Source organism: Pinus tabuliformis, chromosome 7 (assembly GCF_031772625.1).
Source record: "Pinus tabuliformis cultivar Carrire ecotype Pingquan chromosome 7, CPIR1, whole genome shotgun sequence".
NCBI lineage: Eukaryota > Viridiplantae > Streptophyta > Pinopsida > Pinales > Pinaceae > Pinus > Pinus tabuliformis.
The window spans coordinates 1,410,611,203-1,410,755,381 of record NC_142293.1 but is presented as its reverse complement, the minus strand read 5'-3'; positions in this window follow the sequence as shown (position 1 = coordinate 1,410,755,381).

Here is a 144,179-nt window from a genome sequence, read left to right as displayed (position 1 = left end):
ACATTAAAATATGTGATTGCGATATATAAAGTGCTGTCACCCCTGAACCACTGATTGCGATACATATGCAAACCTGCTGCAAAGTTATAACATGCCCTATTGTAATATCGTGTTCGTCACAATATCGCAAGCCTTGTTGAAGTTTTTGTCACATTTAAATCCGTTGATTTCGATATAATTACAGACTCAACTACACCTTTATAGCATGGCTAAATCAAATGTCGCATCCGCGGTAATCGCAATGTTCAAAGGAATGTCAATCTGGTGATTGTGATAAGGGTATGGGCCCGACAGACTTATTAATAACTGCTTAATACCATATCACATCCACTCTTGTTGACAGTTGGGAATCAGCTATGTTATGTGCGAACCTCCGGAAGAGGCGATTGCGATAAAAGGATGACATGGCATGTGGGACCTTTTATATGGCTATACTCTCTCTTATATGGTTTTTGTGAACAATTTATGCATATCGTATGAATATTAAAAAAGGGCCTCTCTAATATTCTTAATATCTAACACTATTGTAATTCGGCCTCTCTTCCACATTAACATGTTCTGTGTGTATTGATGGATTTGAAGGGACAAAGGAAGATGAATAGTGAGAACAGAGGAAGTTGAAAGATCAATTGAGCATTGAGGAAGCTGAAGAGCAAGTGGAGAAAGGAAGACAAAGTTCAGGGGTATCAGGAATATAAAACAAAGAACAAGGAAAGTTTCGGGTTACTAGCGAACTATAAGAAAATAAAGGAAGCTGAAGTTCTGGCAGAAGTGGAAGGAACAGGAGGACAGAAGCAAGTCATAGGCCCAGTAGGGTTGGGAGCATAGAATTACAACCAAATAGATCCAGATGGTTTACAGCAGAGGGTTGGAGCCCTTGAGGTTGGTGCCTCACAACTGAAAGGATTGGTGTCCTTGGGAGTTGGTGCTCCTAAATTCAAGGTTGGTGCCTTGACAAGATAGAGATGGTGCTCTAGAGGTTGGAGCCTCACAAAGAGTCCAAGTTGGTGTTTGGAAACTGATTGAAACCATATATATATATATATATATATATATTGTACTTGATTTATTACTAATATCACATTAATAAAAGCATATATTCCTATTATCTACTTTTGTGTTCCAAATATAAATGGTATTAACTAATATACATAATAATTGAAAAGAAATACTGATTCACCCCTCCTCTCAGTATTTCCAACAATTGGTATGAGAGCGGGCTTCTTCATATCAGCCTAACAGCTTGAAGAAGGATTCTTAGTCATGACAAGAAATCAAGAAGTGTCAGGAAGACCTCCTCTGTTCGATGGCACAAAGAAAAAGAGTATTTCCTATTACTTAATGTCCCTTGGACCCAAGGTTTGGCATTCAGTCTTAAATGAGTACATAGCTCCTTCCACTCATCCAATAGATCAAGACGAGAGGAAAGTCTATGTTGCAAATGTGGAAGCCTTAAACTCCATCACTAATGGAATCGCTAATTCTGAATTTACAAAAGTCATGAATTGTAACTCTGCCAAAGGAGTATGGGATAAGCTAATTAGCTTATACGACAAGGACTCCAAAGTCAAGAAGGTAAAGCTTCAAACACAGAAGGAAATTTGAAAGTCTAAAAATGGATGATGAAGAAGATATTTCATCATACTTTCTCCGAGTAGCTGAAGTGGTCAACTCTATTAAAGGATTGAATGAAAACATTGAAGAAAGTGCCATTGTTCAAAAGGTCTTAAGATCTCTCCCATATAGATTTGACTCCAAAGTAAGTGCCATAGAAGAAGTGAAGGATCTATATACTCTCAATATGGATGAACTCCATGGAATCCTCATTACCTATGGGATGAGAAAAGGTTGTCCAAGTTCCAAAGATGCAGCATTCAAGGCCTCAAAATAAAAAAATGGGAAATAAAGGAATGTCAGTAGTGATGACTCCGATGTTGAATCCGAATTGGCGCAATTTGTACGAAGGCTGAAGAAATGATCTAAGATAAAAGGTAAATACCCTCTTATTTGTTTCAAATGTGGAAAAATGGGTCATTATGCTACAAAATGTCCTAAAAAAGAAAGGATTGTATACAAAAAGAAAGGGTTCAATAAGAAGAATTTCATCTCTAATTAAGATGAGTCTGATGAAGATGAATTTGTAGTCATAAAAAAAAAATCAAATAACCAGTTCCCTCACCACAAAGGAGGTAGCGAAGAATCAGATGAAGAAAATGACCATGCTAGAAGCCAAGAAGTGTTATTCATGGCATTCACAAATGATGATGACTCAGGGCTAGATGGAAATGTAGATGAATTGTTAATAAGCACCGCTGAAGAAAATGAGAAACTATGGAATAAAAATGTTTCTCTCAAGGTAGAACATGACAAAATAAAAAGAAGGGAAGGTCTCTTGAAATATAAGCTAAAATAAAAAGAAGAAGCTTGCGAAGAACGTGAAGCTGAAATAGTATCTAAAAGAAAGGAATTGGAGCAAGTTAAAAAGGGTTGGAAAAACTCTCAAATACTTGACACTATCCTAAATAATCAAACACCTCAACATGACAAATATGGAATAGGTTTTAGTGGAGAATCATTAAGTACTAAGAATAATGCGAAAATCTTGCCGATGTACTTTCTACAAACCCAAAAGAAGAAATATTATTACACCAAAGGCTCATCCCAGATCAAAAGAATGAAGAGAGAGTAACTCCAAGAAAGAATGTTGATTTGAATCATGGATGTTACAACAGATACAAAAAAATATTTCATCAAAGGCCCATCTCAAATTCAAAGAATGAAGCAGGAGTAACTCCAAGGAAGAATGTTAATTCAAATCATGGCCATTACAACAGGTACAAAGCTATCTTTTTTGGGCATTGTTTCTATTGTAAAAATTTTGGTCATTAAGCTAGACATTGCATGGCTCATAAGAATGAAAAACCAAAATTGAAGGATCAAATAAACAAATCATATGGCTCCAAAGTTCAAGGACAAATCAAGACCTACAATTCTTTTGATCCCTTTGCCCAATTTGATCTAATTTTCTCATTATGTAATAATAATGGACACAATCAACAAAATTGCCCACTCAAAAGAGGAAAAACAAGAAGTGAGAATCCCAACATGGATCTAAACAGATCGAGATGGTTTACAGCAGAGGGTTGGAGCCCTTGATGTTGGTGCCTTGACAAGACAGAGTTGGTGCTTTGGAGGTTGGAGCCTCAAAAGAGTCCAATTTGGTGCTTGCAAACTGATTGAAACCACACACACAGATATATCTATATATATATATATATATTGTACTTGATTTATTGCAAATATCACATTAGTAAAAGCATCTATTGATATTATCTACTTCTGTGTTCCAAATATAAATGTTTTTAACTGATATACATAATAATTGAAAAGAAATATTGATTCACCCCCCCCCCAAGTATTTCCAACATTCTTTGAGTTTCTCTTCCATGTGCCCAATGTCTTTCACTCCTTTTGACTTCGCGATTTGCATCCATTGGTGGGTTTTGGCCCTCTCCTTCTCAAGTTTGAAAAATAATGGGATGGAAAATTTTTGAGGTATTACCCTGCCTCCTTCAATAAATTGGTAATAGGAGTCCAGGTTAGGTTGTGGGCTTGGTTCCTTTGTCTCTGGGTCTTCTTCTTTTGTTTCTTCTTGCTCCCCCTGCCTTGCTTTCCGATTTTTGTGCTTCCTGTATTTTCAGCAGAGTATCCTGTAGGACTCTTTTTGCTTCCTGTAGGTTTTGTTGTGGATCATATAGGTTTTGTTATGGATCTTGTAGAATGGCCTTACCATTTGACAAAGTTGATCTAGTACTAGGCTTCCTTATATAGGTGATTGGCGACTTAGGGGAAGGCATTTTTTCTCTTTGTGTAGGGGATTCTTCAATCTCAATAGGAATTTTTGTTGATATTTGTGGCCTTCCTTGTTTGATTCTTGTGCTCTTTCTTGTTCTGAAATATAGTAGTTCTTTCCTCCTTCTTTTTACTTTTTTATTGACTAGGGTGCTGATATTAGTGAGGGAAGCTTATGCCTCCCTCTCAATGGACTCAAGAGACACCCTAGGTGACTCCTTGTGTTCTTTCCCTTCTTTTTCAATGCATTCTTCCTCTCTGTTTTTCCTATCATCTTCCTCTTGTGGTTCTTCCTCATCCCCATCAGTTTCTTCCTTAGTTTCCTTTTTTGTTTCATCATCATCCTCCATTCCATCTTCTTCTTCATCCATCTCATCCTTATCTAGCTTTGTATCTTCCTCTTCCTATTTTGCCTCCTCCTCACTAATAGAAGGACTAACATCATAAGTGGGGGTTTTGATGTCATCCTCTACTGGCAAGTCTCTGAAGACTAACCATGTTATAGGTATTCTGAGGTTTTAGAGGGAATCTTCAATAAGGATCCTAATCAACCCATGGTAAGCCAATTTTTGGGAATTTTCTTCCTTCACTTTGTTGCTGGAGTCTATGAGTGATTGCATCAAGAAATAGGGTATGCAGAGTCTTTGGTGAACTGGTGTTTCCAACCCAAATCTTAATTCTTTAAGGATCCTAAAATGATAGCCATAAACAACAATATATATACCCTCACATGAGATATATTTGATGAGTTGGTATCCTACCTCACTCCATGGGTATGGTAGACTATCCTTCCTTAATCCATTTTTGTCCTCAGTGGGTTCTTAACCTTCTAAAAAAAAATTCCTTTTTACCACCTGACTGTGTCCTTTGTCTTCTTTTCACCATGGAATTTCTAGGGGAAGTGTGGTGACCCTACTCATGAGCTATGGGGTGAGATCTTTAGTGAGGCCTCTAACTAAAACAATGGCATGGATTTTGCTATGTGGAGTGAGAGAGTGAACAAACTCTTGAGCCACCTCATCATCATACCCTGTGATTTTTTCTAAAAACCCCATCAAGTTGTGTCTTGTAAAGATTTAAAGCACCTGGGGGTGTTGTTGTATCCTCACAGTGTTTGTGGGCTCTCTCATATTAAACCCTCCTGTCATCTTGTTGGTGAAGCTTGAGGAGAAAATGAGAGGGTTGACACAAATTTTTTAATGTGGGAGAAAAACAGAGTTGACTGTGTATGTAATTCACCTCTCACAGTTGCTAAATTCACTAGATTTTAGAGTATTTCTGTTTCATTTTCTTCTAAATGGGGATGTAATTTTAGAGCCTACCTCTTCAAAATGGTGGCAGTGAAGAATTCCCGTGATATCCCCCGTTGAACTCTTCTCTGTCTATCCTATAGACTGCCTCTGTGTATCCTGTAGACTGATCTTGTATACTGTATCTTGTAGACTATATCCTGTAAGAATTCCTGTGCATGCTCTTGTAGGAATTTCTGTGTAGAACAATGGATCCTTGCTTCTGATGGGTGGCCAGAGTTATGAGAGCGACTTGAGTGAGGGAGTTTTGAGGAGGTGGAATGCATGAATACATGCGAACGATGTTTTATTTCCCTTTATGGTGTTTCAGGGTGAGGTGGTGTGCTGGTAGGAGAGGTACGTTGCCATTTTTGGATTGTTGCTCCCCACTACCACCTCATAATTTCCCACTCCTCGTAATCATCTCCCACCTCATAGATCCTTATTTTAACCACTTCTTGTCCTACTCCTTCTCTGTCTTTGAGTTGACTGCAGCCACGTGTGAGAGGACACCCAGTTTCTTTTTCATCATTGGGCCGCCTCACAAGGTTTTCAACCAAAAGATGGGACTCAGGCACCTCATGGAGGTTTTCACCTGAGTCCTTATTATTTCTTCTCTTTTTTATTCAGTGACTTGATGAGGGAGGAGCTAGAACTTGCTCCGCCATCATCACTATTTTATTGATATTGTTAATGAACTCTCTTTTTGGTAAAGGTCTCTTTTACCTTTTCAATCGGTGCCCATTAGCAAGCAATGAAATGGGTTTTTCATCTATAATTCTGATTTGCACTAAACTATTATCACGACATCTTTCCACAACATAAAGTTCGAGCCATCTTGTCCTTAACTTTCCCTTGAAGTCTTTATACCTAGAATCTTATAACAATGCCTAATCGCCCTCCTAAAATTGCTTCTCCTTAATATGTTTATCGTGCTAGATCTTCCTGTGAAGATGAACTATCTCTGTATGAAGGAGGGTCTGCATTCTGAATTCATCCAAGCCATTCAATTAGAACAATCTCTCTTTCTATGCATGACTGAGATCCAAATCTAGTTAGGTTGCCATCCTCAATGTGTTATATTCAAATTAAATGGACAACAAAGTTTTTTTCCCATAGACCAGCTCATAGGCTGTAAATCTAGTGATGGTCTTCCATGTGGTATTATAGGTTCAGGTGGCCTCAACTAGTCTTTCTGCCCAATCCCTACTGCTGCTACTCAATGCCTTTGTTAATATCCCCTCTAGTGCCTTGATGGTCACCTGCACATGCCCATTAGCTTTTGGATGATAGGGAGTGGAGGTCCTATGCTTGATTTTGTGATGGTTGAATAGTTCTTCAATCATGTTGGAGGTAAACCGACTGCCTTGATTTATTACTAGACCTCTAGGGTAACCAAATTTGTAGAATACATTCTCCCTTAGGAACTCAACCACCTTCTCTTCTATTGTTGCCTTAATTTCCTTGGTTTCAGCCCACTTGGTCAAATAATCAGTGCACACAATAGTGTACTATTTTTTCTTTGAAGGAGGGTTTATAGGCCCAATGAAGTGATCAGAAATTGATCCAGGAACTTAACCACAGTCAAGAACAAAGGTAAAGAAAAAGGTTAAGAGGTTAAAAGGTTAATATTGGCCTTAAGCACTAAAACCTTTGTAAAGTGCTAAAACCTTCGTTAAGTGCTAAAACCTTTGTTAAGCGCAAAAGCCTTTATAAAGTGCCTTTTCATTAAAATCCGAATTAAGCACGTGGGTAGTATTTAGCCAAGCTGTAAATGGTATATCGCATGGGTGAAAGGCTGGAAGTGGTATTCAACCCAAAGCACGCAATTCCACTCAACAGTATACATGTAGCAGAGAAAAACTGCTTTTCTCGTGCGCCCTTGGTTAGATATCGTTCGTGCAGGAAATCTATGCAAGATTGAGCAATGTCCATTGGATTGAGTGGGGTCACATCAACGATGGAGATCATCTGGGTAAGTTGGCCAACAGACGATGTGATAGCCATTTTATGGACAGGACAGATCAATGGTTTAGGTTTAACCCTATCGCAATATCTATGGAGTGTTTATCCCTAACTGTCGGGATTATGCTGCACATATGTGTGCACAATAGTTATGGTAATGACTAATGGCTACCTTTGATGGTTAACCAGGTGGATTGGCTAACGTTTGGTGGATTTTCTAAGTTTAGTTGGAGTCAGGTGCAATCGCCAAATTTAGCCGAGATATTGCATAAAAGCACTCAAAGAGTAGTTATAAGGGAAAAAGGGTAGAGTCCAGAGGAAACAGAGGCAGATCCCGAGAGACAAAGGCAGAGCTTGAGAGTTAGAGAAACTCAGAGAGAGTGAAACAAGCCTTCTGAAGCTGATGAAATGATCCATAAACCCTGAAGAAGTCATCTTCATGGAGAATTCCATCCAAGGAGATTGATTCTGAAGTTCAAAACCACCAGAGGTTGGAGGCAATTGCAGGAGCTACCAGAGCTCATTCTCAGTGATCCAATAGTCAGTTTTGATTGTAAAGGACCTTCTGAATCCATTTCAGGGATTTTCAGAAGCATCTGAAGAGTTATAAGGGACAAGAAGCTACAACGAAGTTTTTAGGCAATAAATGATCAAATGATCAGTCTGTTGTAGGTGTCTGATATGTGCTGAAGGCAGAAGAAGAATTTTGAGAGACAGTCGAAGAATTTTGAGGGAGTTAGTGCCATCAAGAAACTCAAGTAAGCTCAGAGCACTAATTGAAGGAATCAAGTCCAAGGAAGCTTAGATCTGTTTGCAGAGTGAGGACAACCAAGGATATAGATGGTATTCTAAGCCCACTGGTTTAGTTTAGAAACCTTTGGAGTTATGGGTGGAACTTGTAAAAGAATCTTTACCATAATCCCAAAGAGCCAAGTAAAGTTGAAAAGAGCTCAAGGAGACGTAGCCTATGATATTAGGGTCAACTCCTATATTATATTGATATTATGTGTGGTTTTCTACTTGCTGTATTTACGAATAAGCACTTAAACATTATAAACAAAGACATACACATATTTCAAGTACTTAATTATGTAATTGTCAACATAAGTTAGATCATATATTTGTTAAGCTTTGGAGTGGGAGGTTCTTGTAAGTATAACAAGATGTTAAACCCTCATTTTAGATCAGGTGGTATCAGCTCTACCTACTTAATTGATAGAGCATAGATGCTTGATTGAAAGAGCATAATTGCTTGATTGACAGAGTAATATATTGCTTGTTTGGCTTGAAAGGTGTTTAAATAGTACAAAGGATTTGACTGTTTGATTATTTGTAAACTGACTATTGTTTGAGTTTGCAAAGGTGAAGGGAAAGCTACAGATAGCTAAGTCCAGGAGAGGACAGGAAGGAAGAAGGGTTGAATGCATTCTCCTTACCCAAAGGACCTCAAGGCAATCCTTGAAGCTCAAGAGGTTTGTTTGCAAAAGGTTGCTCGAATAATAGTTTGACTCTGCAATCATTTAGTTCGGAAATTTGTTAATAGATTCTGAATTTTGTTGAAGTTCTTTTGTTCCTTTTTGTAAATGACAAATTCTACAATAAGTTCTCAAAATCTTCCTCCTTCACAAGATTCCTTGATGAATACATGAAGCAAGACTTGTTCATCATGATGGATATGGTGGGAGAAATTTATGAGGATGAAAGAAGAGCACCAAATTTCGAGAGTAGTTGAATTCCATGAAGGAAGAGAAGTAGTTGATTTTTGACAAATTGCAAGAAGTGAAAAGCCAACTTCATATTGCAAATATGAACCTAGAAAGGATGTATGAGTTGGAGACATAGCTCCTTATTGCCAAAGAAGCCTTTGTCAAGTATCATCTTGAAAAAGAGGTAAAAAATCCTATTTTGTTTTCAATTTCCTCTAAGAATGTTTATGTTAATTCTTGTTGAAAACATACAAGAGGCATAGGGTCCAAGTTGATGTCACAAATGGGTTGTGAAGGAAAAGGATTGGGAAAGATGCAGAGGGAATTGTTGAGCCAATAATGGTTGAGAAAAGACCTAAGTATTTGGGTCTTGGCTATGGACAAGTTTATGGAAAAATTTCCAAAGAAGCCATGAAGGCAATGGAAACAGTTCCTAGAAGGAGTTTCATTTCAGGTCTTCTACCTCAAGAGTGTAAAGATTGTATTCTTGGGAAATGCAATAGTTTGAAACATACTTTGCAGGAATAAGGTGTTCATAAGCATGCACTTGAACCAGAGATTTGTGAAAGCTCTAAAAGCATTGAAGAGATTGATGGTGTTCCAAAGGGAGCCACTCCTTAATTTGATTCACCTCTTCATGAAGGTAACAAAGGTGACGGAGAAAGGTATAAATCTGATTTCGATCATATTTCCTTTGATCATGTAAAGCATGGTAAATTTCCACATAAGCATTGGAAAATAATTGCATGTTCCTTTTTTGGTTTGGATAACCATAGTGTTTCTAGGTGTTGGAAAATATTTTCCACATACAATAAACTATTGAAGGAAAGGAGGAAAGAAGCCAAAGGTCCACTGGACAAGGCAAATCATGTTTTCAAGAAGATGCACATGCGTTGCACTTACTGCCATAAGCAAGGACATATTGCTGAAAAGTGTTGGACTTTGAATCCAACAATGCTTCCACAAAATTTGAAGAAGGTGGAAAGAGAGAATGGAAAGAATGGAAAGGAAGATTCCATAATTGATGTGTTGCAGGATGATTCACATATTGATGTCAATGTGTAGACAAAGGAAGCACCTTTGATATGGATTGGTAAGAAATGGGTAGAATTCTTATCGAATTAAAGGTTGCATATCTTTTTATTTGATGCATTTCTTTGCTAATGGAATGCAAGTTGCGGGGTTTTACCAATAAGGTGAATGGAAAAGTTGAGTATGTAGACTCACTTTATTGTAGCAAAATTATATTCATTTCAGCTTTACAAGTATAGTGTGCTTAAGAGAAAGTTGAAGGATGGAATACATGCATGAGAATGATATGCATGAACACAAAGATGTTGATGATTTCATTGTATTTGAACATGTATGTGTAATTGACTTGATGGTCAATTTCTTTGTTTAAAACATGCATGTAATGTAACCTTGACTTCGAAAAGTTGATTTTGTCTCCAAGATTGTAATAGGGAGATAATGATGAAGTGTTTCATATTTGAAAAGGAATCCTTAAGTTCTTTTTGTACATGCTTGACTTGAAGGGTCAATTGTTTGAAAATGCATGTTTTGTTGGCTTGTTATCTAGTCAATCATTTGTACACAAGATGTAAAGACATGATGGTGATTCACATGAAGTGAAATTTGTTTCTTTTGATGAAGCAAGAGTTATTCCATCCAGTTGTTTTCTTGTATTATGTTGTTTTTGAAAAGATGTCAGAAGAACATTTGTTTGAGCCACGTTGGGTCAATGATCAAGGAAGAGATGTTCAACTAGCTTCTGTAACCTTCTCAGGAGAAGTTATGAATGAGATAAAGGAAGACAGTTCTTAACAGGAGGACAAGCACATCCAGGAAGGAAAGTGTTGACTACCTTCAAAGTTTTTGTTGCAGAGGCACTAGCTATGCAAGGCAAGTGTATGGAGGCTGAAAGAAGAGGGTGTTGTTGCTCTCTTCTACTATTCAGATCATTATATCAGTCTTTTGCGGTGCAAAAGATTCTCAATGGGGAGGAGTGATCAGAAATTTATCCAAAACCTTAACCGCAGTTAGGAACAAAGGTAAAGAAAAAAGGTTAAGAGGTTAAAATGTTAATATTGGCCTTAAGTGCTAAAACCTTTGTAAAGTGCTAAAACCTTCGTTAAGCACTAAAACCTTTGTTAAGTGCAAAAACCTCTATAAAGTGCCTTTTTCATGAAAATCCGAATTATTCGGCCATGTGGTAAATGGTATATCACACAGGTGAAAGGATGGAAGCGGTATTCAACCCAAAGCACGCGATTCCACTCAGAGGTCAACACATAACAGAGGAAATTTTCTTTTCTTGCACACCCTCAGTTAGATATCATTCGTGCAGGAAATCTATACGAGATTGAGTGATGTTCATTGGATTGAGTGGGGTCACATCAAAAACATAGATCATCTGGGAAAGCTGGCTAGCGGATGATGCGACAGCCATTGGATGGACAGGATAGATCGACGATTTAGGTTTAACCTAATCTCAAGCTCTATGGAGTGTTTATCCCTAACCACCGAGATTATATGGCACATATGTGTGCCCAACAGTTATGGTAATGAATAACGACTAGCTCTAACAGTCAGCCTGGAAAAGCGGCTAAAGTTTGGCGGTTTTGGTATGTTTAGTTGGAGCCAGGCACAGTTGCCAAATTTGGTGGATATATTGCATAAAAGAACTCAAAGAGTAGTTTTAAGGGAAAAAAGGCAGAGTCCAGAGGAAACAGAGGTAGAGCCTGAGAGGAAGAGGTAGAACCCGAGAGTTAGAGAAACTCAGAGAGAGTGAAACAAGCATTCTGAAGCTGATGGAATGATCCATAAAAGATGAAGAAGTCATCTTCATGGAGAATTCCATCCAAGAAGATTGATTCTAGAGTTCAGAGCCACCAAAGGTTGGAGGCAGTTGCAGGAGCTACCAGAGCTCATTCTCAGTGATCCAATAGTCAATTATGACTGTAAAGGACCTTCTGAATCCATTGCAAGGATTTTCAGAAGCATCTGAAGACTTCTAAGGGCCAATAATCTATAGGGAAGTTTTCAGGCAGCAAATGATCAAAGGATCAGCCTATTATAGGTGGCTGATATGTGTTGAAGACAAAAGAAGAAGTTCCAGACGCAGTTGAAGAATTTTGAGGGAGTTAGTGCCATCAAGAAGCTCAAGTAAGCTCAGAGAACTAATTGAAGGAATCAAGTCCAAGGAAGCTTAGATATATTTGAAAAGTGAGGAAAATCATGGATATAGATGGTATTCTAAGCCCATTGGTTCAGTTCAGAAACCTTTGGAGTTAAGTGTGGAACTTATAAAAGAAGCTTTACCATAATCCCAAAGAGCCAAGTCAAGTTGACAAGAGCTCAAGGAGACGTAGCCCATGATATTAGGGTGAACTCATAGATTATATTTTTTTTATGTGTGGTTGTCTATTTGTTGCATTTACTATTATATGTGTTTAATATCAACATAAACAAATAGGCACTTAAACAATATAAACAAATACATACACCTATTTCAAGTACTTAATTTTTCAACTGTCAACACAAGCTAGATGATATATTTGTTAAGCTTTGAAGTGGGAGGTTCTTGTAAGTATAACAAGATGTTAAACCCTCATTTCAGATCATGAAGTCCATGCCCCACTTATCAAATAGCTGGAAAGTCACTTGAGGCTGTAGGGGCATTTCATCTCTTGGAGTAGGCTTTCCCATTCTCTGGCACCGATCACACTGACTAGTGTACTTTTTCACATCTTGATGAAGAGTGGGCCAATAATAGCCTGCTTGTAACACTTTGAATGTTGTCCTTTTTGCTGCAAAGTGACCTCTACAAGGCCCATCATGATAGTTTAGAAGGATGTCAAAAACTTCCTCTTCCCTTACACAGCTTCTCAAGATTTGATCTGGGCCAAGTTTGAAAAGATGGCCCCCAATCTAGGTGAAGGGGGTGCTTTTCCTGACTATCTTGCTCTTTTCTTTGGAGGGAAAGTTTGGTGGGAACTGTTCTGATACAAAATAGTTTGCTATATCAACAAACCATGGAGAGAGAATTGAAATATAGTAAACAAGTGCTTGTCTAGTAACTGGTCATCCACCATTCCTTCTTCACCTGCAAGAAGATTTACCCTAGATAAAAAGTCTGCAACAACATTTTCCTTACCAGGCTAATCAACAATGGTTAGATCAAACTGTTGTAATAAAAGCAACCATCTTATAATTCGAGCATTCACATCTGATTGTTCATTAAATATTTGATTGCAGCATGGTCAGTATGCACAAATGTTTGATAGGGTATAATGTAATGGTTGAATTTGTTTAATGAATGCACAACAACCAGGAGTTCCTTTTCAGTCACTGTATAATTTAGCCCAGCCTTTGACAAGTTCTTATTGATAAAATAGATGGCATAAGGCAGTTTTTCCTCTACCTGACCTAAGGCTACTCCTATGGCTTTGTGTGAGGCATCAACATCAATATGAAAGGGGAGGGCCTAGTTTAGGCCTCGAAGAATTGGTGCAATGGTTAACCTACCCTTTAGAAGGTCTAAGGCCTCTTGGTAGCTTTTTTACCATATAAAATCAGAATCCTTGGCCAAAAACCAAAATAAAGGAGAGGCCAACTTGCTAAAGTCCTTTATGAACCTTAAGTAGTATCCAGCTAACCCTAAGAAACTTGTGACATCTCTTTACTTCTTCGGAGTTGGGACCTTTCGATGACTTCTATTTTGTTTGGGTCCACCTGCAATCCTTGTTGAGATATTGAATGACCTAGCACGGTCCCTTCAGTCATTAGGAATTCACCTTTTTTAGGACTGAGAGACATGTTCATTTTAATGGATTTTTGCAGTACGTTGCCTAGGCTAGTCAGGGCTTCTTGCAAATCACATCCATAAGGTGTAAAATCATCCATATAAATTTCCATCACATCATGTACTAATTCAGCGAAAATACTCAAGACTACTCTCTAGAAAGTGGCAAGAGCATTGCATAGGCCAAAAGGGAGGACCCTATAGGAAAAGGTACCCAAAGGACAGGTGAATGTGGTCTTATCCTGGTCTTCTGGGCAGATTTTCATTTGGTTGTACCCACTAAATCCATCTAGGAAATAAAACTTTTTTTTCCCTCCCAGGTCGTCTATCACTTGGTCAATGAAGGGTATAGGAAAATGATCCTTCTTTGTGGCTTTGTTCAACTCCCTTTAATCGACACAAATCCTCCACTTACCATTTTTCTTCGAACTAACACTAAAGGGGAGACCCACTCACTGTCGGAGATAGGGTAAATGAATCCTGCATCTAGCAGTTTTTGCAGTTCTTCTTTGACTATATCTCTAAGAATTGGATTCATCCTCCTTTGTGGTTGTCGAACCGGCTTGCAACCTTCTTTGATGTATATGTGGTGAGTACACACTGAGGGGTGTACTCCCTTCATTTCCTTATAACTCCACTAGGTTTTCTTTCAACATGTTGCATAGCTTTTCCTCTTCGAGAGAAGAAAGGGATGGATTAATTTTCAAGGTTTTCTCTGGGCCGAATTCTATGCTTTTGACATGGAATGGGTAGAAATTGGCCAAGCATAAGTCAACTGGATGATTGTTCCAGGTTTCCCTTACTTCTTCTTCTAATGGTAATGAACCAGGAGTTGGACTTTGGAGCATGTGTTCAATCAAGTCATCCTCATCTTATTGTCCTCCTCCCATGGTTGCTTCTAAAGCATAAAGTTGGGTGGAATAAACCTCATCTTCTTCCTCCTCCTCCAACCATAAAGGTAAATCATGCTTTAGAGAAGGTTGATCAGGAGGGTATAAGACTAACTGCTTGGACATATGCTCGTTCTTGATGGTCATATTCCTAGCTTTGAAGCTAATGTAAGCATCGGTTTTGGCCATGTTGCTAATGTAAGCATCGGTTGTGGCCAACCATGGCCTACCAAGGATGAGAGGATAACCATTGAGCTTAGCCTTAGTTTGGAGAAGTAGAACATCTACAGGGTACTTCGAGGAGTCAATGGATACCATCACATCCTCCATAATTCCCTCAGGGGTGACTGTGGAATCGTCTACAAGTTGTAGAACTATTGTGGTCTTCCTCAATGACCCTTGGAGGTTGACTTTGAGCATGGTGTCCTTGGTCATCACATTAATGGAAGCCCCAAGATTGATCAGAGTGTGTGGGACAATTGTGCCATTGATGTGAAAATCTACTACAGGGCTTCTAGGGTCCAAATATTCCAGACATATTACCTACCCCAACATTAAGTCAGACAACTACCCAATGGATGCTTGAAGCATTTATCCTTAATCAACTTATTGTAAATGAGAACATATTTTATTGCCTTGAGAAGGGCGATCTTTACAAATAAATTTTTCAATTCTCCCAGAAGTTCAGTTTCTTCTCAAGTAGGTTGGAGTGGTTGGGCTAATCTCTCAGGAAAGGGTGGATTTACTTTAAGGTTTCTTTCCTCTATTTCTTCCTCAACCTACTCATATGGAGGAGGAGGTTGGTTATTTGGGAGGACTCTCCCAGATCTTAGGTTAATCTCCTCGATTTCCACAACATACGTTGGATATGATGTCTATCCACTGTATAATTGTTGAGCCTACCTATTGTTTGGGTTCAGACTAGGCGCGGTAGGCATTTGGGTTTGCTTGGGTGGAGCAGAGTGTAAGAGTTGTGGCTAGGTAGGTGGTGGAGGCAATAGAGCTGGAGCATTGTTGTATTAGGGTCTCCACCCCTCGACTGGCGTATTCCACTGAGGTTATGGCAGAGTGTAATGTTGAAATGACTAGTTGGCTCGCTAGGAATGATACTGAGATGCATAGGACCAAGGAAGGGGTGTAGACCAAGAAGGATGAGCAAGGGATCCTCAAAAAGGTATAGCTGTGTTTTGGTTGGGGTTGTAATATGCATGGGATGACCCTTGCATGCCTTGCTGTTATGGGCTAGGCCCAAGAGGCCTCCTTTGGTTAATGTAGAAAAGCTTGTCGGTGACCCCTTCAGCTCCTTGATATACAACTTTTAGTCCGAGTAACGAAGGGCACTTTTTTTGTAGTGTTTCTCTTGATAGACAAAGAAATTTTCAATACAGTTCAATGGACATTCTTTCCTAGGATGCCTCCTAGTGCATCTAGGACAAAAGATGGCTAAGGCTCTCTCTACTTCCTCTTGCTTCCTTTTGATGTTCATGGTGTCCATTTGCAAGGCAAGGGTTTGCAGCATCTCACTTTTGAAATCTTCCAACATATTTCCAATTTCACCCTTGATGGATGAGTTGGAAGATGATGTATTGGCCATAGGTTCATTACCTCTACCCTATTTCCTGACTGCCCTAGAATGGTTTCTAAAGACAATCTTGATATCCTCATAGAGTAATTGGTAGATATATGCTCCTGCTAACAAGTGTAAGGTATCCAGAAGGCCTTCTCTTACTCCCCTCAGCAAGACCATCTTTAGTGACTCAGGGTCAAGTGTGCACCTTGCCCTTTTGTAATTGAGCTGAAATCTTTCTTCGTAGTCTTCTAAGGATTCATCCTGGCTTATGGTCATCTTGAAAATTTCTTCTTTAGTATCCTTTGATCTACAGTGGTCTCAATATTTGTTGTTAAAAGTCTACTACATCTAAGCCCAGGTTGTGATGCTATCTCCAGGTAAGCCCATGAACCAGCACAATGTTGCATCCTTGAGGGTAGATGGAAATAGTTTTAACTTTTGCTCATCATCTGTATAGTCATAGGTTTGGCATATAACAACAAACTCAAATAGGAAAGTCTCGGGGTCTTCTATGGTCAGGCCATGGAAATGAGGTAGGGAAAAGGGGCTTATATTCTTCATTTTAGTGTCCTCATTTGTTTCTTTGATGGGGAAGTCACCCTCAACTTTCTCTCTATTACCTCTGTCATTTCGATTTTCAGCCATTTGTTTAGTACGAATGGGTTCCCCTTCTTCTTCTTCCCCTCGAGGTTCTTCAAATATGTCAGGTTGCTCACCTAAAGTTTCCTCTAGTTCATAGCCACCGAAGAAGAGAGAAGGTTGGTTGTTGGATGTTGTGGGGGTATTTGGCAAAATTTTTCCTAAATTGTCACTATTCCTAAGAGGCATGAAAGGAAATTTTGTTGGGTTGGTTTTGTAATTTTTTTAAGCTGGAAAGTACTTTGTAGAAATGAAATTACTGATTGAATGAAAATCACTGACATAATGAAAAAGCTACTTGCTGAATTGAAATTCTACTTACAAAATGGAAAGGAAAGCAAATAATAAAAAATGAAAGAAAGGAAGCTACAAGATTACTTTTGTAGAAATAAACTAGTGGCATGAAATTGAAGACAAGAAGTAGAAGAAAAGAAAGTAGTAATCACATTCTACTCAGACACCTCCCCGGCAATGATGCCAAAAAGTGATGAGTGCCAGTATTATAGCAAGGATGCTGCAACTCCTAGGCTAGTAGCTTTACTTATCAACCCGAGGTTAGTACAAAATTGGAGGTGACAGTGTTATATGCACAAGTGAAAGTGAAGGTCCCACCTATTGTCACTATTCATTCGGCGAGAGACCCCAGGGGTTCCAAGATAGAATTCTATAGAGTTACAAGAATCTTGATTCTTTGATGGAAGAAGAGAAAATCTATTCTAAGAAAGCTACACTACTCCAGTAATGAAGAAAACAACATGTAATGCTAAATCACACCATATCCTAATTAACCATTTAAATAGCTATGCTAAGAAGAATTGGTAAATCATCACTAACCTAATGCTTCTATGTAAGCTACAGAAGTAAAGATCATCAAAACATACTAATGTGTAAGCAAGAAAACTAAACTAAATCTGTTTTCACTTTTTTGGTTTTTTTAGGCAAAATCAATAATGAAAATTAATTATTCTTGTGGATGTGACAGGTGGATGGAAGGTGATTGAGGATGGCTAAAAGGCTTATGGAGAATGGATGTTATGGAAGGGTCCTAGGATTACTTTTGTGACTTCCTAGAGGTTCCCCATCAATTCAGCCTCAAAATAGGCTGTTTCAGGAAAACCTATAGGATGTAATAGAAACCTACAGGATGATCATGTAGGAATTACAGGAAACCTACAAGATATGGCTGAGAGCTAATTGTGAGGTGTTGGAGATGTTGGGAAGCCTAGAAAAGGTGTGTGATGAGTGGGATGGGGTGTTAGAAGGTCTAGGAACACTCAGGATTCAATAGCCAAGACTAGAGATGGCTAGATTCGCTCAATGTATCTAGGGGAATTTTAATGAGAAATGACAAAAAAAACTAGTGAGGATGATGGTGGAACAAGAGATGGCTAGGGTGGATGAAATGGAAGGTGGTTGTTGGGATGAAGTTTGGGTCTCCTCCTAAAGTATTTTCTTTAATTAAAACATGTGTGTTTACCAAGAACTATGCAACAAGATACATTTTCCTAAACTAGAAAAGCATGAATCAATTGCCCATATTATGCATGAAAAAAGTGCTGAAGGGAATGAAAGCATGAGTGAGATATTATTGTAGAAATGGAGTAATGGAAAAAGATGACAATGAAATGAACCAAATGCTGAATCAAAAAAAAAAAACTCCAAAGCTCATGCAAGAACTAGAAATTTGTGTTTTTGGTGCTGCTAAAGGGTCTCTTCCTCAAGTCATGGTCCTAGAGGGAGGAAGTGAGGCCAAGAAACCTGTTGAAAAAATTATGGTGATCCTTTTTCTCCTTGCTAACCTGCTAATTGAAATAAGGCACAAAGGGAAGCAAACTAACATACAACCAATCTAATCTACATTGTTGTAATGGAAATGCAGCGACTAAGCAAATGAACAAATAAACTATGAATCTATGTTAGTATACATGTATGATAAAGAGGAGCCTTGGCTGCTAGGGTTGGGCCCTAACTCAAGAGCTTCAGCCCTCTGAGATAACTTAATGTTGGCCCAAAATAAAACTCATTCTTATTATCAAAACAATGGATTACATCAAAATCTGTCACAAGTTTTGCAGCTTCAAAATAGAGTAGAGTTTTACAACCAAAAATCCAAATTTTACTGAGGTCATAGGCCTCTCTACTTATACATCTGAAGTCTCCAACGAATTCCTTAAAATTAGGTAGGCTTGGCTGCCAAACTCAAGATAAATTTGTGCTTTTTCTTTCACTTTCTCAGCTACCTTATAGTCCTCATGATTTTCTTGTTTTCACTCCAAGCTGATGGAGGAATATTCGAATGGACGGGCAGTAAATGAGGAGGATTTTCATTCTATAATTCCTCTCCCTTGTCCCATTTGAGTTTTGACCAAGTTATTTTCCAAAATTCCTTGCATTTATCCTTTAATCCTACATTAAATGCACATTAGGCCACAAAGCAAAATATCCAGCTCTAACTCATCTCATAAACAAAATATAATCAAAAGTATGCAGTAAGTTATGAGAATAGTTGGTTTGGCTAAGCTAGGAGGTGAATTAAGGCCCATATAATTACCCAATGATGAGGCTCATCATCTGCCCCTATTGAAAGTGATGCTCATCCTCTGAGAAACTTAGTCAATATCCATGTCCTTCATGGCTCTGGTAGCCTCTCTAACATCCCATGCCTCTATGTGGTCTATTCTTCTTGTTCATAGAAGCTTGCTTTCTTTTCTACTTCTTCCCACTGCCTCTTTTATTCTTCTTCTCTTCTCCCTTCTAGCATCCCTAAGAGTAGTGGTGGATTGAGTTTTAGGCCTATCAAATGGCCTTCAAGCTTTACATTGATTGCCTATACATAGGTGTCCTATTGAGTGCCTCTCTCAATCTTTGAGGGGAGTGATATTCTCTTATCTTCAGGCAGTGTGGTACTGTGTTCCATCTACTTAGGCATGCATGTATACTATCATATCCTACTAGCCTAAACATATCCTCAAAATGTGAAATTGCTTGCTCTTGGGCAGAAAGATATCTAGGTGCCATCTGAGGATCATTTGCAATCAAATTATGGGTGTTGATTAGGCCCATGGGATTTGATTATTCAGCTCTGATGAAAAGAGGTTCATTTTTCTCTCTGGCCAATATTATTTTCATCTCTGCAACTCTTGCATCCTCATGGTTCATCCATGATGCCAAATCCATTAATTGTAGATCTCCTAGCTTGGCATTAGGGTCACAAACATTCATGTTTGTGAGGGACATGTTGTGAAAATAAAACTCAACCATTTTGGTGCTATCCTCTAGTGTACTTTGATCACAAAGATCAATAAACTGCCTGTAGTCCTGAAATGGCATGGTGCCCCTTTGTGCTAGCGTTTTAATCTAAAAATGCAACCATTTTTCTTTGAGGTAAATAGCATAGGATTTAGTTGGAATCCTACATTGGATGGCCTCCAAGGAGAGGTTGAACATACATGCTAGTTGGTTCTCTCTTTCCTACAACTGTCTCCTTATCCATGCATTTTCTCTCTCAAGTTGACTTCTCATGATTGCTTCTTTGTCCCTTAAGCCACTTAGCTCTTTGCCCATTTCTTTGAGTTTCTCTTCCATGTGCCCAATGTCTTCCACCCTTTTTGACTTGGCGATTTGCATCCATCGGTAGGTTCTGGCCCTCTCCTTCTCAAGTTAGAAAAACAATGGGATGGCAAATTTTGAGGTATTACCCTTCCTCCTTCAATAAAATAGTAATAGGAGTCTAGTTTAGGTTGTGGGCTTGGTTTCTTTGTCTCTAGGTCTTCTTCTTTTGTTTCTTACTGCTCCCCTACCTTGCTTTCCAATTTCTGTGCTTCATGTAGTGTCAGCAGAGTATCCTGTAGGATTGTTTTTGCTTCCTATGGCTTTTGTTGTGGACCTTGTAGGATGGACTTACCGGTTGAGGAAGTTGATCTAGTACTAGGCCTCCTTAGATAGCTGATTGATGACTTAGGGGAAGGCATTTTGTCTCTTTTTGTAGGGGAATCTTCAATGTCAATAGGAATTTTTGTTGATATTTGTGGCCTCCCTTGTTTGATTCTTGTGCTCTTTCTTTTTCTGAAATATAGTGGCGTATCTTCAGGCTCCGTCTAAGACTTATGAAACAAACACATCAACCCACAATTTTGTTTTCCCCAGTATGGTCGCCACTATGTTAGCGCTTGAGATTTCACCCTAGGCTGAGGAAGGTAAACCTTCAAGGCAACATCAAACCATTTCACCTTGTAGCTAGCCCTACGGGGTATGAGAAGGCTCTCTCCGGTCAAACTCGGTAGATCTTTCAATAGGATGAGCTGACCCAATTAGGAACACTGATATTAGGCTAGTAAACTGATAAGGAGGGTTGATTTAAAGTTTTTTGGGGTTTTTGGTGGCAATTGGAGGGAGTGCAATTCAGGGTGCGGGGATTGAGCTCAGTTTTTGTAGGTGGGTCTTTGGGGAAAGGTAGGAGTTTGTGCTGATGCCTTTAGCTAAGATGGATGATCAAGGAGAAAAGAAGAGAAGCTAAAGAGGGCAAACAATGACTTTGAATCCTCTTTAGACAGTGGAAAACATAAACATTAAACAAATTTGAAAGCTGAGCATGGCAAGCATGAATTCAAACTTTACCACTTCATTTGTTTAATAAGCTGCAGTAAAGAAAGAGATGGAAAACATAAACACACTTACAATTACAATAAGAGAACACACCATCAACACAATAGTCCACAAGAATCCCAATGATGTCTGCAAAACCCTGGTCTTCCTTTTCCTCAAATTGCAGAGATACAAGTAAAATATACAATAGGAGCTTCTCCCTCAAGAGTCCAACCATGAAAATGAGCAAGAGAAGGCATAATATAGATCATCTAACTCCTTTCCCCACCTCTAGGGGTCGAGCTCAGCTTCCTTGGAGCAGTTTGAACTAATTCTAAACTGAGCACTAGATAATAGGCAGTCAAAACAACTTGCCTCTAAAACTTAGGTAACCCATCCATGCATTTAATATTCACTATTTACATCAAGGAAACTTCTAGAAGTGTTAAAGGAGAGTAAATGTATCCATGTGCCATTAAAATTACCCAACAATCCATCATTTACATACATCAAAAGTCAACCAAAGTAAAAACAGTGTTTTGCAGGCCGAAATAGTCAAAATGGTGAAATTTCCCTGAGTGGTCGCGCCCCTCCCTTGGAGTGGTCGCGCACATTGGAAGCTGTGTTTGAAGGCTTTCCTGGTGTCCAAATCAGGTGCAAGATAGCTTGTTGGAAAGGTATATGAGTCTAATTTCCAACCCCACTGGCATTTCGGAATTTGGAGTTGATTTGTCCCCTCAAAAGTCATTTCTCCCAAGGCAGCTTTCTGCAACTCAAAAAAGGGGCAGAAAGTCAAAATTTGCATGTATTTTGAGCTTTTGGAAGTCCAAATCTCCATAAAATTTTAAGTCCATCCATAGGCAAGTTTATTTTTGCATGGAAATTCCAAAAATGTAGAGTTTTCCCCGTTCTGAGCTGTCCCCACGAGTGGTCGCGCGCGGGGTGAGACCACTCCAATGGCCAAAACCTGTAAAATTCTCAAAAATGCCAAAAATGTCTCAAAACTCTCAAAATTTCTTGAGTTTGCTGCCAGGAGGAGGCTAATGAGTATCATGGTGAGTAAGAGAGGCCTCAGCCAAGATACGGAGCGGGTTGGTCTTCTTCTTCCGTTTTTGTGCCTTGGTCAAACTCCTTGGATCCGGCGATTGTAATTTTGGCATTTCTCTAAAACCATGACACCTGTACAAAAAGTGAAGGAGGTTTTTCTTCTTTGGCATGTTATGGAAAAAAACCTCTCTCAGTTTTCCAAAATTCATCTTTTATTGCTCCTAAACATCATTTGAGTGCACTTGTCCCGATGTGTGAAACAAGGAATTTTGTCGAAATGGAGCGAAATGAAGGGGATAGGGGGCTTCTAAATTCTTGGGGAAATTGTTGGAAGTAGGGAGGGATGTTAGGAAGTAGGGGAAAGTGGAATCTTAGAGATTGAGTGAGGGGAAGGGGTCCAAAAGGGCAAAACACAGGCCCAACCTAGAAAATTGCCAGGTTGTAGCTAGAAACTAGGGTTTGTGCAAAAATGAAGAATTTGGGGGATCTGAGTGATGGGAAGCATTTGATAAGGTACTTTAAGGATAGGGGAAGGTGTATGAACATCAGGAAACAAGTTTTGCCGATGATTTGACCGTCCAAGAGAAATTTCCTTCAAAACCCTAGGAGAGGGAAATGACCTTGCCTAGGTGCAACTGAAGCATGAACAAGGTGTGAAATGACTCATTAGACACTGAGATGATAATGAAAACACTCTGAATGACGATAGGCTCAGCTGAATGATGACATGGACTGACATTTGGGCAAACCCTAGACCTAATGCCTAGTGACCAAATTTTGGCTTGAAGACTCACTGAAATGACAAAATTTGACCTTGACACTTCAAAATCACTTTGTAAGAGCATATTTGATCACTGAAGGAAGGCTGGAAAGACTGACACTAACATTGGCTCCAATGGGGATGGTAGCTCCTTGGAGGTGCCAAGAACCTTAGACATCTGGGAGAGCAGACCAGTGCTTGCAACCATTGGGCGATGGAGTCAAAAACTCAAACTGAAATGCATGACTGAAAACTGACACAAACTAACTTAACATCAAGACTGAAAATTGACTTACAAAGGACTCATGACTCAACTAAAAACTGACTCAATACTTAACACAACCGACAAACTGAAAATGATGCTCAAAGTGGAGCTTATTCATCACAACCTACTCTAACAATTTCATTTCATCACCTGGTCAAGTGAAATGAAACAACCAATGTAACCAAGTAAGTGTCCCATCTGCTGTTCGAATTCTCCACAAGTGCTTGCTTATGAACAACAAGAGAGAACTACTGAAAGGCAACTCCCATGACAACTTAGAAACATATCCATTGAATGATATAAATTCTCTATCCGCCTCCAAAAACACTGCATAAGGATCTTGAAATTCAAGCACACTGGAACTTAGCTCATCCAATGAATTACTTCTCGTTTCCTCATATGAATGCAAATTGTGATCTGAGCCTTGTGACGAGACCTCTGCTGAAAATGACAAAGAAACTGACTGCTAGATCAAATTCATATCAGCACATGTTTCAAGCTCACATTTGGTCAATGGAGAAAGACTTTGACTGCAAACCTCATCCAAAACATCAGCAATTGGATCATGAAAAGCTTGAAAAGATTGTTGCAACCCACTTTCTATTGGTTCCAATGTGATTACATGATTGCCTACATGTTGCTCATTCTTCACTGAAGATGGACTATGCAAATTTCCCTTCAAATACTGAAATGATTCAAAACAGAAAGGTAGGGAACCTTCTTGTATCATTTGATCAAATATGTCAACTTCCATGAATTCATCTGCAATTTGACAACCAATGGCATTTGGGGACTGCAAATCTGAATATGTAAATTCTGGAACAAGGTTTTTATTGCCTTCAAGATGGTCTAGATCAAGACTTGTTGACAGCTGATTTCTAATTTCATGGAAGTTGTCTCTAATGAACTGACATGAATCAAAACAAAAAGGCAAAGATCCACCACTTCCTTCAAACTGTGCTGCACTTTCCTCGTCAATGTCATAGCTGATATGTGATGGCTGAACATTGTATTCAAGCTGCTGAAAATGAAATTTTTCCTTCCACAAACTAGCTGCTGATTTGTCTGCAAGATTAGCTTCTTTTTGGAGAACATAATCATCATCATACTGATCAAAATGAGGCAAATCATCACTATAAAACACATCATCAAGCATGCAGGTCATATCAATAGATCTCTCTTCTCCAAGGTGATCTACAAAACAATCATTATCAGATCTATGACAACTAGGGTAAGAAACAGAATATTTTGGATCAGCAACTTGTTCTTCTTCAATCAGCGAGCCATGATCTTGAACATCATAAGCATTTCTTGTGTTGATCTTGTCCATCATCTCTTCCATGGCACTTACCAAAATGTCAAGCTTCACCTCTAAAGATGCCGATTTTTCCGGATCTATGTTTTTCATTTCTTTTTCCTTCAACCTTGCCCTTCGGATCAGCAGATGAGCCTCTACACTTACTGCACTGTTTTGCATCTCGTGAAGTGTTGCAATATTCTTTTCTCTCAGCTGAAACTCCATCTCCGGATCAAAGGCACCCGGATAGTGCAAGAGAGCAGATCTAGGAGAAGGTCTTATATCAACTGGCATTGAATAATAAACTTGATTAAATCTGGCCGAAAACTGTTGTACTGTCTCACCTGGCAATCTTTTCAGCTGGTTATACTCTTCTACAATCAAGAAAAGGTTCTGCCCGATCATCCACCTATCGAGAAAAACTTTGACGAACTGCTGGAAATATGAGATGCTTGCATCAGGCAGGGTTTTGAACCAACTCTTCACTTTGGCTTGCAAAGAAAGAGCAAAAAGCCTTATACTAACATCTTCTTCATCAACTTCAAAAAGATCTAGAAAATTCTCAAAATTCTGGACATGTTGCTCAGCGTTGACATTCTTACATTCACCATCAAACATCGGCAAGTATAGATCATAGTTTTTGGGGAAAACATGAAGAACAGAAGGCAAAACAAGAGGTTTATACCGATCTGGAATTTTACAAGGTGTAGGGGTATGTACAGCGGGTATAGAATCAGTCTTGGTTGCTTGGGATTCATCAATTAGAAGATGGCCATCACAAAATTCGGAAAAAGGATCTTGATCAAGCTCAAAGGTATGCAAATCTTTGGTATTCACAGTCTTCAAAGGGAAAGAATCAACTGCAGGCCGAGGCTCTTTTCTCAAGCATAATATACTTTGCAAAGCCTTCTTGACATTCTTGGGAAAAGAGAAGAAATAATTTATGAAAAAGAACAAAATGTCTTGGATAAAATTCCAACTTGAATACCTGATATGTCCATGTTGTCCTTTCATGTTTCTGCTGGTCGGGATCATCCTCCAGTGGAGTCTTTGGATCTGATCTTCAAAACTGATTTAGAGTCGCCAAGTGAATGATTTCAGCCTTGCAAGTGTCTGATCGTTGTCCACTATCAACAATCAGATCTGAACTTGATACATGTACTGGGGTAAAATGCAATCGAAGTGTTGTTTTCACAAGCTCACGGAGATTGACTGAAGCAGCGTTTATCTACTTGCACTGATGTAAAACAAGAGCGTTTTCGAAGGCTACCTGGCGTATCTTCACGCTCCGTCTAAGACTTATGAAACAAACACATCAACCCACAAGTTTGTTTTCCCCAGTATGGTCGCCACTATGTTAGCGCTTGAGATTTCACCCTAGGCTGAGGAAGGTAAACCTTCAAGGCAACATCAAACCATTTCACCTCGTAGCTAGCCCTACGGGGTATGAGAAGGCTCTCTCCGGTCAAACTCGGTAGATCTTTCAATAGGATGAGCTGACCCAATTAGGAACACTGATATTAGGCTAGTAAACTGATAAGGAGGGTTGATTTAAAGTTTTTTGGGGTTTTTGGTGGCAATTGGAGGGAGTGCAATTCAGGGTGCGGGGATTGAGCTCAGTTTTTGCAGGTGGGTCTTTGGGGCAAGGTAGGAGTTTGTGCTGATGCCTTTATCTGAGATGGATGATCAAGGAGGAAAGAAGAGAAGCTAAAGAGGGCAAACAATGACTTTGAATCCTCTTTAGACAGTGGAAAACATAAACATTAAACAAATTTTAAAGCTGAGCATGGCAAGCATGAATTCAAACTTTATCACTTCATTTGTTTAATAAGCTGCAGTAAAGAAAGAGATGGAACACATAAACACACTTACAATTACAATAAGAGAACACACCATCAACACAATAGTCCACAAGAATCCCAATGATGTCTGCAAAACCCTGGTCTTCCTTTTCCTCAAATTGCAGAGATACAAGTAAAATATACAATAGGAGCTTCTCCCTCAAGAGTCCAACCATGAAAATGAGCAAGAGAAGGCATAATATAGATCATCTAACTCCTTTCCCCACATCTAGGGGTCGAGCTCAGCTTCCTAGGAGCAGTTTGAACTAATTCTAAACTGAGCACTAGATAATAGGCAGTCAAAACAACTTGCCTCTAAAACTTAGGTAACCCATCCATGCATTTAATATTCACTATTTACATCAAGGAAACTTCTAGAAGTGTTAAAGGAGAGTAAATGTATCCATGTGCCATGAAAATTACCCAACAATCCATCATTTACATACATCAAAAGTCAACCAAAGTAAAAACAGTGTTTTGCAGGCCGAAATAGTCAAAATGGTGAAATTTCCCTGAGTGGTCGCGCCCCTCCCTTGGAGTGGTCGCGCACATTGGCATCTGTGTTTGAAGGCCTTCCTTGTGTCCAAATCAGGTGCAAGATAGCTTTTTGGAAAGGTATATGAGTCTAATTTCCAACCCCACTGGAATTTCTGAATTTGGAGTTGATTTGTCCCCTCAAAAGTCATTTCTCCCAAGGCAGCTTTCTGCAACTCAAAAAAGGGGCAGAAAGTCAAAATTTGCATGTATTTTGAGCTTTTGGAAGTCCAAATCTCCATAAAATTTTAAGTCCATCCATAGGCAAGTGTATTTTTGCATGGAAATTCAAAAAATGTAGAGTTTTCCCCGTTCTGAGCTGTCCCCATGAGTGGTCGCGCGCGGGGTGAGACCACTCCAATGGCCAAAACCTGTAAAATTCTCAAAAATGCCAAAAATGTCTCAAAACTCTCAAAATTTCTTGAGTTTTCTGCCAGGAGGAGGCTAATGAGTATCATGGTGAGTAAGAGAGGCCTCAGCCAAGATATGGAGCGGGTTGGTCTTCTTCTTCCGTTTTTGTGCCTTGGTCAAACTCCTTGGATCCGGCGATTGTAATTTTGGCATTTCTCTAAAACCATGACACCTGTGAAAAAAGTGAAGGAGTTTTTTCTTCTTTGGCATGTTATGGACAAAAACCTCTCTCAGTTTTCCAAAATTCATCTTTTATTGCTTCGAAACATCATTTGAGTGCAACTTGTCCCGATGTGTGAAACAAGGTATTTTGTCGAAATGGAGCGAAATGAAGGGGATAGGGGGCTTCTAAATTCTTGGGGAAATTGTTGGAAGTAGGGAGGGATGTTAGGAAGCAAGGGAAAGTGGAATCTCAGAGATTGAGTGAGGGGAAGGGGTCCAAAAGGGAAAAACACAGGCCCAACCTAGAAAATTGCCAGGTTGTAGCTAGAAACTAGGGTTTGTGCAAAAATGAAGAATTTGGGGGATCTGAGTGATGGGAAGCATTTGATAAGGTACTTTAAGGATAGGGGAAGGTGTATGAACATCAGGAAACAAGTTTTGCCGATGATTTGACCGTCCAAGAGAAATTTCCTTCAAAACCCTAGGAGAGGGAAATGACCTTGCCTAGGTGCAACTGAAGCATGAACAAGGTGTGAAATGACTCATTAGACACTGAGATGATAATGAAAAACCTCTGAATGATGATAGGCTCAGCTGAATGATGACATGGAATGACATTTGGGAAAACCCTAGACCTAATGCCTAGTGACCAAATTTTGGCTTGAAGACTCAGTGAAATGACAAAATTTGACCTTGACACTTCAAAATAACTTTGTAAGAGCATATTTGATCACTGAAGGAAGGCTGGAAAGACTGACACTAACACCTCCTTTGTTTCATCATCATCCTCTGTGTCAGCTTTTTCTTCATCCATCTCATCCTTATATAGCTCTGTATCTTCCTCTTCCTATTTTGCCTCCTCCTCACCGACAGAAGGACTAGCATCATAAGTGACGGTTTTGATGTCATACTTTGTTGGCAAGTTCTAAATACTGACCATGTTATAGGGATTCTGAGGTTCTGGAGAGCATCTTCAATGAGGATCCTAATCAAGCCATGGCGAGCCAATTGTTGGGAATTCCCTTCCTTCACTTTGTTGCTGGAGTCTATGAGTGATTGCATCAAGAAATAGGGTATGCTGAGTCTTTGGTGAATTGGTGTTTCTTCCCCAAATCTTAATTCTTCAAGGATCCTGAAATGTTAGCCATAAACAACACTATATCTACCCACACATGAGATATATTTGATGAGCTGGTAGCCTACTTCACTCCATGGGTATGGCAGACTGTCCCTCCTTACTCCATTTTTTTCCTCAGTCGGTTCTTCACCTTCTAAGATGAATTTCCTTTTTTCCACCTAATTGTCTCCTTTGTCTTCTTTTCTCCATGGAATTACTAGGGAAAGTGTGGTGACCCTACTGATGAGCTATGCGGTGAGATCTGTAGTGAGGACTCTAACTAAAATAGTGGCATGAATTCTGCTATGTGGAGTGAGAGAGTGAGCAAATTCTTGAGCCACCTCATCATCATACGCTATGAATTTTTCTGAAAACCCCATCCAATTGTGTCTTGTAAATATTTCAAGCACCTGGGGGTGTTGTTTTATCCTCACAGTGTTTGTGGGCTCTATCCTATTAAACGCTCATGTCATCTTGTTGGTGAGGCTTGAGGAGAAAATGAGAGGGTTGACACAAATTTTTTAATGCAGGAGCAAAACAGAGTTGATTATGTATGTAATCCACCTCTGACATTTGCTAAATTCACTAGATTTTAGAGTATTTTATTTTTGGTTCATTGGATTGTAAATGGGGATGTACTTTTAGAGCCTACGTATTTAGAATGGCAGTGGAAAATTCTCGTGATATCCCCTCTTGAAATCTTCTCGGCATATCCTGTAGACTACCTCTATGTATCATGTAGACTAATCCTGTAGACTGTATCCTGCAGATTGTATCATGTAGGAATTCCTTTGCATGCTCCTGTAGGAATTCCTATGTAGAAAAATGGATCCTTGCTTCTAGTAGGTGACCAGAGTTATGAAAGCGACTTGAGTGAGGGAGTTTCGAGGAGGTGGAATGCATGAATGCATGCAAACAATGTTTTATTTCTCTTTATTGTGTTTTGGGGTGAGGTGGTGTGCTAGTAGGAGAGGTACGTTGCCATTTTTGGACCATTGATCCTCACTACCACCTCATCATTTCCACTCCTCGTAGCCAGCTCCCACCTCATAGATCCATAGTTTAACCACTTCTTCTCCTACTCCTCCTCTGCCTTTGAGTTTACTGCAACCACGTGTGAGAGGACACCCAGTTATGCATGTGTTGACTGAACGAAGGTAGCCAAGTTAACTGGCCACCTTTTCACTTATAGACCAAATATTTCATAACCATTACAAATTTTGATCGAATGATGCATATGAGTTAGCAGGCGGGATACTTACCTGTGGTTTCGATGTCATGCTGCATTTGTCCAAGATCAAAGGTGTTGCGTTGTTTATTTTCTGTATGCCATTCTTCTTCCTCCTCTTATTGTCTGCTAATGGTTTCTTGGCCTTTATAGGTATCTGTGACTGAAGATCTGATGTTGTTGCTATTGTGGAGCTCCTGGATCATCTTAGTGAGGACCTGTTACTGGTGATTGGCATTCTGTGAGATAGGCTGCTACAGGATTTCCTATAGGATGTCCTATAGCTGCTTCTCCCTCAGAATTCTTTAATCATGTTGCTGGCTGGGGTTGTGAGGATGGTGTAATGAATGGAAAGAAGGAGTAGGAGTGTGTGTCGAGAAAAGGACACATGGGTAATTCTCTTACTCCTCTTCGTTTTCCTCTTTCTTTCCTTTTTTTTCATGATTGGCAGAAACTGTTGAAACTGATCTTTTTTGTTTTGGATGGTGAGTGCAGGGATGATGATGGTGGATGAGGTGAGGTGTTGGATCATGCCTACGGTGAATTTTAGGGACCTAACAAACCTACCATGTGCCCTCAGATTTATTCCTGTAGGTTTTCTGGGCCACTGTAATTCCTACAAGATCATCCTGTATGTTTTAAGGGGATCCTATAAGAATACAGGGGATCCTATAGAAAACACAGTCTTCGCATAAATCAAAGCAATGGAGTGGAAAAAATGATAAAAATTATTGAGGGATGCATGGTAAAGAGTGGATGAGATGAATATGTGTGAGTTAGGGTTCCCTTTGGATCCTCTTTTTTCTCCTTGAATGTCTTTCTCGCCCACCTACAAATAACAATTATATATTTTTCTCTTTTTTTCTTTTTTCTTTTTTCGAAAAACAATTAGGCTACCTCAGAGAGGTTTTCACCCTAGCTATTTTCCCTGGGCACCTCAAGGAAGGTTTTCACCCAGGTATCTTCTTATTCTTTTTTACTATTTTCTTTTTCATCATTGGGCCGCCTCACAAGGTTTTCAACCCAAATATGGGACTTAGGCACCTCATGGAGGTTTTCACCTAAGTCCTTATTCTTTTTTTTTTCAATGACTTGATGAGGGAGGATCTGGAACCTACTCCACCATCATCACTATTTTATTGATATTGTCAATGAACTCTCTTTTTGGTAAAGGTATCTTTTACATTTTCAATCGGTGCCCACTAACAAGCAACGAAATGGCTTGTTCATCTATAGTTCTTATTTGCACTCAACCATTATCATTGCATCTTTCCACAACATAAGGTTCGAGCCATCTTTTCCTTAGCTTGCCCTTGAAGACTTTATACCTAGAATTATATAACAATGCCAAATCACCATCCTGAAATTGCTTCTCCTTAATATGTTTAACATGCCAAATATTCCTCTGAAGATGAACTATCTCTGTATGTAGGAGGGCCCGCATTTTGAATTCATCCAAGCCATTCAATTGGAACAATCTCTCTTTCTATGCATGATTGAGATCCAAATGTAGTTGGGCTGCCATCCTCAATGTGTTATATTCAAACTCAATGGACAACAAGGCTTTTTTCCCATAGACCAGCTCATAGGCTGTAAATGCAGTGGTGGTCCTCCATGTGGTATTATAGGCCTAGGTGGCCTCAACTAGTCTTCTGCCCAATCCTTCATGTTGCTGCTCACTACCTTTGTTAATATGCCCTCTAGTGCCTTGTTAGTTACCTCCACTTGCTCATTAGCTTGTGGATGATAGGGAGTGGAGGTCCTATTCTTGATTTTGTGATGGCTGAGTAGTTATTCAATCATGTTGGAGGTAAACTGGTTGCGTTGGTTTGTTACTATTTCTCTAAGGTACCCAAATTTGTAAAATAAATTCTCCCTTAGGAACTCAAACACCTTCTCTTCTATTGCTACCTTAATTGCCTTGGTTTCAGCTCACTTGGTCAAATAATTAGTGCACACAATAATGTACTATTTTTTCTTTGAAGGAGGGTTGATAGGCCCAATGAAGTGATCGAAAATTGATCCAGAACCTTAACCACAGTCAAGAACAAAGGTAAAGAAAAATGGTTAAGAGGTTAAAAGGTTAATATTGGCCTTAAGTGCTAAAATTTTTGTAAAGTGATAAAACTTTCATTAAGCACTAAAACCTTTGTTAAGCGCAAAAACCTTTTTAAAGAACCTTTTCATTAAAATCTAAATTAAGCACGTGGGTAGTATTCAGCCAAGTTGTAAATGGTATATCGCGTGGGTGAAAGGGTGGAAGCAGTATTCAACCCAAAGCACACAATTCCACTTAATGGTAGACACGTAGTAGAGAAAAACCACTTTTCTCATTCACCCTCGGTTAGATATCATTCGTGCAGGAAATCTGTGTGAGATTGAGAAATTTTCATTGGATTGAGCGGAGTCACATCAATGATGGAGATCATCTGGGTAAGTTGGCCAACAGACAATGCAACAGTCGTTGGATGGACATGATAGATCAATGATTCACGTTTAACCCTATCGCAAGCTTTAGGGGGTGTCTATCCCTAATTGTCAGGATTATACCACGCATATGTGTGCCCAACAATTATGGTAATGACTAATGCCTACCTCTGATGGTCAGTGAGCAGAGCAGCTAATGTTTGGCAGATTTGAAAAGTTTAGTTGGAGTCAGGTGTAGTCGCCAAATTTGGTGGAGATATTGCATAAAAGCACTCAAAGAGTAGTTTTAAGGGAAAAAAGGTGTTGAAAAATGTGCAACAAGAAATGATAAATTTAGAATGTGCTAAAAATAGACCTAGTAAAAATAGCATGTCTAAAAATAGAATGCCTAAAAATAGCAGTTTGGCCAATGAGGTCATTGGCCTAGGTAGTCCATGATTTTTATCATCAGAGTACAGAGATAGCAGGATAGCTTTTGAGCTGATTCTTTTTTGTATGTTGTTGAGGATTTATACTTGATTGATAATACAGAGTTGGGGTTTTATGCTAATGCTTTCCCCACTGATATATTCTGTGTTATGTGTGATTGATTCCTTCTTATCAGTTATATGTGTTAATGCTTAATGTTGCTCATGGTTGAATAGCTTCCGCAATGTTTATGGTAGATGTAGATCTAGTATTATGCTTTAGTACATTGCATCTATCATTTTGATTTGTAGGTGAAATTTCTACATGACATCAGTGAGCTAGCTGATTTGTAGAGAAAATTCTACATGGTATCAAAGCACAGGTGTTCAAAGAGAGAACAATATGCTAAGAGGATATTTCAAAGTTTTGAGTTTTGGGCCGAGAGTTTGCTGACGGATCTGTAAATTTCTATACAAAATTTTCATAATAAATAGCATATTTGGATTCCTTGTGGAAAAATACCCAAAAAAAAAAATCGTCTGAATCGGAGTTCGGATGAGGGAGATGTCATTGATTTAAAATCAGCTCTTCTCCTAGAAAATTTTGTGACGGCGGGAAAGTGGAAATAGATTGGTGTGCTAGCCAAGAACCTATATGCACTTGAGGTACAAGATGCATGCAAAGCCTTGAGGAGCAAGGCAAAGGTTAGATACTTTGTGGTTGAGAGGGACAATATATTACCTCTCAACATGCAGCAACAGAAGAAGTTTCAGAAAATTATGGAGGAGCCATGATTGGTGCAGTAGCTTCAGGAGGTTGTGGAGCAACCACAACAAGGGAAGCTGAGAGGAGATCAAGTAGAGACATCTACTCATGCAGAGACCTCCATTAGGGGGAAACTTCGAGCCAGGTGGCCTGAGGGATCACATGTAGCCATACCTCCAAGTAGGAGGTGGGGCGATATAGAGTGATCGTCCCAAGGAGGAGGGGCGGGATCCTTGAGGTACCCAACCTCTTGGATGAGACCTTGCTAAAGGAGCCCAGATGTGGAGTAGCAGGAACTAACTAATTGGGTAGAGACAAATGTGGATGGAGCGGCAAAGAGATACGGTGTAGGGAATCCCAGGACAGGGCAGAGCATGCAGGCTACAGCAATGTGAGAGGCACAAGTGTGTTTCACAGTGCTAGTTGGGAGTTTTTTTTGTTCCAATTGTTGCTAGATCAACCGCACTTGGTAGATGTGTTGCATGCAGAACATTACAGAGTTACAGGATCGAGTTCGAGACAAAACCTTTCTTGTTGAGAGGGAGTGTTGAAAAATATGCAAAAATAAATGTTAAATTTAGAATGTGCTAAAAATAGACCTAGTAAAAATAGCATGTCTAAAAATAGAATGTCTAAAAATAGCATTTTTTCCAGTGAGGTCATTGGCCTAGGTAGTCCATGATTTTTATCGTCAGAGTACAGAGAGAGCAGGATAACTTTTGAGCTGATTCTTTTTTGTATGTTTTTGAGGATTTCACTTGATTGATAATACAGAGTTGGGGTTTTATGCTAGTGCTTTCCCCAATGATATATTTTGTGTTATGTGTGATTGATTCCTTCTTATCAGTTATATGTGTTCATGCTTGATGTTGCTCATGGTTGAATAGCTTCCACAAAGTTTATGGTAGATGTAGATCTAGTATTATGCTTTAGTACATTGCATATATCAGTTTGATCTGTAGGTGAAATTTCTACATGATATTAGTGAGATAGCTGATTTGTAGAGAAAATTCTACAAAAGGCAGAGTCCAGAGGAAACAGAGGCATAGCTGGATAGTTAGAGAAACTCAGAGAGAGTGAAATAAGCCTTTTGTAGCTAATGGAATGATCCATAAAAGCCGAAGAAGTCATCGTCATGGAGAATTCCATCCAAGAAGATTAATTTTGGATTTCAAAGCCACCAGAGGTTGGAGGCAGTTGCAGGAGATACCAGAGCTCATTCGCAGTGATCTAATAGTCAATTCTGACTGTAAAGGACCTTCTGAATCCATTGCAGGGATTTTTAGAAGCATCTGAAGACTTATTTTGTAGGTGTTTGATATGTGTAGAAGACAAAAGAAGAAGTTCCATAGACAATTCAATAATTTTGAGGGAGTTAGTGCCATCAAGAAGCTCAAGTCAGCTCTGAGCACTAATTGAAGGAATCAAGTCCAAGGAAACTTAGATCTGTTTGCATAGTGAGGATGGCTAGGGATATAGATGGTATTCTAAGCCCACTGGTTCAGTTCATAAACCTTTGGAGTTAAGTGTGGAACTTGTAAAAGAAGATTTACCATAATCCCAAAGAGCCAAGTGAAGTTGAAAAGATCTCAAGGAGACATAGCCTATGATATTAAGGTCAACTCCTAGATTATATTGATGTTATGTGTGGTTGTATATTTTTTGCATTCATTGTTATATGTGTTTAATATCAGCATAAACAAATAAGAACTTAAACAGTATAAACAAAGACATACACCTATTTCAAGTACTTAATTCCGCAATTGTCAACATAAGCTAGATCATATATCTGTTAAGATTTAGAGTGGGAGGTTCTTGTAACTATAACAAGATGTTAAACCCTCATTTCAGATCAGGTGGTATTAGATCTAGCTGCTTAATTAACGGAGCATAGATGCTTGATTTATAAAGCATAGTTTCTTGATTCACAGAGAAATAGATTACTTGTTTCGCTTGAAGGGTGTTTAAACAGTACAAAGGATTCGATTGTTTGATTGTTTGTAAACTGACTATTGTTTGATTTTGCAAAGGTGAAGGGAAAGCTATAGATAGCTAAGTCTAGGAGAGGACGAGAAGGAAGAAGGGCTGAAGGCATTCTCCTTACCCAAAGGACCTCAAGGAAATCCTTGAAGCTCAAGAGGTTTGTTTGTAAAAGGTTGCTCGAATAAGAGTTTGACTCTATAGTCATTTAGTTCAGAAATTTGTTAATAGATTCTAAATTTTTTTGAAGTTATTTTGTTCATTTTTGTAAATGACAACTTCTACAAGTGAGTTCTCAAAATCTTCCTCCTTCACAAGATTCTTTGATGAAGACATGAAGCAAGACTTGTTCATCATGATGTATATGGTGAAAGAAATGTATGAGGATGAAAGGAAGAGCACCAAACTTCGAGAGGAGTTGAATTCCATGAAGGAAGAGAAGCAGTTGCTTTCTAACAAATTGTAGGAAGTGGAAAGCCAACTTCATATTGCAAATATGAACCTGGAAAGGATGCATGAGTTGCAGACACAACTCCTTATTGACAAAGAAGCCTTAGTCAAGTATCATCTTGAAAAAGAGGTAAACAATAATAGTTTGTCTTCAATTTCCTCTAAGAATGTTTATGTTGATTCTTTTGAAAAACATACAAGAGGCATAGGGTCCAAGTTGATGTCACAAATGGGTTGTGAAGGAAAAGGATTGATCAAACATGCACAAGGAATTTTTGAGCCAATAATGGTTGAGGAAAGACCTAAGTATTTGGGTCTTGGCTATGGACAAGCTTATGGATAAAGTTCTAAAGTAGCCATGAAGGCAATTGAAATAGTTCCTAGAAGGAGTTTCATTTCAAGTCTTATACCTCAAGAGTGTAAAGATTATATTCTTGGGAAATGCAATAGTTTGAAACATACTTTGCAAGAAGAAGTTGTTCATGAGCATGCACTTGAACCAGAGAGTTGTGAATTCTCTTAAAGCATTGAAGAGATTGATAGTGTTCCAAAGGGAGCCACTTCATCATTCGATTCACCTCCTCATGAAGGCAACAAAGGTGAAAGAGAAAGGTAAAGGTATAAATCTGATTTCAATCATATTTTCTTTGATCATGTAAAGCATGGTAAATTTCCACATAAGCATTGGAAAAGAATTGCATGTTCCTTTTGTGGTTTGGATAACCATAGTGTTTCTAGGTGTTGGAAGAGAATGGCCACATACATGAAACTATTGAAGGAAAGGAGGCAAGAAGCCAAAGGTCCACTAGACAAGGAAAATCACGATGTCAAGAAGATGCACACGTGTTGCACTTACTGCCATAAGAAAGGACATATTGCTGAAAAGTGTTGGACTTTGAATCCAACAACGCTTCCACGAAATTTGAAGAAGGTGGAAAGAGATAATGGCAAGAATGGAAAGGAAGTTTCCATAATTGATGTGCTACAGGATGATTCACATGTTGATGTCAATGTGCAGACAAAGGAAGCACCTTTAGTATTGATTGGTAAGAAATGGGTATAATTCTTATCTAATTAAAGGTTGCATGTTTTTTGATTTGATGCATTTCTTTGCTAATGGAATGCAAGTTGTAGGGTTTTACCAATAAGGTGAATGGAAAAGTTGAGTATGTAGACTCACTTTATTGCAACAAAATTATATTCATTTCAGCTTTGTAAGTACAGTGTGCTTAAGAGAAAGTTGAAGGATGGAATACATGCATGAGAATGATATGTATGAACACAAGGATGTTGATGATTTCCTTGTATTTGAACATGTATGTGTAATTGACTTGATGGTCAATTTATTTGTTTAAAACATGCATTTAATGTAACCTTGACTTGGAAAATTTGATTTGGTCTCCAATATTGTAATAGGGAGATAATGATGAAGTGTTTCATCTTTGAAAAAGAATCCTTAAGTTATTTTTGTACATGCTTGACTTGAAGGGTCAATTGTTTGAAAAGGCATGTTTTTGTTGGCTTGTTATCTAGTCAATCATTTGTACACAAGATGTAAAGACGTGATGGTGATTCACATGATGTGAAATTTGTTTCTTTTGATGAGGCAAGAGTTATGCCATCCAGTTGTTTTCTTGTATTATGTTGTTTTTGACAAGATGTCAGAAGAATGTTTGTTTGAGCCACCTTGGATCAATGATCAAGGAAGAGATTTTCAACTACCTTCTATAAACTTCTCAGTAGAAGTTCTGAATGAGATAAAGGAACATAGTTCTTAGCAAGATGACAAGTGCATCCATGAAGGAAAGTGTTGACTACCTTCAAAAGTTTTTGGTGCAGAGGCACTAGCTATGCAAAGCAAGTGTATGGAGGCTGAAAGAAGAGGGTGTTGTTAATCTCATCTATTGTTCAGATCAATATATCAGTCTTTTTGGGTCCAAAAGATTCCCAATGGGGAGGAGTGATCAGAAATTGATCCAGAACCTTAACCGCAATCAAGAACAAAGGTAATAAAAAAGGTTAAGAGGTTAAAAGGTTAATATTAGCCTTAAGCGTTGAAACATTTATAAAGTTCTAAAACCTTTGTTAAGTGCTAAAACCTTTGTTAAGCGTGGAAACCTTTATAAAGTGCCCTTTCATTAAAATCTGAATTAGGAAGGTGGGTAGTATTTGGCCAAGTGGTAAATAGTATATCGTGCGGGTGAAAGGATGGAAGCGATATTCAACCCAAAGCACGTGATTCCACTCAGCGGTCGACACGTAGCAGAGAAAAAATTCTTTTCTCGCACGCCCTTGGTTAGATATAGTTCATGCAGGAAATTTGTGCGAGATTGAGTGATGTTTGTTGGATTGAGAGGGGTGACATCAACGGTAGAGATCATCCAGGCAAGTTGGCCAATGAGCTACACGACAGTCGTTCGATGGACGGGATAGATCGACGGTTTAGGTTTAACCCGACCGTAAGCTCTATGGAGTGTTTATCCCTAACCACCCAGATTATACCACACATATGTGCACCTAACAATTATGGTAATGACTAACGACTACCTCTAACGGTTAGCCTGGTGGAGTGGCTAAATTTTGGCGGATTCGCTAAGCTTAGATGGAGTTAGGTTTAGTCACTAGATTTGGTGGAGATATTGCATAAAAGCACGCAAAGAGTAGTTTTAAGGGAAAAAAAAGGCAGAGTCGAGAGGAAACAAAGGCAGAGCCCGAGAGACAGAGACAGAGCCCGAGAGTTAGAGAAACTCATAGAGAGTGAAACAAGCCTTCTGAAGCCAATGGAATGATCCCTAAAAGCTAAAGAAATCATCTTCATGGAGAATTCCATCCAAGAAAATTGATTCTAGATTTCAGAGTCACCAGAGGTTGGAGGTAGTTGCAGGAGCTACTAGAGCTCATTCTTAGTGATCCAATAGTCAATTCTCACTATAAAGGACCTTCTAAATCCATTGCAGGGATTTTCATAAGCATCTGAAGACTTATAAAGGCCAAGAAGCTACAGGGAATTTTTCAGGAAGAAAATGATCAAATGATCAGTCTGTTGTAGGTGTTTGATATGTGTTGAAGACATAAGAAGAAGTTCCAGAGACAGTTGAATAATTTTGAGGGATTTAGTTCCATCAAGAAACTCAAGTTACCTCAGAGCACTGATTGAAGGAATCAAGTCCAAGGAAGCTTAGCTCTGTTTGCAGAGTGAGGAAAGTCAGGGATATAGATGGTATTCTAAGCCCATTGGTTCAGTTTAGAAACCTTTGGAGTTAAGTGTGGAACTTGTAAAAGAAACTTTACCATAATCCCAAAGAGCCAAGTCAAGTTGACAAGATCTCAAGGAGACGTAGCCCATGATATAAGGGCTAACTCCTCGATTATATTGTTGTTATGTGTGGTTGTCTATTTGCTTCATTACTGTTATATGTGTTTAATATTAGCATAAACAAATAAGAACTTAAACATTATAAACAAATACATACACCTATTTCGAGTACTTACTTCTACAATTGTCAACATAAGCTAGATCATATATTTGTTAAGCTTTAGAGTGGGAGGTTCTTGTAAGTATAACAAGATGTTAAACCCTCATTTCAGATCATGAAGTCCATGTCCCACTTGTCAAATGGCTCGAAAGTCACTTGAGGTTGTAGGGGCATTTCATCTCTTGGAGTAGGCTTTCCCATCCTCTGGCACCGATCACACTGACTAGTGTACTTTTCACATCCTAATGAAGAGTGGGCCAATAATAGCCTACTTGTAAGACTTTGAATGTTGTCCTTTTTTCTGCAAAGTGATCTTTACAAGGCCCATCATGATAGGTCAGAAGGTTTTCAGAAAATTCCTCTTCCCTTAAACACCTTCTCAAGATTTGATCTGGGCCAAGTTTGAAAAGATGGCCCCCAATCTAGGTGAAGGGGGCACTTTTCCTAACTATCTTGCTCTTTTCTTCGGAGGGAAAGTTTGGTGGGAATTGTGATGATACCAAATAGTTTGCTATATCAAAAAACCATGGAGAGAGAACTGAAATAGAAAACAAGTTCTCATCTGGTAACTCGTCATCGATAATTACTTCTTCACTTGCAGGAGGATTCACCCTAGATAAAAAGTCTGCAACAACATTTTCCTTACCAGGCTTATCAACAATGGTTAGATCAAACTACTATAATAAAAGCAACCATCTTATAATTCGAGCATTCACATCTGGTTTGTTCATTAAATATTTGATTGCAGCATGGTCAGTATGCATAAATGTTTGATAGCCTATAATGTAATGCCTGAATTTGTTTAATGAATGCACAACAATCAGGAGTTCCTTTTCAGTCACTGTATAATTTAGCTAAGCCTTTGACAAGTTCTTACTGATCAAATAAATGGCATCAGGCAGTTTTTCCTATACCTAACCTAAGGTTGCTCCTATGGATTTGTGTGAGGCATTAGCATCAATATGAAAGCGGAGGGCCCAGTTTGGGCCTCGGAGAATTGGTGCAATGGTTAACTTACCCTTTAGAAGGTCTAAGGCCTCTTGACAGCTTTTTGACCATATAAACTCAGAATATTTGGCCAAAAACCCAAATAAAGGAGAGGCCAACTTATTGAAATCCTTTATGAACCTTTGGTAGTATCCAGCTAACCCTAAGAAACTCATGAAATCTCTCTGCTTTTGCAGAGGTGGGACCCTTTGGATGATTTCTATTTTGTTCGGGTCCACCTGCAGTCCTTGTTGAGATATTGAATGACCTAGCATGGTCCCTTCAGTCATTAGGAATTCACATTTTTCAGGACATAGAGACATGTTCATTTCAATGCATTTGTGCAGTACGTTGCTTAGGTTACTTAGGGCTCCTTGAAAATCACAACCATAAGGTGTAATATCATCCATATAAATTTCCACCGCATCATGTATTATTTGGCGAAAATACTCAAGATTGCTTGTTGGAAAGTGGCAGGAGCATTGTATAGGCCAAATGGGAGGACCCTATAGGCAAAAGTACCCCAAGGATAGGTGAATGTGGTCTTATCCTGGTCTTCTGGGCAGATTTGGATTTGGTTGTACCCACTAAATCCATCTAGGAAAGAAAAAAACTTTTCCCTCCCAGGCTGTCTAGCACTTGGTCAATGAAGGGTAGGGGAAAATGATCCTTTTTTGTGGCTTTGTTCAACTCCCTTTAATTGACACAAATCCTCCACTTACCATTTTTCTTTGGAACTAACACTAAAGGGGAGACCCACTCACTGTCGAAGATAGGGTAAATGAATCCTGCATCTAGCAGTTTTTGCAGTTATTCTTTGACTATATCTTTAAGAGTTGGATTCATCCTCTCTTGTGGTTATTGGAACATTTTGCAGCCTTCTTTAATGTATATGTGGTGAGTGCACCCTGAGGGGTGTACTCCCTTCATTTCCTTGTAAGTCCAAGTGAAGGCTTCTAGGTTTTCTTTTAACATGTTTCATAGCTTTTCCTCTTCGAGAGCAGAAAGGGATGGATTAATTTTCAAGGTTTTCTCTGGGCCAAATTATATGGTTTTGACATAGAGTGGTTTGGAATTGGCAAGAATAAGTCAATTGGATGACTGTTCTAGGTTTCCCTTAATTCTTCTTCTAATGGTAACGAACCAGGAGTTGGATTTTGGACCAAGTGTACAATCAAGTCATCCTCATCTTGTGGTCATCCTCCCATGGTTTCTTCTAAAGCATAAAGTTGGGTGGAATAAACCTCATATTCTTCCTCCTCCTCCAACCATAAAGGTAAATCATGCTCTAGAGAAGGTTGAGTAGGAGGGTATAGGACTAACTACTTGGACATATGCCTATTCTTGATGGTCATATTCCCAGCTTTGAAGCTAATGTAAGCATTGGTTGTGACCAACCATGGCCTCCCAAGGATGAGAGGATAACCAATGAACTTAGCCTTAGTATGGAGAATTAGAAAATTTATAGGGTATTCCTAGGAGTCAATGGAGACCAACACATCCTCCAAAATTCCCTCTAGGGTGATTGTGGAATGGTCTGCAAGTTGTAGAAATGTTGTGGTCTTCCTCAATGACCCTTGGAGGTTGAGTTTGAGCATGGTGTCCTTGATCACCACATTAATGACAGCCCAGAGATCGATCTGAGTGTGTGGGACAATGGTACCATTGATGTGCACATCTCCTACAGGGCTTCCAAGGTCCAAATATTTTAGACATATTACTCACCCCGACATTAACTTGGACAACTGGCCAATGAAATTAATGGTAGGGGCATCCCTTATTCTTCTTCATGGATGCCATTTCTCCTTAATCAACTTATTATAAATGGGAACATCTTTTATTTCCTGGAGAAGGGGGATCTTTACAGATAGATTTTTCAATTCTCCTAGAAGTTCAGTTTCTTCTGGGGTAGGTTGGAGTGGTTGGGCTAATCTCTGGGTGGATTTACTTTAAATTTTCTTTCCTCTCTTTCTTCCTCAACCTCCTCATATGGAGGGGGAGGTTGGTTGTTTGGGAGGACTCTCCCAGATCTTAGCTTAATCTCCTAGATTTTCACAACATACGCTAGATATGGTGTCTCTCCATTGTATAATTGTTGAGCCTATTATTGTTTGGGTTCAGACTGGGTTGGACAGGCATTTGGGGTTGCTTGGGTGGAGTAGAGTGTAGGAGTTGTGGTTGGGCAGGTGGTTGAGGAAATAGAGCTGGAGCATTTTTGTATTGGGGCCTCCACCCCTCAAGTGGCATATTCCACTGAGGTTGTGGTGGAGCGTAATGTTGAAATGATTGTTTGGCTCACTAGGAATGATACTGAGATGCATAGGACCAAGGAGGGGGTGTAATATCCCTTAATAATAAATAGTAGATAATAATAAAAATTAAAAATTAATATAATATAATATCAAAATACAAGAAAATAAATAATAAACAATAAATTAAAAATATGAATAGTAAATAAATAATAAATAATAATAAAGCTCTAAATAAATAAAAATAAAAATAAAACAAGAAAGCAGTAAAAATCAGTGAAGCTATCCAAAAGTAAAAACAAAAGAAATAAAACAAGAAAGAAATAAAGTTGCATGTTGACACATGGAGTGTGTGAATGTGGTTCCCATTCCAATGTTTGTTCTATTTAATAGATGGTGAGGAAGATGAGAGGCATTCCATCATTCCATATTTCCATCATCCATTCTCTTGGGAGAAGAGTGTTATGAGACAAAGGATCCCTGGCAGTAGTATGTTGATTGAGGGCTCGGGGGTGGCTAGTTGTAGCAAGATTTTGTGCAACTAACGCTACAGTTGGGTGTAGAGTCATCCCCAAGACTTTGTTGCAGTTAAAAAAATTCAACTAGCATTCAACCTCAAAATAACAAGTCAGAAACATCATTTCCACAAGTAAGTTATCGCTACTCATATTTTTGTAATTTGATGTTAATTAGCTAATAAATTGCGTGTTGATTATAAATTGCATGATTAATATAATTAATTACATGTTTTTATATCAAGGCTGTTACATGGGGTGTAGACCAGGAAGGATGAGCAGGGGGTCCCCAAGAAGGTATAGATGTGTTTTGGTTGGGGTTGTAATATGCATGGGATGATCCTTGCATTCCCTGCTAGTATGGTCTAGGCCGAGGAGGCCTCCTTTGGTTAATGTAGCAAAGTTGCTCAGTGACCCCTTCAACTCCTTGATATACAACTTTGAGTCTGGGTAACGAAGGGCACTTGTTTGTGGAGTGGTTCTATTCACAGACCGAGCAAATTTCAATATAGTTCAATGGACATTCTTTCCTAGGATGTCACTTGGTGCATCTGGGACAAAATATGGCCAAGGCTCTCTCTGCTTCCTCTTGCTTCCTTTTGATGTTCATGGTGTCCATTTGCAAGGCAAGGGTTTGTAACATCTCACTTTTGAAATCTTCCAACATATTTCCAATTTCACCCTTGATGGATGAGTTGGAAGATGATGTATTGGTCATAGGTTGACTACCCCTACCCTTTTTCTTGGCTGCCCTAAAATGGTTTCTAAAGAGAGTCTTGATATCCTCATAGGGTAATTAGTAGATATCTCCTCCTACTAACAAGTGTAAGGTATCCTTAAGGCCTTCTCTTACTCCCTTGAGCAAGACCATCTTTAGTGACTCAGGGTCAAGTGTGCACCTGGCCCTTTTGTAACTGAGTTGTAATCTTTCTTCGTAGTCTTCTAAAGATTCATCCTATCCTATGGTCATCTTGAAAATTTCTTCTTTAGTATCCTTTGACCTACAATAGTCCCATTTTTTGTTGTTAAAATATAGCTGCATCTGAGCCCAAGTTGTGATGCTATCTCCATGTAAGCCCATGAACCAACGCAATGCTGCATCCTTGAGGGTAGATGAAAATAATTATAACTTATTCTCATCATCTATATAGTGATAGTTTTGACATATAACAACAAGCTCAAATAGGAAAGTGTCGGGGTCTTCTGTGGTCAAGCCATGGAAATGAGGTAGGACAGAGGGGCTTATATCATGTTAGTGTCCCCGTTGGTTTCCCTGACGGGGAAGGCACCCTCAACTCTCTCTCTCTCTCTCTATTCCCTCCATTATTTCAGTTTCTAGCCATTGGTTCAGTAGGAATGGGTTCCTCTTCTTCTTCTTCCCCTGTAGGTTCTTCAAATATGTCAGGTTGCTCACCTAAGGGTTCCTCCAGTTCACAGCCACCGAACAAGAGAGAAGGTTGGTTGCTCGATGTAGTGGGGGTATTTGGCAAAAATTTCCCTAAATTGTCCCTATTCCTACGAGGCATGAAAGGAAATGTTTTTGGGTTAGTTTTGTATTTTTTTTAAGCTGGAAAGTACTTTGCAGAAACGAAATTGCTGATTGAATGAAAATCACTAATAGAATGAAAAAGCTACTTGCTGAATTGAAATTATACTTGCAAAATGGAAAGGAAAGAAGATAATGAAAAATGAAAGAAAGGAAGCTACTAGATTACTTTTGTAGAAATAAAATAGTGGCGGAAAATTGAAGACAAGAAATAAAAGAAAATAAAGTAGTAATCACATTCTACTCAGAAACCTCCCCGACAATGATGCTAGAAAGTGATGAGCACCAGTATTGTAGCAAGGATGCTACAATTCCTCTGCTACCAACTTTACTTATCAACCCGAGGTTCGTACAAACTTGGAGGTGACAGTGCTATTTGCAGAAGTAAAAGTGAAGGTCCTGCCTGTTGTCACTGTTCATCTCGCGAGAGACCCCAGGGGTTCTAAGACAGACTTCTATAGAGTTAGAATAAGCTTGATTCTTTGATGGAAGAAGAGAAAATCTATTTTAAGAGAGCTACACTACTTTAGTAATGAAGAAAACAAAATGTAATGCTAAATCACATCATATCCTAATTAACCATTTAAAAAGCTATGCTAAGCAGAATTGTTAAATCATCACTAACCTAATGCTGCTATCTAAGCTACAGAAGTAAAGAGCATCAAACCATACTAATGTGTAAGCAAGAAAACTAAACTAAATCTGTTTTCACTTTTTTGGTTTTTTAGGCAAAATCAAGTATGCAAATTAATTGTTCTTGTGTATGTGATAGGTCGATGGAAGGTGATTGAGGATGGCTAAAAGGCTTCAGGAGTGGTTGGATGGTGTGGAAGGGTCCTAGGAGGATTTTTGTGACTTCCTAGAGGTTCCCCATCAGTTTAGCCTCAAAACAAGCCATTTCAAGAAAACCTATAGGATGTACTAGAAACCTAGAGGATGATCTTGTAGGAATTATAGGAAACCTACAGGATATGGCCGAGAGCTAATTTTGAGGTGTTGGAGATGTTAGGAAGACTGGAAAAGGTGTGTGATGAGTGGGATGGGGTGTTAGAAGGTATAGGATCACTCAGGAGTCAATATCCAAGATCAGATATGGATAGATTCACTCATTGTATCTAGGGGAATTTTAACAAAAAATGACAAAAAAAACTAGTGAGGGTGATGGTGGAACAACATATGACGAGGGTGGATGAAGTGGAAGGTGGATGTTGGGATGAAGTCTGGGTCTCCTCCTGAAGTACCTGTTTTTCTTAAAACATGTGTGCTTACCAAGAACCATGCAACAAGATACATTTTCATAAGCTAGAAAAGCATGAATAAATTGCCCATATTATGCATGAAGAAAGTGCGGAAGGGAATGCAAGCATGAGTGAGATCTTATTGCAAAAATGGAGTAATGGAAAAATATGACAATGAAATGAACCAAATTCTGAATCAAGACAACAAACTCCAAAGCTCATGCAAGAACAAGAAATTTGTCTTTTTGGGGCTGTTGAAGGGTCTCTTCCTCAAGTGAGGCCGAGACACTTGTTGACAGCCTTATGGTGATCATTTTTCTCCTTGCTAAGCTGCTAATTGAAAGAAGGCACAAATGGAAGAAAACTAACATACAACCAATCCAATCTACACTGATGTAATGAAAATGAAAATACTAAGAAAATGAACAATTAAACCATGAATCTATGCTAGTATACATGAATGATAAAGAGGAGCCTTGGCTACTAGGGTTGGGCCCTAACTCAAAAGCTTCAACCCTTTGATTTAACTTAGTGCTTGCTCAAAACAAAACTCATTGTTATTATCAAAAAAGTGGATTACATCAAAATCTGTCACAAGTCCTGTAGCTCGAAAATAGAGTAGAGTTTTACAATCAAAAATCTGAATCCTACTGAGGTCCTAGGCCTCTCTACTTATACATCTGAAGTCTCCAATGCCTTCCTTAAAATTAGGGAGTTTCAGCTCCCAAACTCAAGATAAATTGGTGCTTTGTCTTCCACATGATCGGATGCCTTCTAGTCCTCATGCTTTGGCTGTTTGCACTCCACACTGATGGAGGAATATTCGAATGGAGGGGTAGTAGATGAGAAGGATTTTCCTCCTATAATTCCTCTCCCTTGTCCCATTTGAGTTTTGACCAAGGTCTTTGCCAAAATGCCTTTATTTTATCCTTTAATCCTGCGTTAAATGCACATTATACCACAAAGCAAAATATCCAACTCTAACTCATCTCATAAACAAAATATAATCAAAAGTATGTATTAAGTTATGAGAATAGTTGGTTTGACTAAGCTAGGAGGTGAATTAAGGCCCATACAATTACCTAATGATGAGGATCATAATATATCAGTAACCATGACCATAACATCTCTCCTCCAGAAACAATCACACTATCCATGTCATGGAGGAAAAACAGATCACCAACACACACAAACAACAACTTCATCTAACCAACTACACTGTCAAGCATATGATGACCATCAACAAAAACAAGAGTAGACAATATCACTCTCTCTCCTAACTCAATGAGCAACAACATCATCCTCTAATCAACCATATCATCCTCAACAAAATACAACAGAACCACATACATGGTGACAATGCCAAAAAAACAACATGACCATCAACATAGAAATGCTCGAATCATAACAACAACAACAACACATATGCGTCATGAACATCAATAACATCACTGACTCTACAACACCAATAATATGACCCATTCTCTCTTATCAACAACTCCATATGCAAGTAGTCTTCTAGAAACTATTTCTCTTGACAATCAAGTCCTTGACATCAGTGTGTGACCAAAATATTATCACATGGCTTATGATCCATACATAGTGGTAGCATTTCTTTTTCATGATTATATGTCTTATGAGAAAAGATATCATGGAAAAAATAAAATATCCAAGGTGTATAATATCATATTCAAGTGTGCCAAAGATAAGTACAATCATAAGCACAACAATTCGAATTTTTCAATCAGGTCCACTGTCCTTTCTTTTGAATGAGATATCTTTGCATACCAATCTATCAAGTTATTGTAATCCAACTGATGATATGAATCAAATTCCAAATAACCACTAAAGTTACAAGCATTTGATGGTCATCAACAACTCCTAGTAAACATTTGGTATCAAATTCCAAATAACCACTAAAGTTACAAGCATTTGGTGGTCATCAACAACTCCTAGTGAACATTTGGTATAACAACTGAAGTGAAGTTCTGAGTTATTCCAACAATCATGGCAGCTCACATTATGAGTATCATTATGATGGAACCAATTCCATTAATACCAAATTTTCTTTAATACATCACCATATCTATGAACTTACTTTCAAAAAATGTTCATGGTTGATTCATTCTCATAATTCTCACACAAAAAATAAATTCTCTTTACTAAATTTTATGCACCACTCTTCCTATTAAAAGTAAATTATCCATGGTTTAGAAATCCAATTTATGGTTTTCTCAAACAATTTTCCCTATAAAAAAATTACTCCATACCAATCTAAACCATATCAAATATTTAAATATTTAAACACCAGTGGATTTAATAAAACCATTCTTAAACCAACACATTGTTTCTTGAAAACGAATTAACACTTACAACCCACCATGCTTATCATATAAACAACTCATGGTTTTAATACACAAAACATAGAATATTGAAACCATGTGTCAATGTAAATACATCCAAAATCAGATTGTTACTAAGCTTTCAACCACCCATGGTTTATAAACCAATTTGAATAAACCCACCAATAATTAATACTTCATGGAAAAAGAAAATGATTTTTGCACTAATATCCTCTTTTAAAGTATCATTATAAAAGTACATTCACTTTAAATTGCATGTTCATGTTTTACTAATTCCAATAATGATTCACCAAATATATCCATATGTGAATTCCACTCATCATTAGAAATCAACCCATGGTTTATATAAACAACTCATGGTTTCTAAGAAAGACTACTTACAACCTAAAACCATGGGTCACTTGAACAAATGGATTATAATATATTGAGGAAAATAATTTTTGCTCCATTAGATTCTCATCCACGTATGATGGTTTTCACAATTATTTGCTCATGGGTTTAAAAAACAATTGTTCGTTTTCAATTCTACCTTAGCTAGCTCACCAAGTAAGGAAAAATCGATTTCTTGGATTTTACATTGCTCAAATTGTAAAAAGCAATTTCCCCTTCATTCATAACTCAACTTAATGATGTGTGGGTTCAAATTATAATATTTAATATGCAATGGTACACAAATACTAAATTAATTACTAAGCCAATTTTTGGACCATATTTTACTGGATCAAACAATTAATGACCATTGCTTCCAAAATCAAAACCATTTCCCTTGGGAAACCAAATCAAAATATATTCCACTAACTAATTATTGCAATATCAAGGTATTCATACATGCAAAACCTAGTGAAACCCATTAAAAAGTTACATGGATACCTCCAAAATTCCATTGGAACATACCACTTTTATTCTTAGCGTTCCTAATAAAAATTCTCTCATCATGCTCTAAAAAAACCCACTCATCGTTGCCAATAAAAATGCTCTCATCATGTTCTACAAAACCCACTCACACTCTCTAGACTTTTAAAAGAATTAATTAGCTCCAACCAATACTTACTAAGTGAAAAAAGTATATTAAGTCAACGCATTCCCCACTATTCCATTTTCCCTATTTAATTTTTAAATAACCATTGACTTTTGTTTGTGCAGGTATTTCCTCATCATGGGATGGGTAAAAATAAATTGAATCAAATGCGTACTTTTTTTCTTTTTCCCTTTTACTTTTTTAATTTTCAAAGACTAATAGTTAATTTCTTGTCAAGTGCAGACACTTCCTTATTTTGTAGGGCACTTCAACATAGGATTCATTTATATATTTGCAGGAACTTACATGGAGTAATACGACCAAACTCAACTTATACATTCAGATTTAACTGCATTCACAGAACACATAGAAATAACAAGGAAGATGATACTTACACCAACTATTGATGACACTTTTTCTTGGAGGAGATCCCCTCGAATTTAGGCAATTTTTCTTTCAAGCTCCCCCTAAGGTCAAGGTGGCCTCAATTTTTATTTTTCTCCTTCCTCTTCCAAAAAAAACCAATTGTTGATTTATTTAATGAACGTTGGAAGTATTTGTACCGAAAAAAATAAAAAAATTCCTCCATCTTGACTCCTTGATGGTTATAGGCAACTTGTCCAAGATATGGTGGAAAGGGTTCAAAGAACACATAGAAATAACAAGGAAGATGATACTTACACCAACTATTGATGACACTTTTTCTTGGAGGATATCCCCTCGAATGTCTACAATTTCTACTTCAAGCTCCCCCTAAGGTCAAGGTGGCCTCAATTTTTATTTTTCTTCTTCCTCTTCCAAACAAAACCAATTGTTGATTTATTTGATGAATGGTGGAAGTATTTGTACCAAAAAAAAAAATTCCTCCATCTAGACTACATGATGGCTAGAGGCAACTTGTCCAAGATATGGTGGAAAGGGCTCAAATATTTGATTGGTATGCTTTCTACTCTTTATGCCATAAACCATAAAATTAAAATATTTATGCCCGAAGCCATTACATAAGTAACAATACCCGTAAAAGGAGGTTTTATACCTAGAAACTGATGGGACAATTATCAGACATAAAACATCTAATATGTCCAATATATGGTGGAATGGGCTCAAATATTTGATTGGTATGCTTTCTACTCTTTATTCCATAAACCCTAAATTTAAAATATTTATGCCCGAAGCCATTACATAAGTAATAATACCCGTAAAAGGAGGTTTTGTACCTAGAAACTGATGGGACAATACTTCCTTGACTGACTACATGGGAATCATTCTCATCTGAGTGCTTCTTTTGTAGGGAAAAACTAGTCATTTTTCTTCCACAGTTCACTGAAATGTGACCAAATTTATGACAATTAAAACATCTCATATTTTTCTTTGGCACATTCTTTGTCTCTTAATTATGATGTCGGTTTCCTTAATTTTTGCTGGAAATTTCTACTTTGGTTTCTTTGATTTTGTAGGTTTTAACCTTGTACAAAAATTACCTGCAAATGAATTCTTAAAATAGAAAATATACAATGGCGAGAACATAAAACAAATATATACAAATATTTTCCCCTGGATCCCAAAATCGGGACTACCAGATTGGTTTTTCATTATATTTCTTTCAATATTACAATACGTATATATACATGTCGAAGCATTCATAAACAGAAATCCAAAAACCATGGATTAGAACATAATCATAGTTCCCTTGATTGGATCTATAAAATACCATGGGAAAAAAACCATCATGCCCAAAGCCATGTGAAAACCCCACGCACAAAGCCATGGGTAGGTCCACCCACCATATGTGGGTTTGCTCCCCATCCTTGGGTCCATCAAACTATTATTGGGCCCACATAAAAAAAATCATGGGGTGCTACCCTAGATCCAGTGTAGGGGGTCCACTGCCCCCCTTGTGACCCCGTCGTTACACTTGACACAATGTACAATGTCTACCCCTAGTTGTGGAAATAATATAACACATACCCAACATTCTCCCACTTGTTGTTTTCCTTTCACACAGGGGGTCACAGGAGAGCTTAATCATTAGTCTAGCCTTGCAATGCCCATTGTTCTCTACACCAAAAAAACTTCTTAGTTCTCATAGACTTCTCCAATGCATCTACAACACTCTTCAAAGTGTCCACCTTTACCAAAAACACATTTTTTTCCTCAACCATATCCCTCACAAAGTGATACTCGACATCAATGTGTTTTGTCTTCAAATGATAAGTAGGGTTCTTCGCCAAGAAAATTTCACTTTGGCTATCATAGTATATATTTATAGCTCGTTGTAGCAACCCCATAATTTAACACAATATTTGACACTAAACTGCTTCCTTGCTTGATGAGAAGCTTCCATGTATTGAAACTCTGTAGCTGAAAGTGCCACTATAGATTTCCTCTTCCTCATCCAACTGACTACTCCTCCAAATATGTTAAACACATACCCACTTGTATAACTTATTTAATACATATTTTCAACCCAGTCTGCATCAACAAAGCCATGAATGTCCAAAACTCTTTCCAATCCTGGTCTTCCTTGTTAGCACAAACAATAATCACTGGTGCCACACAAATACCTGAAAACCCGCTTCACTGTTATCCAATATTCCTTCCCTGATTTTTGCATAAACTTGCTCAATACTCCCACTACATGTGCAATGTCTAGTATTGTGCAAACCACTGTATACATCAGGCTACCAACTACACTTGCATATAGAACATGGGACATGCAATCTTACTATTTTTGTGTCTTAAGACATTGTTCAAAAGATAACTTTACACCTATAGAAATAGGAACCTTCACTAGTGTAACAACCTCCTCCCACATCCACCAAAGTAATCATGCCAACTAGGGTAAACATGAGATGAGAAGCTACTATGATCAGATTCAACCTCCTAGGTGGCCTTAAGGAAGTGGAACTGATGTAAAATCACACATAGTCATCCTACTGGTGGGCTCCAGTATTGTAGCAATAATGCTACAACTCCTGGAACTCCCTTCTTTAATTTTATCAACCTGGTAGTTCGTAACAAACTTGGAAGCGACGGTGCTGTATGCACAAGTACTAGCTCTTGCCGCAGCTATCACTTGGTCAGCTGGCACAAGTCCGCTAGGGGCTTAAGCCAACTTCTATGAGCTCTTAGAAGAAGCTTTTTAACTGATGGATGAAAGCTAACTCAAAGGAAGCTAATCTACTTGCGGAAAGAAACGCAAACCCTAGCAAACCCTAATTCTGCCAGCTAGTCCTACTGACGCAAAGGAGAGCATGCAAACTACTGAAAGAGATGCCATTACTTCTAGGAAGGTAAAATGCATGTTTCTAAGTTATCATTATCTGAAGAAAACATCTTTTTGTATTTTCGATTAAGTTGTTGGAATTATCATGCATGTGCTTCTAACTATTTTTGACTGTGAAGAGGTGGATCAAGGAGGAGAAATGCTTGGAAGAGGTCGGGAAGGTTCAGAGAGGGCCTAAGCGGTCCCTAACACCCTTCCAGAGAGTTTCACAAAGTTTGGATGCCAAGAAACCGCGTTTATGAGCTTCTACAAGAAGTCTGCTGGGGTTCTACAGGATGTTTAAGATTTCTATAGGATGTTCTGTAATTTTTCTACAGGATGTTCAGAAATGGGGTTTTGAAGCATGGATGAAGAAAAAAAAAGGTGGAGGAATGAGTATGGAGGTGAAATAGGGGTGTAGGGGAGTTCAAGACTTGGAGGATGGAGTTGAGGAGTGGTGTAGATGGTGAGATTTGTTCAAGGAGGGATGAAACGATGTTGCACAAGAGGATGAGAATCATGGCAAAGTAAGAAAATGAGGCAAATGTAAGGTAAGGGTTCTAAGTGAAGGGTGAAGCAGGTAGGTTGGATGGAGTATGGGCGGGTAAGGAAGGATAACAGGTACTCCGCAAGTGGTTTTTCAAACTGAACAAAAAAAACACTTATAAAACCTATGACCTAGTTACTTCACTCTAATCTGACCTAACAGCAAAAGGAAATGAACAGAAGTTTATTTGCACGAAATCAGATGAAATAACTATGCAACTAAGCAATCATAACCCTAAGCATGCAGTCGAAACTGATATCAAGTTTGACAACTAATAATCCAACACTAATATTTGCATGGTGAAACAAAACATCGTTTTTGTGGGCAGCAAGGTTACATTGGTCCCAGCTCATGATTCCACTGAAGGGGAGGTGAGATCCAAAGTACTTGGTAGCCTTTTTCTGAATATATTCCCTGTGATTAACCTATCAAGTAAATCTGAACATGAAAAACCTTTTTAACCATCAAAAGCAACCTAAATAACAACACAATGTTTGAATCTAAATAGCAGATCTTATTCTAAGAATGCACCAAAAACACATAAATATAAACAAAGGAGGTATTGGGCGCTTGAGATGGGACCAACCCCAAGAGCTATAGCCTCCTTAGAGCGATTTAGAGCTGGTGAAAAGCTGGATTCATCTTTATTGAGCAAGAAAAGAAGAGTTACATCAAAAATGTCCACAAGGAGAACTTGAAAATGAGCTAAAAGCAAAGCTAATCTATTGCCTAAAAATCGAAATACAAACTAGCTAACTTCTGCCTACACAATGACTAACCATTGGCTAACTACTAGCTAACCCAAATGAGGCCCTAAGCCTTCTTATTTATACAAATTGAGGACCCCAACAGTCCTCCTAAACTTTAGGGGCTCGGCTGCCCAAAACTTGTAGTTAACAGCAGTCGTACTTGACTTTCTTGGCTGCCCTTGTGCTAATTGATTTGGTGGCCCTTGAACTCTGAGCTGATGATGGAGAATTCGAGGTAAGGGCCCATAAATGAAGGGGATACCTTCCTACAAATCCTCTCCCTTGTTCTCCCACGAATTTGGCTGCGAAGTGCTCATTAAAACCTTCAATTTTGTCTCCAAATTGACCAAAAAGGATACACAAAGCACACATTAGACTTTTTGGCATAATGACTAACCCAATTCACTCTATTAGCATAAATATAATAAAAAACATGCAATAAAATAATGAGAATGGTGGATTAAGTCGAATTAGGAGGTTGAATGAGCCCAAATAATTATCCATTTTTGGGGCTCATCATCACCCCCTACTGAAAGTGTTGCTCATCCTCTGAGCAACCTGTTAGTGTCGTTCTTTCCAGCCTTCCTACAGTGATCAAATATGCTCTTACAAAGTGGTCTCAGAGTGTCAAGGTCAAATTTTGTCATTTTAGTGAGTCTTCAAGCAAAATTTGGTCACTAGGCATTAGGTCTAGGGTTTGCCCAAATGGCGGTCCATGTCATCATTCAGCTGAGTCTATCATCATTCATAGGGTTTTCATTATCATATCAGTGTCTAATGAGTCATTTTACACCTTGTTCATGCTTCAGTTGCACCCAGGCAAGATCATTTCCTTCTCCTAGGGTTTTGAAGGCAATTTCTCTTGGACGGTCAAATCACCGGAAAAACTTGTTTCCTGATGTTCATACACCTTTCCCTATCCTTAAGGTACCTTATCAAACACTTCCCATCCCTTAGATCCGCCAAATTCCTCATTTTTGCACAAACCCTAGTTTCTAGCTACAACTTGGCAATTTTCTAGGTTCGGCCTGTGTTTTGCCCTTTTGGACCCCTTCCCCTCACTCAATCTCTGAGATTCCATTTTCTCCTGCTTCCTAACATCCCTCCCTACTCCCCAAAATTTCCCCAAGAATTTAGAAGCCCCTTATCCCCTTCATTTCGCTTCATTTCGACAAAATTCCTTGTTTCACACATCGAGACAAGTTTCACTCAAATGATGTTTCAGAGCAATCAAAGATGAATTTTGGAAAACGGAGAGAGGTTTTTGTCCACAACATGCCAAAGAAGAAAAACCTCCTTCACTTTTTGCACAGATGTCATGGTTTTAGAGAAATGTCAAAATTACAATCGCCGGATCCAAGGCGGTTGGCCAAAGCACAAAAAAGGAGAAAGAGGCCCGATCCCCTCCATATCTTGGCTGAGGCCTCACTGAAGGATCAAGGCACTCATTAGCCTAGCCACAGCTCAAATCCCAAAAATTCTGAAAATTTTGGTTAATTTTGGCAATTTTTGGAAATTTACAGGTTTTGGCTCCTCAACGGGTCTCACCCCCGGTGAGACCCTTTGTCATGGCAACTCCTTTTCACAAAAACTCAGAATTTCATGATTTTTTATGCAAATTTACATATACCCATGGATGGAATTGAGTTTTTATAGAGTTTTGGGCCTCCAGAAGGTCAAAATACATGAAAATTTTGACTTTCTGCCACTTTTTTGAACTACAGAAAGCTGTCTTGGGAGAATTGGTTTTTGGTAGGGCAAATGAACTCCAAATTCACAAATTCTAGTTGGGTTGGAAATTAGACTCAAATACCTTTCCAACGAGCTATTTTGCACCTGATTCTGACACCTAGAAGTGCCCCAAAAAGAGCTCCCAATGTGCGCGACCCGTTGAGCAAGGGTGCGCGACCCGTTGAGGAGACTTTGCCAGATTTCACTGTACAGCTCGAAAAAGCACAGTTTGACTTGGTTTGACTTTTTGGGGTTGAAAATGATTATCTTTGATGTAATTTTGGTAACTCTAAGACACTTTTACTCTTGCTTAACACTTCTAGAAGATTCATTTGTGTAAAGGGTAAAAATTGAATGTATGAACTGGTTTCCAAGTTTATAGAGGCAAGTTGTTTTGACTACCTAGATTTCAGTGCTCAGTTTAGAATTAGTTGAAACAGCTCCTAGAAGGATGAGCTCGACCCCTAGAGGCAAGGGAAGAGGTTGGCTTGCCTATATTATGTATTTTCTTAATCATTTTCAAGGGTTGGAAGGTTGGACTCTTGAGGGAGAAGCTATCATTGTATATTTTCACTGTATCTCTGCAATTTTTGGCTAAGGAAGACCAGGGTTTTGCAGTCATCTTTGGGATTGTTGTGGACTCATGTGTTGATGGTGTGTTTTTCAATGTTCTTGTAAGCTTTGTTATGTGATTCATTTCCTTTCTTTACTGCTGCATATTAAACAAATGAAGTGTTAAAGTATGAATTCATGCTAGCCATGCTCTGCTTTTAAATTTGTTTAATTTCCATGTTTTCTACTGTCTAAAGGGAATTCAAAGTCATTGTTTGCTCTCTTTAGCTCCTCATCTTTCATTCCTGATCATCCATCTCAAGTTAAGGCATCAATACTGTTTCCTACCTCGCCCCAAGGAACCCCCTGCAGAAACTGTGTCAAATCCCCGCACCCAAAATTGCAATTCCTCAATTTGCCACCAAAAACCCAAAAAAAAAACCCCAAATCAACCTTTTTAATCAGTTTACTAGCCTAATATCAGTGTTACCTTGTTGGTCATCTCATCCCATTGAAGATCTACCGAGATTGACCGGAGAGAGCCTTCTCCTGCCCCGTAGGGCTAGCTACGAGGCTGAATGGTTTGATGTAGCCTTGAGGTTTACCTTTCTCAGCCTGAGGTGAAATTTCAAGCGCTAACATACTGGCGACCATACTGGGGAGAACAAACTTGTTTGTGGGTTGATGTGTTTGTTTCATAAGTCTTAGACGGAGCCTGAAGTTACGCCAGGTAGCCTTCGAAAACGCTCTTGCTTTGCATCAGCACAAGTAGATAAACGCTGCTTCAGTCAATCTCTGTGAGCTTGTGAATACGACCACTTCATTTGCATTTCACCCCAGCACATATATCAAGTTCAGATCTGATGGTTGATGGTGGACAACGATCAGAAACTTGAAAGGCTGAAATCATTCACCTGGCGACTCTAAATCAGTTTTGAGATCAGATCCAAAGACTCCACTGGAGGATGATCCCGACCAGCAAAAACATGAAAGGACAACATGGACAGATCAGGCACTCAAGTTGGAATTTCATCCAAGATATTTTGTTCTTTGTTCTAAATTATTTCTCCTCTTTTCCTGAGAATGTAAAAAGGGCTTTGCAAAGTATACTGTATTTGAGAAGAGATCCTCGACCTACAGTTAATTCTTTTCCTTCGAAGATTGTGAATACCAAAGATTTGCATGCCTTTGAGCTTGATCAGGTTCCTTTTTCCGAATTTTGTGATGACCATCTTCAAATTGATGAATCTCAAGAGACCAAGACTGATTCTATACCTGCTGTACATACCCCTACACCTTGTAAAATTCCAGATCGATATAAACCTCTTGTTTTACCTCCTGTTCTTCATGCTTTCCCTAAAAATTATGATCTATACTTGCCAAGGTTCGATGGTGAAAGTAAGAATGTCAACGCTGAGCAACATGTGCAGAATTTTGAGAATTTTCTAGATCTTTTTGAAGTTGATGAAGAAGATGTTAGTATAAGGCTTTTTGCTCTTTCTTTGCAAGCTGAAGTTAAGAGTTGGTTCAAAACCTTTCCTGATGCAAGCATCTCAGATTTCCAGCAGTTTGTCAAAGTTTTTCTCGACAGGTGGATGATTGGGCAGAACCTTTTCTTGATTGTAGAAGAGTATAACCAGCTGAAAAGATTGCCAGGGGAGACAGTACAACAGTTTTCGGCCAGATTTAATCAAGTTTATTATTCGATGCCAGTTGATATAAGACCTTCTCCTAGATCTGCTCTCTTGCACTATCCGGGTGCCTTTGATCCGGAGATGGACTTTCAGCTGAGAGAAAAGAATATTGCAACACTTCATGAGATGCAAAACAGTGCAGTAAATGTAGAGACTCATCTGTTGATCCGAAGGGCAAGGATGAACGAAGCAGAGATGAAAAACATAGATCCGGTCGAATCAACATCTCTAGAGGTGAAGCTTGACATTTTGGTAAGTGCAGTGGAAAAGATGATGGACAACATCAACGCAAGGAATGATTATGATGTTCAAGCTCATGGCTCGCTGATTGAAGAAGAACAAGTTGCTGACCCAAAACATTTTGTTTCTGATCCCAGTTGTCATAGTGATTGTTTTATAGATCACTGTGAAGAAGAAAGAACTGTTGATATGACCTGCATGCTTGATGATGTCTTTTATACCAATGATTTGCCTCGGTTTGATCAGTATGATGATGATTATGTTTTCGAAACAGAGGCTAATTTTGCAATCAAATCAGCAGCTAGTTTGTGGGAGGAAGAAGTTCATTTTCAGCAGCTTGAATACAATGTTCAGCCATCACATATCAGCTATGACATTGACGAGGAAAGTGCATCAAAGTATGAAGTAAGTGAAGGATTTTCGCCTTTTTGTTTTGATTCGTTTCAGTTCATCAGAGATAACTACCATGCAATCAGAAATCAAATGTCAACAAATCTTGATTTGAATCATCTTGAGAGCAAAGGAAATTTTGTTCAAGACTTCTCATATTCAGATTTGCAACCCCCGGAAGCCATTGATTTTCAAGTTGCAGATGAAGACTTGGAAGTGCACACACCTAATTTAATGATTCAAGGTGACTCCATACCATTCTATTTTGAATCATTTCAGTTTTTGAAGGGTAGATTGCATAGTAAATCTTCAAATGAACAACCTATAACAAATCAACAATCTCTCAGTGTTAATGTTGAGGATGAGGCAGATGACAACTTTCTTGAGCAGCCTGTAGCATCAGATTTGCAGCCACCAAATGAACTTGAAGGGCAGATTACAGATGAAGGTATGGCAGCCGAAATACATGATTTGATGATGCAGGAAGATTCTATGCCCTTTTGTTTCAAAGCATTTCAGTTTATAAGGCAGAATCTTCGTAAAATCTCTCAAGAAAAAGATGAATAGCTAGAAGGATGTCATGCATTTTCAATGGATACATTACAACAGTCTTTTCACGTTTTTCATGATCCAATAGCTGATGTTTTGGATGAGGTTTGCAGTCAAAGTCTTTCTCCATTGACTACATGTGAGCTTGAAACATGTGCTGATATGAATTCTATCCGGCAGCCGGTTTCTTTGTCATTTTCAGCAGAGGTCTCGTCACAAGGCTCAGATGAAAGTGTGCATTCATGGTATGAGAAGAAGAGAAGTAATCCATTTGATGAGCTAAGTTCCAGTGTGCTTGAATTTCAAGATCCTTATGCAGTGTTTTTGGAGGTGGATAGAGAATTCATATCATTCAACGGATCTGTTTCTAAGTTGTCATGGGAGTTTCCTTTCAGTAGTTCTCTTTTGTTGTTCATAAGTGAGCACTTGTGGAGAATTCAACCAGCAGACGTGATACTTACTTGGTTGCATTGGTTGTTTCATTTCACTTGATCAGGTGATGAATGAAACTGTTAGAGTAGGTTGTGATTAATAAGCTCTCCTTTGAGCATCATTTTCAGTTTGTCGGTTGTGTTTAAGTATCGAGTCAGTTTTTAGTTGAGTCATGAGTCCTTTGTGAGTCAATTTTCAGTTTTGTTGTTAAGATTGTGTTGGTTTTCAGTCATGCATTTCAGCTTGTGTTTTTGACTCCATTGCCCAATGATTGAAAAGCACTGGTCTACTCTCCCAGAGGTCTAAGGTTCTTGGCACCTCCAAGGAGCTACCATCCCCATTGGAGCCAATGTTAGTTTCAGTCTTTCCAGCCTTCCTACAGTGATCAAATATGCTCTTACAAAGTGGTCTCAGAGTGTCAAGGTCAAATTTTGTCATTTCAGTGAGTCTTCAAGCAAAATTTGGTCACTAGGCATTAGGTCTAGGGTTTGCCCAAATGGCGGTCCATGTCATCATTCAGCTGAGTCTATCATCATTCATATGGTTTTCATTATCATATCAGTGTCTAATGAGTCATTTTACACCTTGTTCATGCTTCAGTTGCACCAAGGCAAGATCATTTCCTTCTCCTAGGGTTTTGAAGGCAATTTCTCTTGGACGGTCAAATCACCGGCAAAACTTGTTTCCTGATGTTCATACACCTTTCCCTATCCTTAAGGTAACTTATCAAACACTTCCCATCCCTTAGATCCGCCAAATTCCTCATTTTTGCACAAACCCTAGTTTCTAGCTACAACCTGGCAATTTTCTAGGTTGGGCCTGTGTTTTTCCCTTTTGGACCCCTTCCCCTCACTCAATCTTTGAGATTCCATTTTCTCCTGCTTCCTAACATCCCTCCCTACTCCCCAAAATTTCCCCAAGAATTTAGAAGCCCCTTATCCCCTTCATTTCGCTTCATTTCGACAAAATTCCTTGTTTCACACATCGGGACAAGTTTCACTCAAATGATGCTTCAGAGAAATCAAAGATGAATTTTGGAAAACTGAGAGAGGTTTTTGTCCACAACATGCCAAAGAAGAAAAACCTCCTTCACTTTTTGCACAGGTGTCATGGTGTTAGAGAAATGTCAAAATTACAATCGTCGGATCCAAGGCGGTTGGCCAAGGCACAAAAAAGGAGAAAGAGGCCCGATCCCCTCCATATCTTGGCTGAGGCCTCACTGAAGGATCAAGGCACTCATTAGCCTAGCCACATCTCAAATCCCAAAAAATTCTGAAAATTTTGGGTAATTTTGGCAATTTTTGGAAATTTACAGGTTTTGGCTCCTCAACGGGTCTCACCCCCGGTGAGACCCTTTGTCATGGCAACTCCTTTTCACAAAAACTCAGCATTTCCTGATTTTTTATGCAAATTTACATATTCCCATGGATGGACTTGAGTTTTTATGGAGGTTTGGGCCTCCAGAAGGTCAAAATACATGAAAACTTTGACTTTCTGCCACTTTTTTGAACTACAGAAAGCTGTCTTGGGAGAATTAGTTTTTGACAGGGAAAATGAACTCTAAATTCACAAATTCTAGTTGGGTTGGAAAGTAGACTCGAAGACCTTTCCAACGAGCTATCCTGCACCTGATTTTGACACCGGGAAGAGCCTCAAAAAGAGCTCCCAATGTGCGCGACCCGTTAAGCAGGGGTGCGCGACCCGTTGAGCAGACTTTGCCAGATTTCACTGTACAGCTCGGAAAAGCACAGATTGACTTGGTTTGACTTTTTGGGGTTGAAAATGATTATCTTTGATGTAATTTTGGTAACTCTAAGGCACTTTTACTCTTGCTTAACACTTCTAGAAGATTCATTTGTGTAAAGGGTAAAAATTGAATGTATGAACTGGTTTCCAAGTTTATAGAGGCAAGTTGTTTTGACTGCCTAGATTTCAGTGCTCAGTTTAGAATTAGTTGAAACAGCTCCTAGAAGGATGAGCTCTACCCCTAGAGGCAAGGGAAGAGGTTGGCTTGCCTATATTATGTATTTTCTTAATCATTTTCAAGGGTTGGAAGGTTGGACTCTTGAGGGAGAAGCTATCATTGTATATTTTCACTGTATCTCTGCAATTTTTGGCTAAGGAAGACCAGGGTTTTGCAGTCATCTTTGGGATTGTTGTGGACTCATGTGTTGATGGTGTGTTTCTCAATGTTCTTGTAAGCTTTTTTATGTGATTCATTTCCTTTCTTTACTGCTGCATATTAAACAAATGAAGTGTTAAAGTATGAATTCATGCTAGCCATGCTCTGCTTTTAATTTTGTTTAATTTCCATGTTTTCTACTGTCTAAAGGGAATCCAAAGTCATTTTTTGCTCTATTTAGCTCCTCATCTTTCATTCCTGATCATCCATATCAAGTTAAGGCATTAATACTGTTTCCTACCTCGCCCCAAGGAACCCCTTGCAGAAACTGTGTCAAATCCCCGCACCCAAAATTGCAATTCCTCAATTTGCCACCAAAAACCCAAAAAAAAAAAACCCCAAATCAACCTTTTTAATCAGTTTACTAGCCTAATATCAGTGTTACCTTGTTGGTCATCTCATCCCATTGAATATCTACCGAGATTGACCGGGGAGAGCCTTCTCCTGCCCCGTAGGGCTAGCTACGAGGCTGAATGGTTTGATGTAGCCTTGAGGTTTACCTTTCTCAGCCTGAGGTGAAATTTCAAGCGCTAACACAACCAATTTATCTCCTCATCTTTGATGGCCTTAGTGGCCTCCCTGTCATGCCAGGCTTCTGAAGTGATGTCCTCTTCTCTGTCATGAAACCATGCTTCTCTCTTTGCTTCTTCCCACTTCCTGTGCTTCTTTTCCTAGAGAATTCTCAACTTCCTGTAGAACTGTCTTTGAGTCCATTATCTAAATTCTCTCTCTTCCAATGAAGGTTTTTGGCTTCCTCATTCATAGGTGATGGACATCCTTGAAGGAGGCCCCTCCTTTTTTTTAGCTTGTGTGTCCTTAATGACAATTTGCTTCCTTGACTGTGGTTTGGGGTCTGCCAATTCTTATCTGCATGCCCTTTCTTGCCTTAAAATATAGTGGAAGCTCCCTCTTTCACTTCTCCTTCGGCTTGGGAGAGGTACTTAGGGCGGCTAACACATCTGCTGCCTCCCTAGCTAGGATTTCGACCGAGTTCTCCTTCTTCTTCCCTTTCTCAGGACTTCCTTTAGAAAGTCCTGTAGCTGATTTCTGGCTTCCTGTAGAAGCAGTTCTTTGTCTTCCTGTAGAAATAGTCTGTTGGCTTCCTTTAGAACCAATTTTCTCTAATTTGGCTTGCTTGGCTGGGGGTGCCTTCTCCTTGACCTATGTTGTGGTTGCCTTGGGTGTGTCCCTACTTGTTTGGCCTTTTTCAGTCTTCTCTGCCCGTGCTTACAACCGCTTCTCCCTTGGCGTTTGTGTTTTTACTTCACCCACAGCTTTGGCCTCAATAGCTTGTCCTTTTCCCTCATTCCTCTTCTTGTTCCTTCTATGGTGGCATTTCTTGTGTTTCTTTTCCACTGGTTTTCGCTTCTAATGAGTGGTGGGGTATGCTTTAGGGTCAACCCTCTGAAATCCACAGTTGCTAATGTTTTTGATTTGGGCTGCAGGAACTTAAGGAACTCCTCCGTGATTTCATCATCATGACCTTGAATTTTATCACAAAAGGTCATCCACTTTGCACAGGTAAACAGGTCTACCACCTCAGGAGTTTCTCTTACTTCTTGGAATCCGAGGGTTCCTTTCTAATAAACCCTCCGGGCATGGTGAGAATACCCTGTTTTCGGCTTGATCTCTGGTTAGAATGGAAATTCAGATGTGGCTTTCCTCCTTGGTTCTCAGGACAAGCTTTCTCTGTTGTTTGTATCTCCCCTTTCACCAATTCTCTGGTTATAATACTGCTTCCGCCCAAAAATAAACTTTTCAAAAGGAATTAAGCCCTCACAGACAGAGTGTAGAGCTACTTTTCACACTAACCATATAACAATCACAAAAAAACTAGTTTATATGTGCACAGGTGAGCATTACAGTGGTTTGTCATTAAAATGGGGAGAGTTTTCTGGCAGGAACCATGGAGGTGAATATGACGCAGCACCATTCAAAAGAAATTCTGTGTATTATATAAGCAAAACACTGTCTAGACCCACAGGCAGATTGGTTCCAATATTTTTCACTTCAAACGAGATAATTCACCACCTTTCGAAAATTAAGCATGGGGATGGCATGTTCGAGCCTACCTCTCTTCGAAACTCCAATTTGTCAAAGAAAAATCCAGGCTTTTCTGCTCTGGAAGGCTGTTTTTTGTGTTTCCTGTAGAAGACTTCCTGTAGAAATGCCTGTAGAGCACCCCTGCACTTCTGATCGAGTCTGATACGTAGCAAAATCTCGAAGATAGGTAGAGAAACTGGTGGAGGATGACTAGTTAATCATTTTGTGAAAACTTCAGTTGACAATGTGGCAAGTGTAGATGAACAACAATTCGTGAGATTCAGCTGAGCATACTTTAGTTGCTACGTGATTTGTGGTGAGCTGGCGAAAACATGTGCGCTGGCTTTTTCGAACTGCAGTGATGTTATGAACTGCATGTCTTCTTCTATCTGTTAATCATCTGATGTCTTGTGCGCTGGAGTTCAACACGTCCACCACTGCCTGCGTTTTTCAACTTCCACGTGAATGACTTATACATGCATGCTACGTGATTTTTTCCTGGATCAGTGCAATCGAATATTGCTAGCTTCCTGGCTGAATCCCCCCATCTCATTCGTTCATGCAGTGCTTAGATTAGATTCATACAATAGAGGAACAAGTTTTAGTCACGTACCTGAAGTCAAATGGCTGCTGTGAAGTGCTGAGATCTTTCATTTGCTACATGCATTTGTTTATGTGGTTGCATGGTGGCTTGGTTGATGATTCATGGTTGTTTTTTTCCTTGTGCAGGTGTCCTCTAGCCGGATCCAAGCCACAGAGTTCATTTCCACGTTCAGATCTGCACCTTCAAGTTGCTGCTGCTGAATTTTCACAGGACCAGAACTTGTTTTCGCCATTGCTCCCAAACAGTAAACCAGATTGATCTGAAACTTGCTGAGCACATTCCTATCATCATTATGCACCTCCCATAGCAAAATTATGATCAATGGATGCACACATTTCGAGAAAAATGGAAAATGGTGGAAGCTTTCAGAGATCAATTTCTTGAAAACCGTGCATCGGAATTGGCTGAAACTACTTGGGTCAGCTACTATCACCCATGTGCATCTCCCCATGAAACAGGTTTTGAAATGGATGCACGGATATGGAGAAATTAGAAAAATCGTTGATGGTGATGGAGGCTGATTTCTTGGAAACCGTGCACCGGAATGGCCTAAAACTGCTCGAGCATGTTGCCATCATCCCTATACAATTCCCTATAAAACGGTTTTTCAAATGGATGCATGGTTTTCAAGTTAGGGAAAAAACAAATTTTGTTCTATGTATTTTCTCTTCAAAGCATTTTGCAAGTTTTTGCATGGAAAGAAAAACTGAGCTTGGGTTGTGATGCAGGTATGGAGATGATGGAGGAGGAGTTTGAAGATTGCAGGAGGACTTCTGAACCCTTGAGGAAGCTATGATGTTCACTAAACTACCTTTTTGAAATCCATTTCTAGCTTCCTACAATTTCTATAGGAACTTCCTGTAGAAGCACAATGTAGAAGCACAATGAGGTGGAAAAATGATGGAGAAAGGCGAGGGATGGACACAGAGGTGCTTGCAGGCCTAACCAACAGATTCCCACCATCAGATTCCCTTTTAAAATTGAATTTGGTTCGTCCAAAGGTTCTACAGGATGTTTCCTGTAGAAATACAGAACTTCCTGTAGAAGGCACAAAAATTCCTTTGACCTTGTTTTGAGTGATCCTCCTAACCTGAAATGTCCTTCTTGCAACCTGCAATTAGCCAATGGAAATTAGTTTTATTTTTCTTTTTCTTTTTCTCTTTTTTTTTGAAAAACAACTAGGGTGCCTCATGGAGGTTTTCACCCTAATTGCCTGCCCTCGGCGCCCCCAAGGAAGGTTTTCACCCAGGGATCTTATTCCCTTTTTTCCTTTTTTTTTCAACCCATTGACCGCCTCATGGAGGTTTTCAATCAATGAGCCATTCTAAGGTGCCTCTGAGGAGGTTTTCACCTTAGATTTTTCCTCTTATTTCCATTTTTTCATTTCTTTCTTTTTTCCTTTTTTTTTTTTTTTTCTCTACCCTACCCTACTTGAAAAACAAAATTGTTCTCAAGTATAAGAATACTTCCAATGGAGCCATGTGCACATTGAGATTAGAGACAAAATGATGTGGAGGCTCGAAATGCATGCTTGGACAGCTATCCGGACTTTAGAGACCAAATGATCTAACTTTGAAGGGATCAAACATAGCTGAGGAAGAGAGTACTGCTGCAACTTAGTGACCTTCTGAAACCATATCTCAATATAGCTTTGATATCCTTGGTCCTTTTGCTGATCTGTGTCATGTTTCATGTCACTTTCTACTATGACTTCCTCATCTTCCTCTTTTTGCTGATCTTTCTCTTGAATACATGGAAGATTTGACGGTAAACATGAGGGAACTTTCTCGATCTCTGATTTTGATGCCTTCTCTTCATCAAGTGCAACCCATGGTTCTCTGATCTTTTCTTTTGAATCTTCTTCTGCTGGATGTGGTCCTTCAATGCTTGCAATATAGTCTCTTTTTTGCAATACTCTTCCTGAGCGATGGTGAAGATCATTGAGCTCAAGAGCAGTTGTTTGGACATGTTGTGCCTCAGCTTTGCAATTGGGTTGAGATGCTCCATGGTATGGTTTTGGAAATGGTGGTACAGGTAGTTGAGTGGAGGTGTGTATTTGAGATGGATGCGGATGGGGTTGTGGTTGGGTGGGCATTTGGGGTTGCCTTGGTGGAGGAGGAGGTGATGTTTGCGGTTGAGCAGGTGGTGGAGGAAAAGAAGTGGGAGGAGCGTTGTACTGGGGCCTCCACCCCTGATGAGGTGCATTCCACTAAGGCTGTTGTTGAGCATAAGAGTGAAACGAATGAGCACCTGGTTGGGCATAATATGGATCTATGAAGGAACAAGGAGGAGGTGTGAACCAGGAAGGATGAGCAGGGGGACCCCAAGAAGGAATGAAAGTGGCTTGATAGGGGTCATAATAGGTCTCGGATGCCCCTTGCAGTTCCTGCTGATAAGATCTAGGTTCATGTGGCCTCCTTTGGTTCATATAATAGAGTGATTCAGTGGCTCCTTTGGCTCTCTGATATGCAGCTTTGATTCTGGGTAAGGAAGGGCACTGATCTGTAGGATGGTATTCTTCACATACAAAACACATTTCTACGGAGTACAATGGACATTTGTTCCTAGGATTCTTTCTAGTGCACCTAGGACAAAAAATGGCCAAAGCCCTCTTGGCTTCTTCTTGCTTCTTTTGGATCCTCAAGGTATCCAATTGCATGGCAAGAAATTGCCTCATATCACTCTTGAAATCTTCGATCTGATTTTCAAATTCGTCTTTGGACAAGGTGCTGCTCCCAACATTTCTGCTTGTAGCCATTTTCTCCATAGGAATGGTTTCTTCTTCTTCTTCCCTTGAGGTTCTTCAAATATGTCTTGCTGTCCACCTAAGGGTTCTTTAACCACAACCATCGAAGAAGAGAGAAGGTTGGCTGTGTGAAGTGGTGGGGGTGTTGTGTATCATTTTTCTAACTTATCTCTACTCCTACAAGGCATGAAATGAAATCTTTTTGGTTGATTTTTGCATTTTTCTTCTTGTACCTGCAAAACTAAAATAGGTTGAACTGCAACTAACTATCTTGCTGAAACGAAAATTCGGAATTGAAATGCTAATCTACGCTTGTAAAAATGAAATTGCGGAATTGAAATGCTAATCTATGAAAGCGGGAAATGCTAATCTACTTTTTCATAAACGAAATTGCATAATGGAAATGAAATAAACTACTTAGCAGAAGATTGTAGTGGAAAATAGAAGAAAGGCGGCAATCACCAATACTCTGACGCTTCCCCGGCAATGGCACCAAAAAGATGGTGGGCTCCAGTATTGTAGCAATAATGCTACAACTCCTGGAACCCCCTTCTTTAATTTTATCAACCCGGTAGTTCGTAACAAACTTGGAAGCGACGGTGCTGTATGCACAAGTACTAGCTCTTGCCGCAGCTGTCACTTGGCTAGCTGGCACAAGTCCGCTAGGGGCTTAAGCCAACTTCTATGAGCTCTTAGAAGAAGCTTTTTAACTGATGAAAGCTAGCTCAAAGGAAGCTAATCTACTTGCGGAAAGAAACTGAAAGCCAAAAAGAAACGCAAACCCTAGCAAACCCTAATTCTGCCAGCTAGTCCTACTGACGCAAAGGAGAGCATGCAAACTACTGAAAGAGATTCCATTACTTCTAGGAAGGTAAAATGCATGTTTCTAAGTTATCACTATCTGAAGAAAACATCTTTTTGTATTTTTGATTAAGTTGTTGGAATTATCGTGCATGTGCTTCTAACTATTTTTTACTGTGCAGAGGTGGATCAAGGAGGAGAAATGCTTGGAAGAGGTCGGGAAGGTTCAGAGAGGGCCTAAGGGGTCCCTAACACCCTTCCAAAGAGTTTCACAAAGTTTGGCTGCCAAGAAACCGCGTTTATGAGCTTCTACAGGAAGTCTGCAGGGGTTCTACAGGATGTTTAAGATTTCTATAGGATGTTCTATAATTTTTCTACAGGATGTTCAGAAATGGAGTTTTGAAGCATGGATGAAGGGAAAAAGGTGGAGGAATGAGTATGGAGGTGAAATAGGGGTGTAGGGGAGTTCAAGACTTGGAGGATGGAGTTGAGGAGTGGTGTAGATGGTGAGATTTGTTCAAGGAGGGATGAAACGATGTTGCACAAAAATATGAGAATCATGGCAAAGTAAGCGAATGAGGCAAATGTAAGGTAAGGGTTCTAAGTGAAGGGTGAAGCAGGTAGGTTGGATGGAGTATGGGCGGGTAAGGAAGGATAACAGGTACTCTGCAAGTGGTTTTTCAAACTGAACAAAAAAAATACTTATAAAACCTATGACCTAGTTACTTCACTCTAATCTGACCTAACAACAAAAGGAAATGAACAGAAGTTTATTTGCACGAAATCAGATGAAATAACTATGCAACTAAGCAATCATAACCCTAAGCATGCAGTCGAAACTGATATCAAGTTTGACAACTAAGAATCCAACACTAATACTTGCATGGTGAAACAAAACAGCGTTTTTGTGGGCAGCAAGGTTACATTGGTCCCAGCTCATGATTCCACTGAAGGGGAGGTGAGATCCAAAGTACTTGGTAGCCTTTTTCTGAATATATTCCCTGTGATTAACCTATCAAGTAAATCTGAACATGAAAAACCTTTTTAACCATCAAAAGAAACCTAAATAACAACACAATATTTGAATCTAAATAGCATATCTTATTCTAAGAATGCAGCAAAAACACATAAATATAAACAAGGGAGGTATTGGGCGCTTGAGATGGGCCCAACCCCAAGAGCTATAGCCTCCTTAGAGCGATTTAGAGCTGGTGCAAAGCTGGATTCATCTTTATTGAGCAAGAAAAGAAGAGTTACATCAAAATTGTCCACAAGGAGAACTTGAAAATGAGCTGAAAGAAAAGCTACTCTATTGCCTAAAAATCGAAATACAAACTAGCTAACTTCTGCCTACACCATGACTAACCATTGGCTAACTACTAGCTAACCCAAATGAGGCCCTAAGCCTTCTTATTTATACAAGTTGAGGACCCCAACAGTCCTCCTAAACTTTAGGGGCTCGGCTGCCCAAAACTTGCAGTTAACAGCAGTCCTACTTGACTTGCTTGGCTGCCCTTGTGCTAATTGATTTGGTGGCCCTTGAACTCTGAGCTGATGGTGGAGAATTCGAGGTAAGTGCCCATAAATGAAGGGGGCACCTTCATCAAATCCTCTCCCTTGTTCTCCCACGAATTTGGCTACCAAGTGCTCATTAAAACCTTCAATTTTGTCTCCAAATTGACCAAAAAGGCTACACAAAGCACACATTAGACTTGTTGGCAGAATGACTAACCCAATTCACTCTATTAGCATAAATATAATAAAAAACATGCAATAAACTAATGAGAATGGTGGATTAAGTCGAATTAGGAGGTTGAATGAGCCCAAATAATTATCCATTTTTGGGGCTCATCACCAACAGAACCCTCAGGAATCAAGTCAGCCATTCAGACAGCCTGTCCCTTGGTCCCACTACTATTTTGGACCTACGAGGCCATAGTTGCTCTCATGCTATGGGCAAGGGAGAGACTAGAGACTTAAATTCACTCTCATGGGCTGGCATGCCAATGATTGTGGACCAAACTCGCCAGTTCTATGCCAGCAACCACAAGATTTAATCCACTTTTTCAAGCCCAGAGCCTAGGCCACTACCCAGAATGGAATGAATGATCCAAGTGGATCTTCAGACACCATGGCATGGAAATGCTCGAAAATTAAAGTGTTTGGAATGATGTCGACATAGGACCAGAGCATAGATCTTGTCTTCCTGATCGCATAGGTGTGAACAGTTCATCAATCCGAGTCTGGATGATGAAGTTATCACAAAAAGTGTTTGCCTCAGTTCCTTTGGAAAAGGAGGATTTTCTCATAAAAATGGGTTTTAAGCCTTTATAAGGAAATTCAAAATTGGAGGCAAGCGATGGCCGATATCAGCACTATTCAGGCAGCGATTAGCGATATCAGTGCTTGTAAATCGGTGATGGAATGTTGGCATCGGTGGATCGGGTCAGCAAAACCCAAAGGGTGAGGACTAGGACCTTGAGCTGATTATGATTGCGATTAGCGATTGTCAACATCAGCGATCAGATCGGCCTCAACGATCAGTAGACCAGAACCCTGGGCCAGATGCCGATGTGATTGGCTGATGCTTGTATCGGTGATCAGTAATCCCCAATTATAGGACTGTTGCGCTCCCGATATGTCGATTGCAATTTTGGGCTCATACTCGATAAGGATATAGGCCTGATTTAATAAATTTGGAATACTAGTAAATGGTTTTTGGTTAGATTTTTTAGTATTTCTGTGTATTTCTGTTTCAACAGAAAAAAGGCCATTTTGGTGGTTTTGTTGCAACAACCGATGCTTCTATGCAAATAGATTCCATTATAAACAAAAAGACCTCCGGTTCTTAGGAAGCCCTGTCCCAAACGTGTTATAAAACATGATGGATGCAGAGAGACGAGGGGAGGAGGCTAAAGACTGCGTCACAGAGGGTGAGAGCAGTGTGGCAGAAAGCTTGAGAGGCTATGTGCAGAGCTATAGAGATCCATAAGCCAGAGTGCTTGATCGAGTGAGATCACAGGGCTGCAATGACATAAGCCAAAGTGCTACAAAGCCAAATAGCCAGCGAGCTATAGAGCCTAGAGTCCATAGCAGTTCTTATCTCTTACGATCGAATATTCTCTTTATGATTGATTCTGCTTCTTTTGATCAATTCTTCTTTGATTGATTCTTCTTTGAATGATTCTTCTTTCAATTGATGTTTTGAAATCAATGTTTAAGCAAGTTTCAGCACTTTGACAAGTTGATTCAGATGTCCACATTCTTGTGCGAGCAACCATCTTCTTTCATCGATGCCTTGAGATTGATGGTCTGAGCAACTTCAGCAGTGAGACATCCACTTCTTCAGATGGCACATGGTGTGAGGTATATGGTTATTGTTCATGTACTTCTTATTTTACATTATGCTGCATAGATCCTTGATTGATGTTGATGTAGGATCTTGTTTCTTACATGATTGTCATGATTCCTTGCTTCGTGTTATGCAGAATCTTTTATATGATGTACTTGTTGTCATAACTCTTTATGTTATGCTTGAGATCCCTTATTGTATGTTGTTGGGATACTCTTGTTGTCACTATGCATGTGTTTTGTTTTGACATCCCTTTTGTGCCATGTTGGTGGGATTCTTATCATGCATGTTTTTGTATCATACTGATAGGAGTTTATGATTGAGAGTTCCAAGTTGTGGGATATCTCTTAGAGCCACTCTTGCATGAGGGAATTTTTCCTTGTATGATCGAGACATCATCTTTATGTACATATCCTTTATTGACAACACTTAATGACGTGGCCTACACCATCTTGACATCGAGGTCCAAAGACATAGTCCCTCCTAGACAAACTCCATTACCACTTATTTTGTTTTCATTTGTTGATGATTATTATATTCCTCTTCTTTTCTGCATGCAGATGTATTTGTTAATTTTCTTTTAAAATGCAATTTTAACACATCACGAAAGTAAAAGGACTTGGAAGCGTCCTTCGTCACACCCAGACCTAGATCAAGTGGTATCAGAGCAGTCTTTATGTTGATGTGAATTGCAACGTGAAAAATGACAAAGGATGAAAGAGCAAAGTATGAAGACCTAGGATCTAGTTTCATCCATCCGGGCTGCGATATATATTCAGGAAAGATAAAGACATTGACATGTACATCATTGAAGTAGATAATCATCCTACCCAAAGCATGATAATTTCATCAAAATTATCAGTCTATGTATTTATAAAGTTGAGCATGGGAATGCCCGCCTCAGCTAGATCATGAAACCAGTATGAAAAATAATGTATTGTATTGTATTGTATTACAGGTCTCCCTCCCAGCATTGGATGAACTTCGGATCCCCCTGATAAAGCATTTCGCCCGATAAACAGCCTCATACTTTAGGGGGCAACTGTTATAGACATTTTTGTGCCTTATAGCATTGAGCATGAAATGTCCATAATCTAAGGGATCCAAAGTCCCTAAACATGTTGTTCCTACCCCTAGAGGAACAAGGCTAACAAACCACAGCAATTCACAAAAGTTCTCCACCTGAAACTGCTCAAAAACAAGTCAATTCAGGATCATGTCAACTGCTCCATTGATCATCTGCGCTGAATGTCAGTGGCTCCACTGTCTACCTGCATTGAATGTCAACTCCAACACTAGCTACCTGCGCTGAGCGAGTTTGGACAAGTGGCAGACTCATTCCTCAAGGTGTCAATGCTCAGGAAGCTTCCAAAATGACACTTGCCTCAGGGAATTCGACTGGTGATGAGTAAGAGGTTCCAAATCTCCAAGTGGAAGCAAGAACCTCCAAGTGGACTCAAGAACTGAGAGAGGGAGAGGACACTAGTCAGATCTCAAGCTGACTCATCCTCTCTCCAAAATAACTATATATAGATCTCTCCTCCATGAGATCTAGAGGCTGGAATTTTGTTATTGCAAAGAATTGTTGTTGGTTTGAGACTGGAAACATTGGGTGCTTAATGCTTTGAAGGGAGCTGAAGAAGGAATTCCATTCTGCTGGGAAGGAGATGCTGGATTGGAGCCCTCTGGGTTGTATCTCTTCCTAAACCTTGTTATCAATCAATAAAGCTATCTTGGTTTTCTCCTATATACTGGTGTATTTGTATGATTGCATTAGTGTATTTGATTTACTTCTAATCCTGAATCATTTATGAATATGAATATCTGCCTTTGTGTTGTGTTCTTCTCTTGTCGCAAGTAGCTGTTCTCTTGTCACAGGTAGCTATTCTCTTGTGATCTCGCGGGAATCAAGTAGCTGTTCTCTTGAGCAAGCGAGGAGGCAAGTAGCTGTGAACACCCAAAGAGAAGAGGATCTAGATCGAGGGACAAACGGAAGACAACGGTAAGTCTATCGATCTCCCCTCTTTCACATTTCATAAAGGAAGAAACCAGAATAGCTGTATCTGTTTGTTGCTAAGGCACTGTCACACCTTAGGTGGATAGGATCATCCTGCATAGGAATTTTTCCCCACAACAAATTGGCGACTCCGCTGGGGAGATTGCTTTAGTCATTTTATTTGTGTTTACATCATTGTTTGCTTCATAGACTCAACAGCAACAATCGAACTGCTTCTGCAAAGTAGACCATTGTTGCCTTGATCCTTCACTGGATTTTGTCTATGATATGAAAAATGGACTCAAAAATGACTTGATGATCCTTTGTGATAGTATTTAGTACCCTCTCAAAGTATCCCTTTGATTATACCTTGCTTGTGTTTTTGATTTGGCCTGAAACAGTTGATTTTTTAGCATTTTATGACCCAGAACCCAAGGGAAACGAGAGTTTCTCCTTCAGCGCAGACACTGTGAAGGCAGTTTGCATTTCAACGCAGGTCCCGTGAAGGCTACCTGCACTGAATGTCAAACCCACAGTGTTAGACTTGCGCTGAACCAGTTTAGCCTTGTGCAGCTGGGGTTCTCTGCTATCTGTTGCCCTGTTTTGATCTCCGTTTTTGCAGCCTTTAACCAGCATAGGTACCACTCTGATAACTCCTTTTCTTTGCTTAGATTCCGCCTCCTTTTGTACAAAAAGACTGTGAGTGTTTTTATGTGTTTTTACGTCATTTACAGTTTTCCTTTGCATGAGTAAAGTAGTCATCCTGTAGCCTTTGATTCAGATCTGATTGATTGTGATCTTAGAAGAGAGTTCATTGGATGTTTGCAGATTGATTATAGATTTACTTTTGCTTATTGGTTTGAATTTGTCTCTTTTGAAGTGTCAAAACAAGTCTTTGTTTCAGAAATCGTTAAGTAGTGTAATCTCTTCTACCCTCTCTGATTTCGGAAAAGTGAACTTGTTTATATTGATCATTTAAAAGCAAATTCAAAGTTGTACAAAAAGCTTTCTTTGTAGGAATTAATACTAAGAAAGCGAAAAACAAACACCTGCATTGTGCATTTGCATTTTGATAAGTTTGCATGATTGATTTAGGGAAGAGTGCATTAAAGTGTGTTGATTGCTCTTTGAGAAAAGATAGTGTCTTTCTTTTCCCTTAGTAGCTAGGATTTTCAAAGTTGAAAGATTATAAAGCTCGCTTATCATCTTAGACTGCATTTAGGAATTGTACCATACATCGCGTGGTGATCCTGAAAGACAAACTTCTAAAAAGATCAAATTAAAATAAACTGAATGAACCTAACAACTCTTTGCAACATAACGCACAACATAGAGGTCTAGGCTAGAGACGTGTTCCGGCGTTGTTAAGCCTAGTGACTGTCGATCTCGTGGAAGGTGGGTGATTCCTCCTGAGGGACGATAGCGCTAGTACGGATTGTGCTCCCACATACCGTCACGTATATATTGCGAGACCCCTATAGGCATACATCCTTTATCCTTAGGAAGCCGTGTCGGCCGCCCTACTGATCGCAATGCAGTGAACACAGCATTCACGAAGATCGACCGCCCGTACCTTAAAAAGTATTCTATGGTTTTGCGAAAAGTTTGGCACACCCTCTGCCTAGATCTCCAGAGCAGTTTCTTTTGGCCTTTTTCAGACTCTATAACAAAAAAAGTCCATCCGAGCATTTGTCACTTCGGGCTCGTTAAAACATCGAAGGAGACTAGAGTCATCTTTAGCTTTTTCTCGACTCTTTAAAATTGAAAAAGAAAGTTGTGTCCAAGCGTCGTTAAAATTTATTTTAAACGGAATAATCATCACCATTCCCTCGTTGATCTTCGAAGTTAGTCTACCTTCATCACAAAGTTCTTGTAGAATCGCTAGAAAATCTTTTGGATAGACTAGATATGTCTGAACAACCGTCGACATCCAGGACTGTGTCATCTGACACAGCAACGGCAGAGCCTCCTGCCGCTACTCCAATGATGTTCGCTGGTATACCATCTGTCCCGGCAGATTGTCAACAACAAGCTGGAGTCCAATCAGAGACTGTTTCGACGACATGGTTAGTTCCTATTTCTTCATCCGGATTATCATCTGGCATTTCTTATGTTGAAACTCAACGAATTGATCCAATGTGTCTTCAAAGGCCATTCTACCCTTTAAGTACTGGATTGCCACCATATGGAGGACAGTATGCCTTTTCATTGTTCCCCCCTGGAGAACAACCATATGGGAGTTTACAACAAAATTCAGGTCAAACTGGAATTACATCCAGCGGATGGGTACCAATACTGCCTCAACAACCAAGGGTTGCATATTCAATGCAACCAGTCCACCCTGTGTCGAATGTTGCCACTATACCTAGTATGGTGATTGCGTCGCAAGTACAAGCGCTACCTGTGGCATGTCAACCCCAAGTTTCTTAGGTTGCCATACAACAGTCCCTTGTCTCGACAACTCAATCGCAACCTCCAGTTAGTGCCTCCTTATCTGGAGCGACTTAGGCTCAAACAAGTACTATGACTCCTCATCTTGGTCAATCATCCAGTATTGGACAACAGCAAATGGTCCAACAACCAGAGCTGGTTCAAACTCATCAAACCCCATTCCAGCAATCATATCCAGGACCTGAGCAACAAGTCTTTGTAAGTAATGGACAATCGCATTTCCAAAGCGGTTATCAACAAACATATTATAATGGTTGTGCCCATCAACCTTGTCAAAGTTGCCAGCATCAAATACATTATACTGGTATGCAAAGACCCACTGCTCAGGCGATTCCATCTTATCCTGGGTATGCTTCGCCTAACCTGAATCAACAGTTGCCCTTTGTAGCAACTCTAGAATTACCAGATCTAAACCGGCTGACGAATGATCCAATTGCTTATGCCCCTTGGTGGCCAGCGATTCTGCATAAACTTCCATCAGATATTCCTAAATTTAATGGAAATCCGGGTGAAGACCCGTCGAATCATGTGATGACATTTCATCTGTGGTGTTCATCAAACACACTGAATGATGATTCGATAAGGCTTCGCCTTTTTCAAAGGACGTTAACCGGTCCAGCGGCAAAATGGTATATTGAATTGCCTAGAGCTTCGTTTGACAACTTCAGTACCTTAGCCACAACCTTTTTAACCCATTTTCAATTACCAATAAGCTATGAAACGGGAACAGAACTCCTTACCAACTTCAAATAGACAACGGCCACTCACATATCTGATCATATACATGAGTGGCGACGTCGTCGCAGGATGGTAAAAACGTACGTTCCCGATCAGCTATTAGCTGAATGGTTTATCAAGTCTTTACTTCCTACAATCACGGAAGATGTGGCAAAGGGGGGAGTCGTAACGGAAGAGCAAGTCATCGCTCGCGCGCAATATCTGGACTTGGTCTATACTCATTCTGGCACACTCTACGACAAAATACCTGATGCCCCTAGACCAGAATTCTCAATTCCTCCTCCTCCTAAACCAAACATTGACTCTCGCGCCGGCGATGGCGTGATTGGCACGACAAACACGAAATCGACAAAGGCTACGTCCAAGAAAGCCCGTAAGATTTCAGATCAAAATGCAAAAGATGAAATTCTTGCCTCGGAAGTAAATGCCGTGTCGACCGACAAGGGCGAACAACTGAAGCAACCAGGGGGCAAGAAGAAAAAGAAAGGGAGAAAAAGGAAACCCCCTGCAGGGTGTCATATATGCGATGAGGATCATTGGACAAGAGATTGTCCACATATAGCTGATGTTAAGAAACTCTTTAAGAGTTCAAAAACCTCAGCAGTATTGACGGATCCGTTTCCAAACCCTGGAACCAAACTGGTTGCTAATCAAAATTCTTCCCCATCCCAAGTGCTTATGTTGTCTATCTCAAAGCAGCAAAATGATGCTTTGACAAGGAATAAAGATTACGGGAATCCACAGGTGTCGAATAACAAGGTTAATGAACAACCTAGTAGTTCGACAACAACTTTGACCAAAGCTGTGCCACCCATCATCCCTGAACAAATGATAAAGTCGCCAAAGGGAGTAGTACACAAGTCGACATTTAATCCTTGTGCAAAAATAGCACAGAATTACAATATAATAGAGGACCTGGCCCAATCGCCATCCGCTATGTCAACGCTTGAGGTACCGCAAAATTGCCTCTCCCAAGAGCAAGCTTTATTATCAGCAATAGGTAAGATTGACCCAATGGATTCCAATCTTGTGGCCTTTAATCATAAAGGATATGACCCTCAGTTACCAGCTCAACTAGCTTTCCTTATCCAAGTGAAAGCCCTCAACAAAACTGTTCATCGAACAATTATTGATGAGGGGGCATCTACATGTATTATGTCGATGAGTTGCTAGAAAACTTTAGGATCTCCAACCTTGTCCCGGTCTGCGACGACGTTAAAAGCATTTGAAGGAAGGACATATACCCCATACGGTATCCTAAATAACTTGAAAGTTGAACTAGGAGGGAAAACAGTAGAAATAGATGTTGAAGTCATCGATGGGAATCTTGATTACAACATCCTACTAGGAAGACCGTGGATCTATGCCATGGCCGCAGTTGTGTCGACCTACTTCAGGAAGATTGCATTTCCCTTCCAAGGAGGAATTACAATCGTCGACCAACAAACTTTTCTCCCCAACAGTTCACAAGTTACGGGAAGCATTCCAATGATCCACGGAAGCAATCATTCGCTCCAAAATATCGGAGTAGGTCTCCTAAAAGACCCTGCTTTAATGGGTACTTTTTCCCTACCGCCTCCAAGTAATCTGGCAGAAGTGGCCACAGTGGAATATGAAACCTTCTATATCTAATGGATCTGGACTGTGAGGACAGTTCTTATCTCGTGTCAACCTCGTTAAAAAATGAAACAAGGAGTCATGAGGATAGTTCTTTTATTGTGTCAACCTCATTAAAAAATGAAAACAATCCCCTTTCCAAATCTCAAAGGTAAACCTTCATTCCAACCACCAAGTTGAATGCAATGAAGCTTGGGGGGCATGCACCTCGATTTGCGTTATTATACTGGGGGCATGCAAACATAAGATCGAGCAGTTTTAGCATAAAGTTCATGCTCGTTAAAAAATAAACGCAAGATCCGAGCAGTTTTAGCACATAGTTCATGCTCGTTAAAAAATAAACATAAGCAATGAGCAAGAGTTTCCTCCAGTGTTTAAGCTCATTTTAAAATAAAAAATGAACCTACCCGGTAAATAACCACCGTGAATGTAATATCATCAGCCATTAAAGCCTTGGTCATGTTTGCACCTGCCACCTCCACTTTTCATTTGGCCGATCATTCACCTCCATATGATTGTTTACCCATTTTGAGGAACAGCTGCGAAGAGTGATTTCACCTAGCCATCCTTGTGACACTGCCGTGATTGGAAAATTCCAACCTGTACCTGGAATCAGATGCTATCCCTGTTTATCACTCGTTCCTCAAAAGACGAGTCTTCTTTAAGCTCTTTTCAATTGACTCGTAAAATATGAAAAGATTGCCGAGTTTTTACCTTCCAGCTCGTTAAAGGACCGGAAGAGCTATCCCTCCTCTAGATTTTAATCTTTCTGGACTTGAGGGATTATTGCACAAAAAGATCGAGCGCTTGTTTTTTTCGGCTCGTTAAAACTATCGAAAACTCATCCCTTCTGTATTGTTTTATACTTTTTCGGACTTAAGGGATTAGATGACGAAAAAGGAATTTTGGAGTTAACTTTATGTACCTTTTCAGACTCTCTAAAAATGAAAAGGACCTAGTTATCCTTGTCGCTAGACTCGTTAAAATTATTAAATAGCGACAAACTTGTCTTTAGACGAGAACGAGTTTCACTATCGCTAGGCTCATTAAAACATAGCGATGGGCTTGCCCGAAGGGCAGGTTATAGAACAAGCATATGTTATCCTCCTCAAGCTTGACAAAAATAAAGAGGTACTGGTCAGCAATGACTGGGGAAAAATTGGGAGAAACTAAAGAAAACTTTGATGGTAGCAGGTCACTCTTGAACATGACACTTTTCCTCCGTACCACAATCGGGTTGGGTTGTTTCATTCACCGGTCACATCACCATGGTCTCGCCATACCATCCATATTTGGGGTAATTCTACCGATCCATCGCATCAGTGTCGCCATATGTTCAAGAGAAGTCGTTCAGAAAGAGTCAACCGTGTCCCATCCACTGCCATACATTATCCTTCATCCATTCATGACCGCCACCCTGAATCATATGTCACAGATCATTTTCACCTCCATTAAAATCATTAGCTCCGTTCCGTGTCACTGATGTGGGATTCATTAAGGCCCTCCTGTGACGGATCGCTTCTTGTCGACATCAGCTCATTATCCAAGAAGTTGATCTAGGAACAACCCCTTCAGTACTTTGAAGCTTGCATGCCTCAATGGAAAGTTTCTCACTTCCGGCGACAGGTGTACATCAATGACCTTTGACCGAAAGATTTTGCGTGGTGTTCGACGCCAAGTCCTTTATTCACACCACGTGAATTGTACTGCAGTACCTTGAGGGTCATTATCATTATCGGTGATTCCTCTCGCGCTTGTTAATGGTTTACAACATTGACCTGTAATCAAGCGATGTCTTTCCATGTTCGACTTCAGAACAATTCTCACATGGATCGACTTGTACTTAGAGTGAAGATCGAACGAGTTTGAAGACCCCGGATCTAGTTTCATCCATCCGGGATGCGATATATATTCAGGAAAGATAAAGACATTGACATGTACATCATTGCAGCAGATAATCATCCTACCCAAAGGATGATAATTTCATCAAAATTATCAGTCTATGTATTTATAAAGTTGAGCATGGGAATGCCCACCTCAGCTAGATCATGAAAGCAGTATGAAAAATAATGTATTGTATTGTATTGTATTACAGGTCTCCCTCCCAGCATTGGATGAACTTCGGATCCCCTTGATAAAGAATTTCGCCCGATAAACAGCCTCATACTTTAGGGGGAAACTGTTATAGACATTTTTGTTCCATACAACATTGAGCATGAAATGTCCATAATCTAAGGGATCCAAAGTCCCTAAACATGTTGTTCCTACCCCTAGAGGAACAAGGCTAACAAACCACAGCAATTCACAAAAGTTCTCCACCTGAAACTGCTAAAAAACAAGTCAGTTCAGGATCATGTCAACAGCTCCATTGACCATCTGCGCTGAATGTCAGTGGCTCCACTGGCTACCTGCGTTGAATGTCAACTCCAACACTAGCTACCTGCGCTGAGTGAGTTTGGACAAGTGGCAGACTCATTCCTCAAGGTGTCAATGCTCAGGAAGCTTCCAAAATGACACTTGCCTCAGGGAATTCGACTAGTGATGAGTAAGAGGTTCCAAATCTCCAAGTGGAAGAAAGAACCTCCAAGTGGACTCAAGAACTGAGAGAGGGAGAGGACACTAGTCAGATCTCAAGCTGACTCATCCTCTCTCCAAAATAACTATATATAGATCTCTCCTCCATGAGATCTAGAGGCTGGAATTTTGTTATTGCAAAGAATTGCTATTGGTTTGAGACTGTAAACATTGGGTGCTTAATGCTTTGAAGGGAGCTGAAGAAGGAATTCCATTCTACTGGGAAGGAGATGCTGGATTGGAGCCCTCTGGGTTGTATCTCTTCCTAAACCTTGTTATCAATCAATAAAGCTATCTTGGTTTTCTCCTATACACTGGTGTGTTTGTATGATTGCATTAGTGTATTTGATTTACTTCTAATCCTGAATCATTTATGAATATGAATATCTGCCTTTGTGTTGTGTTCTTCTCTTGTCGCAAGTAGCTGTTCTCTTGTCACAGGTAGCTATTCTCTTGTGATCTCGCGGGAATCAAGTAGCTGTTCTCTTGAGCAAGCGAGGAGGCAAGTAGCTGTGAACACCCAAAGAGAAGAGGATCTAGATCGAGGGACAAACGGAAGACAACGGTAAGTATATAAATCTCCCCTCTTTCGCATTTCATAAAGGAAGAAACCAGAATAGCCGTATCTGTTTGTTGCTAAGGCACTGTCACACCTTAGGTGGATAGGATCTTCCTGCATAGGCATTTTTCCCCACAACATCTGTTATGCTCTTAACCTGCAAAAAGATTCCCAAATACAGAATATGCGAAGAAAGATACCCAGAACATAGAGTAGTGAGAGACAACAACAAATATTTTATTATTCAGAAAGCAATGTTCACTGACCTCTTCGAGGGGGCAACCTCCAATAGAGCAGAGCTCGATACAAAAATAAGACACGATGCTTCTCGCAGGGAGTCTCTATCCTTTATATATGACTCATACATGAAATACCAAGGATCAATACCATGGGTTTTATTAATACCATCTATCTAATACTACGGCCCATTTGCAACTAACTGTGGTCCCATCATTAATTGCGGGTTAACCACTTACAATTATTAATATGGGCTTTATTGACTCTTGACTATGAATCGATCCCATTACATAAATAAGGGGGTTAGGGTGGGACCCTAACATGACCTCCCCCTTAAGACTAGCCTTGTCCTCAAGGCTGAAGCTGTGGAAACTGCTGAAGAATAGTGGCTGGTTCCCAAGTTGCATATTCCCGAGAGGTGTCTTTCCACTTGATGAGGACTTCCCTAATCATGCGGCCCCACAGGTGCCTGTCTCGTGTGTCTAGGACCTGTTCAGGTTGGAGCCAGATTGAGCCTTCTTCGTCCAATTCAGGTAGACTGGGTTGAATTCTGCAGTTTTTCCCAATCACTTTCTTAAAGCATGAGACATGGAAAGTTGGATGGATTTTTGTAGTAGGTGGCAAAGCCAACTTGTAAGCCACTTCTCCAATGCACTGAAGTACTTGATATGGTCCGTAGAATTTTGGAGATAGTTTTTGACAACCCTTGTCTTTGAGTGATGTTTGCTTATATGGTTGCAGCCTCAAAAAGACCTGATACCCTTCTTGAAATTGGTGCTCTGAGCGATGCTTGTCTACCTGTTGCTTCATGCGGTTTTGAGCTTGATGAAGATTCTCTCTAAGATGGGCGAGCATGGTTGCGCGGTGTTGTAGGAGTTGATCCACTGCTTGTACCTTTGAGCACCCCTTGATATAAGAAGTAGGGGAAGGAGGGAGTTGACCATATATTGCTTCATAGGGAGTCATTTTGGTGGTGGCATGATAGTTGGTGTTATACCACCATTCAGCCAGAGGTAACCACTGTACCCAAAGATGTTGCTTTTCTGAAGTGAAACACCTAAGGTAGGTTTCCAGACATTTGTTAACGGCTTCAGTTTGACCATCCGTTTGTAGATGATAGGAAGTACTGAGTTTTAGTTGAGTGCCTTGTAGCCTGAAGAGTTCTTGCCAAAAATTACTGGTGAAGATCAGGTCACGATCGGACACAATAGAAGTGGGCATGCCATGCAATTTGAAGATCTGATCCATGAAATATTGAGCGACCAAAGTCAGTGTAAATGGGTGGGGTAGGGCGCAGAAATGAGCATACTTCAAAAGTCTATCCACAACGACCATGATGACTGACTTGTTTCCTGACCTTGGAAGACCTGTAATGAAATCCATAGAAACCTCCGTCCATATTGATGCCGAGATGGGCAACGGTTGTAATGTTCCTGGTGTATTGATGGTCTCCTCTTTGTGGCGTTGACAGACATCGTATTCTGCTACGAAAGTAAGGATGTCCTTTTTCATGTCTGTCCAAAAAAATGATCTTCTGGTGCGAGCATACGTCTTCTGAAAGCCTGAATGTCCTGCAATGGGGGATGAGTGCAATTCTGCCAAAATGCGACTTTTGAGGGTGGATGTTGGGGATATTACGACTATGTCCTTGTAGCGAAGAATCTCATCCTACCACAAGTAGCCCTTGGTGGAATTTGGATCCACCTGCAATTGAGAAATGAGTTGGGAGAGCCCGGGATGTGAAAACCATTCCCTGCAAGCCTCTTCAATCCATTCTGGAATGGGGGGGGGGAAATTGCTAGCAGAGTACTTTCCTCCTCAAATTGGCGAGATAATGCATCTGCTACACTATTGTCTTGCCCTTTCTTATAAATGATCTCATAATCATATCCCATCATTTTGGCAAACCATTTATTTTGTTGTGGGGAGGATAGGCATTTCTCCAAAAAATATTTAATACTGTGATGGTCTGTGCGGATTTGGAAACATCGCCCCAATAAGTAAGGTCATCAAGTCTCTACTGCATGTAAGATGGCCATCATTTCCTTCTCGTAGGTAGATTGGCCCAGATTCTTCCCACCTAGTTGTTGGCTTGTGAAAGCCAAAGGTTGCCCTTCCTGCATTAAGACCGCCCCAATACCCATACCCAAAGCATCACATTCAATGACAAAAGATTTGGTGAAGTTAGGTAGTGCTAAGACTGGAGTGGAACACATGGCATTTTTGAGAGCTGTAAATGCCTATTGTGCGTCCTCATTCCAGAAGAATGAATTTTTCTTTAGGAGTTGAGTGAGGGGCTTCGCTATGCGACCATAGTTGCGGACAAATTTACGATAATAGCCTGTGAGACCCAAAAATCCTCTCAAGCTCTTCAAGGTCTTAGGTTGAGGCCAATCCTGCATTGCCTAGATATTTTTGGGGTCCACCTTGACACCTTCACGCCCCACAATGTGGCCCAAATACTGAACTTCTTCCATACCAAATGAACACTTGGACATCTTGACAAATAATTTATGCTTGCGGAGCAGTTGCAAGAGTAGATCTACATGCTGAAGATGTGCGGCCCAATTGCAACTATAAATGAGGATGTCATCCAAGAAGAAAATGACAAATTTCCTAAGATATGGTTTGATAAGGTGGTTCATAAGGCTCTGAAAAGTAGAGGGGGCATTACAAAGACCGAATGGCATGACCAGGAACTCATAATGGCCTTCATGAGTTCTGAAACCAGTCTTTGGAATGTCGACTTCCTTCATGCGAATTTGGTGGTAGCCCAAGCGAAGATCTAGCTTAGTGAAGAATTGAGCCCCATTGAGTTCATCCAGCAAATCGTCAACTATCGGGATGGGAAATTTATCTTTGACTGTTAACTTATTGAGGGCCCTAAAGTCTGGACACATCCTCCACTCCCCATATTTCTTGAGCACCATGACCACCAGTGATGAATAAGGACTAATGCTGGGACGAATGACACTTGCTTCCAAAAGTTCCTTGATAATTTTTCTATTTCATTCTTTTGGGTGAACCGATATCTGTATGGGTGCACATTTGGGGGTTGGGCCCTTGGAACCAAGGTGATGCTATGATCATGTTCCCCTCTCGAGGGTGGAAGCTCATGAGGCTTGTCAAAGAACGACAGATGGTTATTTAAAATCTATTGTATCTCAGGATGAATCGGTAGAGACTTGGTTTCGACTGCCTGGATGGCAATAAATTGAGCTATAACTCCATGATGGCCCTTTTTTAGGAATTTTTCCATCCTATGCGAGCTGATGATAGAGGGAGCTCCCGTGTGGAGTCCATGGAGGGTATGTGTGGAGTTGTTTTGCTTAAAACTCATATATAACTCCTGGAAATCCATTGTGATTGGCCCAAGAGTGCGAAGCCATTTAGCACCGAGGACAATGTCACACCCTCCCATGTGTATGGAAAACATGTGGGTCTTCAACTGATAATCCCCCATTTGAAGTTTGACATTTTCACAGCGGCCTTCACATTTCATTGTGCCCCCATCCGCAATTTGGACTTGGAAGTTAGAAATTGCTCGTACAAAACAATGCACTACTTCCGTGACTTTTTGATGGATGAAATTATGTGTACTTCCACTATCAATCAAGACTACTACTGGGCGATGTTTATTAAAACCTCTGATTTTGAGAGTTTCAGGTGAAGAAATCCCTGCCAAAGCATGCAGCGAAATAACTGGTTCGTCAGGGAAATTTTCCTTTTGGTTGTCCTCTTCTACCGCCTCATGTTCCTCCAATGGTGGATCTTCCTCCAATGAGCTGTAATCAGTGGCATCAATTTGAAAAAATTTGGGCTCCCTGCATTTATGACCTAGGGAGTATTTTTCATCACAGTAGTAACATAATCCTTGCTTTCTTCTTTCGGCCATTTCTGCAGGTGACACCTTTTGAACCTTAAGTGTTTGAGTTGTGCTATGAGCATGTGGGGGGCGAACCTTAGCGGTGAAATTTGGGCGACTGTACTGGGCTGCTAAGGCACATTCCACGTTACGAGCTACCTTACAAGCCTTTGCCCATGTGGGAGGGTGGTGCAGTAAGCCGTGGCCTTTTATGGCTTCTTTAAGGTCGCTGATAAAACATTCCGTGTAGAACACATCTGAGAGACCCCTAGTGCGGAAGGCTAAGGCTTCGAAGATTGTAATATATTCATCCATTGTGCCAGTTTGTCGGAGCTTAGTAAGACGACCCGAAAAAGAAGATTCCTGGTCAAAGCGTTCTGTAAGAGATTTTTTGAAGGAGTTCCAAGTCCTAAAAGGTCCATTGCAACGTTGATGCCATTCCCACCATTGCCACCTTTCATTGTCCAAGTACATGCTCCCCACCATAAGCTCAGTCTCATTATCTAAGATGTTATTCAAATTGAAATACTGCTCCATTTGTGCTATCCATGTTGCTGGGTGAGAACCATCAAATTTATGCATATCCAACTTGGGAGGTCGCGGACGGGATTGTTGGTGGGGGCCCTCGAGGTGAAGAGAGTGGCTAGACTCACCCTCACTGTGTCCATTGCCAATATACGCTTCCTCATGGGCTTCCTCCTTGCCCGTTGGGATTATTCTCGGGATCATGCTATTTAGTCAGTCAAGCTGAATTTGGAGGGATTGCAAGGATTCTTCAAGTTTGTCCATCCTTTCATTGGCCATAGCTTGAGCTCTAGTTTCTACCGTGCACCGACCTGATGTTCTTGAAAATTGGGACCACCTAATTTTATTTTTTTTCACTAAGAATTAAATGGTACCACCGTGCTCAACTCATTATCCTGATTCTGATGGGCTAGATCACCAATAAGCGCCTCGGGAGTAGTTTTTTTTTCTGAAAATTCCTAACATAGTTTTACTCCTTCCTTATGAATATTGTAGTCGCCAAATCCTCAAAGTGTCAATGCTGCCAAACGTCCTGCGAAAATTATACTCCGGTATAGGAACCCCACACAACTACTCAGATCTGGTGGATCTAAGAGATTTGAATGGCGGATCAGATAGCTCTGGGCGGAGGAACAGACTGCTGCTGCGGATCTGATGGTTATAATAGATCGGAATGGCTGGTCTGCTAACTCAGAACTGTGGGACTGATGTCTGTTGTTGCTGCACCTCTTTGCGCGCTGATCTGGCAGAGATGATGCATGATCCCCAGATAGAAAAGAGAACTATGGTCTCGAGGAGTGTCAGGTGCTATAGATCACAATATACATAAGGTTCTGACGGTAGTACTCGGCCCAATGTTTTAGCGCTCTAACTAAGGAGGATCAACTGTACCCTTAGCCGTACAACCCGACTACCTTATCGTACGGGCGATTAATCTCTCCGAGTGTTGTTCTCGGTGTACTGTAGCAGCAAGACGGCTGACGGTTTATCTATGGCGAGGTTGTAGAGGAGCTAAGGGGCTTTCGATATACCTAGAAGGTACTTGGAAGACAGTCCATACACGGTTCTGTCTAATGCGCTACTACTCAAAGGGGTACCCACAGGGGTTACAAGGGAGTCCAACAAGCATGACCACCTCTTGTATTTCTTACGTGCATGCCTCCCCAAATCCATAGGTTTATGCGCTCAACGACAGATCCCGTGGTTTATTATTCACTGGCCTCTTCGAGGGGGCAACCTCCAATAGAGCAGAGCTCGATACAAAAATAAGACACGATTCTCCTCGCAGGGAGTCTCTATCCTTTATATATGACTCATACATGCAATACCAAGGATCAATACCATGGGTTTTATTAATACCATCTATCTAATACTACGACCCCTTTGCAACTAACTGTGGTCCCGTCATTAATTGCATGTTAACCACTTACAATTATTAATATGGGCTTTATTGACTCTTGACTATGACTCGATCCCATTACATAAATAAGGGGGTTAGGGTGGGACCCTAACAGAGTCCATGGAAAAGCTACAGCGAGACCCATGTGAGGTAAGAAGTAGTTCTACATCTTCATGTATGCTTCCTGATGATGATTTCACTGTTTTTGAAAATCATACCATAGGAATAGGCTCCAAACTATTGAAGAGAATGGGGTATGAAGGAAAAGGCTTGGGCATTAATGGCTAAGGCATTGTCAACCCCATCCAAGTAGAGGAATTACTGTGTCGAGCGGGACTTGGGTATGTCAGGAAAGAAGTTGGGTAAGGCATTGAGACAGTTAGCGAACCACCAACAACGGATGATGAGCAACCCTCATTAGTTCTTTCCAAATCGAAAGAGAAGGTAAAAGATGTTGACTTCCTTTCGGTTTCATCTTCTCATAGTATGATGTCTATTGGAGATTTGGAGATACAAATTACAGGGACAAATATGAGGTTCCTTACAAAGACAAGGCACGAGGAGAAAGAAATTGGTGCCAATAAACAAGGCATCACTCAACCTTTGGAGGTTATGCATGAGCATTGATTGTAGGCTCGAGATACACTAAAGGAGAGTGTTGAAAGATGTCAAATTCGTCCAAGACATTGTTGAGGAAAGAGAATGATGGGAAAAAAACCCCATCATCCCATGGCAGTTTCCATTGCAGGGAGAGAACTGAGGCAAGCTCTCATCACCATGCTGACATCAGAAACAACAAAGGAAGGTATAACTATTTTCGATGTTCGAATGTTCATTTTGATTATGATCATGTTCCTAATGTTGAACGAAGATCAAGGCATTGGAAAACATGTACCTTTTGTGGTTTACCTAACCATACATTTTCGAAGTGTTGGAATAGAATGGCAGCATCCATGAGGCGTGAAAGACCCTCTCAACAGCATGAAAAGAAACAAGTTAAGTAGATATGGAGGAAGAAATCCTACTGCAGTCATTGCAACAGAAATGGCCATCAAAGAGCCACTTGTTGAAAGCTCAATCCAGAGCAGTGCCTTAAAGACAAAGCGTCGGTGCGTGAACCAGGAAAGGTAGTCGTTCGACAAGCAAAACCACCTCAAGGAGGTGACCCATTCACATTGATAAGTGAAAAATGGTTTTCTTGACATGTTGTTGTTTCATGGTCATTCTTTGTAAATCATTTGTTGCATTTTTAAAAGTGTAAAAGTGATGAGGTGTTTCTCCATCACATGGTCAACAACAATGATGTTTGGTCATGTTTTGAGTCGTATTTTCATTTGCATGTTAAAACTCTAAAAGTGATGTTATAGAGTCTGGCCTTATGAATGTAAATCATGTGTTGCAATGATGACGTGTTTTCCATCACTTTTTGAAGCAACCATGATAGGTTGGCCTTATTGTCATAGCTAGGGTATTACGTCCATCTTATTGTAAACTTGACCACAAAGTATGTGTTATAAACTCATGGCAAGTGTGGGACGTTTGGGGTCTTTAGTGGGTCATGTCATTCAAAGCATGTAATTTGTGAAAACAATGTACTATAGGTTGTAGAGGTAGCAGGTGTCGGTTCATCGCTTAGGATTCTGAAGAAAAAAAGGTGAAGGATATGGAAATGAGACCTTTTCAGGATGCTTGTGATGTAGACAGGGTACAGAGAGAGTTGCAGATTACTTTTTAGTGGGGACGATTGATCCAAGTGCATCTTTAGACACCATGGAATGGAAACACTTGAAAATCAAAGTGTTTGGAATGATGTTGACACAATACCAGAGCGTTGATCTCGTCTTCCTGATCGCAGAGGTGTTAATGGTTCATCAATCCGAGTCTGGATGATGAAGTTATTGCGAAAGGTGTTTGCCTTAGTTCCTTTGGAAAAGGAGGATTTTCTCATAAAAATGGGTTTTAAGACTTTTTAAGGCAAATTGTAATCGGAGGCAAGCGATGGCCAATATCAGAACTATTCAAGTAGCGATCGGCGATATCAACACTTGTAAATCGGCGATGGAATGTCAGCATCAGTGGATCGGGTCGACGAAACCCAAAGGGCGACGATTAGGACCTTGGGCTGATTACGATTTCAATTAGCGATCGTCGACATCAGCGATCGGATCAACATTGGTGATCAGTAGACTAGAACCCTAGGCCGAATGCCGATGCGATCGACTGATGCCGATATCGGCGATCGGCACTCGACTGTTGGCAATCCCCACTTACAGGATTTTTCTACTCCCGATATGCCAATTACGATTTCGGGCTCGGACCTGATAAGGATATAGGACCGATTTAATAAATTTGGAATCTGGGTAAATGGTTTTTGGTCAGATTTTTTAGTATTTTCTGTGTATTTCTGTTTCAACATAAAAATGCCATTTTGGTGGTTTTTTGCGACGACCAATGCTTCTATGCAAATGGCTTCCCTTATAAACAAAATAGACCTCTGATTCTTAGGTAGCCTTGTCCCAAACGCGTTATAAAACACGATGGAAGAAGAGAGCTGAGGGGAGGAGGCTAAAGGTTGTGTGATAGAAGGCAAGAGCATTGTGGTAGAGAGCCTGAGAAGCTACATGGAGAGAGGCCCGAGAGCTTGAGTATGCAGAGAGGCATAATCCACAGAGCAACTCTTGAAATCTGCAGAGCTACAAAGAACCATAAGCCAAAGCGCTTGATCGAGTGAGATCACAGGGCTGCAGTGACATAAGCCAAAGTGCTACAGAGCCAAATAGCTAGCGAGCTACAAAGCTGAGAGTCCAGAGCTATTCTTCTCTCTTTATGATCGATTTTTCTTCTTTTGATCAATTTTTCTTTGATTGATTCTTCTTTGAACGATTCTTCTTGCAATTTATGCTGTGAAATCAATGTTTAAGCAAGTTTTAGTACTTTGATAGGCTAATTCATATGTCCACATTCTTGTGTGAGCAACCATCTTCTTTCATCGATGCCTTGAGATCGATGGTCTGAGCAGCTTCAGCATTGAGACATCCACTTCTTCAGATGGCCCGTGGTGTGAGGTATCTGGTTATTGTTCATGTACTTCTTCTTTTACATTATGTTGCATGGATCCTTGATTGATGTTGATGCAGGATCTTGTTTCTTGCATGACTATCATGAATCCTTGCTTCATGTTATGCGAAATATTTTATATGATGTACTTTTTGTCATAACTCTTTATGTTATGCTTGAGATCCCTTGTTGTATGTTTTTGGGATACTCTTGTTATCACAATGCATGTGTTTTGTCTTGACATCCCTTTTGTGCCATGTTGGCAGGATGCTTACCATGCATGTTTTTGTATCATACTGATAAGAGTCTTTTCATTGAGAGTTCCAAGTTGTGGGATATCTCTTAGAGCCACTCCTACATGAGGGAATTTTTCCTTGTATGATCGAGACATCATCTTTGTGTACATCATCTTTATTGACAACACTTAATGAAGTGGCCTACACCATCTTGAAACCGGGGTCCGGAGATGTAGTCCCTCTTGGACGAACTCCACTATCACATCTTTTGTTTTCATGTGTTTATGATTGTTATATTACTATTCTTTTCCACATGCAGATGTATTCGTTAATGTTCTTTTAAAATGCAATTTTAACACATAAAAAAAGTTAAAGGTCTTGGAAGGGTCCCTCGTCACACCCTGACCTAGATCAATGAAAGATTGAAATCAAGAAAGGTACAAGGAAATAATGAAGCAAAAGAAATAAACTCAATAAGAACTTAACCAGACCCCTACTAGCCATGACAGGCATTTCATCAAACATATTTTCAACATGTAACCTATAGGTGTAACCAATAGAATTAAGTGTAGGGATACCATACTTATCTGAGAATCACTATGAACCATTTTTTCCTCATGTCATTTGCTACATATTCATCTATTACACCATAGACACATTATCCATTCATATACAAGTAAAAAAAATTTGAGAGCCAAAAATAACTACTCCCATAAAATGTATATGTAACTAGCACAATAGGGAGAAAAATACAATAAACATATCAGCCATCAAAATCCATATATACACCAGTAAATTTACATGTGAAAATCAATGGAATGAATTTCTCATTAATCAATGAAATGAACCAACCGATGATGGGACTACCATGTTCAACCAAACCATAGATTAGCTAAGCCAAGTCTCTCTTTAGCCAATCACCCCCGTTCCATATTCAAAGCATGAATGTGGGACTCATAGAACACATCAAAAACACAAATCAATGTGGATGCCACTAGAGTTCTCCACCTACATCGTGAGGAATTTGAGTGCCTCCTAGTCTCTTAGGCTTTACCGTGCATTCGTAGTCCAATCCAAGGATCACTAAACCCTACAATGAGACATACTCTCCAGGATTTACCATGCATTCCATCTTGGAATCACTAGGCCCAACGAAGGGAAAATCCACCTCTTGGCTTTAACGTATCTCCCACCATTTACTGGCAAGGATTCCTAGACCCATTGAGGCACACAATCTAGCTTTACTGTAACCCACAATTTTGTTGAGGGGTTACTAGGCTATTGGATTCATGCACCGTCAGTCTAGTTTAGGGACCACTACATCACGTATTTGTCAGTTTAGAGATCCACTCTACTCAGCTTCGAATCCAACCTGACCATCCCACATAAACTCAATGAGAGTGCCAATCTCATCAAATCTATCAAGAAATGGAAAGGCTAGGATGAAAATATTGTCACACCTAGAAAAATTCATGCCATGGTAGAAAAGAAACACATGCAATCCCATGCATTCCAATTATAGAAAGGAAAATATACATGCAAGTTGATACCTGCAATGAAGCATGTTGTAGTTGCTTGATCTTGCCTTTCCCTACTTGATATTTGATTCCTCTTGCGTTCTTTTCCTTTCTTTCTCCAATGGCAAAGTGCTCCAAGAAAACTCTAAGTGTCCAAGAGTATGAGAGAGAGATTGAATAATGAAAGAGCTCTAAAGCTAAACTGACAAAATGTTACCAACTGATCCTTAGAAGTCTTTTTATGGATGAGGCCTCTATTTTCTTCATTTTCCTCCTCACATGAAACATGTGACCTTTCACCTCATTTTTATCCTACTTTCCATTATTTTCATAGATAATTGTGCCAAAAATGCCATTTTTACTTTCCAAATCCTTATCCATTTCCTTTGCCAATTTCCTTAGACATAAACAACCAAATGACCACCCCCTAGGGTGTCTTGCCAAACATTCAGCTTGGAATAAGTGTCCCATTCATCCATGGTTATTATTTTTAACTTTTATTACATGGAATTTTCACCAGGGCTGTTACAGAACCCTCTCCCTTGGGGGACAACGTCCTCGGTTTTCAATCACTCATATACCTTAGCAACATGTGGAAAGAAGACATACTACTTATGGAGATTTATAACACAACTTGATTCAATATTTGCAATGAAATATATACTCAAGAGAAGAACATCATGACAACATGACCACATACTGCATAGTGGAGCTTTATATCACAACTCATTACAGTATTTAGAATGATCATCCTACTGAGTTCCAATCCATATGACATCATAACATCATGATAACATAACCACATGATATCTTAATAACATGATAACATAATCATCATGATATGACACTCATACTGCATAGTAGAGCTTTATAACACGGCTTGTTGTGGTATTTACATTCATACACATGGGTACATGTAGTAACATCACCATAAATATAGATACTAAAACATATGCCAAATCATATAACAAAACATATATCAAACATATACTATTCATCATATCTAAACACATATCAAAACATCATATAGCATATATCAAACCACCATAAGCAAATATAAAGCCACCATAAGCAAATACCAAACCATCATAAGAAATTACCAAACCACCATAAGCAAATACCAAACCACCATAAGTAAATACCAAACCACCATGTCAAGCTTCTTTGACTCAACCGAAAACAAGGAAGGATATATCGCCTGCATTTGATCCGCCATATCCCATGTAGCTTCATCGGGCCCAAAGTGATTCCATTGCACTTTAAGTTTCTTGATTGCTTGGTTTCGAAGCATAAGCACCTTTTTTTGCAATATACACCGAGGCTCCAGTTGGAATTCTTTGTAACACCCTCCTCCCATGTCCACCCAAGAAACCCTGCCAATCGGGTTAAACATGAGACAAGAGGTTACTTTGATTAGATTCAACCTCCTAGGTGACCCTAAGGAAGTGGAATCGACAAAACATCACACAAAGTCATCCAATATCATTCACAGAACCTTCAGGAGACAAATCAACCACTTAGACAACTTGTCCTTGGGTCCTACTAATGTTTGAGAAACTTAAGGAAAATTAATGCTCCTCGGACACTACCCAGGTGAGTTATAACACTCCCCAGACACTACCAAGGTGAGTTATAATGCTCCCCAGACACTGCCCAGGCGAGTTATCTCTAAAATAATGCTATGTTTGTTATCATTCCAGGAATTGAGCCACCTTTATCGGCCAAGAGCTCTGGAAACTGCCAATAATGGAATGATCACTTAAAATTCGTAAGAATACAAGGAAACAAGGATGCAAAAGCAATAAGTTGAACAAGACCATAACCATACCCCTACTAGCCATGAAAGGAATTTTGAAAAAAATAGCATCAAGATGTAACCTACAGGTGTAAACGATAGAATTAAGCGTATGGATCTCATACTTATCTGAGAATTGCCATGAGGCATTGTTTCCTCACGTCATTTGTTGCCTTATCATCTATTATGTCATAGACACATATTCCATTCACATACAAGTGAAAAAATGTTGAGAGTCATACATAGTTGTTATCATAAGATATGCATATAACTAGCATCATAGGAACATAAATACCATAAGCATATCACCTATCAAGATCCATATATACATCAGTACATTTGCACATGAAAATAAAGGGAATGAATTTTTCATTAATAAATGCAATGAACCAACTGGTGATGGGACTACCACATTCCACCTGACCATATATTGGTTGAGCCAAGTCTCTCTTCAGCCAATCACCCCCATGCCATATTCCAAGCATGAATGTGGGACTCATAGAACACATAAAAAAAAACACTCTACACCATGACGAATTTGAGTTCCTCCTAGTCTCTCAATCTTTACCATGCATCTACAGTTCGATCCAGGGACCAATAGGCCCTACTTCAAGGCATACTCACTAGGCTTTACCATACATTCCATCCCATAATCAGTAGGCTCAACGGAGAGAAAATCCACCTCTTGGCTTTACTGTATATCCTGCCATTCAACAATAATGATTCCTAGGCCCATCGATGCACACAATCTGGCTTTACCGCAACCCACAATCCAGTTAAGGGGTTCTAGGCTAGTGGCTTCATGTATCCTCAGTATGGTTTAGGGATCACTACCCCATATAATTTTCAATTCGCAAATTCACCCCACTCAACTTCGAATCCAATTCAACCATCCCACACAAAACACATGAGAGATCCCATCTCATCAAGGCTATCAAAAAATGGCAAGGCTGGGCTGAAAATACTATCACACCTAGAAAATCCCATGCCATGGTAGAAAAGAAACACATTCAAGTTGATACCTGCAATGAAGCATGTGTTAGAAAATTATATATTACGGAGCAATGGAACACATAAAATATTGCAGAAATATAAACACAGAAAACGCACAAAACAAGAGAGACACAGATATACGTGGTTCACCCAGTTTGGGCTACGTCCACCCCGAACAGCCAGTCCTTCCTTTCTATTATCCAGCAAAATGAAGAGACACAACCTACAACAAATCCGCTGTAATATCCTCTGTTTTCTCTCACAGTCTCACCTCTCTATTCCTCGCTCACGGAATACACATCTATCTCACAGCCTCAAATACAATACCCTCATACAAAGAGAGGGGTTGCCTTCTAGGGCAAGAAACCCTAAACTAATCATAAGTTCTACCGTCAGATCATCCGCCTAATGAACGGCCCAGATTGACTAGAAATTACTATACTTTTACAAGGCAATTTTACAGCTGTTTTTAGCTTCGGGGGCGTTGCCCCCGAAACCCCCCGCCAGGGGGGGGCTCCCAAAGGTCGCATCCGCCCCCCCCTGGACCCCCCCTGCAGCGAATATTTTACGGGCGGCGTTGCCGCCCCCATTTCGAACTGGGGTCCTATGTGGCGATACCTTTGAATATAGAAGATAATCAGGCTCCACACCCAACAATCTCCCACTTGGAGACTGATTGTAGCAACTCCACCGTTGCTCCATTTGCTGGACAATGACTCCACTTTGGACCTGGCTGTTTCTCATCTTCATCTTCATCCTTGAAGACCAACTAAAACTGAGCATACTCTAGTTTCTCCCTGGTTACAACTTTTGTTATCATATCTGCAGGATTCTGGCTAGTGTGTATCTTTTCCAGCTTCAACTCTCCATCTTCCAACACTGATCGTATGAAATGGTACTTGAGCTGTATGTGTTTAGTCCTGGAGTGAAATGCTGAGTTCTTTGCAAGATGAATGGCACTTTGGCTATCACTGTATAACATGCCCATATCATGCTCCTTACCCAATTCACCCATAAACCTTTGTAACCAAATCATTTCTTTACTAGCCTCTGTAGCAGCAACATACTCTGCTTCTGTTGTTGAAAGTGCAACAACACTTTGGATTTTTGAAACCCAACTGACAGTTGTTCCTCCAACAGTAAATACATATCTTGTAGTGCTCCTCCTGTTATCTCTGTCACCTGTCATATCTGCATCAACATATCCTTGTAGGGAGATGTTTGAACCACCAAAGCATAATGCTTGATTTGTGGTACCTTTCAAATATCTGAGAATCCATTTCACAGCCATCCAATGTTCCTTTCCTGGATTGTTCATGTACCTGCTTACAACTCCCACTGCATGTGCAATATCAGGCCTTGTGCAGACCATTGCATACATTAAGCTTCCAACTGCTGATGCATATGGAACTTTAGACATATAATCCATGTCTTCTTGGGTCTTTGGGCACATTTCCTTGCTAAGTTTGAAATGGCTAGCAAAAGGTGTACTAACTAGTTTTGCATTGTGCATGTTAAATCTTTTCAACACCTTTTGTATGTACTCATTCTGAGACAATGTTAATCTACGATTTTTCCTGTCTCTAGTTATTCTCATACCAAGGATTTGTTTTGGAGCTCCCAAATCCTTCATTGCAAATGAATTTGCCAATTTTCTTTTGAGCACATTTATTTCTTGCATGTTAGATCCTGCAACAAGCATGTCATCTACATACAGTAACAATATAATATAGCTGCCATCATTTTGCTTTTTCAAATAAACACAATGATCAGAGTGACATCTAGTATAACCTTGTTCAGACATAAACTTGTCAAATTTTAGATACCACTGCCTTGGAGCCTGTTTTAAGCCATACAAGCTCTTCTTCAACCTGCACACTAGTTTCTCCTTCCCTTTCACCTCATATCCTTGTGGCTGCTGCATATATATCTCTTCCTCCAAATCCCCATGGAGAAAGGTTGTCTTTACATCTAACTGCTCAAGATGCAAATCTTCAGCTGCTACAAGACTTAAAATAGTTCTGATTGAAGTCATTTTAACAACAGGAGAAAATATTTCATCAAAATCAATACCTTTCTTCTGTGCAAACCCCTTCACCACAAGTCTAGCTTTATACCTTTGTTTTCCTCCATCTTCTTCCTTCAGCCTGTAAACCCATTTATTCTTCAATGTAGTTTTCCCTACAGGCAACCTGACTAAATCCCAAGTCTGGTTATGCATTAAGGAGTCCATCTCTTCTTCCATGGCTACCTCCCACCTGCTTTCAACCTACATTGCTTCTTCATAACATTTGGGTTCACCGGAATCAGTCAACAATAAATAATATAATGAAGGAGAGTATCGTTCAGGGGGTCTACCTATCCTGGTAGATCTTCTAACACCACTTTCAGGTGTTTGGGGTGCCTGTTGTTGTTGTGGTGGTTGCTGTTGTTGTGGTTGTTGATTATTATTATTTTCAGGCACCTTTACTTTTTCAGTGATTTCATCAAGAACTGCGTATTCCTTGTTTTCCTTTTCCTGTTTCTTTTCCTGCAACTGATTCTTATACAAGACCTTTTCATTGAATATTACATCTCTGCTCCTAATGATTTTGTGATTTTCGTAATCATATAAGCGATAACCAAAATCATTAACACCATATCCAATAAAGGTACATTTCTTTGACTTTGCCTCAAGCTTTGTTCTATTTTCTTTATCAATATGGACAAAGGCCTCACAACCAAAAGGCTTTAAAATAGAGTAGTTTACCTTTTTACCTGTCCATGCTTCCTTTGGAACACCACCATCCAAGGAACTTGAAGGCCCTCTGTTTATCAGATAAACAACAGTATCTACAGCATCTGCCCAAAACTGTAAAGGCAATCCTGCATGCAATCTCATGCACCTTGCCGCCCCCATTTCGAACTGGGGTCCTATGTGGCGATACCTTTGAATATAGAAGATAATCAGGCTCCACACCCAACAGCATGGTGTAGCTGCTTGATCCTACCTTTCCTTGCTTGATCATTGCTTCCTCTTGCCTTCTTTTCCTTTCTTGACCCAATGCAAAATTGCTCCAAGAAAACTCTAAGCATCCAAGAGTATGAGAGAGAGAGAGAAATGAGAGAGCTCCAAAGCTAAACTGAGAAAAGGTTTCCAACTGATCCTCAGAAGTCTTTTTATGAATGAGGCCTATATTTTCTTCATTTTCCATTATTTTCCTTCAATTTCCTCTGCACGTGAAACTTGTGACCTTTCACCTCTTTTTTCTCCTAATGTCCATTATTTTCATAAATAAATGTGCCAAAAATTCCATTTTTCCTTTCCAACACCTTAGCCATTTCCTTCTCCAATTTCCTTAGCCATAAACAACCAAATGAACACCCCCTAAGATGTCATGCCCAACATTAAGCTTAAAATAAGTGTCCCAGTCAACCATGGTTATAGTTTTTAACATTTATTACATGGAATTTTCATCAGGCTATTATATAACCATCTCCCTTGGGGGACACCATCCTCAATGTTCAATCACACATATACATCAACGACATGCTGAAAGAATACATACTGCTTATGGATCTTTATAACATAGATCGATGCAACATTTACAATGAAATATCCTCTCAAGACATAACATCATGACAACATGACAACGTACTGCATAGTGGAGCTTTATATCATAGCTCATTATGGTATTTAAAATGATCATCCTACTAAGTGCCAATCCATATGACATCATAACATCATGACGACATAACCACATGATAACTTAATAACATAACAACATAATCATAATGACATGACACCCATACCACATAGTGGAGCTTTATAACACATATCGTTACATTATTTACATCCATACACGGGTGTATGTATAGAAACATCATAAAAATCATATATACATAAACATATGCCAAATCATATACAAAAATGTATATTAAACATATACTAACATCATATAGCACATATCAAAACATCAGAAATCATATATCAAAACATATAGCATGTATCAACCATCATAAAGCATATATCGATCACCATAAAGCATATACTAAACCAACATAAAGCAAATCCTAAACCACCATGAAGCAACTACCAAGCCATCATAAGAAATTACTAAACCACCATAAAGAAACTACCAAACCACCATATCAAATTCGTTTTACCTCAACCGAAAAGCAAGGATACATAGCCCACATCGGATCTTCCATCTCCCATGTAGCTTCATCAGGCCCAAAGTGCTTCCATTGCACTTTAACTTGCTCTATTGCTCGGTTTCGAAGCATGAGCACCTTTTTCTGCAATATACATTAAGGCTCTAGCTGTAATTCTCCATCTAGTTCCACCTACAATACATACCAATCAATCACATGATTAGCATCTTTAACATACTTCTTAAGCAATGGGACATGGAAAAAATCATGGACTTTCACTATCGTAGGAAGTGAAAGTCGATAGGATACTGGCCCAATCCTCTCAATAATATCGAAGGGCCCACAAAAATGTGGTGGGAGCGTGGCACATAATCCAATCCGGAAGGATATTTTCTTCAGTTTGATGCGAAAATACACCTATTCGCCAACCTGGAACTCCTTGAAAAACCTATTCCTATCTGGATAAATCTTCTGCCCATCCTGTGCTGCCTTTAGATTCTCCTTGATCACCTACATTTCCTATTCCATGTCTTCCAACATATCTCGTCCAATCAATACTCTAATAACCAGATCACTCCAACTAATGGGAGTGTTACAACTCCACCCATATAATGCCTCAAAATCACTCATCCTCAATGACTCCTGATAACTATTGTTGTATGAAAACTTGACCAAAGGGAGATACTCTTCCCACTTCCTCTATTGATGGATCACATACATCCTCAACATGTCCTCTAAAACCCTATTGACCCTCTCTGTCTATCCATCTTTCTCTAGATGGTAAGCTATGCTAAAGTCCAACTCGGTGCCCAAACCTGCGAATAACTCAACCCAAAACTTGTAAGTGAACTTTGCATCCCTTTCTGATGCAATCTTCTTCAGGACACGAGGTATTCTAACCTCATCTCTGATAAATATCTGTGCCACATCACTAGCCGAGAATGTAGATTTTACTGGAATGAAGTGTGAAACCTTTGTTAACATATCCACAATGACCATGATGGAATCAAGCTGCTTCATTGTCTTTGGCAACCCTGTGATGAAATCCTTGGAAATGACCTCCCATTTCCAGTCATGAATAACGATCGGTTGTAGCAGTCCACCTGGATGTTTTCACTCTACTTTCACTCACTAACAGTCAAAACATCTCGCCACAAACTCTGTTACATCCCTCTTCAGATTTGGCCAATAGTAATATCTCTTCACCGTTGTGAGTGTCTTTTGATAACCTAGGTGACCCAAATAAGGTTTCACATGAAATTCCCTCAATATCATGTTCTTGAGTTCATTGTTATGCAGTATATATATCCTATTTCGGAAACTGACCAATCCCTCTAGTGTAAGGCAATAGTCCATGACCTATGCACCTACACCAACACATATACCTATACATGTGCCTGTACTTGTACTACCACTTGTACTACATCTACCTAAACATGTACCACTACATGTACCTGCACTATCACCTTGCTGCAATCTATGCACAATCTCCATATACCTGGCATCCTATTGTCATGCTTGCAAGATCCTATCTTGTAGGTATGTCCCATAGGAGCTCATAGCTTCCAGGTGATGTATTTGTACCCATCTATTGAGAGCATCTACCACCCTGTTCTATTTACCCTTGATGTAATTGATCTCGAAGTCAAACTCATTGATCATGGCCAACCATCTAGCCTACCTGACATTCAAATTCGGCTGGCAAAACAAATACCTCAACCCAATCTAATCACTAATAAGCACAAGCCACTTGCCAAGAAGATATTGCCTCCACATCTTCAGTGCATTTATAATCATTGCTAACTCAATATCATGTGTCAGATATTTCTTCTCATGCTTGTTCAGTTTCCGGGACTGATAACATACCACCTATCCATCCTACATAAGGAATCCAGCAAGCCCTCTCTTGCTAAATGCCAACTCGGTGCTCAAAGCTAGCCTCACACTCTTCATTCCATTCGAACTTCTTACCTTTCCTCTGCAATGATGTGATAGGATAAGAAATCTATGAGAATTTCCTGATGAAACTCCTATAATAGCCTACCAAACCAATGAAATATCCTACCTCATCCACACTCTTAGGAGCTAACCACTCCATGATGGCACTTATCTTCTCTCGATCTACTGCAATTCCCTCCTTCGAGACACCATGTCCAAAGTAGTGTACCTCAGTCTGAAAGAAGCTACATTTGTTGAGCTTACCATACAGCTGATTCTCTCTCAACAACATCAATACTATTGCTAAGTGTTCGACATGCAATTCCTCATTTTTAGAATATAAAAGTATGTCATCAATGAACATAATAACAAACTTATCCAAATATGGATGTAACACACTATTTATCAAGCACATGAATGTAGTTGGAGCATTAGTTAAGCCAAATGGAACAACAAAAAACTCATAATCCCTGTACCTGGTCATAAATGCAGTCTTGTAAATGCCCTCATCTTTGAAGCATACCTGATGGTATCCGGATCTCAAGTCAATATTCAAGAACACTACTGATCCCTTAAGCTGATCGAACAAGTAATCAATCCTTGGAAAAGGACATCTGTTCTTGGTAGCCACTTTGTTCAACTGCTTGTAATCAATGCATGATCCGAGGGTACCATATTTCTTCCCCACAAACGAGACCGGTGCACCCCAAGGTGATACACTTGGCCTAATGTATCCCTTGTCCAATATTTCCTTCATCTGCAATTTTAACTCAACCAACTCTAGTGTGCTCATCATGTGATGTGCTTTAGATGTTGGAGCTTCCCTTGGCACTTGCTCAATACAAAAATCTACCTCCCTGTGAGGTGGCAACTCTGTAATGTCCTAAGGAAATAAATTTTTGAACTGCTGCAACACTGGGTACATGTTCAACACGTTTGCATCCTCAACCTCCTTACCCTTATCACTAGAAATGTGTACTACAAACAGCTTGCACGTTTTCCTTCGACTATGTTTTGCTTCCATAGTTGTCACCATCCTAACTGATGTCACCTTCTTCTTACCTTGCAAGACTCTTTGTTCCCATTGTCATCAACACACTCAATAGCTTTATCATAGCAATCAACCTTGGTTCTATGAATATACAAAAAATCCATGCCTAATAACATATTGTATGAATCCAACGATAGTACATTAAAATGCACTGTTGTAGGCATACCATTCAAATCAAATGCGCAAGCTCTTACCCAATGATGAACTCGCTTCTTCGTACCTATAGCCAACTACACTAACCAAGACTTTGCATGAAACTCCTTATTCAACCCACACTTATCCACCAAGTTAGGACTAATAGAGCTATAATTAGATCCAAGGTCAATCAAAATAGAAATAACTTGATCACAAAGCTTACCATCCATCTCAATGAGACATGCATGGTGTTCTGCTTTCTTGTTTTCCACTATTGCATAGATACGTGGAATACTTTGGCCAACATCCCCAATAGTCTACGCCTCCTTTGCACTATATATCTTAGGACTTCCACCCTGATGCTGCATAAAATCTCTCATAAGGTGTTCTTCACCACATGTCCAACACTCCAATCGACAAGTGCCCTCACATCTATGGTGTTGTTGTTGTTGTGGCCCATGTGTTTATCTAATTGCATTAAATACCTTTTCTGGTGCCACACTTTCTTTCCCATCTGTGTGTTGAGGCCTTGTCATCTTAGGCTCTCATTTACCTCTACCTTTATCTTTTCCTTTCCATCCATGCTGAGAATAATTCTTGCGCTTTGATTGCTCATAGCAATGCTTTAGTTTCCCATGACTTCCTCAAGTGACCGAGGCTCATCATACTCAATCCAATCTCTAAATGCTAATGGAAAACCACTGAGGAATCTCTAAAATTTAGCCTTCTCATCAGTAATATATGGTACATACCTCAAAAACTCAAGAAACTTGGTCGTATACTCTTTCTTTGTGACAAGTACTTCTTCCTAAAAATCCTCTTGAATTCCGGCCAACTCAAGTCACATGTCCTAATGTCTCTAACCCACTTAACATCTTCCCACCAAATGTATGCTTTACCTTTCAAGCTAAAGATATTTATTTGATCCTTCATGTTATTTGTGTACTCATGCAACTCCAATAATTTTTTCATGCCAAGTATCCAAGCCTATGCATATTCCAACTTCACATCTCCATCAAAAGTAGGTGGTTTTTCTTCCTTGAATTCATCTAGTAAGTACCCCCTATCATTCCTCCTATAAGGATGATAGCTATGATGATCATGATGTCTATCAGAGCCAGAACTAGAATAATACTTGTACTCATCGCCCCTCCTATCTGGAGTTTCCAACAACCTACCATCTCTTACTATATCAGATCTATCTAACCTATGTCTACCACGAGACCTACTGCCATATGCCCCATTAGTTATGTCCTCATGTCCATGGCTAATCCAAAGAAACCCTTGTCACTGCAAGTCCAACAAATTCTAAAGAAGTATAGCATTAACCTTCGCTTGCTTCTCTTGTGCATGTATGATCCGGTCATTATCTACCTTACAACTCTTTATCTCTTCCTTCAAGATCCTTGCTGTATTAGCCAAATGATAAGTATGACCCACACCACATTGCTCATTTGATGCATAGGGAGATTCTACATAGTCTACCACCTTGCTAGCCATTTGATCTCTTTCTTCCTACAATGCATAATATGTCAGATAAACCAGATTACAATAATTTACATACCTTAGTATAGATTGGGGAGGATACCTTGTTTGCAAGATCACTAAATCAGCGTGATACATGTATAACATAACCATAATAACATATATACATCGACAAATAAATGAATCAACACATAACAATTACTCTAACTAGGATCCAGTCATCAATGCAAGGCCATATCAACAATGCATGCTATGACCTCATGCATGAAAACAATCATTACCCCATTGTACACATTGCTACATCCAACCAAAAATATGTATAAGAAATGCCTAACCAACTACAAATATGCATAACCACATGTAGTCGAACATAATTGATCATTTCTTGTAATCAACCTACAAGACTGATGCATGTAATCAAAAGGATGTATGTAGGCAACATAAAATCAACATGTAAGCGACAAATAACCATATACAGTCAGTCACATACTTATTTCAAAAAATGAAAAAAATATCAAATTCTCCATGATAACCATATTGTTGGCTTGATGGGGCCTCACCCAGGTTAGCATTTAACTACGCCAACCAACAAAACCCTAACTACTGGCCCTTTTGGCAACAACCTGCTTAGCGTAGGCTATAGTCTCACCCAAAATAGTATTGGGGGATGCAAGAACCAAAATTCTGCATCCAAAGGCATATGTGATGGTTTCCTACTGCTCTTATGGCTTAGAAATGCCTTCATGCAACCTTATCTCTTCCAAACAGAGAAGTATTGCAACTTTATCTAAATGACTTTCAGATATTCGCAAAGGTGGTTAATTGTACTTATCATGCAGAAAGATTATAGAACTACTAGGTCTGCCCAATAAATAAGCAATCATTCATATAACACATATTACAAAGTGAAGATACATAAACTTTGCAGAAGTAAATAAAAGGACACAGATGCATTAATTTCGGCCCAAAACAGTCTTTATTAGATATAAACGTTCAGATACAGACTTGCTTATCCCTACGCACTCAACTGCAGTGGCCCGCGCACTCAGCCTACGGACTTACCAAGTGTTATTGGAAAATCTAGTGTCTATTCAGAGCTGCTAGTCCCATTAAGATGGGTAGCTATCTTAGAAAGAAATAGATTAAAGTCAATTGTTTTTTCTTTACGAGAGAGAGATGAGAAAGAAGCAGAGAGTACCAACCTCAGTCTTCAGCTTAGCTCCTTGCTTGTTTCCTTTCCCCTTTGACAAAATCTCACCATTGCTTCCTTACTTGTCAAGCTTCAAAGAGCACCTATAGATTCACAACAGCATAATACCATCAAAGCATAGAGATCTTTCACTATAAACAATATAGGATTAGATATATATTGACCATATAAATGCATATAACAAACACAGTATTCAGAGATACACAAGAATATGGAGGAAAACTCAGATAGCTTTATTAGTAAAGTCATAAAAGAGAGGATTACAACCACTTGGTCTGACCCAATGCCATCCTCCCAGCTTGAAAGCCCTCTTCACCTCACACAGAGAAAGATCACCCAAAAATGTCTTCAAAGAGAAACCAGTAGCACCTCTTTGCAAATTACCAAATTCCAACCTTTGGATCTCTTGGATAAGGGATCCATTTATAGATATTTGCAGGGGGGTGAGTCAGTTTCTGGGATTTTGATTAGTGTCATCTCTCTGATAGTTCTTAGTTCCACATGGATATTTTAGATCTCTTACTCATCCCTGGGCGAACTCAGAGAGGCAAGTGTCAAATGAGCAATTTCTAGAAGATTCTCTGGGTTTCCACCTAGGCTTGTGCCATTTGTTTTCTCTCGCTCATTGCACCCTATGAGAGGGCTTTCTAGTATGCATCGCACTTTTTTCATGTGGTAGGTGAGATGCATCACACCTTTAGCACTGGGTAGTCTGCATGGTCCTGCTTTGACCAGTTCTAAGTAGCTTTTCATGGAGAACTTCTGGGAGATGATGTAATCAGATGACCTTGCTCCTTTAGGGTATGAAACAACACTTTAAGGGACTTAGAAGCCATTGGTTTATGGAAATATGTGATTGGGGTTGCAGTTCCCAAATATGTCTATAATAGTTGCCCCCTAAAGCATGAGGTCGTAAATCTTTCGATGTCGGGTGAAATGCTTTATAATGAGGATCCGAGGTTTTTCGCACTAGAAGGTGACCTATAATATGATACAACACAATACATTATCTTCATAATATTTTCATGGTCTAGTTGAGGCAGGCATTCCCATGCTCAGCTTGATAAATTCATTTTCATGTAGATAGGACAGACAACCGTCTGTGTGCAGACTGATGATTCTAGTAGAGCCATCATCCCTTAGTTTGGATGATTATCTGTGCAGCAATGATGTACATTTGATGTCTTTATTTTCTTGATTATATCGCAGCCTGGATGGATGAAACTAGATTCGGGGCCTTCAAAACTCGTTCAATCTTCACCCGAAAGTACAAGTCGATCCATGTGAAAAGATGTTCTGATGTCGAACATGGAAGGACATCGCCTGATTACCAGCCAATGATGTAAGCTGCTAACAGATGCAAGAGGAATCACCGATGATGATGATGACCCTCAAGGTACTGCAGTACAATTCGCGTAGTGTGAATACATGAGTTGATGTCGAACACCACACAAAATCTTTCGATCGAAGGCCATTAGTGTAAACCTGTCACCGGAAGTGAGAAAATTTCCATTGAGACATGCAAGCTTCAAAGTACTGGAAGGTTTGTCCCTAGGTTGGCTTCTTGGATAATGAGCTAATGTCAACAAGAAGTGACCCGTCGTAGGAGGGCATTAATGGATCCCACATCTACGACATGGAACAGAGAAAATGATTTTGTAGAGGTGAAAACGATCTGGTGATACAAGGTTCAGGATGGCGGTCATGAAATAATGAATCGTGAAGGTATTGTAGCGGATGAGACACAAGCTGGGTAGGTGAATTCTCTAAGCAGCTTGTCTTGAACATATCAGAAACACTGAAATGGATTGGTAGCGTTAACCCCAAAAGTGGATGGTACGGTGGACCAATGGTGATATGACCGGTGAACGAAATAACCCAACCCAACTCAATCATGGTGATGGAGTGAAAGTGTCATGTTCAAGAGCGACCTGCTACCAATAAAGTTTCTTCAAGTTTTCTTCCCAATTTTCCCCACTCATTTTTGACCAGTACCTCTTTATTTTTTTCAAGCTTGAGGAGGATAACATATCCTTGTTCTATAATTTTCCCTTCGAGCAAACCTGTCACTATGTTTTAACGAGCCTAGCGACAGTGAAACTCGTTCTTTTCTGAATGGAAAAGTCTGTCACTATTGTTTTAATGAGTTTAATGACAATGATAACTCAGTCCTTTTCAATTTTAGAGAGTCTGAAAAGAGACGGAAAGAAGACTTCAATATCCCTTTTTCGTAACATAATCCCTTAAGTTTGAAAAGTATAAAAAAATGCGAAAGGGATGACTTTTCAATAGTTTTAACAAGCCAAACAAGACAAACGCTTGATCTTTTTGTGTAATAATCCCTCAGGTCCAAAAATATTAAAATCTAGTGGAGGGATAACACTTCCAATCACTTTAATGAGCTGGAGAGGCCAATCACTTGACAATCTTTTCATATTTTACAAGTCAGATGAAAAAAGCTTAAAGGAGACTCATTTTTTGAGGAACGAGTGATGTTTTTAGATAGCAGCTGGTTCCAGGTAAGGTTTGGAACTTCCCAATCATGGCAATGTAAAAAGATGGCTAATAGGATCACTCGTAGCTGTTGTTCCTCAAAAGGGGTAAACAATCAAATGGAGGCGAATGATCAACAACAACAAAGTGGAGGTGTTGGTAAGAACACGACCAAGGCTCAAAAGCTGATGACAATGCATTCACAATGGTTATTTACCATAGACGGGTTCATTTTTTAATGAGCTTAAACTCTGGTGGAACATATGCTCATTGCTAGGTTTAATTTTTAACGAGCTTGAACTTCGCGTAAAACTTCTTATGATAATGGTCACTAATATTTGATTCACTATTGGAACTATTTTCTTTTGACGGTCGTACTACCTGTTCAATTTCTCCATCAAACTGATTAGAAATGATAACATACGCTTGAAAAATGAGTTAAAAATCTAATACCCTACTTAAATTACGTGAAAAGTAACTTAAAAATAGTTTTTTACCCCTCATTTTACCATTTCATTCGGAGTTGTGACTGTTGGAGCTCTGGAGATGTTTTCCCCTTTGATTTTCACCAGCTGATTCCAGGAGATTCTATGGATGATCTTTGGCACCGTCTAGACCAGGTAGGAGCTAAACTTGAGCTCTTCTATTGAATTCTTTCCTTTTTGAATTTTGAGCATGTTTTCCTGCTTTTCTAGGCCCCTGGGGTTTGAACATTTCATTCTGCCCCCATCGCACTTAGTGTACATCAAAAGGTGTGATGCATCTTAAGATATCCACTAGCTAGAATGTATGCATCACACTGTGTACCTCACCAGGGTGCGATGGGCACAAGGAAGAAAACGTTTGCACTAATTTTTCATGGAAATTTTGCCTGCTTTTTGCCAAATCAAGATCCTGACTCTTCTCTTGTTTGTTTTTCAGAGATTCATCAGAGAAAAATGGTTGTTACATGGCATTAACGTGAGCATGAAGAAGAGGACATAGTTTCCCCACACGATCCGAGTATGGTAGCTGCATTGTGGAACTGTGGCTTGCTCAAGTTCTTCCGCATTTCTAGCATGAGGAAACAAATCAATTTGTTGCAATATTTCCTCTATGCATGGGATCCTACCAACCAAGTGTTCCAAATAAGAGGAAAATCCATCCCTATGATGATTGAAGACATGTAATTTTTGACTGGTTTATCGAGGCATGGTGCCCCTCTCTCACTTTCAGGTTCTGCCCGTGGGGGTGAATCTGTGAGGGATTATTTTCGCCGATACTGTAGGGAAGGATCTCAGCTGAGCAGGGACGGTAAGATCAACATCTCACTGACCATCCTCTGAGGACTATTTTATTCACCTTTGCTAGATTGGCTAGTAGTGCAGCCCTTCACTTGGCCAACAGGTCCTATATGCAGTACGCCTTGGGATGCCTCGAACCCAAGGTATTCAATTGGTGTGATGCAGTACTTCCAGTTATCAAAGAACAACTCACCAAAGTGAAAAATGGAAGATCCAAGAACTTTGGCTATGGTTCTATTCTGACTGCTTTTGCCTTGGAGAAGATCCCATTGATGCAGCCACAGAACATTTCACTTGGCCTACCACCACCGGTTGAGCCACGGATGCAGAGATGGGTCGACCTTATGGCTAGACATGCTGGTCAACTGCAGGTTTAATTCTCTAATGCCTTCTTTGAGTGGCTCAACTATCAGCAAATGGTTATGCCGAGTATCCATATGCTGGGATGGATTTCCTGGGTGACCCAGATTTGGTGTTGCCAATTGGCAAGCAGTGGGGTGTCATAGGTAGGAATCTCTGACCACATCTCTGTTTATCGTTTTCATAATGTTCTCATTATTTTTAAATGTTTATCAAGACTAATCAAAACTCATGTGATTATGCAGATATTGGGCTAGTGTGACCAACAGCACGTCTGAGAGGAGCAGCTGTTGTTCTAGCAGGAGAAGCTGTAGGGAGGGCCATTCTTCGTGACCTAGATGTATCTGAGACCCTTGCATTGTTGTAGGAGCAGATCAAGGGTCTCACCCTTGGTATTTCGGATGTGAGGACCGATGAGCTTCCTCTGAGATTACAACACCATACCACTGGCGTGCCGAGCCAATGGACTAGGCTCTTACGCATGATTGCACAGGTGGTGACTAGTTATCACCAACACCATTAGACTAGGGTGCCCCCTTGCATTTTGAGTTTTTGGGTCATATGACCGATTTTGTCTTGGACACAGAACACTATGTACAAACTATAAACAATTATATATATATTTTTGATTTTCGGAGCTTTATTTTGGTTAAGTTATATTATCCTGATGCAATTTATTGATAAAATGCTTTTCTTTTACAAATGTTGCAAATGTCTATCTAACACATAATTTGCTAATGAATTGGTTAATGTGTTTAAGTTTATGGAAATATGTTTATATTGAATAAAATCGAACTTCCTTTCCAAAATCTTGACCCTTAGGAACATATGATAGATGGTTGGGTTCCGAACCGAATAGATGCCTGTAAGCTGTAGAATGACAAGCTGTGAGTTTAGCCTGACGACAAGTTGGCATCTGCCATGTGCGATGGCATCAGAGAGGAGTTCTATCAATGTGCTATACTCAGTGATGTTGTTCGTTGATTGACCAATACACACCCCTTTGAAACTCACTAACTCACCGCTTGGATCAAAGATAGCCTAAGCTACAGAAGATAGGTTCCACGTACTACGACTTGCCCCATCGGCATATCCAAAAAATGATTCCAATGGATTTGACATCTGCAACAAAATGCAAAATTGGATTACCTAACCAAAATGATCACTCTTAACGAAAACAAAAATGTAACAAAAGCATATGACGAGGTTACCATGCTAAGTCAAGCATAGTAACACTTAAGGTACAACCCGTTTCGAGGTTGCGAAAGTGGAATCCCATCATAATCTACTAGCTCGTAGGATCCTTTTGCTAATACACGCTTAAAAATATAGGGACCCATCTATAAAGACTGGAACTTACCTGCTCCCAATTTATCCGATTCTTGATCATAGAGCAAGACTAGGTCACCTTCTCAGAAGACGTGGGGTTTGAAATTCTTTTCAAATTGCGCTTTGACTTGTTTCTTATGCGCTTCATTAGCCAAGGCGAAGTCACGATGAGTTTCATCCAGTTGGATTAATTCTAAGAAACGAGCTTCTTCCTTTGAAGTTCTGAGGAGGAGGTCAATTGCGAGCTTGAGAGGCGAAATCTCATACTAAACTGGTAAGATTGCATCCAAGCCATACACCAGTTGAAAGGGTATGAACCCGGTCACATTTGTCACCAATGTCTGGTATGCCCACAAGGCTGAGTACATGATTAGGTGCCAACTTCATTTATGGACTCCAATCACCTTTTGCAGCATGCGTTTCAGGACTTTGTTGATTGCTTCAACTTGCTCGTTCACTTGCGGATAATATGTAGTAGAGCTATCGTGGGACAGTCCTAATTTGGCGGCCAATTCAACCATCATGTGATTGCAGAAATGTGATCCAAGATTTGTGACTATAGCTTGCGGAACGCTGAACTTGGTGACTACATGATTGAAAAAGAAAAGAGCGGCCATTTCACCGCTGTTGTTTAATTTAGGCAGTGTCTCAGCCCATTTTGTAAAATAGTCAACTGCAACTATGATATAACCATGCCCCGCGGTCGAGGTGGGGTTACATTGCATGAAATCTATGCCCCATTTGGTGAATGGCCCAACAGTAACTACTAGCTGCAGAGGTGTGGGTGGTATTCTGTTTTTGCAGTTAAAGATTTGACAAGCATGGCAACTTCTAACTGTGGTTATGCAATCTTTGAACATTGTTGGCCAGACGTATCCTGCCAGTAAAATATTTTGTGCCATAGCATAACTAGATTGGTGGCCCCCACATGCGCCTGAATGAAAATCATTCAGGACTTCATCGGCCCCCTCATGGGTGAGGCACCTCCGCAGAACAATATCCACACCACGACGGTAAAGCGTATCACCGACGACCATGTAGTCTTTTGCTTGGTATCGAGTACGTAGCTGTTCTGAGTGGGAGGTATTAGACCTATATGTTTGGGTTTGGAGATAAATGATTATATCTCCATACCATGGATCGCTTGAAGATATTAGAAACAAAGATTCATTCACGATTGTTGCTTTGGATGTTGAATCGTTGGACGATGATGGGAAATCACATAGTAACTGTGCAAATACTAAAGCTTTATTTGATTTGAATTTTACAAATTCTAGATCAAACTCTTGCAAAATTGCTATCCATTTTGAATATTTGTCCCAAGCAACTGTCGCAACAAGATGTAAGTCATGGGGTTGCAATCTGACAAAACGGTAGGTTTTCGAAAGAGAACATAGTGTTGAAATCTTTGTATTGCTTGAAGAGCTACGAGAGCTAGCTTTTCAACATATGATTATTTTCCTTTGGTATCATTTAAGTTTCGACTTAAGTAATAAATAGGATGTTCGATTCCATTGTCTTCTTGAACTAAAACCATTGCGATGGTCATATCCACTGCAGCCAGATACAGGTTAAAGTCTCTTTGATAATTAGGAGCGTACATTAATGATTCTTTTATCAGGGATTCCTTTAGAGCATCAAAGGAAGCTTACGTGAGCCGATCCAAATTGAAGGGTACTTCTTTTTTCAAGAGACATGTATAACCTTTAGCAAGTTTGGCATAATTTGGAATGAAATTCCTTAGAAAGTTTTCTTTCCCTTGGAGTTTCTGAATCTAAAGAAAATTTGAAGGTGGAGGCAAATCGATGATTGCCTGAACCTTGCATAGGTCGAGACGAATTTCATCCTTTGAAACTACAAAGCCAAATAAACAACCAAAACCAATGAAAAACACACACTTGTGTCGATTGAGTCTTATTTTGTAGTGTTGGCAATGTAGAAATATTGCTCTCAAATGCTGCGGATGATCGGTCCGCTTTTGTGAGTGAGCCAGAAGATCATCGAGGTATGGTTAAACGATGTTGTTGATGTCGTGGAAGGCATAATTCATTGCCCTCTGAAAAGTTACCCATGTGTTCTTTAAACCGAAAGGTAGTTTACAGTACGCGAATGTGCCCCACGGATAGATAAATGTAGTATTTGAGTGGTCCTATGGGCGGATATTTATTTGATTATACTTGAAAAATCCATCCATAAACGAAAAGATTTCACATCCAGCGCATTCATCAATTATCTGGTCGATGAAGGGTGTAGGGTAGTTGTCCTTTGTACAAGCTTGGATTACATCCCTGTAATCGACACACACTCTAATTGTTCCTTGCTTTTTCATCACAGGAACAATGTTCGATACCCAATCGGTTAGCGGAACTGGGAAAATGAAACCAACAAGGAGAAGTTTTTCAACTTCTGTCTTGATGGCAACGGCTTTCTTCGAGTGCACATGGCGAAGTTGTTGTCTTACCAGTTTCACATCTCGATACATCTTAATTTCATGTTCAACTATGCTCGAGTCAATGCCTGGCATTTCTTCATATGACCATGCAAAGACATCTCTGAACTTGCGAAAGATAGGATAATATATTTCAAGTTCTGAAGAAGAACAAGATTTGCCAACATGAATATTTTCTACAACATCTGGTTTAGTTGAGATATTTATGGCGATAGTTTCTTCAATATTGGACAGATTTTGCTCGGAATCCACCGTATTTATAGTATTTGATAGAAAATAAAAAACTGATGGATGATTAAGGTCACTGGAGTAATCTTCGTTGTAATCCGAAAGATGGGAACGATGGTGGTAATCTTCCCAAGGTGCACCTTGTATGTCCATTGACTGAACAATTCCTTCGTCTGTAGAATGTACATGCGACCAAGGATCTGAAGAAGTACCATACTCCTGAGACCTATCTACCCAAATGCTTGACGAGCGTTCATTGGGGTTTGCCTCCCATTCCGAGAACATTGATTGCTACAATATTTCTATTGGGTTTGGAGGCAACACCTGATGATGATCCATGCTAATATCATTTTTGGACATCTTCTGAATGGAAGATACCATATTGCAGGTCCCCACCGTTGCCACTTCTGCCAGGTTGTTTGGAGGCGGTAGGGAAAAATTACCCATCAATGTAGGGTCTTTTAGTAGGCCTACTCTGATATTTTGAAGTGATTCAGAGCTTCCATGGATCATTGGAATGCTTCCCATAACTTGCGAACTGTTGGGGAGGAATGTTTGTTGATCGACGATTGTAATTCTCCCTTGGAAGGGAAATGTAATCTTTCTGAAGCATGTCAACACAATGGTAGCCATACCATAAATCCAGGGCCTTCCTAGTAGGATGTTGTAATCGAGGTTTCCATCGGTAACTTCCACATCAATTTCTACTGTTTTTCCCCCTAGTTCGACTTGCAAGGTACTTAAAATCCCGTATGGAGTGTATGTTCGTCCATCAAATGATTTTAGCGTCATCGACGATCATGACAAGGGTGGTGAGCCTAAATTTTTCCAACAGCTCATTGACATAATGCATGTAGATGCCCCCTCATCAATAGTTGTTCGATAAACACTTTTGTTGAGGGCTTTCACTTGAATGAGGAAAGCGAGCTGAGCCGGTAACTGTGGGTCATATCCTTTATGATTAAAGGCCACAAGATTGGAATCTGTTGGGTCAATCCCACCTATTGCTGATAATAAAGCTTGCTTTTAGGAGGGTAAATTTTGCAGTACCTCAAGTGTCGACATAGCGAACGACGATTGGGCTGGGTCCTCTACTATATTATAATTTTGTGCCACTCTGGCATGAGGATTAAATGTCAATTTTTGTACTACTCCCTTTGGCAGCTTTATTGTTAGCTCAGGAATGATGGGTGGCACAACTTCAGTTGAAGTTGTTGTCGAACTACTAGGTTGATCAGTAGCGTTGTTTTTCGACAGCTATGGATTCTCGTAATATTTATTCCTTGTCAATATCAAAGCATCATTTTGTTGTTTTGAAATGGACAGCATAAGGACCTGGGATGGGGAAGCATTGTCACTAGGAACCAGATTGGTTCTTGGGTTTGGAAACGGATCAATCAATACTGCTGAGGTTTTTGAATTCTTAAAGATTTTCTTAACTTTGGCTTTATATGGACAATCTCTTGTCCAATAATCCTCATCACATATGAGGCATGGATGAGTGGGTTTCTTTTTCCTATAAGGGTTTGTAGAATATTTTTCAGGAGTTGAATCATCCTCCTTCTTTTTGCTCTTCCCTTTCTTCTTGCCCCCTGGTTGCTTCGGTTCTTTGCCTTTGTCAGTGGATATGACATTAACCTCCGAGGCTAGAATTTCTTCATTTCCATTTTGATCAGAAATCTCATGGGCTTTCTTAGATGTAACCTTTGTTGATTTCATGCTCATCATCCCTATCATGTCATCACCGTTGTGAGAGTCTTTGTTTGATTTAGGAGGAGGAGGAACAGAAAACTCTGGTCTGGGAGCATCGGAGATTTTGTCGTAGAGCATTCTAGACTGAGTATAGATCAAGTCTAGATATTGCACACAAGAAATAACCTACTCTTCAGTGATGACCCCTCCCTTTTCCACATCTTCTATAATAGAAGGTAACAATGACTTAATAAACCATTCAGCTAGCAGCTGATCAGGAACATATGTTTTCACCATTCTACAACGACGTCGCCATTCATGAATATGATCAGATATGTGAGTGGCCGTCGTTTGCTTGAAATTGGTAAGAAGCTCCATTCCTATTTCATACCTTATTGGTAATCGAAAATGGGTTAAAAAGGTTGTGGAAAGGGCACTGAAGTTATCGAATGAAGCTCTAGGCAACTCAATATACCATTTTGTTGCCGGACTAGTTAACGTTCATTGAAAAAGGTGAAGCCGAATCGAATCATCATTAAGAGTGTTGGATGAAAACCACAGATGAAAGGTCATCACATGATTCGACGGGTCTTCACCCAGATTTCCATTAAATTTAGGAATATCTGACGAAAGTTTATGAGGAATCGCCAGCCACCATGGGGCATAAGCGATTGGATCATTCGTTAGCTGATTTAGATTTGGTAACTCTAGAGTCACCATGAAGGGCAACTGTTGATTTAGGTTTGGTGAAGCGTACCCAGGATAAGATGGGATCGCCTGAGAAGTGGGTCTTTGCATAACAGCATAATGCATTTGATGTTGATAACTTTGATAAGGTGGTTGGGCATAACCAATTTGATACCATTGGTTATAACCGTTTTGAATATACCGTTGCCCATTACCTGCAAAGTTTTGTTGTTCAGGTCCTTGGTAAGCTTGTTTGAATTGCAGTTGTTGATATTGCACCAGCCATGGTTGTGAAATGATTTGTTGTTTCCCAATACTGGACACTTGACCAAGTTGAGGGGTGATAGTACATGTTTGAGCCTGAGTCGCTCCAGTTAAGGAGCCACTAACTAGCAATTGCAGTTGTGTCGCGAAGACAAGAGGATGTTGTACAACGACCTGAGAAACTTGAGGTTGGGATATAACAGGCAATGCTTGTACTTGTGACACTGCCACAATAGCTGGTGTAGTGGGGATGTTCGACACAGGGAGACTCGGTTGCATTAAGTATACAACACTTGGTTGTTGAGGCAATATTGGCACCCAACCACTAGATGTGATTCCAATTTGACCTGAATTCAGTTGTGAAATCTCATATGGCGACAATCCAGTGCTCAAGGGAATGATTGGCCTTTGGAGACTAGATTTCCCAAATTGATGTTGTGAAGGATCAATTTGTTGAGATTCAACATAAGAGATTCTAGATATTATTCCAGATGAACAAACGAGAATAGACCATACTGTCGAAATAGTCCCTGGGTGGACTCCTTCTAGTGGTTGAGAGCTAGTTGGGACAAACGGTATACCAGCAAACATCGTCGGACTAGTGGTAGGAGGTTCTGCTACCACTGTATCGGACGAGACAATCCTAGATGTCGATGGTTGTCTAGACATATCGAGTCTATCCAAAAGACTTCCCAGTGCTTCTACAGGAACTTGCAATGAAGGGGTATTAACTTCTGAAGTAGAAGGATATAGGTAGATCTCAGTCCCAAAATGCGATGAAGTACTGGATGGAAGATCCTCTGTAGTCTCTTCTATAGCAATCAATCCAGGTGGAAGAGGCAGACCGTCAGGTCCGTAAAATATTTCTGGTGCCGAAAAAGGTATAGATTCTATAGCGACGGATGCTGGAGGGGTAACACCTTCTGAATCAACCCTGGATGTAGATGGTTCAGGAATAGAAGTGTTTACTATTACACTAGGATCAGTTCTAATGTCCTCTTGTAACTGCGGAACTTCTTTTGTAGAGGCAGGGATACCAGAAATGGTTGGAGTAACTAGAGTCTCAGAGGATGCTGAAACACAAGTTTCAAGTAAACCAGGAGACTTTGACCCAGTTAAACGAGTTCGCTTGACCCGGAATGGTTTGGTTTCCAGAGTAAAAGATGGTTGACTCATTAGTATCCACGAATGACGGGGTTTTGATTGAATTTCGTCCATGATTGTGGATTTATTTGATCAAATCAAAATAAGAGGGGAAAATGTTATTCCGTATTAAATTAATTTTAGACGCTTTGACACAACTTGCTTTTTCACTTTTTAAGAGTCGAGAAAAAGCTAAAGATGACTCTAGTCGCCTTCGATTTTTAATGAGCCTAAAGTGATAAGTGCTTAGATGGACCTTTTCCTTTAAGGAGTCTGAAAAGGAACAAAGAGACTACTCTGGAAATCTAGACAGAGGGATTACCAAACCAATCACAAAACTGTAGAATACTTTTTATGGTACAACAGTCAATCTTCTCAAATGTTGTGTTCAATGCATTGCGATTGATAGGACGGCAGGCATGACTTCCTAAGGATAAAGGATATAGGCTATCATGGTCTCCCAATATATACTCGATGGTACATGGGAGCACAAGTCCGTATTGGCACTTATCATCTCAAAGAGGAGGAATCACCCAAACTACGATGAAAGTGACAGTTACCAGGCTTTGCAATGCCAAAATACGTCTCTAGCCTAGACTTCTAGATGGTGTGTGTTAGGTTCCAAAGCGTTTTTATGTTCATTAATTTTATTTTACAGTTGATCTTTATTAAGAAATTTGCCTTTCAGGTTCACCGCGTGATGTAGATATACAATTCCTAAAATGCAATCTAAGATGATGAACATTTGTTTAATCTTTTTGCAATGAAAATCCTAGCCACTAAGGAAAGAGAAATGAAATCATTTCAACATAGAGCAGAGAGAACACACTAGATGCACTATCCTAAATCAAAATCAACAATTAGTTTAAATGCAAATGCACGTGCATGTATTTGTTTTCCGCTTTCTTAATGTGTGAATGACAAAAAGAATGTTAAATACAAATCTGAATTATTTCTTCTTTCAAAACGACAGTACTAACGATTTTCTTTTCAAAAACGACAAGAAGGCAAGACAACACTTTGCGATTTTGAATTGAAAATTGCTTTTGACACTTGAAATACTACTAATTTAGATCAAATACAAGAGTAACAGTACAATCGACTATCAAGAACATTGGGATTCTTTTCTTTGACTGAAAACGACACTTGCGACACTTCCAAATCAAAAGATGACAGATTGATTAAGCTACTTCTTTGTAAAAGAGAATTGTAAATGGTGCACAATACATAAAAACATTCACAATTATTTGTACAATAGAGGTTGGATGATGCAAAGAAGGGGGTTTCAACAGTGGTCTACTGATCACAGAGAGAAAAAATCCTGAATAAAACTGAAGGAGAGTGAAGAAAAATCCAAAATCTGGAGGCAGATTTAGTCTTTTCTGATCATCGCACCTATGACACAGGGAAATAGGGATGCATCCCACCTACTGCACACAAAAGGTGTGATGCATCCAGATTGCAAAGAAGACAGGGTGCGATGGTCTAGGGATGAGACTTTAACTTGGTTTTTGGTCACAGTTTGCAGTTTAGTCCAGGGATTTTGTTATCGGGAATAGTGTCTATGCAGAGATGCTAATCCCACTAAGGCTGGTAGCTACCTTAGAAACAAACACACTAAAAACTACTTTCATTTTCCTTTATGAGAAATAGATAAGAGAAGAATAAGGAGACCAACCTCTGTCTTGCACTTGGTTCCTTGCTCAATTCCTCTCTCTTCTGATAGGTATTTTCCACTCGCTTCCTTGTCTACCTAGCTTCAAAGAGTACCTATAGAATCAAAGCAGCATAACACTATCCAAGAACATAGATCTATTATCATAAACAATATAGGATCAGATGTACATTTACCATACAAATGCATAAATAATCAATCATACAAGAATATGGAGGAAAACTTGAATAGCTTTATTGATAATCAAGAAAGAGCAAAGAGAATTAAAATTGATTGTTCTGACCCAGCATCATCCTCTCAGCAAGTAAGCCCTTCTTCACCTCATGAAAAGCTTAGATCACCCAACACTATGATATTGCACCAAGAAACCAACAGCACTTCCTTACAAGATACAAGATTCCATCCTCTGGATCTCTGGGATGAGGGATCCATATATAGATGTCTGCAAGGGAGGTGAGTCAGCTTTTGAGATTTGATTAGTGTCTTCCCTCTCATAGTTGTTGATTCCACTTGGAGATTGATGATCTCTTACTCATCCCTGGTCGAATTCAGAGAGGCAAGTGTCACAACAGAAGTTTATGGAAGATTCCATGCTTCTACACCTTGCGGATTGACCCTGCCATTTGTCCCTTCTCGCCCATCGCACCCGATAGAAGGGATTTTTGACATGCATCGCACCTAGTGTGTGTATTTAGGTGGGATGCAACGCACTTTGCCTATGGAGCAGGTGAAATGGTCCAGTTTTGACTAGTTCTGAGTAGTCTTTCATGGAGAACTTCTAGGAGATGCTGTAATTAGTTGACCTTGTTCTTCTAGGGGTTGGAACAACACCTTTAGGGACTTAGGAGCCCTTAGTTTATGGAAATTTATGGTTGGGGTTGCAGTGCCCAAAAATGTCTATAACAGTTTCCCCCTAAAGCATGAGGTCGTTAATCTTTTGATGTCGGGTGAAATGCTTTATCATGAGGATCCGAAGTTTTTTCGAGCTGGGAGGCGACCTGTAATAAGATACAATACAATACATTATCTTCATTTTATTTTCATGATCTAGCGGAGGTGGGATTCCCATGCTTAGCTTTATAAATTCATTTTCATGTACATAGGACAGACAATCGTCTGAGTGTAGTCTAATGATGCTGGTGATAACAAGTCACCGCCTGTGCAATCATGCGTAAAAGCCTAGTCCATCGACTTGGCACGCCAGTGGTATGTCACTGCAACCTCAGAGGCAGCTCGTCAGTCCTCACATTTGGAATACCGAGAGTGAGGCCCTCGACCTGATCCTGTAATGCTGAAAGAGTCTCGACCACATCGAGGTCGCGAAGGATAACCCTTCCCACAGCCTCTCCTGCTGGAGCGGTGGCTGGCACTCTCAAGTGTACTACTGGCCGGACGTGACCAACATCTGCATGAGCACATGAGTTTTGATTAGTCTTAACAGAATAAAGCACAAGGACGTTATCAAGAGAAATGATAAACAGAAAAATGGTCAAAGAATTTACCAATGGCACCCCACTGCTCGCCAGCCGGCAGTACCAAATCCGGGTCACCTCGGAAGTCCATACCAGCATATGGATACTCGGAAAAAACCGTCTCCTGATGATCGAACCACCCGAAGAAGGTATCAGAAAAGGAAATCTGAGACTGACCAGCATGTCTGGACATATGGTCGACCCATCTCTCCATCCGTGGTTCAGTTGGTGGAGGTAAACCAAGTGAAATATACTACGGCTGCATCAGCGGGATCTTTTCCAAGGCAAAGATAGTCAAAATAGAACCATATCCAAAGTTCTTCAATCTTCCGTTTTTCACCTTGGTCAACTGTTCTTTCATCACAAAGAGTACTGCATCACACCAATACTGCATATAAGATCGATTGGCCACATGAAGAGCGGCACCACCAACCATCCTACCAAAGGTGAACAGAATGGTCCTCAAAGACTTGTTAGTGACATCTCGGATGATGATCTTGCTGTCTTTACTCGGCTGAGATCCCTCTCTGCAATACCTGTGAATTTAATCTCTCACAGATTCGCCTCCACGGGCTGAACCTGATAAAGAGATAGGAGCACCCCACCTCGATAAGCCAATCAAAAATTAGATGTCCACGACAGTCAAGGGGATGGATTTGCCCCTAATCTAGAACACCTGGCTGGTAGGGTCCCAAGCATCGAGCAAATACTGTCGCAAGTTGATTTGTTGCCTCATGCTAGAGATGCGAAAAAACTTCAGTAGGCCACAGTTCCGCAGTGCATTTAGTATAACCGGATCATGTAAAGCAAGCATGTCCTCTTCTTCATGCTCATGTTCTCACCATGTAATAGGCATTTTGCTCCAATAAATATCTGAAAACAAACAAGAGAAGAGTTAGATCCTGATTTGGTGAGAAACAAGCAAAAATTTCCATTGAAAATTGTGCACAAATTTCCCTCCTTACTCCCATCGCACCCCCAACAATGTTCTGGGTGCATTGCATACCAACTGTCCAGTGAGTAGGCCAACATGCAACGCACCTTTCGATATAGAAAGGGTGTGATGGAGCCAGAGCGAGTTTTTCAAACCCCAGGGGCTCAGAAAAACTAGAAATCAAGCTCAGAATGAAAAATGGAAAGGATGAAATGAAAGAGCTCAGGTTTAGCTCCTACCTGGTCCAGACGGCACCAAAAATCGTCCACAGAATCTCCTGGAATCAGCTGGTGAAAATCAAGGGGGAAAGCACCTCCAAAGCTCCAACAAGCCAAAGTTCAAATGAAATGGTAAAACGAGGGGTAAAAGCACTTTTAAATTACTTTTTACATAATTCAAGTAAAATATTAGTGTCTTAACTCATTTTCCAAACATGTATTGTTCATTTCTAACTAGTTTGATGAAGAAATTGAGCATGCAGCACAACCTTTGAAGGAACAAAGTCATTAATGGTAAAGTCAAGAAATGACCATTATATTGAGCAATTTTAACGCGGAATTCAAGCTCGTTAAAAAATAAACATAAGCAATGAGCAAGTGTTTCCCCCAGCGTTTAAGCTCATTAAAAAAGGAACCAATTTCTGGTAAATAACCATCGTGAATGTATTACTTTAGCCTTTGAAGCCTTGGTCATGTTCTCATCATCACCTCCTCTCTGTATTGGCCGATCATTCACCTCCACTTGATTGTTTACCCCTTTTGAGGAAAAGCTGCAAAGAGTGATCTTGTTAGCCATCCTTGTGACACTACCGTGATTGGAAAATTCCAAACCTTACCTGGAATCATCTGCTACCCGAATCTATCACTCGTTCCTCAAAAAACGAGTCTCCTTTAAGCTCTTTTCAATTGACTCGTAAAATATGAAAAGATTGCCGAGTCATTGGCCTCTCCAATTAACATTTATTTTATTAATCATAGTTGCAGTGGACTATTCAATTATAGTTTATTCAATTCATGTGGTGTGAATAAGGGACTTGGCATCGAACGCCACGAAAAAACTTTCGGTCGAAGGCCATTTATGTAAACCTGTTGCTGGAAGTGAGAAACTTGCCATTGAGGCATGCAAGCTTCAAAGTATTGAAAGGGTTGTTCCTAGATCGACTTCTTGGATAATGAGCTGATGTCGACAAGAAGCGATCTCTCATAGGAGGGCCTTAGTGAATCCCATATCAATGACATGGAATGGAGCAAATGATTTTAATGGAGGTGAAAACAATCTGGTGATATACGGTTCAGGGTGGCGGTCACGAAAGAATGGAGCGAAAATGTATTATGGTGGGTGAGACATAGGTGAATTCTCTAAGCGAATTCTCTTGAACATATCGGTGACATTGACATGATGGATTGGTAGCATTAACCCCAAATGTGGATGGTGTGATGGAACCATGGTGATGTGACCAGTGAATGGAACAACCCAACCCGACTCGGATGCAGAGTGAAAGTGTCATGTTCAAGAGCGACTTGCTACCAACAAAGTTTCTTCAAGTTTTCTTCCCAATTTTTTCCCCAGTCATTGCTGACCAGTACCTCTTTATTTTTTTCAAGCTTGAGGAGGATAACATATGCTTGTTCTATAATTTTCCCTTCGGGCAAACCCATCGCTATGTTTTAACGAGCCTAGAGATAGTGAAACTCATTCTTGTCTATTATGGACAAGTTTGTCGCTATTAGGTTTTAACGAGTTTAACGACAAAGATAACTTGGTCCTTTTCAATTTTAGAGAGTCTGAAAAGGAACGTAAAGGAAACTCCAAAAATCATTTTTCGTCATCTAATCCCTTAAGTCTGAAAAAATATAAAACAATACGAAAGGGATGAATTTTCGGTAATTTTAACGAGCTGAACAAGACAAGCGCTCGATCTTTTTGTGTAATAATCCCTCAGGTCCAAAAAGATTAAAATCTAAAGGAAGGATAGCACTTTCGGTAACTTTAACGAGCCGGAGAGGCCAATGACTTGGCAATCTTTTCATATTTTACGAGTAAGTTGAAAAGATCTTAAAGGAGACTCGTTTTTTTAGGAACGACTGATAGATTCATGTAGCAGTTGATTCCAGGTAAGGTTTGGAATTTTCCAATCACGGCAGTGTCACAAGGATGGCTAACAAGATCACTCTTCGTAGCTGTTCCTCAAAACAGGTAAACAATCAAGTGGAGGTGAATGATCGACCAATACAGAGTGGAGGTGATGATGATAACACGACCAAGGAATAAAACGCTGAAGTAATACATTCACGATGGTTATTTACTGGAAATTGGTTCATTTTTTAATGAGCTTAAACATTGGGGGAAACACTTGCTCATTGCTTATGTTTATTTTTTAACGAGCTTGAATTCCACGTTAAAACTACTCGATATAATGGTCATTTCTTAACTTTACCATTAATGACTTTGTTCCTTCAAAGGTTTCGCTGCATGCTCAATTGCTTCATCAAACTAGTTAGAAATGAACAATACATGTTTGGAAAATGAGTTAAGACACTAATATTTTACTTGAATTATGTAAAAATTAATTTAAAAGTGCTTTTACCCCTCATTTTACCATTTCATTTGAACTTTGGCTTGTTGGAGCTTTGGAGGTGCTTTCCCCCTTGATTTTCACCAGCTGATTCTGGGAGATTCTATGGAAAATTTTTGGTGTCGTCTGGACCAGGTAGGAGCTAAACCTGAGCTCTTTCATTTCATCCTTTCCATTTTGCATTCTGAGCCTGATTTCTGGTTTTTCTGAGCCCCTGGGGTTTGAAAAACTCTCTTTGGCTCCATCGCACCCTTTCTATATCGAAAGGTGCATTGTATGTTGGCCTACACACTTGAGAGTTGGTATGTAATGCACCCAGAACATTGCTGGGAGTGCGATGGGTGCAAGGAGGGAAATTTGTGCACAGTTTTCAATGGAAATTTTTGCCTGTTTCTCACCAAATCAGGATCTAACTATTATCTTGTTTGTTTTCAGAGATTTATTGGAGAAAAATGCCTATTACATGGTGAGAACATGAGCATGAAGAAGAGGACATGCTTTCTTTACATGATCCGGTTACAGTAAATGCACTGTGAAATTGTGGCCTGCTGAAGTTTTTCTGCATCTCTAGCATGAGGCAACGAATCAACTTGCTACAATATTTGCTCGATGATTGGGACCCTACCAACCAAGTGTTCCAGATTAGGGGCAAATCCATCCCCTTGACTTTCGTGGACATCTACTTTTTGACCGGCTTATCGAGGCGGGGTGCCCCTATCTCTTTATCAGGTTCGGCTCGTGGAGGCAAATCTGTGAGAGATTACATTCGCAAGTATTGCAGAGAGGGATCTCAGCCGAGTAAAGACAGCAAGATCATCATCTGAGATGTCACTGACAGGTCTTTGAGGACCATTCTGTTCACCTTTGGTAGGATGGCTGGTGGTGTGGCTCTTCATGTGGCCAACCTGTCCTATATGCAGTGTGCCTTAGAATGTCTCGAACTGAAGGTGTTCAACTGGTGTGATGCAGTACCCTTTGTGATGAAAGAACAATTGACCAAGGTGAAAAACGGAAGATTGAAGAACTTTGGATATGGTTCTATTTTGACCACCTTCACCTTGGAAAAGATCTCGCTGATGCAGCCGCAGTATATTTCACTTGGTTTACCTCCACTGACTAAACCACGGATGCAGAGATGGGTCGACCATATGTCCAGACATGCTCGTCAGTCTCAGATTTTTTTCTCATACCTTCTTCGGGTGGTTCGATCATTAGGAGATGGTTTTTTCAGAGTATCCATATGCTGGTATGGACCTCTAGGGTGACCCGGATTTGGTACTGCCAGCTGGCGAGCAGTGGGGTGCCATTGGTAAATTTTTTGACCATTTTTCTGTTTATCATTTCTCTTTATAATGTCTGTGTGCTTTATTCTTTCAAGACTAATCAGAACTCACGTGCTCATGCAGATGTTGGTCCCGTCTGGCCAGTAGTACGCCTGAGTGTGCCAGTCGCCGCTCCAGCAGGAGAGGCTGTGGGAAGGGCTATCCTTCGTGACCTCAATGTGGCGGAGGCTCTTTCAGAATTATAGGATTAGTTCGAGGGCCTCACTCTCGGTATTCCAGATGTGAGGACTGACGAGCTGCCTTTGAGGTTGCAGCGAGATACCACTGGCATGCCAAGTTGATGGACTAGGCTTTTATGCATGATTGCACAGGAGGTGACTTGTTATCACCAACATCATTAGACTAGGGTGCCCCCTAGCATTTTGAATTTTGGGTCATTTGACCAATTTTGTCTTGGTTACAGAACATTATGTGTAAACCATAAATAGTTATATATATCTTTTTGATTTTCGGAGTTTTATTTTGGTTAAGTTACATGATCCGAATGCAAATATTGATGAAATGCTTCTTTTTATAAATGTTGCAAATGTCTATCTAACACATAATTTACCAATGAGTCATTTAATGTGTTTAAGCTTCTGGAAATATGGTGATATTGAATAAAATCAAATTGCCTTTCCAAAATCTTGACCCTTAGGAACATGCCATAGATAGCTGGATTTCAGACGGAGTAGATACCAGTGAGTTGTAGTATGACGAGCTGTGAGTCTAGCCTGATGACAAGTTGGCGTATGCCATGTGTGATGGCATCAGAGAGAAGTTCTATCAACGCGCTATATTCAGTGATGTTATTCATTTATCGACCAATACATACCCCTCATAAACTTACTAACTCGTCCCTTGGATAAAAAATGGCCCAAGTCACAGAAGATAGGTTCCGCAAACTACGACTTGCTCTGTCGGCATATCCAACAAAAGATTCCAATAGGTTCGACATCTCAGACAAATGTAAAAAGTGGATTTACTTAACCAAAACGATTACCCTTAGTGAAAACAAAAATGTAACAGAAGCATATAGGTTACCATACTGATTATGCATAGTAACGCTTAAGGTACAACCTATTACGGGGTTGCGCCAGTGGAATTCCGTCATAATCCATTAACTCGTAGGCTCATTTTGCTAATACACATTTAACAATATAGGTGCCCATCCATAAACACTTGAATTTACCTGCTCCCAATTTATCGGATTCTTGGTCGTAAAGTAAGACCAGGTCACCTTCTGAGAAGACACGGGGTTTGACATTCTTGTCGAACTGCGCCTTGACTCATTTCTGATGGGATTCGTTAGCCAAAGCGAAATCATGAAGGGTTTCATCCAATTGGATTAGTTCCAAGAAATGAGCCTCCTCTTCTGAAGTTCCCGGGAGAAGGTCGATTGCGAGTTTGAGGGACGAGATTTCACACTGAACTGGTAAGATTGCTTCTAGGCCATACACCAGTTGGAAGGGTGTAAACCCAGTTGCATTCCTTACCGATGTTTGGTATGCCCATAAGGCTAAGTACGGGATCAGGTGCCAACTCCTTTTGTGGACTCCAATCATCCTTTGCAGCATGCGCTTCAGGACTTTGTTGATTGCTTCAACTTGTCGGTTGGCCTGCAGGTAGTATGGAGTAGAGCTATCGTGAGATAACCCTAATTTGGAAGCTAATTCGGCCATCATGTGATTACGAAAATGCGATCCATGATCTATGACTATAGCCTATGGAATGCCGAATCTGGCGACTACATGATTGAAAAAGAAAAAGGTAGATGTTTCACCAGTGTTATCTAATGTAGGCATTGCCTCGGCCCATTTGGTAAAATAGTCCACTGCGACTATGATATACCCATGCCCCCCAGTCGAGGTGGGGTTACATGTCATGAAATCGATGCCCCATTTGGCAAATGGCCCAACAGAAACTATTGGCTGCAGAGGTGCGGGTGGTCTTTTGGTTTTGCTATCGAAAATTTGACAGGCATGGCAACTTCTGACTGCCGTTATGCAATCTTTGAACATTGTTGGCCAGAGGTATCCTGCTCGTAAATTTTTTTGTGCCGTAGTGTAACCGGATTGATGCCCCCCACACGCGCTTGAATGGCAATCATTCAGGACTTTTTTAGCTTCCTCATGGGTGAGGCACCTCCTCAAAATTGTATCGACACCACGACGGTAAAGCGTGTCACCGACGATCATGTAGTCTTTTGATTGGTATCGAATATGTTCTGGTTCAGAGTGGGAGGTATTAGGCCTATATTTTTGGGTTTGGAGATAGATGATTATATCTCCATACCACAGATTGCTTGAAGATATCAAAAACAAAGATTCATCCACAATTTTTTCTTTGGATGTTTCATCGTTGGACGACGATGAGAGATCGCATAATAATTCTGCGAAAACCAGGGCTTTCTTTGACTTGGATTTTACAAATTCTAGATCAAACTCTTGTAGAATTTCTATCCATTTTGAATATTTTCCCCCCAGCAACTGTCGCGACAATATATAAGTCATGGGGTTGCAATCTGACAGAATGGTAGTTTTTCGAAAGAGGACATAGTGTTGAAATCTCTGTATCGCTTGAACAGCTGCGAGCACCAACTTTTCAACATAGGAATATTTGCTCTCTGTATCATTTAAGTTTCTACTTAAGTAATATATAAGATGTTCAATTCCGTTGTCTTCTTGAACTAAAACCATTGCGATGGTTGTATCTGCTGCAGCCAGATACAGGTTAAAGTCTTTTTGATAATCACGAGCGTACATTAATGATGCTTTCATTAGTGATTCTTTTAAGGCATCAAAGGAGGCTTGCGCGACCTGATCCCAGATGAAGGGCACTTCCTTTTTCAATAGACATGTATAACCTTTAGCAATTTCGGTGTAATTTGGAATGAACCTCCTCAGAAAGTTTGCTTTCCCTTGGAGTTTCTGAATCTGAAGAAAATTTGAAGGCAGAGGAAAATTTATGATTGCCTGAACCTTACATGGGTCGAGATGAATCCCGTCCTTTGAGACTACAGCCAAGTAAACGACTAGAACTGAGATAGAACACACATTTGTGTGGATTGAGTCGTATCTTGTAATGTCGGCAATGTAGAAATATCACTCTCAAATGCTACGGATGATCGGTCCGCTTTCGCGAATGAGCCGGAAGTCGTCGAGATATGGTTGAATGATGCTTTGATATCGTGGAAGGCATAATTCATTGCCCTCTGAAATGTTTCCCCTGCATTCTTTAAACCAAAGGGTAATTTGTGATATGCGAATGTGCCCCACGGACAAATAAATGCAGTCTTTGACTAGTCCTGTTGGCAGATATTTATTTGATTATACCCAGAGAATCCATCCATGAATGAAAAGGTTTCGCATCCGGCGCATTCATCAATTATCTGGTCAATAAAAGGTGTAGGGTAGTTTTCTTTTGGACAAGCTTGATTTAAATCCCTATAATTGACGCACACTCTAATCTTTCCTTGCTTTTTCATAACAGGAACAATGTTTGATACCTAATCGGTTAGATGACCCAGGTAAATGAAACCAGCATGGAGAAGTTTTTCAACTTCTGCCTTGATGGCAACGGCTTTCTTGGGGTTCACTTGTTGTAGCCGTTGTCATACTGGTTTGACATCTGGATACATCTTTATTGCGTGTTCAACTATACTCGAGTCAATGCCTGGCATTTCATCATATGAAAAAGCAAAGGCATCTCTGAATTCACGAAAAAGAGCATTATATATTCCCTGTTTTGAAGGAGAACAACATTTGCCAACATAAATATTCTCTACAACCTCTGTTTTGATCGAGATATTTATGGCGATAGTCTCTTCAATGTTGGACAAGTTTCGCTCGGAATCCACTGTGTTTACAGTATTTGACAGGAAATCAAAAACTGACGGATGATGAAGGTCATCAGGAGTAGCTTCTTTACAATTCAGAAGATGGGAATGATGGTGGTAATATTCCCATGGTTCCCCTTCAATTACCATTGATTGAACAATTCCTTCATCGGCATAATGCACTTGCGACCAAGGATCTAAAGGGGTGCCATATTCCTTAGACCTATCTATCCAAACGCTTGATGAGCGTTGATTCCGGTTTGCCTCGCATGCTACAAACATTGATTGCTACAATATTTCTATTGGGCTTGGAGGCAATACCTGCGTATGATCCATGGTTATATCATTTTTTGAGATCTTTTGAATCGAAGATATCATATTGCAGGTTCCTACCAACGCTACTTCCACCAGATTGATTGGAGGCAGAAGGGCAAAAGTCCCCATTAATATAGGGTCTTTTAGTAGGCCTACTCCAATATTTTGAAGCGTATGGGGGCTTCCATGTATCATCAGAATGCTTCCCGTAACTTGGGAACTATTCGGAAGAAATGTTTGTTGGTCGATGATCGTAATTCCTCCTTGAAAAGGAAATGCAATCTTCCTAAAGTAGGTTGACACAACTGCAACCATAGCATATGTCCATGGTCTTCCCAGTAGGATGTTGTAATCGAGGTTTCCGTCGAGTACTTCGACATCTATTTCTACTGTTTTCCCTCCTAGCTCATTTTGCAAGTTACTTAGAATACCATATGGGGTATACGTTCGTCCGTCAAATTCTTTTAATGTTGTCGAAGATCGCGACAAGGTTGGAGATCCTAGAGTTTTCCAACACCTCATCGACATAATACATGTAGATGCTCCCTCATCAATAATTGTTCGATGAATAGTTTTGTTGAGGGCTTTCATGTGAATGAGGAAAGCTAGTTGAGCTGGTAACTGAGGATCGTATCCTTTATGATTAAAGGACACAAGATTAGAATCCTTTGGGTCTATCCCACCAATAGCTGATAATAAAGCCTGCTTTTGGGATGGGAAATTTTGCAATACCTCAAGTGTCGACATAGCGGATGGCGATTGCGCCAGATCTTCCACTATATTATAATGTTGTGCTACTTTGGCACAAGGATTAAATGTCGACTTGTGTACTACTCCCTTTGGCGGTTTTATTGTTAGCTCAGGAATGATGGGCAGCGCAACTTCTGTGGAAGTTGTTGTCGAACTACTAGGTTGATCTTTATCCTTGTTGTTTGACAGTTGTGGATTTCCGTAATCTTTGTTCCTTGTCGATATTAAAGCATCATTTTGCTGTTTCGAAACCAACAACATTAGTACTTGGGATGGGGAAGCATTTTCACCAGCAACCAGATTTGTTCCTGGATTTGGAAATGGATCAGTCAATACTGCCGAGGTTTTTGAATTCTTGATGAATCTTTTAAGCTCAGCCTTATGTGTACAATCTCTTGTCCAATGATCCTCATCACATATTACGCATGGATTTTTTGGTTTCCTATCTCCAGGAGGGTTTGCAGAAGATTTTTCAAGTGATGATTCCTCTTGTTTCTTCTTCTTCCCTCTATTTTTCTTCTTGCCTCCCAGTTGCTTGGTTTCTTTGCCTTTATCTGTCGAGACGACATTTACTTCCGAGGCAAGAAGTTCTTTTGCATTTTGACTAGAAATCTTACGGGCCTTTTTAGATGTAGCCTTTGTCGATTTCGTGTCTGTCATGCCAATCACGCCATCGCCGACATGAGAGTCATTGTTTGATTTAGGAGGAGGGGGGACGGAAAATTCCGGTCTGGGAGCGTCAGGGATTTTATCGTAAAGTGTGCCAAACTGAGTATAAATCAAGTCTAAATATTGCGCACGAGCAATAAATTGCTCTTCAGTGATGACTCCTCCTTTTGCCACATCTTCTGTAATGGAAGGTAATAAAGACTTAATAAACCATTCAGCTAAAAGCTGATTAGGAACATACATTTTTACCATTCTATGACGATGTCGCCACTCATGAATATGATCGGATATGTGAGTGGTCGTTGTTTGCTTGAAGTTGGTAAGAAGTTCTGTTCCCATTTCGTACCTTATCGGTAACTGAAAATGGGTTAAAAAGGTTGTGGCTAGGGTACTAAAGTTGTCAAACGAAGCTCTAGGTAACTCGATATACCATTTTGTTGTTGGACCAGTTAACGTCCTCTAGAAAAGGCGAAGTCTAATCGAATCATCGTTTAGGGTGTTTGATGAACATCACAGATGAAATGTCATCACATGATTCTATGGGTCTTCACCTGGATTTCCATTAAATTTAGGAATATTTGACGGAAGTTTATGTGGAATCGCTGGCCACCAAGGGGCGTAAGCAATTGGATCGTTTGTTAACCTATTTAGATCTGGTAACTCCAAAGTTTCCACGAAGGGTAATTGTTGATTCAGGTTTGGCGAAGCATACCGAGGATACGATGGAATTGTCTGAGCAGTTGGTCTTTGCATACCAGCATAATGCATTTGATGCTGGTAGCTTTGGTAAGGTTGATGGGCATAACCATTGTATAACAGTTGATTTTGACCATTTTGAATATATAGCTGCCAACTATTTGCAAAGATTTGTGGCTCAGACCCTTGGTATGCTTTTTGGAATTGTGGTTGTTGTTATTCCACTAGCCATGGTTGTGAAGCCATGTGTTGTTGTCCAATACTGATTGTTTGACCAAGATGAGGGGTAATTGTACCTGTCTATGCCTGTCTCATCCCACCAGTTGGCGATTGTGGTTGAGTCGTAGGGACAAGAGGCTATTGCATTACCACCCGAGAAACCTGAGGTTCGCATACAACAAGCAATGCTTGTACTTGCGACACTATCACAATAGCTGGCGTAGTCGGTATATTTGACATAGGTAAGCATTGTTGCATCGAATATACAACTCTTGGTTGTTGAGGTAGTATTGGTATCCAACCGCTAGATGTAATTCCAGCATAACCTGAATTTTGTTGTGAACTCTCGTATGGTTGTCCACCCGGAGGAGACAATGAAAGGGTATACTACCCTCCATACGGCGGTAATCCGGTAGTTAAAGGAATTGTTTGCCCTTGAGGACCGGACTGCCCAAATTGACACCCTAAAGGATCAATTTGCTGAGACTCAACATAAGAGCTTTCGGATACTATTCCGGATGAACAAACAGGAACGAACCATACTGTCGAAATAGCCCCTGAGTGGGCCCCGTTTAGTGATTGAGAGCTAATTGGGACATATGGTATGCCGACGAACATTGTTGGAGTGGCAGCAGGGAGTTCTACCATCGCTGTGTCGGATGACACAGTCCTTGATGTCAACGGTTGTTCAAAAATTTATAGTCTATCCAAAAGATTGCGTAGCGATTCTACAGGAGCTTCCATTGGCGGTAGACTAATTTCTGATGAAGAAGGATATAGAGTGATCCCGTCTATAAATCGCGATGGAGTACTCGATGGAGGATCCTCCACAATCTCTTCTATAGCAATCAGACTAGGTGGAAGAGGTAGACCGTCAGGTCCATAAAATATTTTTGGTGCCAAAGATGGTATAGAATCTACAACGACAGATGTTTGGGGAATAACACCTTCCGAATCAGTTGTAGGTGGAGTTGGCTCAGTAACACAGGTGTTTACCTTCACACTAGGATCAATTCTACTGTCCTTTGGTGGCTGCTGAAATTCTTCTGTAAAGGCAGGGATACCAGAAATGTTTGGAGTAACCGGAGTCTTCGATGGTGTCAGAACACTTGTTCTAACTTTACCATGGGATTTGGAACGGTTAAATGAGTTTTCTTTATCCGTAACAGTTTCGACTCTAGAGACAAAGACGGTTGACTCGTAAGCCTCCGTGAATGACGGGGTTTCAATTGACTTTCTTCCATGGTTGCGGATTACTCGATCAACTAAAAATCAAAGGGGAAGTATGTTTCCGAATTAGATGAATTTTAGACGCTTCGACACAACTTGGTTTTTCAATTTTTAAGGGTCGAGAAAAAATAAAAGATGACTCTAGTTCCCTTCGATTTTTAGTGAGCCTGAAGTGACAAGTGCTCAGATGGACCTTTTCCATTAAGGACTCTGAAAAGGAATGAAAGGAACTGCTCTGGAAATCTAGACAGAGGGATTACAAACCAATCGCAAAACTGCAGAATACTTTTTACAGTATGGCAGTCAATCTTCCCGAATGTTGTGTTCAGTGCATTGCGATTGATCGGGCGACAGACATGGCTTCCTATGGATAAAGGATAAATCCTATTATGGTGTCCCAAAATATACTCGACGGTACGTGGGAGCACAAGTCTATACTGGAACTTATCATCCCAAAGTGGAGGAATCACCCAACCAACAGTGAAAACAACAGTTACCAGGCTTTACGATGCTGGAATACGTCTCTAGCCTAGACTTCTAGATGTTGTGCGTTAGGTTCCAAAGCATTTTTAGATTCATTAAATTTATTTTATAGTTGATCTTGATTAAGAAATTTGCCTTTCAGGTTCATCGTGTGATGTAGATGTAAAATTCCTAAAATGCAATCTAAGATGATAAACAGTCGTTTAATCTTCTTTCTGTAATGAAAATCCTAGCTACTAAGGAAAGAGAGGTGGCGTTCTTTCAACAAAGAGCGTAGAGCACACACTATCTGCACTGTCGTAAATCAAACCAACAAACAGTCTAAATGCAAATGCACATGCATGTATTTGTTTTCACCCTTCTTAATGTGTGAATTATAAAAAGAAAGCTAAGCACAAATCTGAATTATTTTCCAAAGCGACAATTACTAACAAGTTTCTTTTCAAAACAAAATGAGGACAATGACAACACTTTGCGATTTGGAACTGAAGACTTGCTTTCGGCATTAGGAAAAACTACTAATTCAGATCAAATACAAGAGTAACAGTGTAATCGACTATCAAGAATAATCAGATTATCTTCTATGACTAAAAATGACACTTGCGACACTTTCAAATCAAGAAACGACAGTACAATTATGCTACTTCTTTGTAAAAAAGAACTGAAAATGACTCAAAAATACATAAAAACATTTACAGTTCTTTGCACAATGGAGGTGGAATAACAGCAAGGAAAGGGGTTTCAAACAGAGGTGTACTGACTACAGGTAGCAAAACTCATGAATAGAGCTAAAAAGAGTGAACACAGAAACCAAAATTTAGGAATAAGGCCTTGTCTGATTAGCGCACCTGTAACACAGTGAAACTGAAATGCAACGCACCTACTACACTCAGGAAGTGCGCTGCATTTGAAGTTCATAGAATAGACAGTGCGTTGGACCAGGGACGAGACTTTAATTGGATTCTGGGTCACAGTTTTCAGCTCAGTTCAAGGATTTAGGCCAAGCAAGTGGTAATCAGTAAATCAATCACAGGGGTAGATCTAAGGAGGTTACTAGAGCCACCACGAGGGCAATTAGAAAGCTTGTAAATCAATCGTTTAATTCATAAACAAAACCCGAAGATTGACTAAAGCAACGTTGATCTACTTTGCACTTGCATAGCAAATGCAGTTCGAAGGCTAGATGGCTTGACTTCAGGCTCCATCTGTAAGTTTATAAAGTAAACAAATGTAGATGAACAAACAATCTACTAGCTCCCCAGCGGAGTCGCCATTTTGTTATCGGGAATAGTGTCTATGCAGAGCTGCTAATCCCACTAAGGTTGGTAGCTACCTTAGAAACAAACACACTAAAAACTACTTTCATTTTCCTTTATGAGAAATAGATAAGAGAAGAATAAGGAGACCAACCTCTGTCTTGCACTTGGTTCCTTGCTCGATTCCTCTCTCTTCTGGTAGGTCTTTGCCACTCGCTTCCTTGTCTACCCAGCTTCAAAGAGTACCTATAGAATCAAAGCAGCATAACACTATCCAAGAACATAGATATATTATCATAAACAATAAAGGATCAGATGTACATTGACCATACAAATGCATAAATAATCAATCATACAAGAATATGGAGGAAAACTTGAATAGATTTTTTGATAATCAAGAAAGAGCAAAGAGAATTACAACCGATTGTTCTGACCCAGCATCATTCTCTCAACAAGTAAGCCCTTCTTCACCTCATGAAAAGCTTAGATCACCCAACACTATGATATTGCACCAAGAAACCAACAACACTTTCTTACAAGATACAAAATTCCAGCCTCTGGATCTTTGGGATGCGGGATCCATATAAAGATGTCTCCAAGGGAGGTGAGTTAGCTTTTGAGGAAGCCGAAAAAGTCTTGAATGATTGCCATTCAGGCGCGTGTGAAGGGCATCAATCCGCTTACGCTACGGCGCAAATTTTTTTACGAGCATGATACTTCTAGCCAACAATGTTCAAAGATTGCATAACTGCAGTCAGAAGTTGCCATGCCTGTCAAATTTTCGACAGCAAAACCAGAAGATCACCCGCACCTCTACAGCCAATAGTTGTTGTTGGGCCATTCGCCAAATGGGGCATCGATTTCATGACATGTAACCCCACCTCGACCAGGGGGCATGGGTCAGCTTAAATATTTTTCCCAGTGGAGTCGCCATTTTGTTATCGGGAATAGTGTCTATGCAGACCTGCTAATCCCACTAAGGCTGGTAGCTACCTTAGAAACAAACACACTAAAAACTACTTTCGTTTTCCTTTATGAGAAATAGATAAGAGAAGAATAAGGAGACCAACCTCTGTCTTACGCTTGGTTCCTTGCTCGATTCCTCTCTCTTCTGGTAGGTCTTTGCCACTCACTTCCTTGTCTACCCAGCTTCAAAGATTACCTTTAGAATCAAAGCAACATAACACTATCCAAGAACATAGATCTATTATCATAAACAATATAAGATCAGATGTACATTGACCATACAAATGCATAAATAATCAATCATACAAGAATATGGAGGAAAACTTGAATAGCTTTATTTATAATCAAGAAAGAGAAAAGAGAATTACAACTGATTGTTCTGACCCAGCATCATCCTCTCAGCAAGTAAGCCCTTCTTCACCTCATGAAAAGCTTAGATCACCCAACACTATGATATTGCACCAAGAAACCAACAGCACTTCCTTACAAGATACAAAATTCCAGCCTCTGGATCTTTGGGATGAGGGATCCATATATAGATGTCTGCAAGGGAGGTGAGTCAGCTTTTGAGATTTGATTAGTGTCTTCCCTCTGATAGTTCTTGATTCCACTTAGAGATTGATGATCTCTTACTCAACCCTGGTTGAATTCAGAGAGGCAAGTGTCACAGGAGAAGTTTCTGGAAGATTCCATGCTTCTCCACCTTGTGGATTGACCCTGCCATTTGTCCCTTCTCGCCCATCACACCCCATAGAAGGGCTTTCTTACATGCATCGCACCTACTATGTGTATTTAGGTGGGATGCAATGCACTTTGCCTATGGAGCAGGTGAAATGGTCCAGTTTTGACTAGTTCTAAGTAGTCTTTCTGGAGAACTTCTGGGAGATGTTGTAATTAGTTGACCTTGTTCTTCTAGGGGTTGGAACAACACCTTTAGGGACTTAGGAGCCCTTGGTTTATGGACATTTATGCTTGGGGTTGCAATGCCCAAAAATGTCTATAACAGATTTAGGCCAAGCAAATGATATTCAATAACTACAAAGTATAGGTATGATCTAATGAGGTTACTCAAGCTACCTCTAGGGCACTTAGGATGTTTGCAAGTCAATTGTTCAGTTCATAAACAAACTCAGAGATTGACTGAAGCAACATTGATCTACTTTTCACTTGCATAGCAAATGCAGTTCGAAGGCTAGCTGGCTTGACTTTAGGCTCCATCTATGGTTTATGAATCAAACAAATAGAGACAAGCAATCAAACTAATCGCTCCCTAGTGGAGTCACCATTTCGTTATCGGGAAATCTACTGTCTATTCAGAGCTACTAGTCCCACTAAGATGGGTAGCTATCTTAGAAACAAACAGATTAAAGTCACTTGTTTTTCCTTTACGAGAGAGAGATGAGAAAGAAGCAAAGAGTACCAACCTCAGTGTTCTGCTTAGCTCCTTGCTTGTTTCCTTTCCCCTTTTGACAGAATCTCGCCACTACTTCCTTACTTGTCCAGCTTCCAAGAGCACCTGTAGATTCACAACAACATAATACCATCAAAGCATAGAGATATTTCACTGTAAATAATATAGGATCGGATATATATTGACCATATAAATGCATATAACAAACACAGTATTCAGAGATACACAAGAATATGGAGGAAAACTCAAATAGCTTTATTAGTAAAAGTCATAGAAGAGAGGATTACAACCACTTTGTTTGACGTAGCGCCATCCTCCCAACTTGAAAGCCCTCTTCACCCCACACAAAGCAAGATCACCCAACAATGTCTTCAAAAGGAAACCAATAGCACCTCTTTGCAAATTACCAAATTCCAACCTTTGGATCTCTTGGATGAGCGATCCATTTATAGATATTTGCAGGGGGGTGAGTCAGCTTCTGGGATTTTGGTTAGTGTCATCTCTCTGATATTTCTTAGTTCCACATGGAGATTTTAGATCTCATACTCATCTCTAGGTGAACTTAGAGAGGCAAGTTTCAAATGATCAATTTCTAGAAAATTCTCTGGGTTTCCACCTAGGAAATTCCTTGTGCCATTTGTATGCTCTTGCTCATCGCACCCTATGAAAGGGATTTCCAGTATGCATCGCACTTTTTGCATGTGGTAGGTGAGATGCATCGCACCTTTAGCACTGGGCAGTCTGTATGGTCCTTCTTTGACCAGTTCTGAGTAGCTTTTCATGGAGGACTTCTGGGAGATGATGTAATCAGCTGACCTTTCTCCTTTAGGGTATGAAACAACACTTTTAGGGACTTAGAAGCCCTTGGTTTATGGACATATGTGATTGGGGTTGCAGTGCCCAAATATGTCTATAACACCAAGGTCTTTGTGCACTCAGCTGCAAGAGTCATCCCCTTTCGCCTAAATACAAGAAATTGACTTTTCCTACCTTAGCACCTTGCCCTTATAATGATTCTTTTTCAAAAAAAAAATCTTTAGACTTGATATGAATAAACTACTTATAGCATTTTCTTTACAATACCGTGGTTTGTGAACCATGGGCTAGTCTCAAAATAGCTCTATCACCTACCCACCTAAGGGACTAAAGCCCCTTTGGCTCTACTTAGCTTCGCGCTCCTCCTTCCACATTATGTGGAGACTTTAACTTTGCTACAAAAAGATATTATAAAAAATAATAAAAACTCAACAAAATTGACTCCAGGGACCCCATCCCAATAGGCACCCAACACAAATTGGGTGAATTGCCCTTGCACCACTCAGTTCATCTTGTTGCAGAGCTCACTGAACTCAACCCGCAATGATGCTATGTTAGAAGAACCCTGTACTGCGGCTTGTTGCACTTCCTCTACCAACTTTTCTATAGTCGGGCCTTCCATAGCTAGGTGAATTGTTCTTTGTGTCTGCTGAAGTGCCTTTAACTTTTCCTGGATTGACAGAGTCATATGACTTGCTGCCTTTGTCCATGGTTGTATTATGGCCTTTAAAATGACCTTGTTTCTCTGTAGCTCTTCAATTTGTGCTTGCAGTTGTTTCCCTTCCTGCAATCGAGCAAGGCACTAGATTGGCGCCAAAGTGCACGCAGTCACCTTGATTTCATCAAAATTACACTATGTATCCTGATATTTGTGCTAAGTTTCTACAGGTTTGGGTCCTCTTGTAGAGTCGTCCATAGCTCCATGGCCTATTCGAATATTAGCATGCAGCCTGTGATTATTGCATCCAACATTCCCATGCTCTCCCTGATGGTTGCTCCGCACTGCTCCCAGACCTCTAGCGGAGTGGTTGGCTGTAATTTCAACTGCAGCTCCGCAATCTTCATTTTGAATTCAAAGGTTACCCGACCAATCTCAGCCTTCGATTCTCTAACTAAGATAACCAACTTCCGAATCTTCATTGTTTCTTTTGCATCCTCTAGAATGTGAAGTTTTGGAAGCGTCTTGCATGCCTGTGTAATTGTTTCCTCCAAGCTCTGGCTTCACACGGTCAATGCTTCCTTTTATTTCAGTGCCTAAACCTTTTTAGCAAAAATATGCTCATTGTTCATCTTGACCTCACTGATTACTGATAGTGCGCACTGCTCCCTGATCCTAAGCTCGTCTGAGACCCCCTGATGAAGTGCATAGAGGGTCTGAATAGGCAGCGCAACTAAGTTGATTACCATGTTCTTGATCTGTTCGAGTTGGGCATTTGCCTCATCTATGTTTGTGGATAGTGATCCCTCTGGTAATGGTACAAATTTGAAGTCCAGATTCATTTCTGCATCCAGTACCAACGTGTTGGCTTGCTGCAGGCTCACTTGAATCCCGCTCACCTGTCCCACACTCACCTAAATTTGACCTATTTGAATTTAAAACTCGTGCAGATCCTTTTAGATTCTCCCCGACATCTAAATGTACTGCTGCTTGAACTGTGCCCATAGCTCTTTCGTTCTTTCATGGACCTTGTCTCCAATCCCATCCAAGTCCCCCTCAGTGAGGACCATTAGATCTACGTGTGCCTTCTTATCAGAATTTTTCTTCTTTCTAGACCCAAAAGTGGTCTCCCTGGTCCACTTCTGCAATTTGAATGGAGTACTCTGCTCTTCGTCACCACCTGCTTCCTCCTCCTCGGACCCTTCCTTGTCTGCAGTATGTTGAGAAGCAGACTCCTCAACCTCTACTATGGCCTCTTTTGTGACACACTCCTTGTTAGTATCTTCCTTCACGGTGCACTCTTTATCAGTAGCTGCCATAGTAGCAGCTTCCTTCTATTTTTGTGTTGCTTTCTCTCAGGTTGTAACATGCTTAACCTCTTTCTTTTTATGCGCTTCCTTTTCCTGAGCGACAACCTCCTCAGTTTTCTTTTTCTTCTACACTATTGTGGCCTATGTGGAAGAACTTTCCCCAACCGTGCTTGTTCCTACGCTGAGATCTGATGGTTTTTGCCACTCACTTGGCCATTTTCCCACCACTTCTTGTACATATGCATTGATGACTAGGTACGACAACTTGTACCATAATTTATTAGAATCTCACTTCACGCAAATGGATATGTTGTGAAAATTGGCTTTAAACAATGTGTAGGCCTTCAACTGTTCAAACAGGGAGGGTGAAAACCTCAGCCTCTAGTTGATCACCATATGCAGGTCCATCTCGACCAACACCCAGAACATCTTTATTTCCATAACCCTTTCTAGGTCTTTTATTGCCCACAACGAAGAGAACTTCGATGCCTCTAGTAAATCCTCATCCTGTGGAGGGAAGTGACTGTCTTATGGGTGCCTCCACGTGATGAGGGAAATCAATAACAACATCCAAGCATAATGGAATGCCTTGTTGTCATCCTGCGCTTCATGACAATTAAACGGGAACTCCTTGCAGTGGTACTATGCCTAGTTGTAATGCACCCCCTTCACGCATTGTGCAACCAAGGAAATGACTAGCACCGACACCTCATCCACGCTACACTTTCTCATAATCTTACAAGCCAAAATCGGGGTGGCAAGCTACACTGCCCTATCAGTGATGGAATGGATAGACTATCCACGTGACTTCTTCACTAAGTCATACTCATGCTTCATTTTGTCTACAATTTGTTTCTCTTGACTCTTGCCTCCAAACTCTTTGGAGGGATCCACCCTTTATTAGAGCAACTTTGTGATATGGTGGATCAACATATCTGTGATGGGGATGGGATTTCCAAGTTAGAGACACCCATCATGCACCAGCGTAAGCAATTGGCATACACACACTGTGTTGATAATTGTTCGGCAAAATTGTGGTACCCATAACATATTCAACAACTCGACTTTTTTAACCCATGTTACCCACTTCATAGTATCCAGTCCTGTGACTCTAATCTCTTCATAGTATATCTTTGCCAAATATTTGTTTTTTGCCAAGTGCAGGAATTTCTCGTGATCATATAGATCCCAATCCTCCATTTTGAGGGTGGGAATGCTCCCTAACTACGCACCTTCAAATGGCACTTTCTCTGGTAATAACATTGTAGAGACCATAAACTTGCAAGAATCTGGATCTTTCGGGACCTTTGCTTTGCCCTTTCATAGAGGGATATAATCCGAGAGCCTAGTGATAGGCTCACCCTCCTCAACATCCATTTATTCCACCCCTCTGCAAAGTTCTTCTTCATCCAAATCCAATGGTTGATGTGGCTGCTTAGATTTGTCCATTTTTCCTTTTTGTTGAACCTCCGCAGGGTTCTTCCTCAATGAATGCCTTACCGATACAATCCGTGGTTTCTTTTATTTCTCTTTGGTAGTAGATGGTTTTGGCCTAAGCGACCTCGGCACCATAGGCATAAATGGCGTAGCTTGAGAGACAATGGCTTCAGAGATTGCAGCTTCTGCAAGATTAGTTCCAGTCATTTTCTCAAAGATAAGATCATGGTTCCACTCGGGTAAATTTTTGAACGCTGGTGTTGAAATAAGCTCCTCCCAATCTTCTTGGTTCGTAGGTTTCAGACAACAAAGCTTACAACTAATTTTCAGATGGAAAATTTTTCTACTACAGGCCAACATCCCTTGATATAACTTCAGTCGACTCCCATTAACTCTTCCAGGAAATATTTGAAGCTGGCCCAGAGCCAAATTACTGAGAGAACTTCCAAAGGGGGTAGGGTTTCATTACCCTAACCTCTAGCTTGTCATTGATCACCTTTTGATTGACTAGTAGAATATCAATGGTCGGGGAGACAGCCATGTGACACATCGTACTCACCGCTAGTCACTAGCGAAAGAGTTCAAGAAGTTTCCAAAGTGCATAGGTGAGTGACCAGTATGGCAGGTTCATTCCAAAATGAGCTAGAGAAGTCGTTAAGGTGGTCATCATCGCACTTAGTGCGTTTACAAATTTAAACAATAAATTATGTGAAGCAGTATTGTATACTGGCTTACTTAATCTAAACATTAATGTATGGTGTTATAAATGGATAATTACATAACCAAAACAGTAATGTGATGAAATATATTAGTTATGCGATTAATAAGGTGTTTTTCAAGATTCATCATAATAAATCTCGTTGGTACCTATTTATATTTTTCTATAATAATGATGTTGGAGTAGGTTAGGTCTGGTGATCTGTTACACATTGATAAGGGCCCTAGGGTGTAGATGACATGGCAAGTCTTTTGTTCAAATCCTTCATATATGGACCTATATCCGGAGAGGGTGACAAACTCGGCCTCTGGTTGATCACCATACGCAGGTCCATCTCAACCAACACCCAGAACATCTTTATTTCCATAACCCTTTCTAGATCTTTTATTGCCCACAGCGAAGAGAACTTCACTGTCTTTGGTAAATCCTCGTCCTGTGGAGGGAAGTGACTATTCTATGGGAGCCTCCATATGATGAGGGAAATCAATAATAGCAACCAGGCATAATGGAATGCCTTATCGTCATCATGCACTTCACGACAATTCAATGGGAACTCTTTGTAGAGGTACTGCGCCTAGTTGTAATGCACCCCCTTCGCGCATTATGAAACCAAGGAAATGACTGGCACCGACACCTCATCCGCGCTACACTTTCTCATAATCTCACAAGCCCAAATCGAGGTGGAAAGCTGCACTTCCTTATCGGTGATGGAATGGATAGATTATCCATGTGACTTCTTCACTAAGCCATACTCATGCTCCATTTTGTCCATAATTTGTTTCTCTTGACTCTTACCTCCAAACTCCTTGGAGGGATCCACCCATTGGTAGGGAAAACTTGTGATATGGTGGATCAACATATCTGTGAGAGTGATGGGCTCTCCCAGTTAGAGACACCCATCATGCACTAGCGTAAGCAATTGGCATATGCACACTGTGTTGATAGTTGTTCGGCTAAATTGTGGTACCCATAACATATTCAACAACTCGGCTTTTTCAACCCATGTGACCCACTTCATAGTCTCCAATCCCATGACTCCAGTCTCCTCATAGTATATCTTTACCAAATATTTGTTTTTCGCCAAGTGCGAGAATTTCTCGTGATCATATAGATCCCAATCCTCCATTTTGAGGGTGGGAATGATCCCTAACTACGTGCCTTCAAGTGGAACTTTCTTCAGTAATAACGGTGTAGAGACCATAAACTTGCTAGAATCTGGATCTTTTGGGACCTTTTCTTTACCCTTTCGTGGAGGGATATAATCCAAGAGCCTAGTGATAGGCTCACGCTCCTCAACATCCAATTATTCCACCCCTTCGTGAAGCTCTTCTTCATCCAAATCCAATGGTTCATGTGGCTGCTTGGATTTGTCCATTTTTCCTTGTTGTTGAGCCTCTGCAAGGTTCTTCCTCAATGACCGCCTTACCAATACAGTCTGTGGTTTCTTTTATTTCTCTTTGGTAGCAGATGGTTTCGGCCTAAGTGACCTCGGTGCCATAGGCATAGATGGCGTAGCTTCCATCGATGTGACTTCAGGGGGGGGACTTGAGAGATAGTGGCTTCAGAACTTGTAGCTTCTATAGGATTAGTTCCAGTCATTTTCTCAAAGATAAGCTCACGGTTCCACTCAGGTAAATTTTTGAACGATGGTGTTGACAGAAGCTCCTACCAATCTTCTTGGTTCATAGGTTTCAGACAACAGAGCTTACAAATAATTTTTAGATGGAAAATTTTTCTACTACAGGCCAACATCCCTTGATATAACTTCAGTCGACTCCCATTGACTCTTCTCGGAAATATTTGGAGTTGGCCTAGAGCCAAATGACTGACAGAACTTCCGAAGGGGTAGGGTTTCATTACCCTAACCACTAGCTCTTCATTGAGCACCTTTCGATCGACTAGTAGAAGATCGATGGTCAGGGAGAAAGCCATGTGACACGTCGTACTCATCGCTAGTCACTAGTGAAAGAGTTCAAGAAGTTTCCAAAGTGCATAACTAAGTGACCAGTATGGCAGGTGCATTCCAAGATGAGCTAGAGGTGTCATTCAGGTGGTCATCATCACACATAGTGCATTTACAAATTTTAACAATAAATTATGTCAAGGAGTATTGTATACTGGCTTACTTAATCTAAACATTAATGTATGGTGTTATAAATGGATAATTACACAGCCAAAACAGTAATGTGATGAAATATATTAGTTATGCAATGAATAAGGTTTTTTTCAAAAGTCATCATAATAAATCTCATTGGTACCTATTTATATTTTTTTATAATAATGATGTTGGAGTAGGTTAGGTATGGTGATCTGTTACACATTGATAATGGTCCTAGGGTGTAGACGACATGGCAAGTCTTTTGTTCAAATCCTTCATATATGGACCTATATCCTGAGAGGGTGAAAACCTCGGCCTTTGGTTGATCACCATACGCAAGTCCATCTCGACCAACACCCAAAACATCTTTATTTCCATAACCCTTTCTCGGTCTTTTATTACCCGCAACGAAGAGAACTTCGCTGCCTCTAGTAAATCCTCGTGTTGTGGAGGGAAGTGACTGTCCTATGGGAGCCTCCACAGGATGAGGGAAATCAATAACAACCAGGCATAATGGAATGCATTGTCATCATCCTGCGCTTCACGATAATTCAACGGGAACTCTTTGCAGAGGTACTGCGCCTAGTTGTAATACACCCCTTCGCGCATTGTGCAAGCAAGGAAATGGCTC